This window comes from Rhinopithecus roxellana, chromosome 15 (assembly GCF_007565055.1).
Source record: "Rhinopithecus roxellana isolate Shanxi Qingling chromosome 15, ASM756505v1, whole genome shotgun sequence".
Classification (NCBI taxonomy): Eukaryota; Metazoa; Chordata; class Mammalia; order Primates; family Cercopithecidae; genus Rhinopithecus; species Rhinopithecus roxellana.
Window position 1 is genome coordinate 38124119 of NC_044563.1, and position 144179 is coordinate 38268297.

At 37.1% G+C, this 144179-nt stretch overlaps 1 protein-coding gene across 1 annotated transcript; it reads right to left on the bottom strand.

Annotated features, from left to right (window-relative positions):
• Window positions 1-15601: 15601 nt before the first annotated feature.
• DEUP1 (deuterosome assembly protein 1) lies at window positions 15602-119971 on the bottom strand. The gene is made up of 14 exons (XM_010357360.2): window positions 119916-119971; window positions 118392-118464; window positions 85985-86156; window positions 84479-84574; window positions 76973-77107; window positions 71400-71513; window positions 70293-70535; window positions 56051-56196; window positions 52471-52576; window positions 47036-47233; window positions 45363-45449; window positions 32518-32714; window positions 25854-25965; window positions 15602-16538 (listed from the first exon to the last, which is right to left on the bottom strand). The coding sequence occupies exons 2-14, from the start codon at window positions 118418-118420 to the stop codon at window positions 16362-16364; spliced, it is 1812 nt and encodes a 603-aa protein (XP_010355662.1). The 5' UTR covers window positions 118421-118464; window positions 119916-119971; the 3' UTR covers window positions 15602-16361.
• Between the last annotated feature and the right edge of the window lie 24208 nt (window positions 119972-144179).

The following is a 144179-nucleotide window of genomic DNA, read 5'->3' on the forward strand; positions in this document are numbered from 1 at the left end:
ATCAAATGCCCTGCTGGGAGAACCACTGCTCTCTTCAGAGCTGTCAGACAGGGACGTTTAAGTCTGCAGAAGTCATCTGCTGCCTTTTGTTCAGCTATGCCCTGCCCACAGAGGTGGAGTCTAGAGGCAGTAGGCCTTGTTGAGCTGCGGTGAGCTCTGCCTTGTTCGAGCTTCCTGGCCGCTTTGTTTACCCAGTCAAGCCTCAGCAATGGTGGACGCCCCTCTCCCCACCAGGCTGCCGACTCAGGGATCGATCTCAGGCTGCTGCACTAGCAGTGAGCAAGGCTCTGTGGGCATGGGAGCCACCAGGCCATGCACGGGAGAGAATCCCCTTGTCTGCTGGTTGCTAAGACCTTGGGAAAAGCACAGCATTTGGGCAGGAGTGTCCGATTTTCCATGTAGTCTGTTCCGGCTTCCCTTGTCTAGGACAGTGAAATTCTCCAACCCCTTGTGCTTCCCGGATGAGGCAGTGCCCTACCCTGCTTCAGCTTGCTTTGTGGGCTGCACCCACTGTCCAACCACTCCCAATGAGATGTACCAAGTACCTCAGTTGTAAATGCAGAAATCACCCGTCTTCCTCATTGATCACGCTGGGAGCTGCAGACTGGAGGTGTTCCTCTTCGGCAGTCTTGGAACCCAAAGCCCAGACCTGTTATCAAAGCAAAAGTATTTGGTTTTTATGACTTTCAATTTAATTTTTCCATTCATGGATTGTGCTTTTCCTGTCACATCTAAGAACTCTTTGCTAGGCAAAAAAAACACAGCTTTTATCCTATGTTTTCACCCTAAAAGTTTCATAGTTTTACATTTAAGTTCATCAACCATTTTTGTGTAATTAATTTTATAATTTATTAATTACCAAAAAAATGATAATTTTTATAGAAAGTGTGAGATGTAAGGTTCATATTTTTGCCTTTGGATGTCCAATTGCTTCAGCATAGTTTATTGAATGGCTATCATTCTTCCATTTAATTCTTTCTGTACATTTGTCAAAATCAGTTAGGCATACTTGTGTGGGTCCACTTCTGATCAGGAATAAGGCCTGTAATCCCAGCACTTTGGGAAGCCGAGGTGGGCTGATCATGAGGTCAAGAGATCAAGATCATCCTGGCCAACTTCCACATAAGTTCACATTCTAAGGCACTAGGGGTTAAGACAGCAACATATGAATTTTGGGAGAACACAATTCAAACCATAATTATGAGGCAAAAAGAAAGTCCAGGAAACTCACCAGCTTGTTTCTTTGCTCCTGAGGGTTCTAGCCAGTCTTCCTTCGCTCTCTATCTTTCAGTCATCTTGTGTTTATTTTATACATAAGTCCAGAGATTTTAGTTGTACTTAGCAGGAAGAATAAGTGTATGTGTGTATGTGGGGGTAAATACAGCTTGAGAAAATGTGGCCTAAGATGGAACAGAGAAACACGAAACAAAGGCACTCATATCATGAGTTTCATGCCACAGTTTTGATTATGTTTGTCCCATAGCCTGTTCACAGCTTTATGAAGCCCTGGGACAAACATAATCAAAAGCACTGCCAGCTTCCCATCCTCATCCTATCTTCGGGAGCAGGTACACTATTTGCAGGGCCCAATGCAAAATAAAAATGCAGGGACCTGGCTTTGAAAATTATTAAGTTCAGCATGTCATTCTGAGCAGAGCATTCAACCAAGCCCTTCTGAACACAAGGGCCCTCGTGAGCACAAGACCTTGTGTCACATGCCTGTGAAGTCAACCCCTCCTATCCCTTGAGGCTAACTGCTATTGAGCCTCTAAAACTCAGCTAAACATCACTTCCTGGGGGAGCGTTTTTTGGGTAACTCCTATTTTCCACCCTCTCCTAATACATACACTGCCGCCTGCCCCACCAAGTTGGGTTAGGTATCTTCCTTTGAGCTTCCATAATGCTGTGCACATGTCTTTAATATTGCATGTTATTTTTAATGATCTGTATAGGTGTCTGACACTCATTTGGGAGCTTTTTGAGAGCATGAATTGTTTTTTACTCCACTTCATACCTCTAAAACCTAGCACAGCCTGGCTTGCAATGGACAGTCAAGAAATGGTTTTTGACCTGAATGCTGAACTGAGTGAAAGAAATGGCAAATTAATGAGGTGAACCTGTTTCCACTTCTTTCATGTCCTCCACCTCCATCCAACATGAAAGTGTTGCTACAAACTCTGTAAAGCTGACAACTTAAGACCATCTTTAAAATTATTTAGAACTTATTTGTGAATAAGTAGAAAACAGCTATGTTGACTGGTAAACTAACCAATTAACATAACATTGGAAAACACTATCCATGTTTATTCAGGATTGTGGGCTATCATCTAGCATCTGGGCCAAAGCCTGACCCTGGGTGGGTTCTCAATGAAGTCTGTGGAATGAATAATGAGCCAGGTAGCAAGCACATGAGAGCATCCGTTTACTTATCTTCTTCTTCCTTCACTTCTTTTCCAACTCATCCTTTATGGTCCAACTCAAAAGCCAGTTTCTGGGTTAATCTCACCCTCATCTGAGAATTTTTAAATCTTTATATATCTAAAGTTTTATTCTCCCCCAAACTTTGGTTGCCTTATACATTTAGCATACTATCTTCAATAAAATAAATGCATTTTCTCCAAAATTATTATGTTTGGCCATTAAATCCTATCCTTAAGTACTCATATTTTCAATATTAAAAATAATGACTGAATGATAGTGTTTGTTTTCCAGATTCTGTGGCTGTCCTTGATTCATGTTTTATTATTTTCAGGGTTTTGTGTATATATAGTTATTTATGCATATATGTTTATATGCACATAAGTGAATACACACACACATATGGATATATACTCTCCCCAAATTCTTGGGTGCAACTCTTGTTAATATAAAAACTTTGGTTATAAACTTTATATATAGCAAAGATTTTATCTGGAGCCAAAGAACTGTTTTAGTTTGATTACTCATAATTTTATCTATCAAAATTCCTTGGTAATGATTCATGAAATAATTTATCACGACCAAGAGATATATTTAGGATTAGAAAAGGTTTCAGCTCAATCAGCACTGACTTTTGGAAGATTTTCCTCAAGCTGATGAAAAGGAAGAATTTCCAAGCTGCAATGTTGTTTTTATAACCAACCAACCAAACAAAAACCAAAAGAAATCATACCAAATGGGAAGAATGATAGCTCAGTTCTTTTCTATTTTATCAATTTAATGTATACAGTTTTGTAATGAAGGGAGACCTGTTGTGCATACTTCAAGTACAAAAAAGCCTATTGGTCCTATGTTACATAATAATTTTTTTAGGCAAGTGCTATGGTGTGAGTGTTTGTGTTACCCCAAAATTCATATGTTGAAATATAATCTCCAGTACAATATCATTAAGTGATGGGGCCTTTAGGAGGTGACTAGATCATGAGGACCGATTAGTGATCCTATAAAAAGAGGCCTTAAGAAGCTTGTTTGTCCCTTCTGCCATGAGGACATAGCTAGAAGGTGTCGTCTATGAGGAAGGGCCCTTCATCAGAGACCAAATCTGTTGGTGCCTTGATCTTGGATTTCCCAGCCTCTAGAACTGTGACCAACAATGTTCTGTTTATAAATTACTCACTCTAAGGTATTGTTATAGCAGCCTTAACACTGAGGCAGCAGGTCACCACACCTGATAAAAGAAACATCAGATAAGTGAAAAGCTTAATTCTTCATTTTATTTATTTATTTATTTAGAGATGAAGTCTCACTCTGACACCAGGCTGGAGTGCAGTGGCATGATCTCAACTCACTGCAACCTCTGCCTCCCATGTTCAAGTAATTCTCCTGCCTCAGTCTCCCGAGTAGCTGGGCCTACAGGTGTGCACCACCATGTCCAGCTAATTTTTGTATTTTTAATAGAGATAGGGCTTCACCCTGTTGGCCAGGCTGGTCTCGATCTCTGGACCTAGTGATCCTCCTGCCTCAGCCTCCCCAAGTGCTGGGATTACAGGCATGAGCTACTGCACCTGCCCTAATTTTTCCTTTTATGTGAAACCCATAGAACCAGTAAGTTTGATCTTGGATGAGTTCCTCCTGTTGGGGGAGCAGCCGTTTCATTTCTGTGTGAGTAAACAACATTTGGGAAGTCAGCACATCTGAGCTCCTCTTATTTAGCAGAGGTCTTGGTCATCAGTTGTCAGCAGTCAATATCAAAACAAGTGTGATTCATTGCACACCACACCTTGGTCCTTTGGCATTTTGTTTTTCCTTTCCTTGGCAGGCAAGGGAGAAAAACGTGTCCATCTGAAGTAAGTACAGCCCTTATCATTGGGTGCTTTCCCAGGAGGCTGGGGTTCCTAAGGCAGCAATTCTCAAGGAAAACTCTGGTCTTTGGGCAGAAGCAGGCTTGGGCGTTGTTAGCTTCCCTGTTGCCAGCATTTGGAACTCCCGGGAGGGACAAGTCATCGAGGGGAAAAAAAAAAAAACTTGAACTAGGACATCTGCAACAGAAGGTTGTTTTTGGTGGCAGCCTCGGTGGTGCTGGGAGGAGTCACCTTTTCCTTCAAGAAGCCCTATGTCTGCTAGGGGCAGTGTGGCCTGCTGGAAGCAGCACGGATGTTCGCACTCCACAGACTGGCCATTTTCCAGATACTTGATCTTGAAATACTATCACTCAGTCTTTTAAGTCTCAAAATAAAATAGGCCTAATTCTTACTTTCAAGGTTATTATTAAGATTACATCAAGTTTAAAAGGCACAGATCACCAAAATGGATTCAAGAAGAAATAGAAAATCTGAACAGACCTATAACAAGGAAAGATATTAAGTAATATAAAATTTTCCCACAAAGAAAAGCCCAGACCAGATAGCTTCACTAGTGAATTTCATTGGCATTTAAATAAATAATACAAACTCTTCTAGAAAACAGAGGACTAGGGAAAACTTCCCTATTCACTCTATGAGGCAAAAATTACCCTGATACCGAAGCCAGACAAAGACATGACAAGAAAACTAGAGACCAATATCCCTCATGTATATAGACACAATTCTCAACATAAGCAGAGCAAATCCAGCAATATATAAAAAGAATTATACATCATGATCAAGTAGGATTTATCCCAGAAATATAAGATTGGTTTATCCCTTTTAAAAGTTAATATAGTATACTATATTACTAAAGGACAAAAACCCCATGATCATCTCAGCAGACACAGAAAAAGCATTTAACAAAATCTAATGGCCAATCATAAAAACTCTCAACAAACTAGGACTATATGAGAACTTCTGCAACTTGATAAAAAGCATCTACAAAAAACCTATAGCTAACATCATAATTAATGATGAAAGACTAAAAGCTTTCTCTTAAGATCAGGAACAAGGCAAACATGTCTGCTCTCGCCACTTCTATTTAACATTGTACTGGAGTTTCTAGCTAGTGCAGTCAGGTAAGGAAAAGAAAGAAAACACACCCAGAATGGAAAGGAAGAAGTAAAAAACTGTCTTTATGTAAAGACAACACGACCCTGTATGCAGAAAATTCCGAGGAGCATGTGCGCGCGCGCACACACACACACACACACACACACACACCCACTACTAGAATAAATGAGCTCAGCTGGGTCACAGAATACAAAACCAGTATACAAAAATCTATTGTGTTTCTATATACTAACCATGAACAATCCAATAACGAAATTAAGAAAACAATTCATTTGTAACAGCATCAAATCAGATAAACTATTTAGGAATAAATTTAACAAAAGAAGCATAATATTATACATTGAAAACTAAAACATTTTTAAGAGAAATTAAAGAAGATCTAAATAATGGAATAAATGTGAAATTTCATGTTTACAGATTGGAAGACTCAATATTATTAAGATGGCAATACTGCCTAAACTGAGATTCAATATAGGTCATTTTGGAGAGGACCGCCATCTTAATCTCCACAGAAATCTCAGCAGGCTGACTATTACTATTGTTTTTTTTTTTTTTTTTACAAAAATTGACAAGCTGACAAGCTGATCCTAAAACTTACATGGAAATGCAAAGGACCCAAAATAGCCAAAATCATTTTGAAAGTTGGAGGACTTACACTTCCCGATGTCAAAACTTCTGGCAAAGCTACAATAAGTATGATTGTGTGGTAGTGGCATAAGGAATAACATATAGGTCAATGGAAGAGAATTAAGAGTCCAGAAATAAACCCTTATGTTTATAGCCAATTCATTTTTCAACAAAGGTGCCAAGACAATTTAAAGGGGAAAAAGGATAGCTTTTTTTAAATGTATGGTGCTGGGACAATTAGATATCCACATGTAAAAAGATGAATCTAGACCCTATCACCATACAAAAATGGTAACTCAAAATGGACTGTAGATCTAATGTAAAACTTAAAACTATAACAATTTTAGAAGAAATTATAAAGGATAACTTTGTGACTTGGATTGGGCAAATATTTCTTAGATATGATGCTAAAAGCATAATTTGTAAAATAAAAAAACTAATGAACTGTGCTTTATCAAAATTTAAAACTTATTTGCTTCAAAAGACACCATTAAGAAAATGACAAGTCACAGACTGGGAGAAAATATATGAAATCTTATATCTGATAAAGGATTAATATCTAATATATAAAGAATTTTTATAACTCAACAAGAGAAATAACCTAATTATAAAATTGGCAAAAGATTTAAATAGATGTTTCACTGAAGAATAGATGTGGATGGTCAGTAAGCACACAAAATGATGCTCAACATCATTAGCTACTAGAGAAATGAAAATTAAAACCAGAATGAAATATTCTTTTATACCCATAGAAAATTTCTTTTCAAAGTTAAACATAAATATACCATGTAACTCAGAAATTCCACTCCTAGGAAATGATTCCATAGATATGAAAACATATGTCCCCATGGAGACTTGTGTATTCATAACAGCTTTATTCATAATAGCCCTAAACTGGAAGCAATTCAAATGTCCACCAACTGGTGAAACGGATAAATGAAACATGGTTTATTCATACAACAGAATACTACTGAGCAATAAAAAAGAACAAGATACTGATGTATGCTACAATACAAATCTTGAGAGCATTATGCTAAGATTCAAAAAAACCCCACATACGAATTCATTTATCGAAAATGTCCAGGTAAATCTGTAGAGACAGAAAGTAGTTTAGTAGCTGCCTGAGGTTGGGCATAGGAACAGGGAGTGACTAAAACAGGCATTAGGGATCTTTTTGGAGTGAAGGCAATGTTCTAAAATGGATTGTGGCAATGGCTACATAACTGTAAACTTAGTAAAAATCATTGAAATATACCTTTTAAATGGGTGAATTTTATGGTGTGTAATTATTTTTAAGAAAACTGTTAATGATTGAGTTTAACTTATGTATGGTGGCTGTCACATGGTTCTCAAAAATGATAGTATTGTTCTTTGAGGATGTGCTTTGTCTTCTGAGCTCAGACATAATGCCTCAGAGGGCAAGGATGGCAAATGCTAACAACTAGCATGTACTGAGTACTGACTGTGCCACGCTCCATGCTAACGACATTATGTACATTACATCCTCTAATCCTCACAACAATCATCTGAGGTAGGTAGTATTATTATGCCTGTTCTATAGATAAGGAAATGGAAGCTTTGTTAAGGTCACTGCCCCAAGGCATGGAGAACCTTGTCTCCAACAGGTCTAACTTGTCCTGTTGTACGGAGCACCTTTAAGACCTAAACATTTCTAGTCCACTCCTGGGGTCAGGGAGGTAGCTCTGAGGATCTCCTTAGTTCTATGCTTGGACCTGCTGAAGGCTTCGATGTTTGAAATCCTGCTTTTGGTGTGAAGGTTATAACCAGTATCCATGAAACAGTTTCTGCAGGAAAATGTATTCTGTGCTAAGGTAATAACCAAGCAAATCTGCTTTTCCTTCAGGCCCCTTCCACAACATCTAGGGAAGCTGCTCCATGGCCATGCTTTTGGCCTATGGTGAGCAGAAGGGGAAGAGAGGGGAATAGAGATGGCGAGTAGAGAGGGGAGGTTGGCCTCACTATCTCCCTTCAACATTCAACCAGGACTGCTTGCCTTTTATCTTGATTACAGTATATCGATGCTGGACTTCAGCATATGATTCCTTTTGAACACTGAATCCTGTTCTTAAGCAAAACATATTGAAAACCACAATTTTAAGAAAGTTAGTACCAAGTGAAATGCTGAACTAGTAATTTAAGAGAAGTCTGTGTAGGGACTTAAGTACTAATAGTCCATAGGGGCAAATTCACCATTAGTTCTGGACATAGTCCAAACTCATGCTGTCTTGACTCTGCCAAGTTCTGAGACTATTGTAGCCTAGATGTTTATTTCAACAATTTTCAATTGTATCTTCACCCTGAAAAGAATGAAATGTCATTCCAACTTAGGGGATTATCAAGATATGTATATTTAAACTTTTTCATTGTTTGTATTAGGGATATTAAGGTTTTCAAATTTGTTTATGGAATGCCTTTTTCCTAAACATACTTCTTCCTATTTTCTAAAGATAACACTGGAAAATATTTTCCTCATGTGTAGGCAAGCAATTACTAAATAATTTGAAAGTATCATAACTTTTATTATTTTTCTACATGGAGATTTTGTGAGTACACTAATGGCTTTGGACCTTCTGATGTTTTGTCATCAAACCTGGCTTCTGTGGGTGCAGCTTTGTTCACCAGCTGCTTGTTTACAAGAAGTGATACTGGGAAGTAATAAGAGCTAGAGCCAGGAATCAGAAGTCCAGGGGTTTCCTTTCTAACTCTCTCATTTACCTTGATTGTGAGTAAGTTTCTTAACAGCTCTGATTCCCAGGGACAAGGATATCAGGCTTGCTGACCTCACAGGCTCATTTTGAATTTAAATGAATAATCCTATGGGAAGGTGTTGTGGACAGAATGTTTGTGCCTGCCCAAAATTTATAGAGTCATGCACTGCATAATAATATTTCAATGAACCTAACATATGATGGTGTTCCCATAATATTATAATTCCATATTTTACTCTACTCAGGGGATTTCCCTTTCCTAACCAAGGGAAGCTATGAGTGACTGTACCTGGTGGAATGGTAAACTCCTGCCCAAATACTGTGCTTTTCCACAGTCTTTGCAACTGGCAGACCAAGAAATTCCCTCCCCTGCCTGGCTCGGCAGCTCCCACGCCCATGGAGCATTGCTCACTGCTGTCACAGCAGTCTGAGATAGACCTGCCATGCTGCAGCTTGGTGTGGGGAGGGGTGTCCGCCATTGATGAGGCTTGAGTAGGTGGTTTTGTGCTCACAGTGTAAACAAAGAGGCTGGGAAGCTCGAACTTGGCGGAGCCCACTGCAGCTCAGCAAGGCCTACTGCTTCTCTAGATTCCACCTCTATGGGCAGGGCATATCAGAACAAAGGCAGCCGACAGCCTCAGCTGACCTAAACGTCCCTGTCTGACAGCTCTGAAGAGAGCAGTGGTTCTCTCAGTATGGTGTTTGATCTCTGAGAAAGGATAGACTTTCTCCTCAAGTGGGTCCCTGACCCCCATGTAGCCTGACTGGGAAACACCTCCCAGCTGGGGCCAACAGACACCCCATATAGGCAGGTGCCCCTCTGGGATGAAGCTTCTAGAGGAAGGATCAGGCAGCAATATCCAGCAATATTTGCTGTTCTGCAGCCTCTGCTGGTGATGCCCAGGCAAACAGGGTCTGGAGTGGACCTCCAGCAAAATCCAACAGACCTGCAGCTGAGGGGCCTGTCAGAAGGAAAACTAACAAACAGAAAGGAATAGTATCATCATCAACAAAAAGCACATCCACACCAAAACCCCATCTGTAGGTCACCAACATCAAGGACCAAAGGTAGATAAAACCACAAAGATGGGGAGAAATCAGAGCAGAAAAGCTGAAAATTCTAAAACCTGGAGCACCTCTTCTCCTCCAAAGGATCACAGCTCCTCGCCAGTAAAGGAACAAAACTGGACGAAGAATGAGTTTGACAAGTTGACCAAAGTAGGCTTCAGAAGGTCGGTAATAACAAACTTCTCCAAGCTAAAGGAGCATGTTCTAACCCATTGCTAAAAGGAAGCTAAAAACCTTGAAAAAAGGTTATATGAATGACTAACTAGAATAAGCAGTGTAAAGAAGACCTTAAATGACCTGATGGAGCTGAAAACCACAGCACGAGAACTTCATGAGGCATGCACAAGCTTTAATAGCCAATTCGATTGAGTGGAAGAAAGGATATCAGTGATTGAAGGTCAAATTAATGAAATAAAGCGAGAAGACAGGACTAGAGAAAAAACAGTGAAAAGAAATGAACAGAGCCTCCAGGAAATATGGGACTACGTGAAAAGACCAAATCTACATTCGATTGGTGTTCCTGAAAGTGACAGGGAGAATGGAACCAAGCTAGAAAACATTCTTCAGGATATTATCCAGGAGAACTTCCCCAACCTAGCAAGGCAGGTCAACATTCAAATTCAGGAAATACAGAGAACGCCAAAAAGACACTCTTCGAGAAGAGCAACCCCCAAGACACATACTTGTCAGATTCACCAAAGTTGAAACAAAGGAAAAAATGTTAAGGGCAGCCAGAGAGAAAGGTCGGGTTACCCACAAAGGGAAGCCCATCAGACTAACAGAGGATCTCTCGGCAGAAACTCTACGAGCCAGAAGAGAGTGGGGGCCAATATTCAACATTCTTAAAGAAAAGACTTTTCAACCCCAAATTTCATATCCAGCCAAACTAAGCTTCATAAATAAAAAAGAAATAAAATCCTTTACAGACAAGCAACTACTGAGAGATTTTGTCACCACCAGGACTGTGTTACAAGAGCTCCTGAAGGAAGCACTAAACATGAAAAGAAACAACCAGTACCAACCACTGCAAAAACAGGCCAAACTGTAAAGACCGTCGATGCTATGAAGAAACTGCATCAATTAACAGACAAAATAACCAGCGAACATCATGATGACAGAATCAAATTCACACATAACAATATTAGCCTTAAATGTAAATGGGCTAAATGAACAATATTAGCCTTAAATGTAAATGGGCTAAATGCCCCAATTAAAAGACACAGACTGGCAAATTGGATAAACAGTGAAGACCCATTGGTGTGCAGTATTCAGGAGACCCATGTCACGTGCAAAGACACACATAGGCTCAAAATAAAGGGATGGAGGAAGATCTACTAAGCAAATGGAAAGCAAAAAAAAAAAAAAAAAAAAAAAAAAAAAATGCAGGAGTTGCAATCTAGTCTCTGATAAAACATAGTTTAAACCAACAAAGATCAAAAGAGACAAAGAAGGCCATTACATATTGGTAAAGGGATCAATTCAACGAGAAGAACTAACTATCCTAAATATATATGCACCCAATACAGGAGCACCCAGATTCATAAGGCAAGTCCTTAGAGACCTACAAAGAGACTTAGACTCCCACACAAGAATAATAGGAGACCTTAACACCCCACTGTCAATATTGGACAGATCAATGAGACAGAAAATTAACAAGGATATCTAGGATTTGAACTCAGCTTTGGACCAAGCGACCTAATACACATCTATAGAACTCTCCACCCCAAATCAACAGAACATACATTCTCAGCGCCACATCACACTTACTCTAAAATTGACAACATAATTGGAAGTAAAATACTCCTCAGCAAATGCAAAAGAACAGATATCACAACAAACCGTCTCTCAGACCACAGTGCAATCAAATTAGAACTCAGGATTAACTCACTCAAAACCGCACAACTACATGGGAACCAAACAACCTGCTCCTGAATGACTACTGAGTAAATAACAAAATGAAGGCAGAAATAAAGATGTTCTTTGAAACCAATGAGAACAAAGACACAATGTACCGGAATCTCTGGGACACATTTAAGCAGTATGTAGAGGGAAATTTATAGCACTAAATGCCCACAAGAGAAAGCAGGAAAGATCTAAAACTGACACCCTAACATCACAATTAAAAGAACTAGAGAAGCAAGAGCAAACAAATTTAAAAGCTAGCAGAAGGCAAGAAATAACTAAGATCAGAGCAGAACTGAAGGAGATAGAGACACAAAAAAACCTTCAAAGAAACACTGAATCCAGGAGCTGTTTTTTTGAAAAAATCGACAAAATAGACCACTAGCAAGACCAGTAAAGAAGAAAAGAGAGAATAATCAAATAGACACAATAAAAAATGATAAAGGGGATATCACCACCGATGCCACAGAAATACAAGCTGCCATCAGAGAATAATATAAACCCCTCTACACAAATAAACTAGAAAATCTAGAAGAAATGAATAAATTCCTAGACAAATACACCTTCCCAAGACTAAACCAGGAAGAAGTTGAATCTCTGAATAGACCGATAACAGGTTCTGAAATTGAGGCAATAATTAATAGCCTACCAACCAAAAAAAGTCCAGGACCAGATGGACTCACAGTCGAATTCTACCAGAGGTGTAAAGAGGAGCTGGTACTATTCCTTCTGAAACTATTCCAATCAATAGAAAAAGAAAGAATCCTCCTGAACTCATTTTATGAGGCCAGCATTATCCTGATACCACAGCCTGGCAGAGACACAACAAAAAAAGAAAATTTTAGGCCAATATCCCTGATGAACAGCGATGTGAGAATCCTCAATAAAATACTGACAAACCAAATCCAGCAGCACATAAAAAAGCTTATCCACCTTGATCAAGTTGGCTTCATCCCTGGGATGCAAGGCTGGTTCAATATATGAAAATCAATAAACGTAATCCATCACATAAACAGAATCAATGACAAAAACCACATGATTATCTCAATAGATGCAGAAAACGCCTTTGACAAAATTCAACAGACCTTCAATGCTAAAAACTCTCAATAAACTTGGTATTGATGGAACATATCTCAAAATAATTAGAGCTATTAATGACAAACCCAAAGCCAATATCATACTGAATGGGCAAAAACTGGAAACATTCCCTTTGAAAACTGGCACAAGACAAGGATGCCCTCTCTCACCACTCCTATTCAACACAGTGTTGGAAGTTCTGGCCAGGGCAATAAGGCAACAGAAACAAATAAAGAGTATTCAGTTAAGAAATGAGGAAGTCAAATTGTCCCTGTTTGCAGATGACATGATGGTATATTTAGGAAACCCCATTGTCTCAGCCCAAAATCTCCTTAAGCTGATAAGCAACTTCAGCAAAGTCTCGGGATACAAAATCAATGTGCAAAAATCACAAGCATTCCTATACACCAATAACAGACAAACAGTCAAATCATGAGTGAACTCCCATTCACAATTGCTTCAAGGAGAATAAAATACCTAGGAATCCAACTTACAAGGGATGTGAAGGACCTTTTCGAGGAGAACTACAAACCACTCCTTAACGAAATAAAAGAGGACACAAACAAATGGAAGAACATTCCATGCTCATGGATAGGAAGAATCAATGTCGTGAAAATGGCCATACTGCCCAAGGTAATTTATAGATTCAATGCCATCCCTATCAAGCTACCAATGACTTTCTTCCAGAATTGGAAAAAACTACTTTAAAGTTCATATGGAACCCCAAAAGAGCCCGCATTGCCAAGACAATCCTAAGCCAAAAGAACAAAGCTGGAGGCATCATGCTACCTGACTCCAAACTATACTACAAGGCTACAGTAACCAAAACAGCACGGTACTGATACCAAAACAGAGATTATAGACCAATGAAACAGAACAGAGTCCTCAGAAATAACACCACACATCTACAACCATCTGATCTTTGACAAACCTGACAAAAACATGCAATGGGGAAAGGATTCCCTATTTAATAAATGGTGCTGGGAAAACTGGCTAGCCATATGTACAAAGCTGAAACTGGATCCCTTCCTTACACCCTGTACAGAAATTAACTCAAAGTGGATTAAAGACTTAAATGTTAGACATAAAAACCCTAGAAGAAAACCTAGGCAATACCATTCAGGACACAGGCATGGGCAAAGACACCAAAAGCAATGGCAACAAAAGCCAAAATAGACAAATGGGATCTAATTAAACTAAACAGCTTCTGCACAGCAAAAGAAACTGTCATCAGAGTGAACAGGCAACCTACAGAACGGGAGAAAATTTTTGCAATGTACCCATCTAACAAAGGGCTAATATCCAGAATCTACAAAGAACTTAAACAAATTTACAAGAAAAGAACAAACAACCCCATCAAAAAGTGGTCAAAGGATATGAACAGACACTTCTCAAAAGAAGACATTTATGCAGCCAACAGACATATGAAAAAAAAAGGTCATCATCACTGGTCATCAGAGAAATGCACATCAAAACCATAATGAGATACCATCTCACATCAGTTAGAGTGGCGATCATTAAAAAGTCAGGAAAAACAGATGATGGAGAGGATATGGAGAAATAGGAATGCTTTTACACTGTTGATGGGAGTGTAAATTAGTTCAACCATTGTGGATGACGGCGTGGCAATTCCTCAAGGATCTAGAGCTAGAAATACCATTTGACCCAGTGATCCCATTACTGGGTATATACCCAAAGGAATATAAATCATGCTACTATAAAGACACATGCACGTTTATGTTTATTGCTGCACTTCACAATAGCAAAGACTTGGAACCAACCGAAATGTTCATCAGTGATAGACTGGATAAACAAAATGTGGCACATATACACCATGGAGCCTTAAAAAAGGATGAGTTCATGTCCTTTGCATGGACGTGGATCAAGCTGGAAACCATCATTCTCAGCAAACTATCACAAGGACAGAAAACGAAACACTGCATGTTCTCACTCATAAGTGGGAGCTGAACAATGAGAACACATGGACACAGGGCGGGGAACATCACATACCAGGGCCTGTCGAGGGGTAGGGGGTTGGGGGTGGGATAATATTAGGAGAAATACCTAATGTAAATGATGAGTTGATAGGCACAGCAAAACAAAATGGCACATGTATACATATGTAACAAACCTGCACGTTGTGCACATGTACCCTAGAACTTAAAGTATAATAAAAAAAAAAAAAAAAAAAAAGAAGAAGAAACGAGAGAGATACTTCCTCTCTGCCATGTGAAGATACATCAAGAAGGTGTCTGTCAACAAGCCTGGAAGTGGGCCCTTGCCAGACACCAGATTAGCTGGCAACTTGATCTTGGACTTCCCAGCCTTCTGAACTGTGAGAGATAAATGTTTGTTGTTTAAGTCACCCAGTCTGTAGTATTTCTGTTATAGCAGGCTGAACTAAGACAAACATCAAGAGCTATACGAATACGTCTTTTCTTTTTCTTCCAACGTCCAGAGCTCTACAAATACATGTGGTCGTGTCATCTGAAGTCTACAATGCTCTGCATTTTTCACGTGAAAATGACACTTGTTACCTGATAGCATTTTGGTTTATCTTTCAGTATGTTGAGATTGTTTCTTTAAAGGGAAATAGAAAACCATAAAAGCTGTAGTAGGACTTAACTTTTTTCATAATCTCTCTTCATATATATATATATATATAAACACACACACACACACACACACACCAAACTCTTAAAGTATATTCTATTATTGCTGTGTATTTGTAACTTCTGTTTTATTGTTCACAGCCATGCTATTACTGTTCTATACAGATTTAGCATTTATGCTTCAAGTCCATTGAATTTGACATTCCTTCATTGCATTAAAAACAGAGGTGATTACAAAGAAAAATGTAGCAACAGTAATGCTTCATATTTCCTTTATCTTGTTCGTGTCCATGAAGTAATTAGTACTAACAAAAAAGCATTAATTTTTGGCACATATATTTTAGGTTTGTAAATTGCACATTCCATGTACCTTCATTGTGTTGAAACAGACAGACATTATAAAGGTGAATGTAAAAACAGTAAAGCTATAGCTTTTTTTTTTTTTTTCAAAAAATTGTAGAATTTTAGAGTGTTTACATAACTGGAAATACTTAAATATTTTTATTTATAAAATCCTTGAGTTTTCAAAACCAGTACAACTGAGCTGCCTTTGAGTGCTTTGTATCTGGAATATAGCACTTCCCTTTCCCTTATTTTGTGTAGCTGCTGAGGAAATGGGTTTTCAGTATACATGATTCAAGTGGGGAAAAAACTGCATATTTAATTCCAACATATTCCTTAGACTGGAAAAAAAAATCTCTTTTGGAATAGTCATGTTTATTTTATAGTAACTCTACAGCAGGACAATTTAGCATGTTAATGCAGAAATGCAAACAGCTTTATCGAACAAAATACTTACTATTTTCTAGCTGCCTTACCAAAATTATTTACTCAAGGAAACAGAACAGAATTTCTTGATTTCATTAATCATTAATCAGCTTTGTAAATATTTTACCAGAGCTTTTTTTCTTGGTTGGGGGCGGGGGAAGCAAATAAAAAAGTTTAAAAGCTCATATGTGTCTATTTTGTTTTAGCTTGGAGTATTTATTAAGAGTAAATTCTGTGTGTCTTTGCAGTTCATCAATATGTGTATTTAGAAGTTTTTCAAGTTCTTTTGCTCGTTTCTCTTCTTCCAGAAGGAAATGCTGTGCAGCCAAAGATGCTGGGAAGGACATATCTGGGGGAGACTAAAGAGAGAAAGAAAGAAAAGTGAATGAGGAATACAGAGCTTTTAAACATCTTCACATTTCCAGGCATGCTTCATCCCTGACATACTGTCAAACACTGCAGCTCTTAATGAAAGAACACATCTTGGGCTGAATTCCTACTACTAGTGTAATTCAGTTACCAGTAATGAAATCTTCAAGGAACTAAGTAAGACATCACAGCACCATTACATTAAAAAGCTCTAGAAATGAGCATTGTATTGTCCAACCGCAAATGCAGGGACAATGCACTCACCATGGAACCTGCCTAAAATATGCTGCAATCATTTGCAAAGCCAGTGATTTTCATTTGAAAATAGGCAACTCCAAAAAGTTAAAGTAAAGATTATAGTGGAATTGCACCAGAAGGTTTATATAGAAAATAAGGACTGGCTTTGACAGGGCAAATCAATGCTTGGAGTTAGCCAGGTGAGAAGGCTGGCTGCATGATATGTCTTGGGGTGGAGGTGGCTCCCTAGTAGGGACGGCTGTGATGCTGGCATGTATCTTGTTTGTCTTATCATAGAAAAGAAAGTATCAGGGACGAGTGCCCCAATTCCAGCCTTCATGGTGACATGAAAATGCAATTTAACGGTTTGTGACCTGTTTAGTGCTTATTTACAAAAAGTAAAAATAAAAATCTGTAGCTAAGGAATAAAGGACAACATCAGATAATTTTACAATTCTTCATTTTAAAAAGCCACATACAAAAATTAAGTAATTTTTTTTTTAGTTGGGGAAATTTGTACTTTAATTTTCCAGTTCTGTGTTACTATATTCTTCTTTGACTTTCATTTTGGTAGGAAGAATGGGACTTTATGTAGTGTTTGGGGAGTTGACAATCTGTATACATGTGAACCTTGTTATAGGTGGATTTTGTTTACCAATCTGGCCCCTGCCAAAACTAGGGATCATGTGAATGATGGAGTACTGCACACTTTTCCAACTAGTAGCCCCAACTGTAGCTGCTGTGTCAGGGATAGTATCTCTACTAGAGAAGACTATCACAGCCTGAGGTAGATGGTATGCTACTACTGATCTGGCAAATGCTTTCTTTTTAATATTGGCAAATGCATTCTTTTTAATATCTAATAAAAAGGAGGATAGGAAGCAGTTAGCATTCACATGGGGTGGCCAACAGTATATATCCATGGTTTTGCCCCAATGTTATATTAATGAAGCTGTCATAATAAATTCTGAAGGGGCCTAGCCCATCTGGACATTCCAAAGACTATCACATGGAACATCATATATTAACAGTAACATCATGTTAATGAGACTTGATGAGCAAGAAGTAGCAAGTATATTAAAGGGATGGAAAGATGCAAGTACTCCAGAGGGTGAAAGATAAACCCCATAAAAGATTGGGGCTTGACACATTGTTTTTAGGTGTCTACTGCTATGGGGCATGTCAGAACATCCTAAGTAAAGCAAAAATTAATGCACCTTGAAAATGTTCCACCCTTGGATCAAATAATTGAATAATCAGATTCATTTATTGGGCAACACAGAAAACAATTTTTTTTGAGCAAGCCCAGAATTCTAGAAAGAAAGAGCTGTGTAGTAGGTTCAGGATAGGGTACAAGTAGTCCCGCTACTTTGGTCAAATGACTTGGTAGATGCCATACTAAAAGAATCTTCGGTAGAGAAAAATGCGTTGTGGAGCGTCTGGAAAGTTTCAGGGGGAAAGCTGTGTCATAGACCCTTAAGATTTTGGAACAAGACTATGCCATCTGTAGCAGAAACCTATATACTATTTGCAAGACAATTCTTGTCATGCTGTTGAGTCCTGGTTGAGACAGAGCATCCAGCAAGTGGACAGGGTGATTTGATCCATCCTCTGTCTTTGGCTACCTCAGTGGGAATTATGCATCATACCAATACCATGGTTTCCCCTTTCACCAAGGGTAATCCAGCGACCATTGCTGTTGAATGTCTGACCTGCTTGCAACAGAAACTAAAGCTGAGCTCTTGATATGGCATCATCTCTCAAGGAGACCAACTAGCCTCTTGGTGGCAACTTGACTGCATTAGGTCCCTAGTACCTTGGAAATGGCCATGCTGTATCCTTATCAGAATGGATATGAATTCTGCATGTTTGCCTTTCCTGGCTGCACCACTATCTTAGGGCTCACAGAATCACTTACCTGCAGACATGAGAGAGACCCTGCTTAATAGTAAAGATACCTACTTTATAGCAAAAGAGTATGGCAGTACAGGCAAGACCATGGTATCCACTGGTCCTAACCACACACAGCACTATCCAGAGGATGCTAGCATGATAGAGCTTTGGGATGGCCTCTTGATGGCAAAGCTGGGGCACCAGCTTGGAGATTATATCCTGTGAGGTTGGGGTGCCATTCTTCAGGATGTGGTATACACTTTAAACCAATGGCTGTTTTATGGTTCTGTGTTTCCAATGGGTAGAATACACGGATCTGGGAACAAAACGGAGGAAGCAGGAATGGCTCCACTCTCTATCACTTCTGTTAACCCACTTGGAGAATCTGTGCTTTCTGTCTATGTATCTTTAGGCTTTGTTGTTCTACAGGTCCTGGCTCTTAGAGGCAGAATGCTTCTACCAAAAGACCTGTAAGAGTCCCACCAAACTTAGAGCTTTGGCTCCCATATGGTCACTTTGGGCTCCTCATGCCAATAGATCAGATACACAGAGTGGAGTTCCTATACTGGCAGAGGTAGCTGACCCTAAGTCATCCTGAAGAGGTAAGAATGCTACTGCATAACAGAGGCAGTGAGGAATGTGTTTGGTACTCCAATGATCCTCTGAGGCATCTTTTTGTTACTCTCATGCCCAGTTTTAATTTTAATTGGCAAATACAGAAACCATATCCTAATAAGGGCATGGACATTAGGGGCTCACCCCAAAAGAAAAGCCACGTGGATCAACAGAAGAGTTGGCTGATGGGGAGAGGAATCTAGAATGGGTGAGGCAATGATAGGTGTCAGCGACCAATTGCAGCATCAGGGGCTGTGGCTTATCTCACTAACTTTCCTCTAAACAGTTTTTCCAGAAATTATGACCAGCGAGAATTGTAAAGAAGCTATGCCTGAATGGAAGCTATGGAAGAAGCTGGTTCTGAGTGGTGCAACCATGGTGGTTGGTGCCCTACCTGGATCCCCTTCCCAGGCTGATGCATCTCTCTTCCAACTGGGTGGGTGTTGGCTACTAACAGCTCACAGCTGGCTCCTTTGGGGAGCTGCTCTCCACTGAACTGGAGGCTCCTGCCTCACTTGGGAAGCTGCAGTCCCTCCTCTGCCCATTTGCTACCCTCTCTGAGGCAATGACTGATTGATGGACACAGGGGCATAAAATACCAGACTTCTTGTTCGGTAAGAACCAATGCTGTGGTGCAATTTAGGTGCCAAGCTTCCTGGGACACCAGGCTATACTAGTTTGTAGCTGAGACCACATCTTTGCTTAATTTTTCTCCCCTCCCATAGCCTGTCTCCTTCACTTTCCCCCTGAAAACACTAAAATACTCCCTCAGTAAGTCACTTTCACAAGAATCTCATCTCAGGTTCTAGAAAACCTGATCTCAGACAGATGACTTCCTAGATTCTGGCCTGAGTGATTAGTGATACTCATGCCGTTTACTGAGAAAGAGAAAAAGGTAAAAGAAGCCATTAAGAGTAAGATCTTCCTTCTTTTATTTATTTATTTATTTTGAGACAGTGTCTTGCTCTATTGCCCAGAATGGAGCACAGTGGTGCAACTACAGCTAACTCTACCTTCCAATTCCTGGGCTCAAGTGATCCTCCCACTTCAGCTTCCCCAGTAGGTGGGACTACAGGGACATATCACCACACTCGGCTCTTTTTAAAAAAAGTTTTTGTAGAAACGGAGCCTCGCTCTGTTGCCTGGACTGGTCTTGAACTCTTGGGCTCAAGCAATCCCTCCTGCCTTGGCCTGAGATTATAGGTGTGAGCCACAGCTCCTGGCCTCTTATTTATTTCTGATTCACCAGGTTGGGTCAGTGTGTTTTCAATAAAATTTTTTAGTTAGTTTATGAGTGAAGAAAATGGATTCAATTTTGAGTAATAATGAGTTTGAGGTGACATGAGACTTAAAGAGACTCAAGTAAACAGTGAGATAAGTCAGTCTAGGACTCAGAATACAGATCTGAATCAGAGAGACAGACTTGGAAGTTATAGATGACAGGCCATAAGATTGAAATAATCCAAGATAGGCAAGTAAAAGGAAAAAAAGAAGTTAAAAGATGGAGCCCTGGGGAATCCTTCATCTCAGGCATCCACCCACATAGCATGTCCTTGACATTATCATCAATGAGAACTGCATTATTTACTAATTGAGATTTAAAGCAACCTATCCATCATCCTTACAGCATGCTTAATCTAGCACTCCCACACCAGAAGTTCTCTGACCTCATTTAGACTCTTGCCTTTTCACTATCCATCATCTTCCTCATACTCTCTCTTCCCTTCTGACTCTGCTTATTCCCATCCATCTCATAACCATTCAGCAACTTGTCCCTCCCTGTATCTTGTCTCTATCCTAATAACCCGGTAAAACCCACCCCTTTTTAATTAAGTTGACCCATCTGCCTGGGTCATGCCTACACCTGAGCAGCTGAATGCTGGAGCCAACAGGTTGGGGGTAAATTACTGCATGGACTAGTTTCACTTTAAATTCATGACCATAAGTATCATGTGGTCAGAGAACACTACGAGGCGATTCTATTGCACTTCCCTGGTATGTTCACTTTCTTACTCATTACCTTGTGACCTGGCCTCCTCCTAGGGATCACAGGAGAGCTCCCTCATTATTCCACATCCATTTGTATCTGTAGCTGAATTTTAGGCCATCCTCCTGTTTCAGAAACTCATCCTTCCTCCTATACTGTGGATCCTATTTCTTCATACCTCTCAGTGACTTTGTTTCTGCAAATGAAAGAGGACCCTCCTTGAGCCCCATCCTCTTCATTATCAAACTTTCCTCCTTTCCTTCGGGATTCCCATTAGGTCACTCAATATTATGGACCAAGGCTTTGTATTGGGATGATTTCTTCTTTATACTTAAGTATTTTCATCCAGTTCTATAGACTTAAATACCAACCACATGCTGATTATTTGCATATTTATATTTCCAGCTGTGATCTCGCCCTTGATATCAGATTCACATATCACATATTGACTATTTAATGTCTATGTTTGGGCATCTAGTAAACATTTTAAACTTATATGTCCAACCTAGAAATCAAGATTTCTCCTCTAACCCTATTTCTTCCCTGGTCTTCCCATGTCAGAAAGTGGTGTTAGCGTCTACTCAATGCTCAGGATGAAATCCTAGGAGTCATCTTTGATCACTCTTTTCTCCCACTTCCCATATACAATTCATTGTCAAATCTGGTCTACACACCAGAATATTTTCTGGATCTAATATGTTGCTCTACCTCACTGCTACCAAGCCAGCATTATCTCTCGCCTAGGCTACCGCAATAGCGTTATGATAGTTGTCTCCTCTTCTACCCTTGCCCCTCTATAATTTATTCTTTATTTAGCAGTAAAAAGGATCTGTTTAAAAATTTAAACATGTCTGTTTATTATTAAATAGAGTAAAATAATTTTGAATGGAGTAAACAGACCAGTATTTTCCGAATTGAAACTTTACAATGGCTTCCCATTGTTTTAAAATAAAATCCAAACTCCTTTCCATGACTTACTGTCCTCATATACTGGACTTCTCCTGACGACTTTTCTGTTCCCTTTTGTTCCAGTCTCCCTCTTCCCTTCTAAGCTCCAGAAGGCCCCCCCAATCTTTCTGGTTCTCATACCTGCCAAACTCATTCCTGCCTTATAGTTCCCTTACTTGAAACTCTATTCTACCAGATCTTTGCAAGGCTGGATTTGTTATTGTTTGGGTTTCACCTTAAATTTCCCTTTCTCAATGATAATTTTCCTGGCTACTCAACCTAAAATAATCCCCCATACTTTCATCATTCCCTATCACATTACCTGCTTTTCTTTTCATCACAGCATTTATTACTATTTGATATTTTCTTTTTTCTTTTTATTTTTCTTTCTTTTTTGGGGGGGATAGCATTTTGCTCTGTTGCCCAGGCTGGAGTACAGTGATCCTATCTCGGCTCACTGCAACCTCTGCTTCCCAGGTTCAAGTGATTCTCTTGCCTCAGCTTCTGGAGTAGCTGGGACTAGAGGCATATGCCACCATGCCCAGCTAATTTTTGTATTTTTAGTAGAGACGGGGCTTCACCATGTTGGCCAGGCTGGTCTCGAACTCCTGACCTCAGGTGATCTGACCGCCTTGGCCTCCCAAAGTGCTGGGATTATAGGTGTGAGCCACGGCACCTGGTCTTGATATTTTCTTATTTGTTCATTTATTTCTGATCATTAATTTTTCTCCTCTTGTTTTTGAGATAAAATTCACACAAAATTCACCATTTTAAAATGAGCAGTTCAGTGGCACTTAGTACATTCACAATGTTTTGCAGCCACCATTTCTATCTAGTTCCAAAATAGTTTCATTATCCATAATGAAAACTCTGTGCTCCTTAAGCCACTGCTCCTTGTTTCTCCCTCCCCACCGCCCCTGGTAACCACCAATCTGCATTGTTTCTATGGATTTCATTTACCTATTCTGGCTATTTAATATACATGGAATTATACAATATATCACCTTCTGCATTTGGCTTCTTTCACTTAGCATGTTTTTGAGGCTCATCCACATTGTAGTAATTTTTGGCCTTTATTGGCATAGCTGCTTTTAATGGCTGAATAATATTCCATTGTATGTATATACCACAATCTGATTATCCATTCATCCATTGATGAAGTTTCATCTATTTTTTCACCATACTACTTATGTATCTATCTTATTCAAAGACATGTTTAGAACAGGAGCTGCCATATAGTTGGTATTCAATACATGTTTATTTTATTTTATGAATAAATAACACTAATATTTAAGGGACAGAAATAGGAGGGAGAATCCCAGAAACAGGCTGGGAAACAGTAGTCAGAGGGTGACATGAGAATCAGTGGAGTATAGTGTCATAGAAGCCAGAGAACATAAGAGTCTCAAGACAAAAAGATTAAGAAAGATGAATACTTCAAAATGTTCATTTAATTAGCAACTAGAAGATCAGCAGTGATCTTGATAGGAATGGTAGTGATGTGGATGTCAAAATGCAGTAGTAGATGGAAACCACTACACCTAGAACAGTAGTTTCCCATAGGATTTTAAGGCCTCCATCACAGATTAAGTTCCCCAGGCCCAGTTCTTGGAATAGTTGAGAATTTTCTTTCCTGGTTACTCTGGAGGTTAGGAATTCCTCAGAAGATTAATGTAGAATTTTAGAGATAGAAGGAAGCCCTGTGTTATTAAATCAAATGAACAGAGACTTCTGCATGTCTTTTATGTGCCTACTGGTGCCGACCCTATTTTAGGTGTTGGGTTACCACAAGAACAAAAATAGAAAACACCCCCTGCTTTCATGGAGCATACATTCTAAAGGAGGGAGGCCAAGCAACAAAATGTCTCATAGTGAAGTGCTATGAGAAAAGGTAAGATGAGGGGCAGGGAGTGAAGAGGGAGGCACTATTGCAGACTGGTTGCTTAGGCATATCTGATAAGGTGATATTTGAGCAGACAGTAATTGTGATCCTAAAAATCCTAAAATCATCTGATATTAGCACAGTGGAGTAATTTAGCAACTTTTTCATTGCTTGACTGAAATATGTACTTAAGTCCTTAATGATCAAAGTTTTATTGATGCAGAATTTGCAAAGCCCCCTTAGAATTTCTCATAACTTAAATGAGGAATTTTATTTAGTTTACATTATTGGTATGGATTTTAGTCTGTTCAAATAACGTTGGCATTTTATGTTGAGATGAACACAAAAGAGCATTTCAGGGCTTTAGAGATCTCTAATACTTCAAAAGCTAATAGTTTTAAGCATTCTTCTACCAAAATAACTTAACTTTTACTTCTAGTCTCTACTATTACAAATCAAAACCAACACATAAGCAACAAAGGGCTTATATCAAGAATAGAAAGGATACCCATAAATCAGTAACAATAAAGACAATCCACCAGAAAATTAAGTGAGGAAATTGAACAGATATTTTATAAAGGATATCAAAATGGCCAATAAACATTGCTCAGTCTCATTATTCACCAGAGAAACATGAATTAAAACCATACAAAAGGATCTTACGACATACTGACCATAATGGCTAAATTTAAAAAGGCTTATATCACCATGTGTTAGACTGTAGAGCAAGGACAACTCTTACACACTACTTGGGGTATTCATTGGCTCCTACAGGAAAACAGTTTGGCGGTACCTACTAAAGCTGACCGTATTCATACCCTCTGACCTAGGCATTCCATTTTAGGTATATATACCCAGTGGAAATGTATATATACATGCACCAAAAGACTCATAAAAGAATTTTTTGGCAGCATTATTTGTAATAGCCCCAAATTGGAAATGACTCAAATGTCTATCTGTAGTAGAATGAATAAACAAATGTTATTGTCATTGAATGTGGTGTTTATATCCCATAGATTACTATACAGAAACAAAAATAAACTACAGCTGTATAAAACAATATGGGTGATGATGAATCTAAAAAACAAGGTTGAGAAAAAGAAGCCAGAAACAAAATAACATATACCATATGATATTGTTTATATAAAATTTGCAAGTTGGCAAAACAAATCGATAATGCTAAAAGTCAGGATAGTGGTTATGTTGGGGGCAAGCAGAAGTAGACGCTGGAAGGGAACATGAGTTGCGGTTCTGGAGTGCTGGGGATGTTCTGCTCATTACTTGGGTGGTAGTTACCTTCCTTTTGTGATAACTCATCAAGCTGTCCATTTATGATTTGTACATGTGTCTGCATGTATGGCAGAGTCAATAGAAAAGATGTTTTAAATCAGTCCAAAAGATCACTGTAGCTCTTTAAAATGTACAGATCCTTGAGGACTCATGAAATATCGAAGGGTGAGTCCCAAACACTTGCATTTTTTTTAAAAAACCATCTCCAGTAATTCTGGCCTGCATTAGAGGTTAATAACCATTGACTGAAACACTTTATGAAATATCATGGATATCTTTTCCTTCTATAGATAGGTATGGCCACATGACTTACAAACCCATCTTGGAGTCCTATTCAAGGAGTGAGATTAAAAACAAAGTACTATGTACATCAGTTTATTGACATCAGTGTAAGAGTAAAGCAATAACCCATTAAAGAAAAAAAACAAAAAAAGCCCACAACCAACAACTCACCAGTGGGAATACATCATCGTCACTAACCAAAGGACTTGTCATTTCTTTGGTTTGAAATGTCAAAGGTGGCAAGGGAGACGTACTTCTATTTGGCTCACAATCATGACTAAGTCTAAAAGAGAAGAAATGGTTGTTGTTGTTGCTATTAAGGACACGTTTATTTATGTAGCTAAGGATTTTAATCTCTCAGATGTCTAAATAGGGGGAAAACACAACAAAATGTTTGGGCTTGTTACCTGGGCATTTCTTTGAATATGACTCCTGATGAATAATTTCTATTTCATTTAAAGGACTTAGAATGATTAAAAATGAAGCGGAAAACTTAACAATTGTTAAAAATATTTTGCGATCCTTATTGCCTATATTGCTTCCCTTTCTGTGCTATACTTTTGTATGTCTTTGTCATTTATTTTAATAACGTAAAGCAGTTTGAGAAAAATCTCCAAACAGCTAATTACACTGCTGCCCTTGACAGTTCTAAATAGATACTCTTTTTCTATTCTCTTTTACACTTAACTTCACTGGCTTTCTTAACAGAATTATACTATTTTTTATGCTAAACAAGTATTTAATTAAATTAATTTATTTATTTTGAGACAGAGTCTTGCTCTGTCACCCAGGTTAGAATGCAGCAGCACGATCTCAGCTCACTGCAACCTCTGCCTCCCGGGTTCAAGAGACTCTCCTGTCTCAGCCTCCCGAGTAGCTGGGACTACAGGTGCCTGCCACCATGCCAGGCTAATTTTCTATATTTTTAATAGAGACGGGGCTCCACCGTGTTAGCCAGGATGGTCTCGATGTCCTGACCTTGTGATTCACCTACCTAGACCTCCCAAAGTGCTGGGATTACAGGCTGAGTCACTGCACCCAGCCAACAAATCTTTGAATAACTCTAATTTCTATAGATTTTGATCATTTAAAACATGTTTTCAATTTACATCATCTCCTAAGCTCCTCCGGTTACTAGCTGTGTGATCTTGAGCGGGTAACTTTATCTCACTGTGACTTTAATTTTCTCACTTAAAAAAGGGTTGTTATGAGAGTTGAATGATTAATATATGCAAAACACTTAGAAAACAATGCCTGGCACATAGTAAATGTTTAGTAAAGATTAGGTATTATTATTAAACTAATCTGATCTTCAAAATAACCCTAATACGGCGGATACTATCCACAGATGAGGAGACTAAGATTTAAAAGTTCAATTATTCGTCTAATTATTTTAAATCAGAATAAATTGCTAGGAAGTGATGTCTTTAGATTTTGGACTCAAATCCAGATTTTCTTGACTTAAAAAACCCCACTATTTCAATGAAAGCCATATAGCATGGAATTAGTTTGTGCTAAAAAAATAGGTTAGAAAATGAGAGTGAAAACAATAACATTGAGATTTTGAATTTTGGTTTGATGACTAAGCAAATGAATAATAAAACATATAACCAATTTATCCTAATGTTTTACAAAAAAGGTCCTAATGGTATGGGCTGTTTGGGATTAAATACATTTCATGAAATGGGTTTAGATGTAATAAAATCATCAAAGAGGTCAGGCACGGTGGCTCACACCTGTAGTCCCAGCACTCTGAGAGGCTGAGGCAGGCAGATCCTGAGGTCAGGAGATTGAGACCATCCTGGCTAACATGGTGAAACCCCATCTCTACTAAAAATACAAAAAAATTAGCCTGGCGAGGTGGTGGGCGCCTGTATTCCCAGCTACTTGGGAGGCTGAGGCAGGAGAATGGCGTGAACCTGGGAGATGGAGCTTGCAGTGAGCCAGTCGAGATTGCGCCACTACACTCCAGCCTGGGCAACAGAGTAAGACTCTGTCTCAAAAAAAAAAAAAAAAAAAAAAATCATCAAAGACCATCAAAACGAAAATCCCTTCAATTTGAAAGTATTTATTTTTACTAATGGTTCAAATTCTCCACAGGTATTGATTAGCCCTTTTCAAAGCCTTCATAGTTTAACAGAGTTACAAAAAAATTTTCACATTATTTTTCTCCAGTCTTATCCAAAGACTGTCTAATTTATATAGACTTGTTAATTATACAAACATTTTCAAAGCTATGCATACAAATAGCAATAAAAGTTAAGTGAGGCATCTGTAAATTAGTACACAGAAACAAACACAACATGTTTTCCATTTTTGCTTATCTTGAGATATATCTTTTTTTTTTTTACTCATTCTCCCAAACTATAATTACCATGGAAACAGAACAGCAAATTAAACTGAAATAACATGGTTTATGATGTGCACAATAAGATGAAACATCTCACAATTCAAGTAGAATTATAACATTTGAATAGTACATCTGCATATAATCTTTAGCTGAACCTTTTAATTTGAGTGAGGTTACTATCTATACTTCAAAGCACGGTGAAAACAACTAGTAGCGATTCAAGAAATATATACCTCTCTGTTAACTCACAGAGATTTCAGCAAAGTATTATTTGTGCTAAATTATCTAAATAATTATCTTAATTATCCATTTTGCTTTGGATGTACAGATACGGTTTTATGGTGTTAATTACTAACATTTATATAGGGCCATTCTTTTTAGTATAAGATCAATAAAATGTAGAGATTGAAAGACGACATTATGAAGTAAAGTACTTTTGTTTTAAATCATCTTTATATCTGACAAGTTCTTCTTCAAGAATACAGATATTCAAATACTTCATAAAACCACCTTGCATAAAGTGCTATACATATCAATTTAAAAGCTATCTTAAAAATGATTGCGGAAGGATTTTAATATCCTCTCACGAGCTGATCTGTTCAATGATCTTTTCCACAGGCCTATTCCAAGGCTGCTGCATGGTTTCACCAGGACAGCAGGCCCCAGTTGTTTTGCTGGGGAGCAGAACTCTGTCCACTTGAGACTTGAGTCAATGCTTCACAATATTCAGCTTTGTTGGACATGTGCATCCAGTCCTGTCCCTCCATTAATATTCTCCTTGGCCATAGGATAATGTTCTTAGCATGGAGCAAGATTCCTTCTTCACCTTTTTCCAGCCTCACCTTCCAACACTCCACTAAACTCCCTATTCCGTGAACTGCTCGTTGTTTCCTGGCCTAGAACTGTCAACCTGCGTTTTGCTACTTATTGAGCAAAACCACGGTACAAACGTTCTCAACTTTAGGCTTCTAGATGGCTATTCATTACTTGACAAGAGATCTTGTGAGTGGTTATTACAAACCTGCTGACTGTGGTTTTTTAGTATTAGAAACTCTTAATTTATTAGCTAGACTTGAAGCTGTTTTAATAATTAATGTTTTACTGCTAAAATCTGTCTAGTACATGATACAACTTTTAAAACCATAAATTCATTTTTAAGCATGTGTCTTATGTAGAGATAAAACTCCATTTATTACAAAATTGATTTGTCATTAAAATTAGTTACATATTAATAGCTCTGGATACCACTACTCCAAATTAGCTTGTAAATTATCCTGAAACTTCAAAACTCTAACTTTTAAAAACAATATTTAAAACATCCACACCAGATTCAATCACTTCTCACTCATATTTTTTAAGAAAGTGCTAAGTAGCTGTCTTATTGGAAAGCAAATACTTTAGAAGATCCTAAAATGCTTCACATTTTAAGTGAGTGAACATTAAAAATGTATCACTTTGAACAGGAGTGAAAAACAACAAAACTGAGTTGTTTCAGAGTGAATAAAAGGTTATTTTAAGAATGTATTATACAAATCTTCCTCAGTTAAAAACAAGAATTGCCTTAAAATTAGACTATGGATCTTAACATTTTGTGGAACATTTTCTTCATATAGTTTTATCTAAAAGCTTTTTCCTTCCTCAAATACTTCAACAAGACCTTACTGCATTAGCCATTGATATGTAAAGATAATTTGTGTTTTTGATTAATTGATGCCTAACAAATATACATATATAGGTTTTTACTATTTCACTTCACTGAGCTGTGCTGTGAGGGAAAGCAAGATGATTTCATTTTTCAGTTGGTAACATTAACAGAGAGATATCTGCTTTGCAGTTCTTCACTGGTGAATTCACAATGTCCTTGCATCTCAACAACTCTTCCCCATAGTAGGTTTTACATGGTAATAATTTATTCAGAACATTTGAAATGCTGTTTCTTTTAAAAAAAAACAGGTCACTGGAGAACACTGAAATCAGACAAGGCATTAAAACAAATTTAATGAAACTTTCAACAAATGAAATTGGCAGGACACAAGGCTTTGCAGCAGGAATAGCAGCCTAAACTGCTTATTAAGATAATCTCCTGCTGAGCGTTTTACCTCTTATGTTGCTTTTTGTGTCCCCTACTGTCTTGTTTTTGTTAGACACTTTTAACACATTCTGTACTACCTGACAAAGAGAAAAAAGGGGGCAACCCAAACAATAAAAATACCTTCTAAAAGTAATAAAAGGCAGAGTAACTGTCTTTTTATTTAAATAACAACACCTGGTATCTCCATCTAAAGCTTTCAGTTATTTCCAACTAGCATGAATAGGAAATAGTGTTCTGTACCCAGTGAGTGCTCAATACAGATCAGTGACTAACATACACAGGTGACCCTTTATAGGGTCTTCATGGGCTTGCTTTTCTCTCGCAATGAGGCAACTATATACAGTACATGAGAGTCATAATTTGACCAATGGAGAATGAATCCATAAGTACTCTGTAAAGTTTATTTATTCCATATTAGAACATATATTCTTACACCAAAATCAAGATTACACTCCTTTGGACAGATCTTCACATGGACACATTCACCAGAGAACTGGCCCATGGCCATGCCCAGTGACCTCTTTCATCCTTCCTACACTGCTTTTATCCTGCTGCTGCTGCCACTACCAACACCCCACCACAGCACCCCACCATGATGCTTTCCAGGGGTGGCAGTCAGTCCTCCTTCATTTGCTTCTTTACCTGAAAAGGGGTTATTCATTTGGTGCTTTTAAATGGTTACTGTTTCCTGTATGGGGCTACAATATATCCTAATATATACATGGCTGAGGTGCTGAAAGTAGGGGGGAAGTGTACTATACCCACAAGAATGTTGAACATCTGTTTTATGTTGAACATATATTTTTTTAATATATCTCATGGATTTATGGATTTATCTACTTGCAGAGCTGAGCTTACTTAACCAGGTGAGTCTGGCATCACCTCTCCCCAACAGAAGTATCTTTGAGGCTATGTCAGATTCAGCCATTTGTCTATTTGCCAAAATATACTTTTTAGGTACCATAAGCTGTGGGAGAAATATTAATATTATTATAAATACTAACAATTTTGTTAGTAATAATGGTTAACATTTATGGAAGTATAAGTTGTATGCAGTTTTTCTCCTATAATCCTCATGAAAATCCTACAATTATTAATCTTATCAGACAGAAAATCGAGAGTGATAAAGGTTAAGAAAATTTTCCAGAGCTGTAAATATTAATTCTGTTGTATAACAACAAAATATAAGGTTTTTCACGCTAAATATTATGAGCTTATGAGCAAATGTTGCAATGAAGTTGGGTCTGGACCTACTAATCCACCATTTCTTGGCACTATGAAATTAAACAATAAATTGATATCAAATATGTCTGGGGAGTGCTGCATACCATATCCCTTGTTGGACACTCACAGTGTAAGTTAACGTATTAATGGCTCTGAGAAATATTGTATAAAAGAAACTTGCTTATTTCATTCAGCATTTTCCAAGTTTGGGAAAACAGTAAAAGGCTTTCAGAGACAGTTATGACTCCATAAATCTTTTATTAAAATTGCATAAATTAGCCTATTTTTATGGTTGATATATTTGAATTTTTAATAAGACCTTTTACAGAGTATGGGAATAATGTGGACAGCAGATGATGATTTTCCATACACTTCATTTGGAGAAAACCTATACATTCATAGATTCCTTCCCTACAAAATCGCCAATAATTTGTTGCCACTGCTAGAATGTCAATAGAAAGTGTATCTGTTGGCCAGGTGCGGTGGCTCATGCCTGTAATCCCAGCACTTTGGGAGGCTGAGGTGGATCACTTGAGGTCAGGAGTTCAAGACCAGCCTGGCCAACATGGTGAAACCTTTGTCTCTACTAAAAATACGAAAATTATCTGGGTGTGGTGGCAGGGGCCTGTAGTCCCAGTTACTCGGGAGGCGAGGCATAAGAATTACTTGAACCCGGGAGGCAGAGGTTGCAGCGAGCCGAGATCACATCACTGCCCTCCAGCCTGGGTGACAGAGCGAGACTCCGTCTCAAAACAAACAAACACACCCCAAAAGCCAAAAACAACAAAAAATGGATGTATCTGTTATTGAAGGTAGGGGAGAAGGGACATGTTCCTATATTTTCTATTTTGTTTGAACAATATACCTAACATATTAAAATCTAGTTTTCTCTGTTCCCATGACATCAAAATTACTTATCTGTATGTTTTGTATACCACCCCACCTTCCAAAAATGATCTGAGATGAGTAACAAACTAAAGCCCACTGTAATACTCCACGCTTTTCAAATCGACACAATTTCTTATAAAGCAATGTATCTAGTCTACTGCATTATCATTATAAAATAAATTTTAAACCACAGAAGAGAAACTTATAATTTGAATTCTTTAAAAATAAATTTTAATTACATGTTTTTAAACTTATGCCCTTATATAATGGAGCCAGCATACCTCTCTTCATTTTTTTCCACTTTTATTTGGCTTTGATAGGCATATCTTCCTGTTTCTTCATAGGTGTTTTGATTAGTCCGTGTTGATTTTCCATTGACACGAAGTTTTGCAAGATCATTTCGGAGCCTTTCATTCTCATATTCCAGTTTATTAATAGATGTATGCCTTGAATGTTCCCTGTTAGCGAAGTCCATACTCTAGAGAATAAAATAAACTATCATTGAATAAACTGTCCCTTACAAGTAATGCATATTTTCTGTGTGTTTAGAGACTTGTGCTGGAAAGGTCCTTTCATCTGAGCCGAGTGATGTGACTCTACTCTTGCTCACTTTCTAAATGCTCCTTTCCACCTCCTCATCTCCTCACAACAAGCAGATACCCAGGGGTAGCTGCCACGCAACACATTTGCAATGATGTATGTATTGCATCATCCCCACTGTTGGATGGGCAATACAATATCGCCCATGCTCCAAAACAGAAAAGGTTTACTCTATGCATTATTACTCTTTGTATCGATTTAGGTTGGTGCAAAAGTAATTGCGGTTTTTGCCATTACGTTCAATGGCAAAACCGCAATTACTTTTGCACCAACCTAATAGAACAAATAAGCTAGATTTCAAGTTCTTTTGCGTTCATAGGCTATACCTTCTAGTGTTGATTAATAATGGAACTAGAAATAACATGCATTTAAATTCTAAAATTTTTTTCTGATTAAAATAAGGCATGTTTTAATATACGGGCACATAAAATCATGTCATTATAGAAAATACAAGGTATTAAGAAGAAAATAAATATTCCATACTACCAACATTCAGTGATAACTGCTATTAACATTTATATTTATATCTTTCTAGTCTTTTTTCTACCAATGGAAAATACAACGTCAACATAAAATATCAATATAATTATAACATATGGCTACTTAGAAAAATATAATCAATATATAGTCATGTGTTGTTTAATGATGGGGATACATTCTGACAAATGCGACGTTAGCTGATTTCATCATGTGATTATACAGTGTGCCTACACAAACCTAGATGGTATAGCCCATTACACACCTAGGCCGTAAGGTAAAGCCTATTGTTTCTAGGTTACAAACCTGTATAAGTATTTGTGCATCAGAACATACCTAAACATAGAAATATTATAATCTTTTGGGACCACTGTCCTAATATGCAGTCCATTGTTGACTAAAACATTGCTATGGAGTACAAGACTGTGTAAATATCAATATGAAATATAGTCAGTATAAAATATTGTAACTATAGTTACAAAACTGTAATGTATAAAATGCAGTAAAGTTTTAGAAACTGTATTTTCCCTTTAACATTGTATATTCTTAAAAAATAAGATTTTTAATGACTGCATCGGTAGAGGTACAAATAAATTCATTTAACCATTCTTCTATTGTTGAATTTAGTTTTTTTTTTTTTTTCAAAATTTCCTTATACACAAATCTTGGTCTATATTTCTCTAGTGGAGTCCAAGGACTGGGACCACTGGGTTAAATTGTGTGAATGTTGTTGAAGACCTTGATTAAAAAGTGTCTACCCTCCTCCCCTATAAATCTCATAAATTTCCATCTCATAAATTCCCACCACTAATGTATTAAGGAGCCTGTCTTACTACACTCACAACCATTCAACATTACCATTTGGTTAAATCTGCCAACTTGATAGATAAAAATAGTAACTTTTATTTAGCTATTAGTGAAATAGAACATATACGCTACCTGGCAAATTTTACTCTATCTTTTGTCAATTGTCTATTTGTGTCCTTAGCTTATTTTTTCATTAGTGTGTCTGTGTTTTTCTTACTAATTGGAAGGAATTTTTTTTTTTTTTACATTAGGTGTACTAATCCTAAGTTACTGTGTCTTAAGTTAGTTGAGAATATGTTTTCCATGTGATTTTAAGTTTTAATTTTAGTGCGTGATATATTTTATACAGAAATTTTTTAAAATTTTTATTTAATGAAATCTGTCAGTCTTTTTCCCTTGTGACTTCTTCTTTGCTTTTATATTTTTTCTTTTCATTCTAAAAGCTATAAATATTCACTTGTATTTTCTTCTATTTGTTTTATAATTTCATTATTTTACATTTAATTAGTTATTTGGGATTAATTTTGTACAAAATGAGAAAAGACTAAAAAGTAATAATTATTGTAATTATTCTAATCACACATTGATTAAAACATCTATTCTCCACTGTTGGATGATTCAGCAAGTTATATACTAAATATAGATTGGGGTCTGATTCCAGATCATTCTATCTTACTGATTTTACAGTCGAGATTGTGCCAGTTCTACACAATTCTGAGCAATGTATCTTCCTTACAAAGTTTCACTATCTGGTAGGAGACACCCAATTTTAGTGTGTCCTCTAAATTACAAAATGAGAGGTTTAGAGTAAGAATAAAGATTGCTGAGGCCATTTCAATTAAACATAAGAAGTTTCCTAGGGAGTATCTAAACTTTTCACAAAAGTTTTAAAAATAGGATATATTCTCACAATAAAAACTCATGAAAAATGCTCTAAATGATTTTACACAGTTCTTTCTAGTCCTCAGATTCAAATATGCATGAGTTGTGTAGCTGCTGTTTAAACAATAGTTCTGTTTTCAAAAGGGTAACATTTTAGCATACAAAAATAACTTGAGTAAAACATCTTTTTTGAAGCTCCAAATATCTATGGTTCAAAGTCTATAAGACGATAAATAATTACAGCTTAGAACTAAGTTCCTAAGCTTAAAGCTCTGAGAGCCTTTCATAAAGGCATCCCATAAAATCATCCTAAGTTTTCTAAAATTTTTGACTAATTGCACATTGAGAATAATTTACATCCTATCATATTAGTATCAAGAGTAATACATAAGTGCAGAAATACATACATATTAGGTATTAAAAATGTTTACGTATTTCTTTTTTTGCTTCAAAGGCCAAATCTGCTTGCTACATTTTCCACTTACTACCTATTATAGAGGTTTAGTAAAAATGTAGCAAAGTCTCATTTTTGAATGGAAGAAAATGCTTCAGGAGGGCAAACATTTCCACAAATCAATACAGGAAAAGTTATATGCTTCTAAAGCTACTGACTCAGGTGCTCTTTGAAAAAGGAAGGCCATTGAAGGTATTTCTCTGCTTATTAAGCTTTGCCTTTAGGATTTCTCAACATTTATTCTTTTTGAGAGATACAAATGCAGAGAAAAGAGCAATCTGTAGTCTCTTGCTTTAGAAGAGGAAAGAATGCTTATTCTAAAATTACAGTAGATCTGTGATAAAAATAAAGGAGGCGGGGTCTTATAAATTTTTTCTCTCCATAAGGAAAAAAAATCATATGGGCAGACCTGATTGAAAAGCGTTGAGAATAAGACTCATAATTTGACTCTTAATAAGATATCTACCAAAGTATAGAATTCTTGATGGTCTGCTGATCAGTTAAAATTTTGTTTAAGCATTTCCTATAAAATTAGATTTAATCTGTGATTATTTTTGATCCAATGTTGGTTTAAAGTAATTAAGAATGATAATAACGATTTTTAAAACCCTGCGATTTCCTAAATGTACAATAATTAAATAAGTGTTGTGAGCATGAACTAAAAGAATTACACAGGTAATGTATTTGCATGTTTTACATTTAAGAGTACATTTTCCTTTACAAAACCCTTTTTCGGAGCCATTTAATTTAATTTATTGTTTTTATTAAATGCATTTCTAATGATTTCAGGAATATATCCACCCCCACCTCTTGTGTTTCTGATGGATTCTTTTTATCCATCTGTTACTCAACTTTCGTTTCTTTCAAAATTTTAGAGTTTGATAATTTTAATCAGTTTCTTTATTATTGAAATGGCAAAACCTCCTGGTGCTCATTTACTTCAACAAATTAGGATGAGGCTGGCTGAATTACTGAAGTGTCTAAATAATATTTTGCATGTATGTTTTTTTTTTTACTTTTGTATATTTAACAGTAACAATTAGGCTAACAAAGCATTTTGACAGAAAGACTGGCTTTAATGATGTTTTGTAGTTAGTATGTTAATTTTCAGTACGTGAATGGATGTTTTAATCATTGTAAGGGTACTAATTTTTTACGTTACTATTTTATTTAGAAAACTTTACAGATAGTGAAAAGCAAATTAGTCTTTTTTTTTTTTTTTTTTTTGAGCTGGAGTCTAGCTCTGTCTCCCAGGCTGGAGTGCAGTGGCCGGATCTCCATTCACTGCAAGCTCTGCCTCCCGGGTTCACGCCGTTCTCCTGTCTCAGCCTCCCGAGTAGCTGGGACTACTGGTGCCTGTCACCACGCCCAGATAATTTTTTGTAATTTTTAGTAGAGACGGGGTTTCACCGTGTTAGCCAGGATGGTCTTGATCTCCTGACCTTGTGATCCGCCCGCCTCGGCCTATCAAAGTGCTGGGATTACAGGCTTGAGCCACCACGCCCGGCCGCAAATTAATCCTCTTAAAAATTACCACAGATTCTGAGTTCTAATTAAATATGATTTTATTATAACTTTCTTAAATAAAAGAAAACTTAATAATACAATTATAGGACTAAGTAAATAAGGCATTAAAAAACCTACCACGATAAGCTTGATTATTTGTTAGCTACCCAAGAGTAGAATAAGAGAAAACCCTTCACTTTTCTCCGCTATTCTACGTTCCTCACTGAGACCCAGGAAACCTTAGATACCAGGTAGTTAGTCCCGTCAGTACATTCCCCAAATGGGAGCTGCATTCCTAGAACTGGGTGACTGCCTGTGGTAAACTTTCATTCCCTAAGTGGAAATGAGCAGGGAGCTTCATAGATTGTCAAGCAGAAAGATTCTCAAAGCTATATTTGGTTAGAAATAACCAACCTGAAGATCAGTAATTTCCTTGTAGAAAGGAAAAAGTTATTATTTTAATATTTCCCAAATAGCACATATTTTAGAAGACAAAAATAATGATGTAAATATCCTGAGGCAAAATTTCAGCACCAATTATTTAATTCTATATTTATGCATTCCAATTATTTCAGAAAGAATTAACTATCTAATTATGGATTTTTTCCTAATTATGAAATTTTAATACATAATAGATATGATAAAGTTTTCTTCATTTCAAGAAATTTTCTTCATTAAGAAAGTATAACCAAATAAAACAGCAGGAAGAGAAAATTAATTTATAAAACTAAAAACAATAAAATTAAGAAAAATGTATGAAAATAATAATAAATCCAAAAGTCAGTATTTTCAAATACTAAAAAAAAATCACTTGTGAGTCAGAGTTAAAACAAAAAATAGAGAGCATGCTAAACTATACAAGCTTAGGAATAAGAAAGGAATTATAAACAGAATATAGAAGAGATGAAAAAATTGTAGGACATTACTACCTTTGGTAATAATAAAACAAGTTGAAATTGATTTCCTAGAAAAATACAAATTACCAAAATAACCTAAGAAGTATTACTAAGAAGTAGTAGTGAAACTTGGATATAGCAAGTACTCGAAAAGAGAGTGGAAAAATAATTGAAGCTTTACCAGGTCCAGTTTCACAGCTAAATTCTTTCTAACCTTTAAAGAACTGGTACTTCCAATATTACTTAAACTATTCTAAACAACTCATAAAGTTCTCAGCTTATATTATAAATACAATATAACCTTAAAACAAGTAGAAAAATAACCATATACAAATCTCATTTATACACACAGATTTTAAATTCTTCTTTTATTGATCCACAATAGATGTATTTTCAGAGTACATAGAATAAATTAGTACATTTAAATAATATGTAGAGATCAAATCAGTGTACTTGAGGTATCATCACCTTAAATATTTGTCTTTTCTTTATGCTAGAAACAAAATTATTCTCTTTTGGCTATTTCAAAATGTATAATAGATCATACATCTATGTATACATATATATGACCTAGTGCTGAACAATAGGTAACATTTCCAAACAGTATACTTGTACCCATTAACCAACTTCTCTTCATTCTCCCTTCCTCCCTATCCTTCCTAGCTTCTGGTAACCACCAATTTACTTTCTGTCTTCATGAGATCCACGTTTTCAGCTCCCACATATGAGTAAGAACATGCAATATTTGTCTTTCTGTGCTTGGCTTATTTCACTTAACATAATGACCTCCAGCAGTTTCATCCACGTTGCTACAAATGACAGGATTTCATTCTTTTTTTTTTCTGGCTGAATAATATTCCACTGTGTATATATACCACATTTCTTTATCCATTCGTCCACTGATAAGCACTTAGGTTGATTCTACATTTTGGCTATTGAAAATAATGCTGTAATAAACATAGGAGTGCAGGTATCTCTTTGATATATTGATTCCTTTCTTTTGGATATATACCCAGTAGTGGAATTACTGGACCATATCATAGTTCTAGTTTTAGTTTTTTGAGGAAACTTTATACGTATAGTTATCCATAGGTGCTATACTAATTTACATTCCCACCAACAGCATATGAGGGTTGCCCTTCTTCGAGATCCTTGCCAGTATCCACTATTATCTGTCTGTTTAAATAAAAGTCATTTTAACTGGGATGTGATGATATCTGATTGTGGTTTTGATTTGCATTTCTCTGATGATTAGTGATACTGAACTTTTTTTTCATATATCTGTTGGCCATTTGTATGTATTCTTTTGAAAAATGTCTATTCAGATCTTTTGGCCATTATTAAATCAAATTATTATTATTTTTTAACTATTGAGTTGTTTGAGCTCCTTATATATTTTAGCTATTAATTCCTTGTCATATGGATAGTTTGCAAATATTTTCTTGCATTCTGTGGGTCATCTTTTCACTTTGTTGATTCTTTTCTTTGCTGTGCAGAAGCTTTTCAGCTTGATATTATGCCACTTACCTATTTTTCCTTTGATTGCCTGTATTTTTAGATCTTACACAAAAAAATCTTTGCTCAGATTAAAGTCATGGAGTATTTCCCTGATGTTTTCTTTTATTAGTTTCATAGTTTCAGGTCTTAGATTTAAGTCTTTAATCAATTTTTATTTGATTTTTGTTTGGTGAGAGATAGGAGTCTAGTTTTATTCTTCTACATGTAATTACCAGTTTTTCCAGCACTATTTATTGAAGAGGCTACCCTTTCCCTATTGTATATTCTTGAAAATACATTATTTTCAATATATCGAATTTTAGTCATTCTAGTAGGTGTGAAGTGGTATCTCACTGTGGCTATCGAAGATTCGTTGGCTCTAAATGCATGGGTTTATATCTGGGTTCTCTATTCTGTTCCATTTGTCTATGTGTCTGTTTTTATGCCAGTACCATGTTGATTTGGTTACTATAGCTTTGTAGTATATTTTGAAGTCAGGTAGTATACTGTCTCCATCTTTGTTCTTTCTACTTAGGGTTTCTTTGGCTATTCAAGGTCTTCTGTTTTTGCATATAAATTTTAGGATAGTTTTTTTTCTATTTCTTTGAAGAATGTCATTGGTACTTTGAAGGGATCACACTGAATCTGTACATTGCTGTGGGTAGTATTATCATTTTAATAATATTAAGTCTTCCAATACACGAGAATGGAATATCTTTCCATTTTTTTTTTGTCCTCTTCAATTTCTTTCATCAGAAATATATAGTTTTCCTTGTATATATCTTTCACTTCTTTGGTTAAATTGATTCTTAGGTATTTCATATTCTTTGTAATTATTGTAAGTGAGATTGCTTTCTTGATTTCTTTTTCAGATTATCCACTATTGACGTATAAAAATGTTACTTATTTTGGTATGTTTTTATATACTGAAACTTTACTGAATTTGTTTATCAATTCTAACAGTTTTTTTGGTGGAGTCTTTAGGGTTTTCTAAGCATAAGATCATATCATCTGTGAACAGGGTTCATTTGACTTCTTCCTTTCCAATTTGGATGCCCGTTTGTGTCTTTCTCTTGCCTAATTGCTCTGGTCAGGACTTCGAGTATTATGCTGAATAAAAGTGGTGAAAGTGGGCATCCTTATCTTGTTCCAGATCTTAGAGGAAGGGCTTTCAATTCTTCCCCATTTAGTGTGATGTTAGCTGTACATTTGTCATATATAGCCTTTATTTGCATATTTGTTTTTGGTATTCTGTGGGGGGAATGAAGCCAGTTTGCTTTTATGCCACCGTTTTGAAACTGGAGATCTGCAGATCTTCGTTTCTAAATAAAATATTATCACATGGAATCCGATACTATATCAAAATTGCTAAGATATGGCTATTATAAGTTTAGTTGTGCTACTCCCAAAAAGACATGTTGAAATCTTAACCCTTGGTACCTCAGAATGTGACCTTATTTGAAAACAGGGTCTTTACAGAGAAAAAATGAGGTCACTAGGGTGGGCCCCAATCCAATAGGACTAGCATCCTATAAAATGGGAAAATTTGGGCACAGAAACAGACACACAAGGAGAGGGGATGATGGGAAGAAGCACAGGAAGAAGATGCCCATGTGAAGACAGAGGTATAGGGAGAATGCCATATGAAGACAGAGGATTGGGCTGATGTATCTACAAGTCAAGGAATGCCAACGATTGTTGGCAAACCACCAGAATTCAGGAAGAGGTAATGAAGCATTCTCTTCTACAGGTTTCAGAGGGAGCATAGTCCTGCTGACACCTTGAATTTGGACTTCAAGCCTCTAGAACTGTGAGACAATAAATTTCTGTTGTTTCAAGCCAGCCAGCTTTTGGTACTTTGTTACAATAGCCCTATCAAACTAAGACAATGACTAAAAAGGTTTATTCCAAAAATTCAAAGGTGGATCAATATTGGGGAATCTGTTAACCATAGTCTATTACACATCAATAAATTAAAAAACAAAACCCACATAATGTCATATTTCCTAAAAAGGCATTTGATAAAACCAGCAGCAATTCTTAATAACAACTCTAAGTAAAATAGAAAAAGATATAACTAAGACCATAAATTAAGAACAAATATATGAAACAGCAAAACTCTAAAAGCACATCACTTAAAATCAAAAACTAGAAAAATTTCCATCAAGCACTATAATTATTTAACATTTTCTTGGAGGTTTTAGCAAATGGTATATGATCAAAAAGAAAAAACTTACTATCGGCAGTGGAAAAGAGATACGACTATTTTTGTTGATATGATTTTGTGTCTCAGAAAACCCTAAGAAACCTCTAGTAAAAAGTCTACTTAAATTAATAAGATAATTTGTATTTTTCTATATTAACAGTAAGTTCCAAGATATTGAAAAAGGAAAATATTTTATTCATAACAGTGCTAAAAATTGCAAAACACTTGGGAATAAATTTTGTTGTTTATTTTATTTTTTTATTTTAACAGCAAACTCATCTTTAAAAAACACCTAGGAATACATTTTAAAAGAAAAGGACATAACCTATACAAAGAAAATAGTAAGATCTTATTGAAAAACATAAAATATGAAGAAATGGAAAGCCATTCTCGGATGGAAAAATTTACTATAATGAAAATGCCAAATCAAAGTTAATCTATAAACTTAATTCAATTCCAAATAGGATCCAACAGGAAATTACCAGGATAAACTAAATAAATTGAGCTTAATGGTTACATAAAAATTTAAATTTGGTTTCCATTTTATATCCCATGCAAAATAAATGGATTAAAGACTTGGATGACAGATATAATAATCTTTGAAAAAAATCTGACGCTATATATATCTAGAAGGGAGAACTGTTAGTCAAAGAAGGAAACTCAGAAGCTATAAACAAAGAGATCAAGTAGAAGTTTAAGGCATTTTGCATGGCCAAAAAAAGTCATAAAGTTACAAACAACAGATTTGGAAAAGCATTGTTAAAAATTGATATGAGGGTGGGCGCAGTGGCTCGCACCTGTAATCCCAGCACTTCGGGAGGCCAAGGCTGGCAGATCACTTGAGGTCAGGAGTTCAAGACCAACCTGGCCACCCTGTCTCTACTGAAAATATATAAAAGTGAGCTGGGCATGGTGGCATGTGCCTGTAATCCCAGCTACTTGGGAGGCTGAGGCAGGAGAATTGCTTGAACCCAGGAGGTGGAGTCTGCAGTGAGCCAAGATTGCACCACTGCACTCCAGCCTGGGTGACAGAGTGAGACTCCAACTCAAAAAAAAAAAAAAAAAAAAAAAAAAAAAAAAAAAAATTGGCACGAAAAAGACAAATAAGCCAACAGAAAAATGGGCAAAGGATATTTCTAATTCATATTGGTACACATTGTCAATAAATATACAAAAATATGTTCACCTGGTAAGTCAGGGAAATGCAAATTAAAGACCTATTGAGAAATTACTTTATAACCATCAGAATGACAAAAATTAAAAAGACCAATAACACCTATTGCCTACAAGAATGAAATGTTAAAAAGTACTCTCATACAGAGATGGTAGACATATGATTTAACAATAGCTATTGAAATTAAAACAAACATATCCTTTGAATTAGCAATTTTACTCCTAGGAAGGCTATTCCAAGGTATATGTATAAGGATTTTTCTTACAGTATTGTTCATCAGGCAAAACTCTGGAAACAGAGTTGAATAAATTATCCCTGAAATAACTATAAAAATCATTTAATAAATTTTGATACACACCATGGAATATTATCAAGCTATTATATAAATAAAATAGACTTAAATTAGTTAACTTGGAAAGATTCCAAGGGATACTGTTGAGTGAACAAAAACAAGACACAGAGAAGTATGTGTTATGATTCAACTTTAAAAAGATGATAAAATCCCCAAATAGGAACTATATGACTATATGTGTATATATATATGAAAAAGTTTAAAATAATACATACCAAGTAGTTAACATGTATCATCTAGAGGAGGGGGTATAATGTGTGTAGATGTTTGGAGGAAAGAGGGAGGAGTAAAGCAAGCAGCAACAACAAAATGACTACACTAAAATTGCCCTTATGTAAGTTACGATTAAATTTGTAAAAAATTGTGTATATCTTATATGAACATATATTTTTTCTAAGAAATTAGAAAAATAAAATGATGTTTACTGATTTGTAGAGATGTTCATGGACTGTCAAAAGGCAGTTTTGGAATAATGTATATATTGTACATTTATTTCTGTAAAAGAACATTCAACCCATCTCCTCCTTATGTGTGCATATGCAAGGAAAAGTTACAGAATGCTACCACAAACACTAATTCGTTAGCACTGGATATCTTTGGATTGGGATAGGGTTGTGGATCATAAGCTTCTTTATACATCTCTGTGTCTGCTATTTCTTAAAAACACAAAAAGGTGAACAAAGTCAAACTCCTAAAGGAGCCCGAATTAGGCACGCTCAGTGGGGGCTGTGATAACCCAGAATTTACACTTTAAAAACATTCAGACTGAAATGTAAAAAAAAAACACAAATACCATTTTGTGAGTGAAAAGGGCACTCACGGAGTCAGGATCTGATTTAACTTTTTGTGTGTTCAGCATTTAGAAACAAAAGTGTCATAGATGACACACAGTTTTTTCAATGTAACAAATAGGAAAATCACTTATGCCTTACTTTTTATTCATCTGTACTCCAACCACAGGATCCATTAACCATGCCCAAAGAAGAAGACAGAATGCTTCCAGAACGTTTCTACTCTTTCAATGCTAGAATATGGACCATTATGAGAACAAGTACATAATATCACAGAAATATAGTATGATAGCTTAAGGAAGGCCAACGGAGAATGCCTAATTCAACTCCCTCGTTTTATAGCTGAGGAAACTGAGGCCTGATTAAGTAATTACCATTTTCATCTCTTATCCTTTCCATTCCTCATATGGTAGAAAATTATCTTAGAATTTCCTCAGAGCAAATAAATGATAACAAGTTAACAATATTTCATTCATTCAATAAATAAAAATTCTCATATAAAGATCAACTTTCTATTGTTACATTAAACAATTGAAAGGAGATGCACAGGCCAGGCCTGGTGGCTCACGCCTGTAATCCCAGCACTTTGGGAGGCCAAGGTGGGTGGATCACAAGGTCAGGAGATTGAGACTATCCTGGCTAATGCGGTGAAACCCCGTCTCTACTAAAAATACAGAAAAAAAAATTAGCCAGGTGTGATGGTGGGCACCTGTGGTCCCAGCTACTAGGGAGGCTGAGGCAGGAGAAAGGCGTGAACCCAGGAGGCAGAGCTTGCAGTAAGCCGAGATTGCGCTATTACACTCTGGCCTGGGCGTCAGAGCGAGATTCCACCTTAAAAAAAAAAAAAAAAAAAAAAAAGGAGATAAACAGAGCCTGTTTGAGTTCCTTTGTGTAAACCTATAGAGCCATTGGTTAAAACCAGAAGTCCTTATCCTCAGTAATTCATTCATTTCTCCCTCTTTTCAATCAGCCAACACTCATTGAACACTTACTTTATGCCTGAAGATGTGAGGTACTGGTGAAACAAACACCAATAAGACATGGTTCCCTGCTTGCCATCCACTGGGAAAGTGACAAGCAACAAAACAAGTCAGAACAAAATACAAACTAAATGTGGTATTCATTCTGACTGGGGTTTCAGGGGTGGCTTTGTTGGGGGAAGATTGGCACTTGAATCAGGCCATGTAGGATGTAGGATTTCAAAGGCAACAGCAAGAACAAAAGCAAGGAAATAGCATGCTTGGCATATTTGAGGGAAATGATCAGAATTGAGCCCAATCCAACCAAAGAACAAGGGAGAAAATCAGACATTCCAGTGTTCTAGCCTGAGGATAAAAGTAACCTCAGCTGAAGTGCAAGATAATTTACCACCCAACTCCTTCGTGTCTAACACATAGCAAGTGCTCAATAAATGATGTCTGGGTTAATTGTGACCAATTCAGTAATCTCTTTGTTCAATTTATTGAATGATGTCAGCATATTACCATGTATCGTCCAGGGTCTAAATCTCCCATCATTCCTTTTAGATGTGTGTTTTCAGTTCTGACAGCTTTATATTTCATATCTGAGATCTGAAATTAGCAGATAAAAGGTAAATGTAAAATCTGTAATAAAAACTCATTCTATTAAAATTTTGTTTTGCGAATATAAATATTTTCTAAGTGTAATGAAGGGAAACACTTCTTCAGTATAATCAATAACATTCAAGTATTCTGATTTAGTTCTTGTATCTTTGGCAGGCACCACTTTATGTCTTTTTCTGATCAATGCTAAACTACAAACATATACTTTCACTAATGATTCATTTACTTTTGTCCTCTAATCCCAAAATTCAATTTCTGGTTTCTATTTTCTATTGTATGCAAATTGTCACCAGAAAAAGCACATGTTAAAAACATGTTTGAATAACTGTCCATTAAATTTATTAAACACCTGATTAATTTTTACAATAGGCAATACATAACTTTCATGTTTAATTTTGTTCTTTCTGATATTTCTGCCAAAGTTCCATCTTTTTTAGTGACTACTTCATTTTGTCTCTCAATTTATTTTATCTTTCCCTGATTTATTCTACTTGACAAGACTTGGATATAGTATCTGTCCTTTTATTTCTCTAGGACTCATTTCTGTATAAAACACCTGCCTTAAAAAGATTTACTTTTGTAACTTACTAATTATATGCTCACTGGCAAAACCTAGAAAATGTACAAAAATATAAAGGTGAAAATAAAAATTATTCATAATCCAACAACCCAGATCACTGTTAACACCTGTAAAATATCCCTCCCTCTACAGGTACAACCGAAGTGATTTTCCCATCTGTGCTGTTTTCCTGTGTACTGTACCAATAAATCACGGTTTAAGGCTTACAACTGGGCACAGGCTAAATCTTTTCGGTTTTCATAATTCACATGATTTTAAGTGTGCTATTTGTGAAGTGACCCTCATATACCTAGAAAATTATTAAATGATGCTGTCAAAACCTTTAGATTTGGGGTAAAAAGGCAGATAAACCCTGTGCTTTCAATAGTAGGCCATCCATTTGATCATGAGTAAGGGATGGAGGGAATTTAAAAAATAGGCAGGAAGGAAAGGAAGGATGTAGACATTACTTGTAGTATTTCAACAGAAGAATGTTACAATTGCTGTTTTTCTCCATGCACCATGCTGTGCATTGACTGCATGTTCAGTAAATATGAACTAATTTTCATATTTCAACATCCATTTGTAAAAAGCCTAAAAGAAATACATGAAATGTGGGGGAGGGGTGGGAAGTGTTGAAGAAGAGATGGAATAGAGACTTCTTTTTAAAGATAAAAATGTTAATGGAAGAGAAATACAGAAAAAAATACTCAGAAAGAAATATTTGATTAGAGTGTACTGTGGGAGGTGATCAGAATATAGGTTACAAGAAAATGGAAAGATGAGATTCAATGAAATTGTCTTGCACTGTCATTGCCCTAGTGCTTTTTGTTGGTGACACTTTGTGTTATCTCTCAAAGGTTTTATTTATGTAACACCACAAAGCATTTCTGTGAAGCTAGTCTCAGAAATAATACCAAGAAATGCAATGTTTTCATTAGTCAATAATGAAGGCTCCAATTGGCACTGAGCAAGAGTGTGCCCTAGACAAGTGCTATTCTGCCTGTTTGCATACCTGTTCTTTTGCTAACATTTTTTCTTTTATTTCTAATTCCATTTTTAACTGTTTTTCCAGAAGGGCAGCTTTCTTCGTGACAGTTGCTATAGTGATCTCCTTCTGATGAAGCTCTTCTGTTAGATCAGAGATTTCATTCCTCATTCTTTCCTGCTCAGAGTTATGGTACTCTTCCTCCTGTTGGAGTTGGCTTCTTATCTGCAGCAGATAGAGACTGGAAATATTATCGAATCCTTTTATTTATAGAATAGCTTAAAACTTTTACTGACCATGTTCAGCCCTCCTATATTCTAAAACTTTGTCAGGGCCCACTTTACCCTCCTTTTCTGATCAATGCTGAATTAAAAACAGATACTTACAATAATGACTCATTACCTTTATTCCTTCCAATTCCAACATTTCATTTCTCACTTCTATTTTCTTTTGTATACAAATCATCACCTATGACTGATACTACTTTGATAACCACTCTGAGAGGAAGGTGAAGAAAGTATTATCAAGCATTTTCATGGAGAAAAAAATTGGCTTTAAAATGGTTATGTGATTTGCTCAAAGTCATAAAGCTAATAATTGGCAAAGCTAGGACTGGAATCTAGGACTCCTGGCTTTAAATTCAGTGCTTTTTAAAACCTAAAACAGGCTGTACTGTTTATAACTAAACATTTGTTTCTCAGAATCACATTACAGTAAATTTCAAACAATGTCTTCATGAAAACTCATCACTTCCCTTGCTTAAGCCTCCTATTTTCTGAATCTTGGCTACGTTTCCATGTTAGAAACCTCTGGATTGTCTCTGACTCCTCTCCACCCTGGTCCTCCCAAACCTGGTCAGGCAATGAATTCTGTCCATTCTATTTCAACCTCTTTTAAATCTTGCCTCTGCTCTCCATTCCTACAACTGCTGTCTTGGTCCAGCCTTTTAGTATCTTTCTAGAAACCACTTACTGTTTCCAATCCTTGAGACTTAAAGTACATAATCATCCATCTAAAAAAAAATCATAGTCCACTGGAGGAAACAGAAAAATAGACAATTACAGCACAGTGTAGCAATCAGTGTCAGCAGTATGTAGTGGCAGTGTGTGTAACCCAGCCTAGGGATGTCAGGATAGGATTCCCAGAGGAAGGATCATCAGACCCAAAACTAAAGGATGAATGAATGCCAGTTAGAAGATAGAGATGCTCTAGCCGGGCGTGGTGGTGTGTGGCAAGCTGAGGTGGGAAGGATGCCTGGAACCCGGGAGGCAGCGGTTGCAGTACAGTGGGCTGAGATCACGCTACTGCACTCCAGCCTGGGCAACAGAGCAAGACCCTGTCTCAAAACTGTGTCTCAAAAAAAAAAAAAAAAAGAAAGAAAAGAAAAGAAAAAAAGGGCATAGAAAAAAATAGAACATAGAGATGCTCTACGAAAAGTAAAAACATTAGCTAGGTGTGGTGGCACGTGCGTTCAGTCTCAGTTACTCGAGTGGAAGGGACAGTGCGGTGGGAGGATCCCTTGAGCCTAGGAGGTCCAGGTTGTGGTGGGCCCCGATTGTGTCACTGTATTTCAGCCTGAATGACACAGCAGGATCCTGTCTCAAAAAAAAAAAAAGAAGGAGGAGAAAGAGGTGGAGGAGGTGGAGGAGGAGGAGGAGGAGGAGGAGGAGGAAGAAGAAGAAGAAAAAGGAAGAGGAGGAAGAGGGCTCCCAGGCAAAGAGCTCAGTGAGTGTGAGCATGGGTAGCTAGGAGTTAGCTGCTCTGAGAAATAAGGCTGGAGAGTTAAGCAGAGGCTAGTCACAAAATAAACATACGAATTTTCTCCAGGGCATTTTTTAAAATGGATTTTTTTTTTCATTTCACTTTTAAACATTTCAGTATATATCTTTAAAAGAACAAGGCTCTCTCTTTTTTTAATGTAGACAGAATGTTATTACAATGTCTGTAAAAAGTAACAATTCCTCGATCTCATCAAGTATCTAGGCAGTATTCAAATTTAAGCTTGTCTCAAAAATATAATAAATGTTGTTTAAGTTTAATTGAATTAGGATCTAAATATGATCCATTCATTGGGACTGGTTCATATCTTTCTATAGCCTCTCTTTTTGTGTGTTCTAAGTACTTTACATGCATCATCTCATTTAATCCCCACAATGTCTCTCTATTTTGCAGACTACTCTATTTAGAAGATTAGAAAATTAAGGTGCATAACTTTTCACATCACATTTCTTGTGAAAGGCAGTCTAATTCCAGGACCTGTGAACTGTTGTGCTCTGCAACCTCTGTGGGAAGGGTCCTGGAAGGTATGGAAAGTGGTTCACATTTGGAAAAACCTGAGTTTTAGGGGTTGACACCTACAGAGAGATTGGAAAAATCTGGGTTTTAGGGGATGACACCTAGAGTGAGATTAGAAAAAGCTGTGTTTCAGGGGATGGCACTTAGAGTGGGGTGACCTAACATGGAAAGTACACATGCCCAGAGCCAAATGTGATCCACCATTAGGCTTTATGCCACCAACCCTTCCTTCATCTGATTCTATTCATATTACCAACATATTTAGAATTTCAGAGTTGGATATGACCTTAGAAATCACATGATTGAACCTCACCATTTAACAGATTTTTTAAAAAAGACTCACAGGAACGAGAACGAGGCGGAGACGAAGAGGTACGAGCATAAGTATCCTAACCCAGAGGACAATATTACAAGTCTCCTTTAATCTCTTCTGTCTCCAAGTTTTTACCTTCCAATTTATTTGATGAAATGACACGGTCAGTCTATAGTTTGTCCCAGTATGGATTTTGCTGATCGCATCCCTTTGGCATAGTTTAACATGTTCCACTTAAAATGGAACTTTTTTTTTTTTTTGAGACAACATCTTGCTTTGTCACCCAGGCTGGAGTGCAGTGGCACGATCTCGGTTCACTGCACCACTACCTCCCAGGTTCAAGCGATTCTCCTGACTCAGCCTCCCGAGTAGCTGGGACTACAGGCAAGTGCCACCATGCCCAGCTAATTTTTGTATTTTTAGTAGAGATGGGGTTTCACCATATTGGCCAGGATGGTCTTGAACTCCCAACCTCGTGATCCGCCTGCCTCGGCCTCCCAAAGTGCTGGGATTACAGGTGTGAGCCACCGCACCTGGCCAAAATGGAACTTTTAAAATGTAAAAAAATGAATATACTACTGTGAAAAAGGAGTAAACTATTTTTATTATTTTCACAATATTTAGACGTTAACACAACATGCTATACTGCAAAGCTTCTTTCTTAATGAAAGAAGAAACTAATTTACTTGAACTCCAAATGACTTTTAGTTTATTGAAAATGTGAATGTTATCACAAAATAAATGGCTAAAACAGTTCTATACTGGAAAAAAGAAAAAGAAATAAAATACTTGCAAGATTCATAATATATAGCTCTTGTTAGTTTTATTACAAGAGAATGAAAATGCTCTCCAGAAACACTTGGAAACTTTTTTTTTTTTTCTTTTTAGACAGAGTCTTGCTCTGTCACCCAGGCTGGAGTGCTGTGGCGCAATCTCGGCTCACTGTAACCTCCACCTTCCGAGTTCAAGCAATTCTCTTGCCTCAGCCTCCTGAGTAGCTGGGATTACAGGTGTGCGCCACCACACCCAGCTAATTTTTGTATTTTTAGTAGAGATGGGGTTTCACCATGTTGGTCAAACTGGTCTCAAACTTCTGACTTTGTGATCTGCCCACCTCAGCCTCCCAAAGTGCTGGGATTACAGGCATGAGCCATCGTGCCTGGCCACTTGGAAGCTATTTATATAAAATTCATTTGTTACCTTTTTTTGCACAGCATTCTGGTATCTAGTGGCCTCCAAGAGCCTATAAAGAATTTTGTGCCTCATATTCTCTCCCACCATATCAAAACTGTGCAAAATCAGAAGATTCTTTATATTTCTCAAAGTTTTATTACTTTATCTAAATCTATGAGCTTAAGAATCATGTAACTATAGGTAGCTTTAACCAATCTTTTATCATTTACTGGGGACACCAGTAAAAAAGAGTTTTTTAAAGTTATATTTTCAAGTCAGTAAAATAAATTTTGTAAGATTATATGGCATTAAAGTGTTCAAAATATATGAAAAATGATCATTGATTCATAACACCTTTTCTCTACTTAACCTCTATTAGTTCTCTGACAGTCAACTCTTTGGCAGACAGTACCTGTCTTTCATATTATTGTATTTCCTATAGAAATTAGCAGAATAGCTATAGTTCTCCTAGATACTCAATAAATGTTTGTTAAATTTGTACAAACAACTGAATTTATGACCCTATATATTTATGAGAAAATTTAACCTTAATATTAACTAACTTATTCTCTAAGTATTTATTTTCATTTACTGTGTGTCAAGCACTATGCAGTGCACTAATTGATAAGTCAAAGCCACACCCAGGTTTATTTAACTTTTAATTGTTTAGATTTTATAGCATTAAATATTCTGCCTGATCCTCAAACCTAAAGACCAGAGAGGTGGAGAGTAGCTATGATAAATTCATAGAAAGAAGGCCATTACCAGATTGTAATAGAGGGAGGAGAGAATAATACTCTTTGTAGGAGAGTAAAGAACCACAAGCTATTTAAGGACAGTGCCCACGACTTACTCATCCTTGTATTTCTAGCTCCAGGAGAGTTCCTGGCACATGTTAGGTGCTCAGTGAAAAAATGTGGGTGCAATAAAAAACTATTGAGCCAATATTTACTAGATGCTTCCTCTGAGCTAGATCCTATTTTAAGCACTTTAAGTACGTTATCTCATGGATTTTAACTTAGGGTAAGAGTGTGGATACTGGAGCCAGATTGCCTAGATTCAAATATGGCCTCTGCCACTTAATAGCTGTGTAATGTTGAAGGAAGTTACTTTTTCTCGGTGCCTTAGTTTCCTCAAATGTAAAAAGAGGGTAATATTAGGACCTACTTTATTAGATGGTTGTGAGGAATAAATGAAGTAGGATTTCTTAAGTCCTTAGAACAGTTCCTGGCACATGGTAACTGCTATTTAAGTAGCAGTTATTATTAACTCATTTAATCCTCATCACAAACTTATGAGGTAGGTACCAATTATTTTCATCTTAGAAATGAGGCTCCTCAGTATCTTGCACAGGAAACTTCTGCAAGCTTATGTGTATGGTTGAGCACCAGAGTCTGTGCTCTCAACTTTCTTGCTGTAAGCCACCTGTTATGGAGCCTCTGGCCCTCTACCCTCCACGTTTTGTGGGAAGTCTCCCAGTTGCAGAGTGATAACTTGAGGTTTGTGTTTTTTGTAGTCTCATACAGAAAAATGTCGGAATTAGCAGCTTGGTAGATTACCACCTTACAAAAAAAATACAGAAGGAAAACAAAGGGAGTGAGAAGAAAGATTTTTTTAAACTCCCTTTGTATGTAAAGAGTTCACATCTACCTGGAAAAATGGAGCTCATTATTTTTCATACCTTGTTCAATTCTTTTTCATGATTTGGTTGATCTTGCATCACTGAAAACAGCTCTTTTCTCTTCCTTTCTGGTTCTTTAATAGAAGGCAAATGAGATGATTCAAGTCTACAAATTAAACATAAAGTAATGATTAAAATTAAGCTTAACGTGATAAATTGTTACAATTATATTGTTAATTTAGACCATTACAGGCTGCAGAGATAGATCATTACTTTGTTGGAAACATTTTTAGTTACAGAAATTGCAAGTTCTAATACATTCAGATCCCATAAGTATTTATATCTTTAAGTGCAAATGGTTTTAATGGAAGAAAGGAAGCAATTAATAAGGAATTTCAATTATACATTAAAAATTGGCAGAATACTGGGATTGCATATGTAGATAAGATTTTGGGATAAAAAGAAAAAACTATTTCCTATAATAAAATAGCTTGGTAACCCATTTAAAAAAAGGAAATACACCCAACTTGCTAATGTATTGTGGAAAGGAACTGTCATGAGAAGTCTAAGGGGAGCAACTGTTCTATAAAAGAGATAAAATATCATTAACTCTGACAGTCTAACCAGAGAGTACTCAAATACATCTACTCTTTGGCTGCTCAATTTATAAAGTGGAATTGCAACCACATATTAATACTAGAGGGGAAAAGCAGAAACTAGTATAAATAGTATAATACCCACAGGAGGTTTGAAGATGTCTAAGTGGATAATGTTCACTTTCATATGAGACAAACCAGTGAAATAAAAATCACAAAAACACAAAAGCAAAGATAATCAGGTGGGGGAAGCAGCATGCTTTCTACTGGAAGTCAGGCTTGACTATTCTGGAGGAGTCTGTTGTTTTGAGGAACATATCCACTTGTGATTATAATTTTAGGTTTCCAGAGAACTTGTGAGAAGATTCCACGCCTTCAGAAACTTCAACCACACCAATAAAAACCCCAAATCTGAGTAATGATAAAGAAATTACTAATTTAAAGATTAAAAATAGAGGCTCTATTATAAAAGGTATAAGTTGGTAGTGATATCCCTGAGCTACATGTATCTAGACTAGATTGCTGTTTTTGTGATTGTCAAATATATATCTTAACTGTGGATAACAAAGGATATCAGACTATAATATACTGCTGTAATGTTAACATTCAGGAAAAACCATCTTTAGCATTTTTATGTGTGGTAAATATATTTTTCCCTATGCATATAAAGATATACACATTTCCCATACAATTGGAATATACTATACACATTATTTTTCAGTCTTCTTTTGTTTCCCACTTAGTAATACATTGTGAACATTTTCCATTTTATCCAATATTCTCCTAAAATATTATTTCAGGATCTGTCTTAAGTTTTCATTATTTCCTATAATTTGAAATGAGTGAAAAAATTCCCTATTTTTCAGTTTTTCCTAAGCAATTTCAGGAAGTAGAATGCTGAATTGAATGCTAAAATCCTCATGGTGATCTTGCAAAGTTCAGTAAGTGAATGAAACAAATGTCAAACTCCAATGTGGACAAGTGCGTAGAAGAAAACTATAATCATGATAATATAAAATGCTAATGTCCATATATAAGGGAACTATTATTTGTCATATAGAACAAGAGTATGAAGTTAGTTTAATAACTCTCAGAACATATCAACCCAGGGTGCTTCTACAACTAAAAAAAAAAAAAGAAAAAATAGAAAAAGCTAACAAAATCTTAGCATTATTTAGAAAGTTTCTGAAAACGAATAAGAACATTACCATGCTACTTTTATAAAACTACTATGCATCTACTATCAGTAGTCTGGGGTGCTTCACTTTGATACAACTACAAAGAAGCAACAGTCTAAATAAAGTAAACCAAAACAATAAAGCAGATAGAACAGCATTCATATGAGAACAAACTAAAAAAATTTAGACTCTTAGCGGAAAAGATGAAGGCTGAGAATTCTAAAATACAATGGAAGCTGTGGAAAGTTAAACTTATACTTTTTCATCAAATCTCAGAATTCTAGAACTGAATTCTAGGATAAGAAAGATGTAGTTTGGAGACCAAAATAAATGCCAAGTTAAATAGAGGATGGTAAACAGTCAGAACAAAAAAGTTTTTACTGGCCAAATATATAAACAAGTGTAAGATTTTAGATTATTGAAGGGCAGCTAGCACTGTTTGGAATTCAGCATGGGTCTTAAGAGCACCATAAAAAGTACCTACAATGCTCCTCAGAAAGCCAGAGCTAGACATGGGTTGACTGGTGTGCTCTTCTGTGAAATGCCTTATGTTTTTAGGAATATATTTTCTTCATGTGAAGATATTACTTACCATACTGGAACAGCACTACATGTAATAAATATCTAACAGATTGATTAGTAATCAGTGATGATAATATACATCTTGTATCCAGAGCATTTGACAATGCAGATTGGCTAATAGGCATTCTGTAACTATCCTTGGTGAGACACACAAATAGGTCACTTTAGGGATCTTAACTTGCCATTTGTTATTAAGCACAGACCTCAAAGAAATGCTAGCAGGTCTCACAACTCTGACTGTCTCACAACTTTGAAGAAATAATTATTGCCTTTAAAACAATATAACAATCTTTCAATAAAGCATCCCTCACCATTTGGCTATTCGATTTTTAGAATCCTATCATTGATCTGGCATTAGCTTTCTGATTTTGAGAAAGATTCAAGTTCTACGAGAATAAGAGCATCAGTGAACTACTAAAGCAGTCAAACAGTCTATTCACGAGCATAAACATTTAACAATCCTCAGCAGTCCCATTTCTTTTGTGTTTATGGAATATATAATATCTGTCTGATTTCCTTTGTGTTTATGGAATATACAATATCTATCTGATTTTAAACGAAGAAAAAAATCTGTTTTAAGAAGAACCCTCAATGGAACTGACAAGATGGCGAGTGTGGTGGCCAAAATAAATACAATATGTACAAGTGAAAAGGTTGATATCAGGGATGGGCAATCAAAACAAAGGCATTTAAAAATATGGAATAAATCTTCTTTCTCTGAGTATACATAATTGAATACCAGTTCTATATTATTTTTGTATAGTATTTTTTTTTTTTTTGAGATAGGATCTCACTCTGTTGCCCAGGCTGGAGTACAGTGGCATGATCACAGCTCACTGCACCCTTGACCTCCCAGGCTCAAGCGACCCTCCCAGCTTAGCCTCCCAAGCAGATGGGACTACAGATGTGTGCCCCCATGCCCAGGTAATTTAAAAATTTTTTTGAAGAGTCAGGGTCTCACTATGTTGCCTAGACTTGTCTTGAAATCCTGGGCTCAAGTGCTCCTCCCACCTTGGCCTTCCAAAGTGCTGGGAGCTACCATGTCTGACTCAGAGTGACAGAAATATCCATAAATCAGAACATGATATAATTTTCTAGGTAAGTGAAGATGTTAATTTTGAAGATAACCATAAATTTTATTTTTAATATTTAATATTACCCACAAATTAAACATGTTAATACAAAATAGACTTTTTATTCTCATTTCAAATATAAAACTCTTAAAAACATTCAAACATCATGTTTTGAACAGTTCTCTCAGATTGTCAAATATAAAGATTATACCTTTTTTTATTTCCTTGAGCATTCTGGCACTCTCCTATTTTTAATAATTCTCTGTGTAATTGCAATCGTTCCATTTCTATAATTCTCAAGAGATCATCACGTGACTGTAACTCACTTTTTACCTCTGAGAGACCTGCTTCCATGGCCTAAATAAAAACATCAAAAAATTTCAATGCTCATTTTTGGTTATCATAATGTACAATGCATTTAAAAATATTTAACATCTATAAACCAGCCTAATTTTAAACAAACTGATATTTAGTCCTTTGCTTGTTCTGTCTCATAGAATTCCGTTCCTTCATTTTTTCTTTTCTTTTTTTTTTGAGACGGAGTCTCACTCTGTTGCTCAGGCTGGAGTGCAGTGATGCGATCTTGGCTCACTGCAACTGCCTCCCAGGTTCCACCAATTCTCCTGCCTCAACCTCCTGAGTAGCTGGGATTACATGCTCCTGCCACCATGCCCGGCTAATTTTTGTATTTTAGTAGAAATGGAGTTTCATCATGTTGGTCAGGCTGGTCTCGAACTTCTGACCTCGTGCTTCACCGGCCTTGGCCTCCCAAAGTGCTGGGATTACAGGCATGAGCCACTGTGTCCGGCCTCCTTCATTCATTTTTTCTAACAAATATTTACTGAGTTTTTATTATGTGCTCTGGGGATACAGACACAAAATCTGTTCTCAGTGAGCTTACAATCTAGTGGCAAAGACAAAGAATAATCAAATCATCACACAAAATATCACAATGAGTGTGAATTTGAAAGAATGAAACATAAAAGTATGAATAAAGTACAAGGCATAAAATTTTAATTAATACAAATACTTTCAAATTGTAAAAAGATAATAATCAAGAATAACCTAATGGCAAAGCTGGCTAACAAAATGAATTATAAACTGTGATTCAACCTTCGCCCAATGGCAGCTATATTTTAGTCAGTAACTGGAAATACCAGCAATCCTCTGGGTTCAATGTTTCATTTTGTTAATAAAAAGAAGCTTGAACTAGGTTAGCAGTTGTTGGGAAGGATCCATTAGAAGAGAGTAGAGGTAAAACGAGTGGTGTCAGGTTCCTAAGAAGGTGGAAAAGATGAGTCTCAAACCACACTGGGAGAATTACCTAAAGCAAAAGTAAGGCCCTCCTCTCTGTAACAGGAAGGAAGGAAGATGGAATGCAGACAAGTTTATGCATTTAGCTAAGGGGATATTAAGAGACTCGCTATCTCTTGGCTTCTATTTTCTCTGTGAAGTAAAAAGTAACATCATGTACTAACAGTAGATGGAGAAGTGCAGGGTATAGGAGTGATTTTTGAGAGTGGTGAAGAGTTTAAATGACTTAAAATGGGAATGAAAGAATTAGCTACTTGGAGAAAAAAGGTGGATTGCTGGGCAGTGTTGAGTGCCCATTTGAGGTTGGGGACCATGGCCTGCTGAGTGATTTTCTGCAGCAGTAGTTGGCTGTTCTCTAGGAGAGAGGAATGGAAGAGTCTTTCAATATCATCAGGTCACTTCCATACAATTATACAAGGAAATTAATTTTTTTAAAAAGTGCCTGACTTATGTCATCAAATCCATTGCAATTTTTACAGATGAGGAAACTGAATGCCAGACTTGATCCAAACTCATAACTACCAGATTTTGGAATAGGAAAATCCAGGTCTTTTGACTGCTAATCCAGTTAGAACATTCAGGATGAAAAAATAATTCCTTCCACTCAAAATAAGTTAAATAGACCTCTAATGTATTGGTAAAGACAGGATGGGAGGTTCTAAGGGCAAGGGACTTCTCTGCTAGTAAAGGCTATAGAAAATACTATATTTTAAAAAATCATTTGTTAAATAATTCTTAATATATAGATATACTTAATATTCATTGAAAAATAATTATTATTGAATTATTAATAATTTCATCAAAATATAATCCACATACCATAAATATGCCCATTTAAAGTATACAATCCAGCACTTTTTAATTTAGTCACAAAGTTGAACATCACCACTACTTTATTCCAGAGTATTTTCATCATCCCCAAAGGAAACCTCATACTCATTAACAGTCACTCCCCATTTTCCCCTTCCTCCAGCTCCTGGCAACCACTAATCTATGTTCTATCTCTATGGAATTGCCTATTCTAGATGTTTCATACAAATGGTATCATACACTATGTGGCCTTTTGTGACTGGCTTCTTTAATGTAGCATAATGCTTTCAAGGTTCATCCATGTTGTAGCATATATCAGTGGTTGATTTCTGCTTATGGCTGAATAATGTTCCACTATGTGGATATACCACATTTTGTTTATCTATTCATCAGTTGATGGACATTTGGGTTGTTTCTACTTTTCGGCTATTACAAATAATGCTGTTAACGAAAATTAATGTATAAGCTCTTATGTGGACATATACTTTCTTATTTATTAATTCTTATCCAGAAGTTCACAAAGCCTAGAAGAATAATTGTATAGAAGGTATAGGATATAATGAGTTCGCAGATAATTTATTTTTACCAAGCCTTAAATATATGCTGTTTTCCAGGAGGCCTGTGTTCAGTGAGGGGCCTAGTAGCATTACTTTAGCCCCAGAACTTCCTGGCCACCTTGGAAATAAACATAAAAAGATTCAAATTGGTGATTTAATAGACTTGTTTGGATAAAGCCTCCGTTTTGAACAGTGGAGATTTTTCAGACAAGATTAAACATTTCAATAATAAAAGAAATGCAAAACAATAGATTACCAAACAGAAACACAAACTGAGTTAATGTGAATGCCGCCCATAACTTTGCCCAGTTGAGGAAGGCATTATGTGGGCTCCCTGGTTTGCAAATTTGCCACTAGGGAGTCATCAAATATGAAGTTGTACGTAGAAAAGTGCATCTGCTTTCACTCGGGGAAGGGGAGTCCACAAAAAGCTCTAACCTTAGGTCTAAAAAATATAGTGTTGCGGCCGGGCGCGGTGGCTTAAGCCTGTAATCTCAGCACTTTGGGAGGCCGCGACGGGCGGATCACGGGGTCAGGAGATGGAGACCATCCTGGCTAACATGGTGAAACCCCGTCTCTACTAAAATAAAATACAAAAAAAACTAGCCGGGCGAGGTGGCAGGCGCCTGTAGTCCCAGCTACTCCAGAGGCTGAGGCAGGAGAATGGCATAAACCCGGGAGGCGGAGCTTGCAGTGAGCTGAGATCTGGCCATTGCACTCCAGCCTGGGCGACAGAGCGAGACTCCGTCTCAAAAAAAAAAAAAAAAAAAAAAAATAATAATAATAATAATAATAATATATATATATAGTGTTGCCACAAGCTAGGGTTAGCTGAAACTCTGTAAAATACGGTAATAATACAATATATTTGTTTACTGTTATTAGAAAATAATATCCGTAAGAGTGAAATTTGGAGACATCATTGACAGGAAAAAAGATTATTCATGACCTAACTACACAGGTACAAGCATATATGTTAAAATCCAAACTTTTCATAATACAAATCAGTAATAATGATTTGACATGTCAATGAATATACAAAGTATTTTACTTATAAATGACAGCATGTAAATTCCTTGCAAAAGTACAAGAAAAATTTGAAGGCTTTCTTGATATTGATAAATCTAAAATTGTTTTTTGACCTTGAATTCAAGGTTAATACCGAATTAACACAAGAATTAGTGAACTGATTGAACTGAGATGTAGTTTTAAAATTAGTATGCTTCTGCATGAAAATCAAATCAATTATTTGTGAATGTGGGTGCAAATATTGAGGAAAATGATTCTTTGGTACTTGACTCAGTAATGGAACATTTTCAAGTTTGTTTGGAACAACTTAAGTATGTAAATCAACTTTTTAAACTGTAAAATTGTATGGGATCTAAATACAGATCAGGTACTTCAGATGAATACTTAGCATGTAATATGAGATATGTTGGAAGCATAAAATACACACCAGATTTTGAAGACTTAGTATGAAAAAAAGTAAAAAACTCAATAACTTTTTATATGTTGATTACATTTTAGAATGATAATATTTTGGATATATAGTGGATTGAATAAAATATATTGCTATGATATGTCAGTTTCATTCATTTTTCTTGACTTCTTTTAATTCGGCTAGTAGGAAAATTTAAATTATATTTGTGGCTTACATTATATTACTACTGGACAATGTTGCTCTAGCACCGTAATGACACATTAACAAGCAAACAAAAAAAGGGTAACTTTTCTGTCATAGATATTAGAAAAATGCAGAGCCATCTATTTTTGTCATTAACTTCCCATGAAAAATACTGCACATTTAAAAAAACGTGTAGAGTGTAACATAATGAATAAATATATGCAATGAAATTAAGAAGTATACTGACACATTTCAAGGTTGTGGAAAGACAAATGAGATGTGATTCATGTGAAAATTGAGATGCATCTGCATTAAAGTGTGCTATAAACAAAGAGAATTTTACATACAAGAAATGACAGTAATTCAGATGGAAATGGTTGTCTTTTTGCATTTATGTGTATGATGTGGAACACTCTGTCATGACAGTTTTGTGAAAAGGGAAGAGAAACTTCTTTCCAAATACATATATTGGTTATAGTATCAGTTACCTCCAGTTATTCCCATTTGGTAAAATATAAATTTTGTAAAACATGTTTAAAGCCCATCTGTTTAGTTAGAGGTTTGCCTAATGGTTTGAGAGGAGCGGTGATTCTAAACCTTCAAATCAACTATCATATATAAATAATTGATGTATTTTCATTAGATTTATCCTAAAGAAAAGAATGAAACGTGAGTAAAATTTGGAAATGAAACAGAGGAAAAGCTAAATTAATGCAATATATTCAGGATTTTTTCCTAAATGGATGAAAAATAGTGTTTTCCTGAGAGTAGAAATCTTTTAGACATCTTAAAGTTTTTGAACCAAATTTCCTTTCAAAATCATTTCATTAGTTCTACAACAGATTTTGTTTTTCATAAAACATGTTCCAGAATAATTTGGTTTGATTTTTAATACACGTGATTCTTTTGTAAAATATAAAATGGAGATTCTTAGTTCAAATTTAATAATGGTCCTAGATCCAAGGATAACTACATTGTTTTTTAAATGAACAAATATTTGTAAAAAAAAATTTTGGTAAGCTTCCTCATAGAAATCAGTATAGATATCAGTCACATTAAAAGTTGTTATTAGCTGGCCAGGCGCAGTGACTCACGCCTGTAATCCCAGCACTTTGGGAGGCTAAGGAGGGCAGATCACGAGGTCAGGAGATCGAGACCATCTTGGCTAACATGGTGAAACCTTGTCTCTACTAAAAATACAAAAAAAAATAGCCAGGGGTGGTGGCAGGTGCCTGTAGTCCCAGCTACTTGGGAGGCCGAGGCAGGAGAATGGCGTGAACCTGGGAGGCGGAGCTTTCAGTGAGCCAAGATTGCGCCCCTGCACTCCAGTCTGGGTGACAGAGCCAGACTCTGTCTCAAAAGCAAAACAAAACAAAACCAAAAAGCAAAACAAACCAACAACAACAACAACAGAGTAGGATGAAATTTCTCAATCAAGTGCTATCCATTAAACATATAATGTGAGTCACAAATGCAGACCACACAGGTAGTTGTTATTAGCTATGGAAAACATCACAAAATGAAGTTAGAGAATTACTAGTGAAGAATATGAGAAAAATGACTTATTTCAAAATTTTAAAAAGGGTTGATCAATTTTAGCACTATTGGCATTTGGGACTGGGCGATTCTCTGTTGTAGGGTTGTCTTGTGCACTGTAGGGTGTTTAACATCATCTCTGGCCTCTACTCATTAGATGCTGGTCACACTCCTTTCCTTGTTGTGGTAACCAAAAATGTATCCAGGCATTGCCAAATATCACGTGGAAGGAAAAATTACCCCAGTATAGAGCCACTAATTTAAATGAAAGTCATAAAAATTAGGCAATGGGTACTGCTGTTTTGCAACCTTTAGTATAAGTAAAAAGACTTCACAATTATATTGACTTCTATGAGTAGCTGGATTTTAATTTTGTTAGTTATATTCAGGAACATTAATAAATTATTAAGTACATTAATATATAAATACCATAAGGAAAAATAAAAATAGGTAACATGGACTTTCCTTAGCCCAGGCAACCCACAGAGCCTTCTCAGGTGTGCATGTAAGCCCCTAGAAGTTTGTAGAAATCTTTGAGGAGTAAGGAAGAAGTGTGGTAAGTTACATTCTGTTGAACTTGGGTCAGAAGGGTAAGTTAATTAAATGATATCAGTAAATGATAGGGCCACCTTGGCCAGCAGCTGGTTTGATTCTTCTTACTTCCTGCTACACATTGACTCCCAAGTTGCATGCATTCTCCCTCTCCTTGCCACCAGGAGTGTGTCATTGTGATTAAGTGTGAGAAGCATAGGCTTAAAGGCATTTATTTGGAGGGAGAGTAGAGATGGTGATCCTAGCTAGGAATGTTATAATAATGTTCCTCAATGTACACTCTTGCCTTGTTTGCAGCATTTTTTTCTTTTAACAAGATTCTCCATTCTACTTCTTGGAAAAATATAAACAATAAAGTTCTGAGGAGGAGAAAGGTGGAGTTCATCAAGGAAAGCATTATAGACAGAGTCAGTCATACTGCCGAGAAAGAGTTACAGAGGATCTTTTTTTCCCCCAAAGAATACTGGTGTAAAAGTAGCCACTTCTATCCCACAAGTGAGCCAAAGACAAAAGCTGACTCTCAGCCTGAAAAAGAGGATGCTCTCAGATCCTGTAAATAGGCCCAAATATAATTATTTTTGGGGATATTAAAAGGAACTCATGTTAGTGAAGAAGGTGAATCTCACTGAAGGGTAGAACCAGACTTGATAACTGGGCCTACTAGTGAAATATGTTTCATGCAAACTAAATAGAACAGAACAAAATAAGCCTGAGCAGAACATTGATTTGTATGGATCAAATCCAAAAAGACTTAAAGGAGACAAAGCAGGGAAAAATGGCAGATGGGAGGCAGGACTAACTTGCAGCTCCCACTCGGACAGACACAGCAGTAGTGACACATATCATGAACTTTTGCTCCAAGAACTATTGTAGGAACATACCAGGAGGGCCAAGAGAATCCATCGCTAGGGAAAGTGGGAGAGCACCACATCAGGGGAGCACCCCATGGGACAAAAGAGTCTGAGCAACAGCCCTTGAGCCCCAAATCTTCCATCTGACATAGTCTACCCAAAAGAGAAGGAACCAGAAAAACAATTCTGGTAATATGACAAAAGAAGGTTTTTCATCAACCCCAAAAGATCACACTAACTCACCAGCAATGGATCTAAAACAAGAAGAAATCTCTGAATTGCCAGAAAAAGAATTCAGAAGGTCAATTATTAACCTACTAAAGGAGGCACCAGAGAAAGGTGAATATCAACTTAAAGAAATAAAAAAAAAAAAAAATGATACAGGACATGGATGGGAAAATCTCCAGAGAAATACCATAAAAAAAAAAAATCACAACTTCTGGAAGTGAAGGACATACTTAGAGAAATTAAAAAATACACTGGAAAGCCTCAGTAGTAGAATTGGACAAGCAGAAGAAGGAACTTCAGAGTTTGAAAACAAGGCTTTCAAATTAACCCACTCTGACCAAGACAAAAAATAATTTAAAAAAATGAACAAAGCCTCCAAGAAGTTTGGGATTATGTTAAGCAACCAAACCTAAGAATATTAGTGTTCCTGAGGAAGAAGAGAAATCTAAATGTTTGGAAAACATATTTGAGGGAATAATTGAGGAAAACTTCCCTGTCCTTGCTAGAGATCTAGACGTCCAAATATAAGAAGCTCAAAGAATACCTGGGAAATTATCATAAAAAGATCACTGCCTAGGCACATAATCGTCCGGTGATCTAAAGTCAAGATAAAGGAAAGAATCTTAAGAGCTGTGAGGCAAAAGCATCAGGTAACCTATAAAAAAGAACCCCATCAGATTAACAGCAGATTTCTCAGCAGAAATCCTACAAGCTAAAAGGGATTGGTATCCTATCTTTAGCCTCCTTAAATGAAACAATTATCAGCTAAGAATTTTGTATCTAGTGAAACTAAGCTTCATAAATGAAGGAAAGATACAGTCTTTTTCAGACAAACAAATGCTGAAAGAATTCACCACTACCAAGCCAGCATTAAAAGGAGCTCTAAATCTTGAAAGAAATCCTCAAAATATACCAATATAGAACCTCCTTGAAGTATACATCTCACAGGACCTATAAAACCATAACACAATGAAAAAATAAGTATTCAGGCAACAACTAGCATGACGACTATAATAGTACCTCACTTCTCAATACTAACGTTGAATATAAATGGCCTCAATGTTCCACTTAACAGATATGGAATGGCAGAATGGATAAGGATTCACCAACCACATAACTGCTGTCTTCAAGAGACTCACCTGACACATAAGGACTCACACAAACTTAAGGTAAAGGGGCAGACAAAGATATTCCATGCAAATGGACACCAAAAGCAAGCAGGGGCAGCTATTCTTATATCAGATAAAATAGACTTTAAAGCAACAACAGTTAAAAAAGGTACAGAGGGACATTATATAATGATGAAAGGACTAGCCCAACAGGAAAATATCACAGTCCTAAGTATATATGCACCTAACACTGGAGCTCCCAAATTTATAAAACAATTACCACTAGACCTAAGAAATGAGATAGACAGCAACACAGTAATAGTGTGGGACTTCAATACTCCACTGACAGCACTAGACAGGTCATCAAGACAGAAAGTCAACCAATAAACAATGGACTTAAATGATACCCTAGAACAAATGGAGCTAACAGATATTTACAGTCTATGCAAGAACTGCAAATATATATTCTATTCACCAGCACATGGAACATTATACAAGAAAGAACATATGATAGGCTACAAAACAAGTCTCAACATATTTAAGAAAACTGAAATTATAGCAAGTACTCTCTCAGACCACAGTGGGATAAAATTGGAAATCAACTCCAAAAGGAACTCTCAAAACCATGCAAATACATGGAAATTAAATAACCTGCTCCTGAATGATGGTTGGGTCAACAATGAAATCAAGATGGAATTAAAAAATTCTTTGAATTGAACAATATTAGTGACACAACCTATCAAAACCTCTGGGATACAGCAAAAGCAGTACTAAGAGGAAAGTTCATAGCATTGAATGTCTACATCAAAAAGTCTGAAAGAGCTCAAATAGCCAACCTAAGATCATACTTCAAGGAACCAGAGAAACAAGAACAAACCAAACCCAAACCCAATAAAAGAACAGAAACAACAAAGATCAGAGCAGAACTAAATGAAATCGAAACAAAAAAAATTCAAAAAGCTGGTTCTTTGAAAAGGCAAATGAAATCAATAGACCATTAGCAAGATTAACCAAGAAGAGAGAAGATCCAAATAAGCTCAATTAGAAATGAAACAGGAGATATTCCAACTGATACTACTGCAATACAAAAGATCATTCAAAGCTAGTATGAACACCTTTACATGCACAAAGTAGAAAACCTACAAAAGATGGATAAATTCCTGGAAATATACAACCCTCCTAGAGTAAACCCTCCTAGATTAAACTCCTAGAAGAAACAGAAACTCTGAACAGAATAATAGCAAGCAGGGAGATTGAAATAGTAATACAGGCCGGGTGTGGTGGCTCATGTCTGTAATGCCAGCGCTTTGGCAGGCCAAGGCGGGCAGATCATTTGAGCTCAGGAGTTCGAGACCAGCCTGGCCAACACTAAAAAATACAAAAATTACCTGGGTGTGGTGGTAGGCACCTGTAATCCCAGCTCTCAGGAGGCTGAGGTAGAAGAATTGCTTGAACCTGGGAGACAGAGGGTGCAGTGAGCCAAAATTGCACCACAGCACTCCAGCCTGGGGAACAGAGCAAGATACTGTTAAAAAAAAAAAAAAAGGAACAGAAATACAAAAATTGCCAACAAAAGAAGTCCAGGACCAGACAGATTCACAGCTAAATTCTATCAAACATTCAAAGAAGAATTGGTACCAATCTTACTGACACTATTCTAAAAGATAGAGAAAGAGGGAATCCTCCTTTCAATCATTCTATGAAGCCAGTATTACCCTAATATCAAAAGCAGGAAAGGATGTAAGAGAAAAAGAAAACAACAGACCAATATCCCTGATGAACATAGATGCAAAAACCCTGAAAAAAATACTAACTGAATCCAACAGCATATCATAAAGATAATCCACCATGATCAAGTGGGTTTCATATGAGGGATGCAGGGATGGTTTAACATATGCAAGTCAATAAACACAACACACCACATAAACAGAATTAAAAACAAAAATCACACGATCAACTCAATAGACACTGAAAAATAATTTGACAAAATCCAGCATCCTTTTATGATTAAAACCCTCTGCAAAATTGGCATGGAAAGGACATACCTTAAGGTAATAAAAGCCATCTACAACAAACCCACAGCCAACATCATACTGAATGGGGAAAAGTTGAAAGCATTCTCCCTGAGAACTGGAAGAAGACAAGGATGCCCACTCTCCGCACTTCTATTCAACATAGTACTGAAAGTCCTAACCAGAGCAATCAGACAAGAGAAAGAAATAAAGGGCATACAAATCAGTAAAAAGGAAGTCAAACTATCTCTGTTGACTGATGACATGATCATATATCTAGAAAACTCTAAAGATTCATCCAAAAAGCTCCTAGAACTGATAAATGAATTCAGTAAAGTTTCAGGATACAAAATCAATGTACACAAATCAGTAGCATTGCTATACACCAACAGTGACCAAGCTGAAAATCAAATAAAGACTCAACCTCTTTTACAATAGCTGCAAGAAAAAAAGAAAGAAAGAAAGAACGAAAGAAATGCTTAGGAATATACCTACCCAAGGAGGTGAAAGACCTCTACAAGGAAAACTACAAAATGCTGCTGAAAAAAATGACAGATGACACAAACAAATGGAAACACATCCCATGCTCATGGATGGTTAGAATCAATATTGTGAAAATGACCATACTCCCAAAATCAATCTTCAAATTCAATTACATTCCCATCAAAATACCACCATAATTCATCACTGAATTAGAAAAAAAATCTTAGAATTCATATGGAACCAAAAAAAGAGCCTGCAGAGCTAAAGCAAGACTAAGCAAAAAGAACAAATCTGGAGGCATCAGATTACCAAATACCCTATATTATAAGGCCATAGTCACCAATACAGCATGATACTGGTATAAAAATAGGCACAGAAACCAATGGAACACAATAGAGAACCCAGAAATAAACCCAAATACTTACAGCCAACTGATCATCGACAAAGCAAACAAAAACATAAAGTCTGAAAAGAACACCTTGTTCAACAAATGGTGGTAGAATAATTGGCAAGCCACATGGAGAAGAATGAAGCTGGATTCTTATCTCTCACCTTATACAAAAATCAACTCAAGATGGATCAAAGACTTAAATCTAAGACCTGAAACTATAAAGATTCTAGAAGATAACATTGGAAAATCCCTTCTAGACATTGGCATAGGCAAAGACTTCATGACCGAGAACCCAAAAGCAAATGCAACAAAAACGAAGATAAATAGATGGGACCTAATTAAACTAAAGAGCTTCTACACAGCAAAATAAATAATCAGTAAACACATAACCCACAGAGTGGGAGAAAATCTTCACTAACTATGCATCTGACAAAGGACTAATATCCGGGATTGATAAGGAACTCAAACAAATCAGGAAGAAAAGAACAAACAATCCCATCAAAAAGTGGGCTAAGGACATGAATGACAATTCTCAAAAGAAGGTATACAAATGGCTAACAAACATATGAAAAAATGCTGAACGTCACTAATGATCAGGGAAATGCAAATCCAAACCACAGTGCAATACCACCTTACTCCTGCAAGAATGGCCATAACCAAAAAATCAAAAAAATAATAGAAGTTAGTATGGGTGTGGTGAAAAGGGAACACTTTTACCCTGCTGGTGGGAATGTAAACTAGTATAACCACTATGGAAAGCAATGTGGAGATTCCTTAAAGAACTCAAAGTAGATCTACCATTTGATCCAGCAATCTTACTACTAGGTATTTACCCAGAGGAAAAGAAATCATTACATGAAAAAGATTCTTTCACACGCATGTTTATAGCAGCACAATTTACAACTGCAAAAATACGGAACCAGCCCAAATGCCTATCAATCAATGAGTGGATAAAGAAAATGTGGCATATATATATATATATATATATATATATATATATATATATGAATACTACACAGCCATAGAAAGAAACAAAATAATGGCATTTGCAGCAACCTGGATGGAATTAAAGACCATTATTTTAAGTCAAGTAACTCAGGAATGGAAAACGAAAACATCATTTGGTTATTGCTCCTACTTATGTTCTCACTCATAAGTAGGAGCTAAGCTATTAGGCTACAGAGGCATAAGAATGATGTTGGGGAACTCAGGGGAAAGGGTGGTGGGGGGTGAGGGATAAAAGACTACAAATTGGGTACAGTGTATACCGTTCAGGTGATGGGTATATCAAAATCTCAGAAATCACCAATAAAGAACTTATTCATGTAACCAACCACCACCACCTGTTCCCCTGCCAAAAGAAGAAGGGAAAAAGCAGAGAATGCTTTGGTTGGCACTGGATGACCCAAAGCCTAGAGGAGAATACTTGGGAAGTACCAAGAACGACAATTTTCTTATTTACTGAATGTGAGTCTGATTTAGATTCCAGCAGTACAAAGACAGCTGCAAAATGTAAGTTTAGGTTGCCTTTAAATAGAAGGCATGACCAGTTGTCATATACTTAGGGAAGCAAAAGCCAGCAGCCTCTCAGAAGGAAAGACCCCATCACTGCATGACCCACAGTCATGCAAACGCAGCTCAGATAGTTAGAGGCGGGGCTGATGCTAAGCACTTAGAAGCCCCTAGGCACCCTCTAGAGCAGATGAAAGAGTGCTAACCTCATTTATATTAGAATGAAGCCAGAGAAAACACCATCAATGCCTTTGCTATTTTGAGACAATTTCTGGCTTCCTCTGCATTTAGTGTTTGTAGTTTAGCTTTCTTTACTGGTTTACATCTGTATTCTAACTTGTATTAGAATAAGACCTCCCTCCTTAAAGCTGGAGTTTGAGGTGGGGTATATGTATGTCTTATAACCACCTCTGAATGGGGGAGACTGGGAGCCTTGAATTCTGTCCCTTACCAAACATAGGGAAAGAGGAACATAGAACAGTAGATGCTGGCAGAGAAAGAAGTTAAAGGACTAACTCCCTATATAAACCCAAATATAATGTGGCAAGGTGGGGGAATGAGGAGTTGGCCCAAGACTAAAAAATGACCCTGGGAGTTTAAGTGGCAAAAGATCTTGGGGTGGTGTATCTCAAGGAGATGAAATGGAAGTTCTCAGGCAGTGACCTTACCTCAATCATGTATGTTAGGTAGAGCAGGGAATAGAGTGGGGAAAAGATATGCGCCAACTGTCATGGAGGAAGTGATAGAAAGAGGCTGAATATTTAGAGGTGGGAGAAAAAACCTAAAATGGGAGATAAAAGAATGTCTCAAGTACTAATGAATAAGAAATATATATTCTGTAAAGAAATGGGTAATGACCAATTTTGATGAGTGCTGTATAACCTTCCTAATGATTGCAAGAAATAGACAAAAAGAAGAAAACATTATTGAGTTGAGAAAAAAATTAATGCTTGTTAAATCATCAATCATATTTGTCAATGTGAAAGTTACCTAAAAATAAATTCTAGGTTACTGTTTGATAAATGATTATGATAACATTACCAGTGATAAATCACTGGAATCACCTCCATAGCTCTCACTGAGGTTACTAGATTGTTGAACCCTTCATGATTTCCTGTATCTTTAACCAAGGATTCTTCTGAGTCAAAGAGACACAGGGTAACAGAAAATAGTGCAGGAAGAGGGTAGTACATGGCTAAAGGCATAGAGGTTTGTTAAGTAACCACTGTTATATTGCATTTGTAATACATTATTGTTATGCCACTGCCGAACTAAAGTGCACTCTAAGTGTGGTAACATACTTATGGGATTATTGAATCTACGCATTAAGTGTGAATTACTAAGAGGAAATATTAACAGAATCTTCACATATATTAATAATAGAAAACTATCATTCTAATCCCTATATCTGTTGAGTTACCATTTATACAAGTCATGGACAATATTAGTTGAAAAACAAAAAATTAATCTTCACCTGGCACTGTCTTTGGTACATTTTCAGTTCTTGCAAGAGCTTCTGATTTTCATTTTGTAATTTATTCCTGCTTAGTGCTATCTCACTTACAGCTGATTTTAGTTTTTCAATAATGAACTCATCTCTTTCACCGATTTCACTATTGGGATCTGGGTCACATATCAAATGAGGAATTTCAGAGCTGCTGTCTTCTAAGCACTGTTTTTTACCATTTAGTTGAGTTTGGTAACTTTGTGCCTGTTTCTGAAAAACATAAAAACTGTGTAACTCAAATGAAGAATGTCATATTTAAGCTTACATGAAGTTCAAGAATGATAGAAAATAATTAGTAGGAATATCTTTAAATATGTTACTAGATAATGAAAGTTGGGTCTTTGTAATTCAGTCTTGTATTTGTTTTAAAATTTCAATTTCAGATGGCATAAAGAGAAAATATATTTATATAACCTCAGAGCAAAGATGTAGAGTAGAGAAGGAGGTTAGTGGTAGTAAAGCCATATCAAGCAAGAAAAAAATCTAGAAGGTGTAAAAAGAAAATTATGAATTCAATTATACAATGGTTGAAAAAAGTCTATAACCAAAAATAAATACAAACAAACAATTTGATTGTAGGGGAAAAGTTGTCAGTGCATGTAACAGAGTTAATAATTCCTAATGTACAAACACTTCTACACATCAATAAGAAAAAGCAAACAACACAAAAGAAAAGTGGGCAAAGTTTATGAATAGGCAATTCACAGAAAGACCAGAGAAAGGCTAAAAAGTATATGAGGAGATGCTCTGTCTTATAAGTAGCCAGGGAAATACAAAGTAAAGCAAGCAATCTTAAACTCTCTGAGTGCCTTGCCTGTAGGCATACAAAAACACATGCTATTTAATGACACAATAACAATGGAATTTTAAATAGCTCCATCCTTTGAGACATGTAGACTAAATTCACCATTAACAGATATTATATACACTTGTGACCGTACCCACCTTTGGACCTACTCTGGTTATTTGTTCTTAGTTGGCATTTCTATTTGTAAATAGATTACATGCTGAATGGTAAAGATACCAATATTTAACTTCTACTTTTGATTTAGAGAATAGTATTAGATAACTTACCTGAAACTGATTACACTTCTCAGATAATAATTTTTGTTGAGCATCTAAAGAAATCAGATGAGTCTGATATAGTATCTCTTGCTTGTCCCATTCTCTTGACTTCGCTCTAAATTCCTTTTAAAAAGTGGGGAGACAAACATATTGAAAAATATTATTCATTTTAAAGTACAACAAATAGGGCTTCTTTCATTTGTACATCTTCATTCTGAGAAAAAAAAAAAAGTAAATCCATTCTTTACCTATTAGGGAAAACAAACAAAAAGGTGTCAAATCATTCATGTTGAATTTTTTTACCATCTCTAATTTTTGCTAGGAAAACATAGAATTTGTCACTTATTGTTAAAAATGTAAAAAGTCCCTCTTATAACAAATACTTATTACTAATAAGGGAATTTTGAACAACTTTTTTTTTTTTTTTTTTTTTGCATTAGCCAGTACTTTCTATTTGTTGACACGAAATATTTTTTCCTTCATTCATTCAGTTGCCAAATTTGTTCTCTTGCTTTTTTAGAGGGTGGGGCTTGGACTTATTTAGTGACTGTTAAGGACTGAATGTTTGTGTCCCCTGCAACAAATGCATACGTCAAGCCTAAACGCCAATGTGATGGCATTATGAAGTGGGGCCTTTGGGAGGTAATTAAGTCATGAGAGTGAAGCTCTCATGAACTGGATAAGTGTCCTTATAAGAAGAGCTATGAGAGATTTTGTTTCCTCTATCTTTCTTTCTCCCTGCCATCTGAGGATACAAAGAGCAGACAGCTGTCTGTGAACCAGGAGAAGGGCCCTTACCAGAATCTGACTATGCTGGGTGATACTGGTTTGGCTCTGTGTCTCCTCCATCCAAATCTCACATTGAATTGTGATCCCGAGTGTGTGTGTGTGTTAGCAGGGGCCTGGCGGGCATGGGGGTAGTTTCTTTTTCTTTTTTTTTTTCTGTTTTGAAATGGAGTCTTGTTCTGTCGCCCATGCTGGAGTGCAGTGGCACGATCTTGGCTCACTGCAACCTCCACCTCCCAGGTTCAAGCGATTCTCCTGCCTCAGCCTCCTGAGTAGCTGGGATTACAGTCACATGCCACCACACCCGGATAATTTTTTGTAATTTTTAGTAGAGACAGCATTTCACCATGTTGGTCAGACTGGTCTCAAACTCCTGACCTCGTGATCCGCCTGCTTCAGCCTCCCAATGTGCTGGGACTACAGGCGTGAGCCACTGCGCCTGGCCTGGTGGTTTCTAGTAGTTTAGTACCATCCCCCTAGTGCTGTCTCTTGACAGAGTTCTCATGAGATCTGGCTGTGTAAGTGTGTAGCACTTCCTGCTTTTCTCTCTCTCTCTCTCTCCTCCTGGCCACATTAAGACATGCCTTCCTTCCCCTTTGCCTTCCACCATGATTGTAAGTTTCCCAAGGCCTCCCCAACCATGCCTCCTGTATAGCCTGTGGAACTGTGAGTCAATTAAACCAATTTTCTTCATAAATTACCCAGTCTTAGGTAGTTCATTATAGCAGTGTGAGAATGGATTAATACACAGGCACTCTGATTTTGGACTACTAGCCTCCAGAACTGTGAAAAATAAATGTGTGTTGTTTAAGCCACTCAGTTTATGCTATTTAGTTATAGCAGCCTGAATTAACTAAGACAGTGACTTTGCCCCTTGTGGCCATGGCCAGGCCTCATTTAGGCAGTACCAATTGGTATACCTGGGAAAGAAATGGTAGAAGTAGGTTGATAAAGCAGGATCAGTTCTTTTAAGTTTTTGCTCAAGTAGTGCAGTTATACAGCATGATTATCTGTTCACATCTTAATAACGTAAGCAAAGGATATAGCTCTGGGGATGCCAAAGAAGACATTGCTGCTTCTCCATTTTGCCTAGGGCTATTTATATCCTATCTTTCTGTCCAGTCTTTAAACAACTTGAGGGTAACAGCTGTTTATTAGTTTTGTAACATTCACAGTGCCTGACAAAGTACCAGGTGCCATTTACACTACATGAATGTACAAACAAAAACATGGTACAGTATTAGCATTTCCTAGAAATTAACCTTCTCAAAAAATTTTGTAAAGAAAACAACATGGTTGGAAACAAACTCCATAGCTATTAAGTCCATGACTATATATTATTGCATATAGAAACATGGCAAGAATGTAGTGATGTTTTCAACCCTCAATTCATTAATATTTATTGAGCAGTTAATGTCCACCAGGTTCTGTGGAAAGAAGAAAATCTGGAACTATTTCATAATTTAAAAAATTTTTTTGAAAGAAAAAATCAAGGAATATCTAATAAAGTAGGGAAATGTACACACAAACAAATAATTTTACAATTATGTCAGTATGTTAAGTACAATAATGCTGACACATAAAAGCCATGCAAATGATATTAAGATTATCTTAGCTATTTCCCATAATCTATCAAATCGGAACAGTTCATTATAGTCAGAGTGGTTACTATTGTTTTGAAGATGGCTGAAATGACTGGATTGGCAATGCTGGAAAACAAATGCTAATTTAGAGAATGAAAGCTTTATTTTGTTAAAATGAGAAGAACATGGCATTTCATATTTTCTATACAGAAATAATTTTAAAGTACATTTAAGGAAATTTTAGTTTTTAAAATCCATAAGTACCTAATCAGTGAAGGAAGGCTATAAATTAGGAAGTTTTTACAGTAATGAAAGGGAGGTGACCTGATATTAAGTGATGGTATTAAGGTTGATGAAGTATGGAAAGACCCTCCATATATAACAATAGCTCATGATAGACTATATTTACTATGATAAATGGAGATAGTCCATTTAAAGTTATTGACTTAGATTCTGACATTCAACATACAAAAATTAGGTACATAAAAACAGGGTCTTTAGCAATAATGGCAAATTTATAAAACTAGGTTCTAGTAGAAAATAGCTAACATTTCAAATTAATGCAATCTAGATTTTAAAAATTTCTGTTTACTTTTAATTTAAAAGGGAATCTTTGGATTTAGAAGTCAAATTTTGGGTAAGGTTGACTTAAGCTGTTCATATGTTTTAGATAATACAAATATTTAGTATTTCTTACCCATTAACCTCAAATAATCTTGACAATAAATATTCCCCAGGATGTTTTAGAGGCAGAAGCATTAACCTCAACTTCTTATAAATACTACAACAGGTAGAAGTGAGGCCAAGAATAGCTAGAAATGTGTGTCACAAACATATCAGCAGGTGCTTATGACAATCCTGGCTTCCTTATTCTTGTCAGATGTACTGGTTTCACAACTAGCAAGTCAGTGCAATACATGCAATGGTATGGAACCATGCAGGGACCTAGAGAGCTTCACAAGGGTTTTTATAGAGACTGGAGTTGTCACAGTAGGCTTCAGAGGGTCTGTAGACTTGCCCGGACCTCCAACAGTAAGTTATTCATGGCTGGAAAAGTTTTTCTGGATCTTTAAGGTTGAGAGTGGATCAGGGTCATTAAAATTAGTTTCTCTTGATAGCTGTATTAGATGTTTTAAAAAGCCCTCTAATAAATATTGGAGATGGTCTTTAGTGATTACTATATGTTAGAGACCTTTACCTGTAAAACGGTTTTAACTTTTTATTATGAAGATTTTCATACATAGAGAGTAAAACAAACCTCCATGTACCCTTCACCCAGTTTAACTACCATCAACTTAGTCCATCTTTACTTCTCCTATCTCTCCACCCTTTTTTTGTTGGTATATTTTAAGGCGACTTCTAGACCTCATGTGTTTTCATCCCTAAATGCTTCAGTGTGCATCTAAAGTTTTTTCACCATAACAACAACGTTACACATAAGGTATTTTAAACCCCATTTACTGATGACAACATGGAATCTTGGTGAGGCAAACAACTTCCTGTAGGTCACAGGGCAAACACATGAGTCAGGTAAGGCCTGTTGTCAGTTATCAGTGATCATGTTCTTCAACTACTACATGTGGTACACTGCTGTTACTATACTGCTATTAAATGCCTCCAAAGGAAAAACAGGTTTACCTGCAGACTAAAGCTGGAAGAGCCTATCTCTTACACATTAATTTATCAGATGGCTATAAGTAAAAACAGGTACCTGAAGTGCTTTTATAATTATTTCAAGTTAAACTATATATCTGCATAGAGTCCTTAAAAACTTTTGTGTAAGTACAAACATATCAAAACATTTTGCTACTAATTTCCACTATAATTTCATTACATATATATAATGTAAATATTTAGTTTCCTAAATGTAAAATGTGCATACACAAGGTATCTGATAATAACTTAAGGGTTTTTTTTTGTCTGAACAATGTTTATTAATATAGTTCTCCCACAAAAGCCCATGAAAAGCCGGTCAAATGGATAATTAATGACTCAATGTCTTCATTTTCAGTGAAAGCACATGTATATTACAGTGCACATCTATCAGCATCTTCCATGAGCTCAGGATATTTCTGAAGCCCTACTGGTTATACCACTGTAAGAGCCTGGGAGTACAACACACTGCATTTTCCTAGAGGGTCAACTTAGTGATGGTAAGTTTGTTTTTTAAAAAAACTATGTATTATTCAGAAGCATTTAAAATGTGCTGGACTTTTAAAGATTAAAATCTAGGACTTCCTACAAAGTTCTTATAATAAGCCGATTTTAGGGCTGTGATCCCGGATTTAATTTTTTTCTGCTCTTTAAGATATTTTAAAATAGAAGGACTTGTTAATTAAAGAATAAGATGAAAAAGTGCTAGCAAGGGGAGGGATGCTGGGGTTTAGAGCTTGAGAAAAATGGAAGAAATTAAGTGGGATATACGTAAGGGTCAACTTGAAGTCAATTAAACAAATAATAATTGAGCAGTACTCGGAATCCAGGTAAAAGTAGATGATAGGAATTTATAGTGTAATCTTTCTGCTGTTCCATGGCTTGTAGGAGGAATGCTCAAGAACACAGGGAAGAAAAATAGCTGGTTTGTTTTTTCCAAGGTTGGAAAACGAAGAAGATAAGAATAAGTGCATCAATGACATAGTGAATTTTTAAAGTTTTTTGTTTTTAATTTTTGTGGGTACATAGTAGATATATACAGTTATGAGGACATAGTGAATTTTTTTTAGAGACCAAAATTTTAGAAATTCTGAGTGCTATGGGGCAATTGAATTGGAGTGACACTATGCCTTTAAAGAAAAAAAAAACATGAAACTTCAAGCCCTGTTTTAAAAACTGTGATGAGGCTTCACTGGGATTTAAGTACCTAACAGCTAAATGGCCATTAAAAGATTTATTAGATATTCACTTTAACTGACCCCATGGGTGTCCTTCAATTTTACTCAACAGCTGGAGTTTCATTTGACTTTTTGGCTCTTTTCTTTTTTCTCTCCCAAAATGCTGTTATATAGTAAAGATGTATACATCAAAGTGATGTTTTAATTCACTAAGTGCCTGAAGGGAAAGTGCACTAAGAAAATATATTCAATGAGAAGTTAGTTTGTAATAGTGTTTATTACCACAACTGAAGACACCATTGTGGACACTAGAGACAAACAGCCCACAACAACAGGGATCAATCTTTAATACACATAAAGAATCTAAGATAATATATCTCACCTCTAATTTCTGGTTCAAATTGCTCAGTTCAAAGGGTAATTCTTCTTTAAGGTGTGGTAATTCTTTTCGTGGAACTTTGTTTTGTTTCATCTGATGTAATCTCAGTTTTTCAAAGCTATTTGTTAGTTTGGAAAACTGTAAATCACAGAAAATGTTAACATTTTACTATTACCAATTATTTCTAACCTGATTTCACTATCTCTTTTCCTGTGTACCTCTTTGAAAATTTAAGTCATGATTAGAAAGTGCAGTAAAGCTTAAATGTTTCAATTAGTGAAGACAGAACCAGTTATTAAAACTAAATTATTGAAGCTGAACACAATTCAGCTTTCATGTAAACTCGAGACTTCATTAACTGCACAGTTAAACAATGATTCACTTGATAAATGGCTTGTTCAATTTTGTTTTAATCATACGCAGTAAAGCTGACAATTTTTTTAAAAAACAAGTTTTTTCTTACTTTTAGTTAGTGCCATCTTGTGTTAACAATTTTAAATCCAGTAACTCAATCTACAAAATAACTAGCTTATACCTTATTTAAGAAAACAGAATATATATTAATTTAAAAGATGTACGTAACATAAACCACTTATTCATGTGGATACATTTAAATAAATTTTAATATCAAAATTGATCTAATATTTTTCTTACTGATAATTCTTTTTACAACTTTGTATTGTTTTTTCCATTTCCTGTTCTACATTCAAATGGTAGATTCAAAATAGCATATTTATGAACATTTGTGAGGAAATTTCTATACTCATGTATCTGCTTTCAAATGTGTCTTATTTACACATTTTATTTTAAAATAATTACAAGTTTACAAGAAGTTCCAAAGTTATTACTGAGGTCTCAGGTTCTCTTCACCTAGTTTCCCCCAATATTTACATCTTATTGAACTACAGTACATCAAACCCAGGAAATTGAAATTGGATCAATATATGTATATAGTTCTCTGCCATTTTATCACTTATATAGATTTATCTGACTACAACCACAACCAAGATATAGAACTATTCTGTCACCACAAAGATGTCCCTCATGCTATCCCTTTAGAATCACACTTAATCCCCTCATCCCCCAACCCCTAATCACTGAAAACCACTAATTTGTTTTCCATCTCTATAATTTTGAGAATGTTATAAAAAGAAATCATACAGCACATTAACTTTTGAGATTGTATTTTTTTCACTCAGCTTAATGTGAGATCCATGCATAAATCAACAGTGGATTCCTTTTTAGTGCTGAATCATATTCCATGGTATAAATGTATCAGTTTGTTTAACCATTCATATACTGAGACATTTTGATTTTTTCCAGTTTTTGCCTACTGTAAATAATGCTACGAACAATGATGTCTACTTTATCAGATATTAAAGTAGCCACTTCTGCTTTTTTCCTCATAATTTTAAATTGAGATATAATTCACCTGCTATAAAATTCACCTGAATAATATTCCATTGCATAAATACACTACATTTTGTTTATCCATTCATCAACTGATAGAAATGTGGGTTGTTTCCACTTTGAGATATTATAAATAATGCTGCTGTGAACACTTACATAGAAGTTTTTGTGTAGATATATGTTTTACTTTCTCTTGGGTATATACCTAGGAGTGGAATTGTTGGATCTTATGGTAACTTTAAGTTTTTGAAGAACAGCCAAATTGTCTTCCAAAATGTCTGCACCATTTTCCATTCCCATTCACAATGCATTGGGTTCCAACGTCTCCATATCCTCACCAACACTTGTTGTTTTCTATCCTTTTTATTATAACCATCCTAGTGGATGTGAATGGATATTGTGGTTTTGGTTTCCATATACCTAATGACTAATGATGTTAAGCATTTTTATGTGCTTATTGGCCATTCGTATATCTGCTTTGGATAAATATCTATTCAAATATTTATTCATTTTAAAATTTGGTCATCTGTCTTTTTATTATCAATTAGTAAGTTATTCATATATTCTAGATACCAGTCCCTTATCAAATATATGGTTTGCAAATGTTTTCTCCCCATTGATGGGTGTCTTTTTAGTTTCTTGATGGTGTCCTTCGAAGCATAAAAGTTTTAAAATTTTAATGACATCAAATTTATCTAACTTTTTGTTGCTTGTGCTTTTGGTGCCATATCTAAGAAACCATTGCCTAATCCAAGGTTATGAAGATTTACTCCTATGGTTTCTTCTAAGAGATTTTTAGATTTAGGTTTTACATTTGGATCTTTGATCCATTTTGAGTTAATTTTTGTCTATGGTTTAAGGTAGGGGTCCATCTTAGTTCCTTTGCATAAGGATATCCTCTTGTCATTGCACCATTTGTAGAAGAGACTAATCTTTCTGTATTGAATTATCTTGGCACCACTTCTGCTTTCTTTCTATTAATATTTGCATGGTATATTTCTCCATCTTTTTAATTTCAACTTGCCTATACAGTTATATTTGAAGTGAGTTTGTCATTTTTTTATTTATTGTCAATCTCTGTCTTTCAGTTGGTGTATTTAGGCCATTTCTATTTAATGTAATTATTGATATGTCATGGCTTAAGCCTTTTTTTGCTTCCTGTTTGTTCTCTAGGTTTTGGTTTCTCTATTTTCACTTTCTTGTCTTCTTGTGAATTACATAAGCATTATTTTAGAATCCATTTTATCTATAGTGTTTTTGAGTATATCTCTTTGTAGATCTTTTTTAGTGGTTGCTCTAGGCATTACACTGTATTTACATAATTAATCACAGTCTATTGGTGTTTGACATCTTTCCAGTTCAAGTGTAGAAATCTTACTTTCCTTTATGTTCTTTTACTCTGTTCCATTTATAACACCATTATCTTAGTGTTTCCTGTAGGTATACTGAAAACCATATTAGACATGGTTATAATTTTTTGCTATCAAAAAATTTAGAAAATACAAGAGGATAAGGAGAGTCTATTGCATTTCCCTTCATGTTTTTTACTCTTTTTGGTGTTTTTACTTCTTCGCTGATGTCTTAAGATTCCTTTTTAATCATTTCTTTTCTGTTACGAGACCTTCCTTTAGCCATTCTTTTAGGGTAGGTCTGCCAGCAACAAATGCTTTTAGTTTTCCTTCCTTTGAGAATGTTTTAATTTCCTCTTCATTCCTGAAGGGTGTTTTTGCCAGACCTAGAATTCTGGGTTGAAAGCTCTGTTCTTTCAGCACTTGAAAGCCTCCATCATTTCCAGAGAGAAAGCCACCATTATCAGAATTGGTTTTCCCTATAGGTAAGGTTTCATTTCTCTCTTGCTGCTTCCAAGATTTTTTTCTTTGTCTTTTGGTTTTCAGAACTTTGACTATGATGTGTCTTAACACAGCTGTCTTTTGATTTATCCTGTTTGAAGTTCACTCAGCTTTTCAATCTGTAGGTTTACCTTTTTTTTTTTTGGCTAAGTTTTGTAACTTTTCAACCATTATTTCTCTGAATGCTTTTTCACCCTCCCCATCTTTCTCCTCTCCTTCTGGATTCTCTAATGATATAAATTTTAAATTGCTTGTTGCCATACTACATGTTCCCAAGGTTCATTTTCTTTTACTCTTTCTCTCTGTTGTTCAGATTGGGTAGTTTCTATTGTATTATCTTCGAGCTGATTCTTTTCCTTCTCTCCTCTTCATTCTGCTTTTAAGTCCCTCCATTGAGTTTTTAAATTTGGTTATTATAGTTTTCAGTTATAAAATTTCTAATTGGTTCTTTATATTATTTATTTGCCAAAGCTTTATAATTTTTCATTTATTTCAAGCCATATTTGTAATAGTTCATTGAAATATTTTTATAACAGCTGCTTTAAAATCAGATAATTCTAATGTGTGTCATCTTGGCCTCGGCATCTGTTGAGTGTCTTTTCTTATTCAAGTTGAGATCTTCTTGGTTCTTTCTATAATGAATGATTTTTATTGATACCTGGACATTTTTGTGTATTGTGTTTTGAGACTCTGGATTTTATTCAAATATTGTGTTTTAGCAGTCCTCCTCTGACAATTTCTGGAAGGGAAAATTGGAGTGCCACTCCATTACTGCCAGGAGATAGTGGATGTCCAGGTCTTCACTTGGCTTCAGTTGGTATCCAGTGGGAGGTGCTCCTTATTACTGCTGATTCCAAGTGGGAGTTCAGGCTCCCCACTAGTCTTTCACTGATACACTTTGATTGAAGGGTCATGGGTGCCTTGTAACTATTCTCTCTTTTATTTTTTTTTTTAAGACGGAGTCCCGCTCTGTTGCCCAGGCTGGAGTGCAGTGGCCGGATCTCAGCTCACTGCAAGCTCCGCCTCCCGGGTTCCCGCCATTCTCCTGCCTCAGCCTCCCGAGCAGCTGGGACCACAGGCGCCCGCCACCTCGCCCGGCTAGTTTTTTGTATTTTTTTAGTAGAGACGGGGTTTCACCGTGTTAGCCAGGATGGTCTCGATCTCCTGACCTAGCGATCCACCCGTCTCGGCTTCCCAAAATGCTGGGATTACAGGCTTGAGCCACCGCGCCCCGGCGTAACTATTCTCACATGGCCTTCAGTGATACTATAGTGGGGGTGGGTGAACTTGTCACCACTAAGCAGTGGTGACTCCTCAACAGCCTTCCTATAATAACACCCGAGACTGGAGAGGGAGGGGTGCCTCCTTACCACCAGGTAGGTGTAGAAGTCCAAGCTCTCCACCATCACCATGGGTTGATGAGGGCCTTGTTAATATCTAGTGAGGATGAAAGTCCTGGTTCTCCATTCAGTCTTCCCAGACACTACCCAGGAAAGAGGGCCAGGGTTACCTTGTTACAGCTTAGTGAAGGCAGAAATCTAGGTTTTTCCACTAAGCCTTTGTAGGTGGCAGTGGGGCTGCAGTTTGTTTTCTTTCTTTCCCTTTCTTTCTTTCTTCCTTCCTTCCTTCCTTCCTTCCTTCCTTCCTTCCTTCCTTCCTTCCTTCCTTCCTTCCTTCCTTCCTTCCTTCTCTTTCTCTCTTTCTCTTTCTTTCCCTCCCTCCTCCCTCCCATCCCTCTTTCCTCCCTTCCTTCCTGCCTTCCGTTCCTTCCTTCCTTCCTTCCTTCCTTCCTTCCTTCCTTCCTTCCTTCCTTCATTCCTTCCTTCCTTCCTTCATTCTTTCGTTCTTTCTTTCTTCGTTCCTTTCTTTCTTTCTTTCTTTCTTTCTTATCTTTCTTCTTTCTTTCGTTTTATGAGGCTGGAGTAGAGAGGTTGTTATCTAAAAGTGTATTATCTTGCTAGGCTGTCTCTCTTCTGGAATTTTGGATGGAGACAGCAGACTTTCCTTGGGGCTCTTTTTGTTTGTTTGCACCCATTGGCATAACTGGGTTGCCTGCTTCTGTGTTACTCAGTCTGAGATATATGAGGCAAAAACAAATCCTAGGGAACTCACTATTGTGACATTCTTTGAGTCCTAAGGTCCTTAGCCAATCTGTCTCTTCTCTCCACTTCTCAGAATCTTATTATATAAATGATGTCTAATTTAGTAGGAGGATAGGGAAGAGTATATCTATTCCAGAAGCAAAAGCCTCAAATATATGTATTTAAAATTATAGTTTTATAATGGTTAGAAGGAAAAAAATAACTCCTTTTTAAAAGGAAAGCAATTTCTAAAAGGAAGCTTTGACAGAGTTGAGTTATTCAAGGCACAGTGTGGTAAAGTGTATCCTTAAGATGTTTCAGGAAAATGAAATTGTAAATAAACCAGAAATTTCAAAGGAGGAACCTGCAGAGTGAGCTGGCAGCAACAAAAGCGTATTAGCCACAAGATACCATTTTCTGCTTAGAAAAACAGCATATTACTAGCTTTATGCAAAGCAAATCAAGTACATAGTACTTTTCTTTTTCTCTCTTTTTCCCTACTTTCCTCTTCCTTCTCCTTTGCTCTCCTTCCCTTTCTTCCTCCTTTTCTTTTAACTAGAGAAAAAGAGAAGCAGAAAACTGCAGTGAAAACAGGTGGCTCTCAACAATAATGTAGCACTCCCAGTGTATTCCATGAAACCCCTGTTTACAGTAGTATTAGGTTTTAGCTTAAATAAATAAATAAAGGAGAGCTCCATTGTCCAATATCTTTGGAACATGATGGAATGGAAAGGCTAAATCAGTTTGTTTAAGGCAGGACTTCTTATGGCCTGTAATATGCTAATGTGTACCCTTAATCTCCAGGAGGGGAGGAGTCTTAACTTGGCCAGCATTAGCTTAAACAGCATTTCCTAAACTCACAGTGTTTTCCATAGAACAAATTTTTATGAAGTTACCATAAAGATATTTTTTGGTTAGCACTGAAAACCAGCCATCAGCCAAATAATAAAATAGAACTGCAAAGCATCAAATGGCAAGGATTCATATATTAAATGACTGCTTGGTGCCTGTAAACAAAGCCAAGAACTTTTTAACAAGAGGAAAACATACCCAAACAGAAATGAAAGATTTGGAAAGCAGTGACTGAACTGGTTAAATACAACTTAGAGATGGCACCTAACTTATTTCTAGATTTCTGTATTTCTAGATTTCAAACCTACTACAGATTGTGATCTCTTTATTTATATTGACCAGTATATAATGATTTAATGTTTATGTTGTTGTTTTAGAGCCTTATCTTCATAGAAAAAGAAAGGTTGAGTTGACTTACATGCTAAATGCTCAGAGTCTAAGCTAGTAAAAGCCATATATAATTTCATAACTCAAGCTACCATATAGTGGCAGTTACTTGAACTGTAGGCAAAATGTTTAGGTAGACTAAGAAGTAGTCTTGTAAAAGCATCTGTTAAGTGGCATCAAATGTTTCATATTCCATTCTTAATGGCTTAGTTACCTCCCTAAAAGGTATTTTAAAAGGATCATTAACTACTTTAGGCTCCTTTAACTAAATTATCATATGTGAAATATTTGTACTCCAAAAAAAGTTGGTTGTAAAGTAAAATTTCATAATCAAACCATATTTCCCATTGATTCATTCACTAAGTTAAGCAAAGATATAGCATTTTGGTTGCCTTCTTTGTGTGAAGATACAGGGTTAAGTGAAAAAGAAATCTGTATCCTCAATACATATGAAGAAGCACTATCATGTAAGAAACAGTGCTACCAGTAATAAGGCAATAAAGACCAGTTTTATTCTTTCAATTATCTATTTCATAATCGCAAACTTCCATATTTTAAATTATCACAGAATTGAGAACATCTTTATTAGATAGGAATAACCACAAAAGATAATTTTTTTGTTGTTGTTGCTCACAAAATTATTTTTTTGTGAGCTAATTGTCATTTAATTCATCAACAAGTCTCTTGAGAAACAGAAAGCCATTTGTCTAGTACTGTGCTAACAGAGGTACAGAAGGTATAGCAAGCCAACAATCTAGTAAGAGACAAAATCAATGCATATAAAACAGGGAAAGACACGACCAAGCTTATAATTAAAACACAAGAACATTTATTTATACTAAAAACAATTAGTTTAAATAAAATTAACACAACTCTATAGGTCAAAAACATATCAAAATGTGTGATATTAAATTATAATATTTTCTTACTTGAGCCTTTAGGCTTTGTAGTTGTCCTTCATAATTCTGAGTCATTGCTAAATTACATTTTTCCAGACTGTCCAATTTCTGTCGAAGCAACCCTACCTGCGTGAAGAATAAAATTTAATTTTGCTTTTTCTAAATTTTGCCTGACAAAATCAGAAAATGTGCAAAAGAAAAGAACAATTCAAATAAAATGGCTGTACCAAACCAAGAGTAAATATTTGTACTGCACTTCTTAAAATAGCTATCAATAATTAAATTCACAAAAACCAAACACTGCTAGCACTATTCCACAAGGTACACATTAGGACAGTACGGATGTTTAACAAAAGATCCTTATCATCATCACATTTAAAATTCAGGGTTAGAATTTACTTTGCATTGTCCTTTTGGGAGGCTATGTCATCATTACTCAGGCAAAACCTCTACCAATATAATTCAGCTTTTGTGTTTTCTCCATTACCTTCAAGAGGATCTCTGTTTTAGTGGTATTATGAAATAATTGTTACATTTTTGTAACAAGTAATACATTAAAAAGAAAAAGAAAATTGTCTAAGAGCAGTTCCTAAGGATTTGGCTTATATAATTTGTCTGTTTAAAAGGCAGATGAGGCACTTGCTTACATATCTGTGTCAGTATACATATAAAAGCCAGAAGAAGAAGAATGCATATGCCATGTCTGATGACCTACCTCTACTGTGAAGGAAAACTAGATGCCAATAACTAAGTTACCTATGCCAAACAATAATATAGTTAACTACGCCAAAAACTAGGTTCCACTGAGAAGTCAATAAAGGTAGAAAAATGGCTGATGAACAAGTTAACTAATGATGTTTTTGTTATAGTATATAACTAGCAAACATTTCTCTTAAACATTTCTTTTTCCAAAAGAAAAATTCATAGACACGAAGTCCACATTAGATAAAACGTATGATTTTCCTGAACTTCTTCACAGGCCCGAGAGCACTCATATATTCTTTTATGACCACCAGCTTGGCAGTGAGCAGCCTAGAGGGACTGAGGGAACTCCTCTTAAGTGGATGTCCCAGGTATACACACACACTCCTTTACCAAACTCTTTTCTCCTTTGTCCTATAATCAATTTTTGACATGTTACTTCTATTTTTTCCAGCATATTCAAAGAAGCAAATGTTACTGAACTCTGCCTTGTCCACAGTTTTGATGACTACTTCTTTGTTTCTACAGCAGCAAACGTACTTACGTCTTTACTTGCAAACAATATTTTACATATATGTTAAATATTTGCTTACTTTTACAGATGGCATTGACACTACATATCTGTCTCTATCAGCAAATATCTATGGATTTAGGTTCTGATTGTCACTTATTTGATATAATACATTTAGCCTATAATTTGCTGACAGAATTTCAAGCAATAAAGGCTGTTGCTGATGCCTGATAAAAAGTATGTATAATAAAAATATATTCTGATAGAATACTATGTATAACAATCTGATGAATTAGCAATTTGTTAACATATGTATTCAGTACCTCTTGACCTTTCTGATCCAAACAAGTTTGTGCATTTGCCAATTCTTGATCCCGAAGATCTAATCGTGTCTCCAAAGCCCGCATCTTTCTTTCCCAGTCCATTTTTTTGTTGCTTACCATGATGTCAATTTGTTCCATTAATTCCTGAAGCTCAGCCTCACAAGGAGAAGTTCTGGCAATTGTAGGAAAGTAAAATACATTTTAAGGTAGTAAAATGTGAGGGCAAGAAAAATTATTACATTGCTCTGCATAGCTTGATCATTATTTCCTGAAATTGTTCAATTATTTAAATGGGAATAAGTTCAAAAGCTGAAGGTTAAATTTTAAAATTAATAAAGCGAATTTCAGAGCTAACAGTGTATATATACTTAATTTTTTAAAATAACATTTTTTAGAGTAGGCTGATTCTAAGGAATATGCTAATTAGGAAAAATTACAAGACTTAGCTTCAGGATCAATGCTCTTCCATATAGGCATACATGTACCTATCTCTATCATAACTTCAGAAGGTTTGACAGAGGCAGACTGGGATATCATTCATGTCTGTTAAGGATAGAAGAGCAAGCCTGGGCTAGGTAGGACCAGATTCAAGGGTACCAACTGGGCTATAGTATGGCTCCTCAAGGAGAGGAATTTGGCATGATATGGCTGGTTTTTGTTTCTAAGGAATTTGATCAGGCAGTGATATGGTTTGGCTGTGTCCCCACCAAAATCTCAACTTGAATTGTATCTCCCAGAATTCCCATGTGTTATGGGAGGAACCCAGGGGAAGGTAATTGGATCATGGGGCCGGTCTTTCCTGTGCTATTCTCGTGATAATGACTAAGTCTCATGAAATCTGATGAATTTATCAGGGGTTTCTGCTTTTGCTTCTTCCTCATTTTCTCTTGCCTCCATCATGTAAGAAGTGCTTTTGGGCTCCCACCATGATTCTGAGGCCTCCCAAGCCACATGGAACTGAAAGTCCAATTAAACCTCTTTTTCTTCCCAATCTCGGGTATGTCTTTATTAGCAGTGTGAAAACAGACTAATACAGTAAATTGATACCAGTAGAGTGGGCAGTTGCTGAAAAGATAACTGAAAATGTGGAAGCAACTTTGGAACTGGGTAACAGGCAGAGGTTGGAACAGTTCAGAGGGCTCAGAAGAAGACAGAAAAATGTGAGAAATTTTGGAACCTCCTAGAGACTTGTTGAATGGCTTTGACAAAAATGCTGATAGTGATATGAACAATAAGGTCCAGGCTGAGGTGGTCCCAGATGGAGATAAGGAACTTTTTGGGAACTGGAGTAAAGGTGACTCTTGTTATGTTTTATCAAAGATACTAGAGGCATTTTGCCTCTGACCTAGAGATTTGTGGAACTTTGAACTTGAGAGAGATGATTTAGGGTATCTGGCAGAAGAAATTTCTAAGCAGCAAAGCATTCAAGAGGTGACTTGAGTGCTGTTAAAGGCATTCATTTTTAAAAGTGAAACAGAGCATAAAAGTTCAGAAAATTTGCTGCCTGATGATGCAGTAGAAAAGAAAAACCCATTTTTTGAGGACAAATTCAAATCAGCTGCAGAAATTTGCATAAGTAGCAAGGAGCCTGATGTTAATCTCCCAAACCATGGGGAAAATGTCCCCAGGACTTGTCAGAAACCTTCACAGCAGCACCCCCCCATCACAGGCCCAGAGGCCCAGGAAGAAAAAGTGGTTTCATGGGTCAGGCCCAGGGCCCCTGTGCTGTGTGCAGCCTAGGGATTTGGTGTCCTGTGTCCCAACTGCTCCAGCCATGGCTGAAAGGGGCCAATGTAGAGCTTGGGCTGTGGCTTCAGAGGGTAGAAGCCCCAAGCATTGGCAGCTTTCACATGGTGTTGAACCTTCAGGTGCACAGAAGTCAAGAATTGAGGTTTGGGAACCTCTGCCTAGATTTCAGAAGATATACGGAAATGCCTGGATGCCCAGGCAGAAGTTTGCTTCAGGGGTAGGGCCCTCATGGAGAACCTCTGCTAGGGCAGGGCAGAAGGGAAATGTGGGGTGGGAGCACCGACACAGAGTCCCTACTGAGGCACTGCCTATTGGAGCTGTGAGAAGAGTTCCACTGTCCTCCAGACCCCAGAATGGTAGATCCAACAACAACTTGCACTGTGCACCTGGAAAAGCCACAGACACTCAACGCCAGTCTGTGAAAGCAGCCTGGAGGGAGGCTGTGCCCTGTAAAGCCATGGGGGCAGAGCTCCCCAAGACCATGGGAACCCACCTTTTGCATCAGCATGACCTGGATGTGAGACCTGAAGTCAAAGGAGATCATTTTGGAGCTTTAAGATTTGATTGCCCTGCTGGATTTCAAACATGCATGGGGTCTGTAACCCCTGTTTTGGCCAGTTTCTCCCATTTGGAATGGCTGCATTTACCCAATTACTTGTACCCCCATTATATGTATGAAGTAACTAGCTTTGTTTGATCTTACAGGCTCATAGGTAGAAGGGACTTGCCTTGTCTCAGATGAGACTTTGGACTGTGGATTTTTGGGTTAATGATGAAATGAGTTAAATCTTTGGGGGACTGTTGGGAACTTGATTGGTTTTGAAATGTGAGGATATGAGATTTGGAGGGGCCAGGGTTGGAATGATATGGTTTGGCTCTCAACTTGAATTGATCGCCCAGAATTCCCATGTGTTGTGGAAGAGACCCAGGGGCAGGTAATTGAATCATGGAGGGCAGTCTTTCTCATGCCATTCTCCTGACAGCGAATAAGTCTCACAAAACCTGAAGGGTTTATCGGGGGTTTCTGCTTTTGCTTCTTCCTCATTTTCTCTTGCCTCCACCATGTAAGAAGTGCCTTCCACCTCTTGCCATGAATCTGAGGCCTCCCCAGCTATGTAGAACTGTAAGTTCAATTAAATCTCTTTTTCTTCTCAGTCTCAGGTACATCTTTATCAGCAGCATGAAAACAAACTAAGGCAGGCAGGTTTGGAGAGATACTGCAAGTCTTTAGAGTGTGAGGTTACTATTACTCATATACATTGTAATATCTGGGGTCTGGGAGGGTTTATTGAGTATCAAACAAAATGCTTAGTATAACAGCTAGGATTATAGCTACTGTTGTTAAGAAGACAGATTGGTAAGTGCTCTCACTACAGAGTTCTTTTTCAAAGAAGCTGAAGCATTCTCCAGGGAGCTGGCGTGAGTCCAGTCACTCAGACTGGATTAGCAGGTAGGTATTGAGGCCTTACACTTCAGCCTAAGGAATATACAAATGTCCAGATTAGAAAAGCAAGTTATTTCAGCATCCATTTCAATGGTGGTAATGAGGCTTCCAATGTATTTGTGTAGCTGGGAGGAAGACAGGAGGGACAGGCAGGTGCAACATGACAGCATTTCCTCCATTTAGTTTCACTAAATCAGAATTTTAGAGGTAATTAAGGATCATTTAGCATTTTGATAAAACTCAGGCTCAGAGAGGCCCAAGGTCACACAGCTAATTAATGGAAGAGCCAGAACTAGATCCTAGGCAGCTGCTTCCCATTTAATGTGTCTTCCTGTATACCACACAGCAAAAGACACAGTGTTTTGAATAAGAACATGCTTGAAAAATACAGTACAAATTTGCTCCATTACAATAAGGTTAGAAACAGGTATTAAAATCCAAAGAATTGAGAATTTCCAGAATCATTTTCAAATATATCCAGAATCAACCCAAACAGAAGATGCTCCTTTGGTTTATTCAATATGATATTTACCAGTTTTGACATCAGAGAGGTTTTAAGTACAAAGTGCCATTCTGAAGTCTTCTCCTAGCATTCCTGGAGGAATGTTAGGCCCAGAGGCTTTCAATTTTTACTTAAAACCTAAAATAAATCTGACAAAAGGATGTATACTAATTCCTCTATAAATAACTCAATTGAAGATTGAATTTTAATTGGAATTATCATATAGGGGAAAAGAATAGAACTATGGCCTGGTGGTTTCACACCGTTTTTCTTTTTCATGACAACATGTACCACCCTGTACGGTAAATAGATTTTTGTCTATTTTTTCCGCTCTGAAGAAAAAGGACTATGTCAATGTAAGCTCTAGGAAAAAAGAACTGTATCAGTCTGGTTCATCACCATCTCACCAGAGCCTAGTATATTACTGTAGCACACAGTAGATGCTCAATAAATCTCTGAAGAATGAATGAGTTCCTTTAATTGCTAACTTTTGGCATGTAAGAATGTACCATGCTAAGAAAGTTAAAATACAGGCCTACAGTAGAGTCTGGACATAATGTAATCTACTCAATCAATATTGTTCAGTGAATGGTTTATTTCCTGGTTATGGTTATGCTATGCAAAAGTTAGAATGTTAGACTCTCAGGATGGAAAAACTCTTACAAGTCAACTAGTCCAACTACCCCAACTACCCATCCAGTGTTTGCATTCCTCTATAAATATATATATATTTATATATGTATGTATTATATATGTATATATAATATATAAAATATATTATGAAAAATATGTATTTTATATTAAAATTATTAAATATGATTATATATAATTTTTTTTAGATGGAGTCTCGCTCTGTTGCCCAGGCTCGAGTGCAGTGGCACAATCTTGGCTTATTAGCACCTCTGCCTCCCAGGTTGAAACGATTCTCTGGCCTCAGCCTTCCAAGTAGCTGGGACTACAGGCACGTGCCACCATATCTGGCTGATTTTTTTTTTTTTTTGTATTTTTAGTAGAGACAGGGTTTCATCATGTTGGCTAGGCTGGTCTCAAACTTCTGACCTCAGGTGATCCACCCGCTTTGGCCTCCCAAAGTTCTGGGGTTACAGGTGTGAGCCACCGCACCTGGCCCCTCTACAAATATTTCTTAACAGAATCATCTATCATACACTACTGATCAGAATCAGCAGGTCTAGGACAGACCCTAAGATTCTGCATCAGTAACAAAAGCATCAAGTGATTCTGATGCATTCCAAAGTTTGTGACCTGTATTTCAATATCACTGCTAAGAAGTTATCCAGCCTAGGTCTGAATTCTTCCCTTAAGAGGTAACCACTGTCTGAGATTGTAGCTAGACAATGTGTTTTAGACAGATCTTTTTTATATTGAAGAAGTTTTCCATCCATTGGTCCTAATTTGATCTCAGTGATTCCACTGAGACCATTCAGGACAAATGCCTTTTCAACACAGTAGATTTTAAAGTACTTGAATACAGTCATCAGTGTGACAAATACAGTTTTGACTGCACTTCTAGTCTTCTTTTGTCAGTGTTCAATATTAGAGACTGAATATATGAATGGACAATAATCAGACCATATGACAGTAGACTCTGACCCATAATTTCTGCAACAACACAACCAGTCCAGAAAGCCAAGCCACAAAATCTGCAGCAATTGTCCCCTAATGGTCAGGGCTTGATCACTGACTGCCATCTTCCCTAATTTCTGTTCCCACTTCCAACTCAGAACAAACCAGAGAAAGTCAAATATACTCCTCAAAACAATCCTCACTTTTAGTTATTCTGTCTCGAGACTCTACATGCCAGCTCCCTCCAATGAGGGCACACCTGAACCCTTCTCCCTTTTTTTTACCTTAAAGCTTTCCCACTCCTCTGCCTCCCTTTGAGTCTCTGCCAAATGCAAGTGATAGTGGGTGATTCCCTTGGTATAGCAAGTTCTGAATAAATAAATACCTTCAGTTGTTTTCATTTGGGTGATCTTTATTTATTTCCACAAATATTTTTATTTCCTTCTATTGCTCCTAGAGATTTTTTTCTTCACCACTCTGTACTCAGTATCCAGTATACTGCCTGAAAAATACTAGATGCTTAATACACATTTGCTGAATGAAAAAAAAAAGAATGACTATGGTAAGATTTTCAGACCCTTCATAATTCTAGCTCTTCTTTGAACAATTTTTTTTTTGTCAATTTCATCCTTGAAACGTACCATTTGGAACTTTAAGATAATACGACAGGCATGGTCTAATCAGGTCAGAGGGGGTCTCACAGATCCTTTGTTTTACGTGCCATATACTTTTATTTAACCAGATGGAGGTCACATTAGTTAATTTGGGAGAGGAAAGGGTAAAGCAGTGATATCACATTGTTTCAAGGTGGGTTTATTCTTATCTAAAAATCTTATTTCTTTTTTATGCATGCTATGAGTAAGCCACCTATTCACTATCTTGTGCTTGTTTAGTTTTTTGAGAGGAGGGGTCCAATGATAGGGCTGTGTATTTATCCTTATTAAATTTCAGCTTGATAGTTTCAGTCTTTTATTGTGGGTCATCATCACTAGTTCTTTCAGCAAACATTCATTAAGCACTGTGTAAGGTACTGGGAAAACAGAGACACAAGAGCAATTGCCTGTGAATAGAGAGACCTGCAAGGCAGGCAGGCAGAATAAAAGACTGATGAATATATTCAGGCTCTCAAAAAGGAGGGGTGCTGAATACAGACTTGCAGAGGGTGGGTTATCACAGAGGTCTTCCTAAATGAGGTAACATCTGAGCTTATATCTGGGATCCTGTTTCTATCAGAGAATATATTCTCTATATCTCCCAGCTTTGTGTGAGCTGCAGACTTGATAAGCATTACCTGCTGTGTGTGTGTATATATATGTTTCATCCTATATACATACACACACACGTATATGGTATATATGTATTTAGTATATAAATGAAACAGGTACATAAAAATGTGTATTATACATATATAATATACAGAATATAAAAAATATATACGTACATATTTATATATATACATGCAGTTTTTATATATACACAAGTCATTGTATAAAATGCCATAAAGGACAAAGTGGAAGACAGACCCTTGTAGCACTCCCTACCAAGCCCTTCAGAATGACAGTGATCTGTTGTTTATTTTTAAAAATTATGATCAGACAGTAATCCACTTAATTAGCCTTACAATTTTTTCTTTCTTTCCCACAAAAATATCATGCCAGAGCCCAAATACAAGTCTATGCTGTTTCTCTGCTGCACCAGCAGACTAACCTTGTGAGGCGAGGCTGGTCTAGTAAGCAAGGAGTTGGGGTATCCCTGGTGAGTCCTGGTGGCCATTACTTCCTCTTTTAAGGCCCACAAACCACTGCTTATCTCTCTTCCAGAGTCTTACCTAAGATTTAGTCAAACTCAATTTTACATCAAACTCAGCTTTTTATCAAACTTAATATTCCCTTTTGAAATTCAATTGTTCAATCTTCTAGTATATTTTCTGTTCTTCACCTTTTCAGATAATTACTTGTAAATCTAGTGAACTTTAAAATAAGATTTTTTAAAAGGCTCAATGTAGCCTCCTTAATGTAGCTGGGCATTGGCATTTTTTACTATATTTCCATTACTTCCTTTAGTCAAACGCTAACTAACACTATGCTAAGTATCTTCTTGAACCTCCTTTCATGGATCCTCACAATATCCCCATAACATAGGTATTATTATCCAATTTTAGAAAAGTTGAGTTAGTGGTTAAAAAAGGAAAAGTCCTCTGAGTCTTCCAGCTTTGGAAACTAGGTGGATTGTGTCTAATACACTACTTAAGACATGCAAAACTCTATTCCTTACTATAAGGTGTATCTTGGGAGCAATTCACAAAGGAAGGTCCTGCAGTCAGGCCAGATCTTTCTGCATTAATCCTTTAATTCACTAAGCCAGAAGAGAGGGGGCACACAGACTTCCAGGGTGACATGCCCATCTAGAGCCTATATCAAAGTATCAAGATATCGAGCTTGGAGGTAAAGAGGGGGTAAAATAGAAAACTAAATAGTGGCAAGTATACTAAAGAGGGCAGGGGAATGGAAGAGAGAGTCACATTCAGAGTAAAAGAACCAGGGTAAGATATATGGACATATATGAAGGTGGCCCAGAGCAATTTTGGGCTGGTGGGCTCATACCCCAAAGCCCTTTAACAACATAGGGCTTATGTGCTAGTTCTTCCCCCCAACTTTTTTTCTTTTTTCTTTTCTTTTCTTTTTTTTTTTTTTTTTTTTTTGATACAGGGTCTCACTCTGTCACCTAGGCTGGAGAGCAGTTGGCACAATCATAGCTCCCTCCTCTGGTCTCACGTGATCCTCCTGCCTCAATCTCCTGAGTCACTAGGACCATAGGTGTACACCACCATGCTCAGCTAATATTTGAAATTTTTTATAGAGACAGGGACTTCCTATGTTGTCAAGGCTAGTCTTGAATTCCTGGCCTCAAGTGATCCTTCCACCTCAGTCTCCCAAATTATTGAGATTATAGGCATGAGCCACCATGCCCAGCCTTATATGCTAGCTCTTAAAAGGGCAGACATGAACCTAAAATAAAAATTGGATAAAAATACTTGAACATTAACTAATAAAAGTTTTTTTTAAAGAAAAAAAAGACCAACCTTCAACAGATACATTGCTATAATGATCATATGACTTGTTAGCCAAACCAGGACAATTTTGAAAGTGAAAGGAGCACTAATAATAATTATGCCAGCACACACAAGGTATAAACAGTTACTATTCTGGACAAACTGGGATTCAGGATTAGCCTACCCATTACCAATGGGAAAACAGAGGTGCAGAGACAAGTTGTGGGGGAAAAAGTCAAATTTGAAATCAAGACTGAGAAATTTGCTCAAAACCATACAATTACATAGAAACTGAATAACTTGCTTCTGAATAACTTTTTGGTAAATAATGAAATTAAGGCAGAAGTCAAGAAGTCCTTTGAAACTAATGAGAACAAAGACACAACATGCCATATTCTCTGGGACACAGCTAAGGCAGTGTTAAGAGGAAAATTTTACAGCACTAAATGCCCACATCAAAAAGTCAGATCTCAATTTAACAACTTAACAAAATAACTAGATAATCAAGAGAAAACCAACCCCAAAGCTAGCAGAAGACAAGAAATAAACAAAATCAGAGCTGAATTGAAGGAGACAGAGACATAAAAAATAATTCAAAAGATCAATGAATCCAGGAGTTGGTTTTTTGAAAAAAATGAATAAAATAGATAGACAGCTAGCTAGACCAATAAAGAAGAAAAGAGAGAAGATCCAAATAAACACAATTAGAAATGACAAAGGGGAAATTACCACTGACTCCACAGAAATACAAATAATCATTAGAGAATATTATACATACCTCTATGCACATAAACTAGAAAATCTAGGAGAAATGGATAAATTTCTGGACACACACACACTCCTAAAACTGAGCCAGGAAAAAACTGAATCTCTGAACTGGGTGCAGTGGCTCATGCCTGTAATCCCAATGCTTTGGGAGGCTGAGGTGGGCGGATCATGAGGTCAGGAGATCGAGACCATCCTGGCTAACACGGTGAAACGCTGTCTCTACTAAAAATACAAAAATATTAGCCAGGCATGGTGGCATAAGCCTGTAGTCCCAGCTACTCGGGAGGCTGAAGCAGGAGAATGGCATGAACCTGGGAGGCAGAGCTTGCAGTGAGCCGAGATTGTGCCACTGCACTCCAGCCTGGGAGACAGAGTGAGACTCCGTCAAAAAAACGAACAAACAAAAAAACTGATCTCTGAACAGACCAACATTGGGCTCTGAAATTGAATCAGTAATAAATAGCCTAACAACCAAAAACAGCCCAGGACCAGAAAGATTCACAGCTGAATTCTACCAGATGTACAAAGAAGAGCTGGTACCATTGCTACTGAAACTATTCCAAAAAACTGAGGAGGACAGACTGTTCCCAAACTCATTCTATGAGGCCAGCATCATCCTGACCAAAACCTGGCAGAGAAAAGAACAAAAGAAGAAAACCTCAGGCTAATATCCTTGATGAACATGGATGCAAAAATCCTCAACAAAATACTGGTAAATGGAATCCAGCAGCACATCAAAAAGCTTATCCACCATACTCAAGTAGGCTTTGTCTCTGGGATGCAAGGGTGATTCAACATATGCAAGTCAATAATTATGTGATTCATCACATAAATAGAACTAAAGACAAAAACCACATGATTATCTCAGTAGATGAAGAAAAGGCTTTCAATAAAATTCAGCATCATGTTAAAAACTCTCAATAAATTAAGTTCCAAAGAAACATACATCAAAATAATAAGAGCCATCTATGACAAACCCACAGCCAACATCATACTGAATGGGCAAAAGCTGGAAGCATTCCCCTTGAAAACAGACACAAGACAAGGATGCCCTCTTCCACCACTCCTATTCAACATAGTGTTGGAAGTCCTGGCCAGGCCAATCAAGCAAGGGAAAGAAATAAAGGGCATCCAAATAGGAAGAGAGGAAGTCAAACTATCCTTGTTTGCAGATGACATGATCCTATATCTAGAAACCCCATAGTCTTGGCCTGAAAACTCCTTAAGCTGGTAAACAACTTCAGCAAAGTCTCAGGACACAAAATCAATGTGCAAAAATCACTAGCATTCCTATACACCAACAACAGTTAAGCTGAGAGCCAAATCAGGAATGCAATCTCATTCACAACTGCCACAAAAAGAATAAAATACTTAGGAATACAGCTCACCAGGGAACTGCAAGATCTCTACAATGAGAATTACAAAACGCTGCTCAAAGAAACCAGAGATGATACAAACAAATGGAAAAACATTCCATGCTCATGGTTAGGAAGAAACAGTATCACTAAAATGGCCATACTGCCCACAACAATTTATAAATTCAGTGTTATTTCTATTAAGCTACCTATGACATTCCTCAAAGAACTAGAAAAAAAACAGAAAAAACTAGTTTAAAAATTCCTATGAAAGTCTAGGTGCAGTGGCTCATACCTGTAATCCCAATACTTTGAGAGGCCAAGGTGGGCAGATCACTTGAGTTCAGGAGTTCGAAACCAGTCTGGGCAACATGGTGAAACTCCATCTTTACCAAAAAAATACAAAAAATTAGCTGGGCATGGTGGTGTGCACCTGTAGTCCCAGCTACTGGGAAGGCTAAGGTGGGAGGATCACTTGAGCCTGGGAGGTGGAGGCTGCAGTGAGCCAAGATTGTGCCCTGAATTCAAACTATACTACAGGGCTGCAAGAATTAAAACAGCATGGCATGGGTAACAAGATCAGACACATAGACCAATGGAACACAACAGAGAATCCAGAAATAAGGCCACACACCTACAACCATCTGATCTTCAACAAACCTGGCAAAAACAAGTGATGGGGAAAAAACTCCTTATTCAATAAATGGTGCTGGGAGAACTGACTAGCCATACGCAGAAGACTGAAACTGGATCCCTTCCTTATACCATATACAAAAATTAACTCAAGGTGGATTAAAGACTTTAATGTAAAACCCCAAACTGTAGAAACCCTGGAAGACAACCTAGGCAACACTATTCCAGACATAGGAATAGGCCAAAATTTCATAATGAAGACACCAAAAGCAATAGCAACAAAAGCAAAAATGAACAAATGGGATCTAATTAATTAAAAAGCTTCTTCACAGCAAAAGAAACTATCAACAGAGGTAAACAGACAACCTACAGAAGGGGAGAAAATATTTGCAAACCATGCATCTGACAAAGGTCTAATATATCCAGCATCTATAAGGAACTTAAATTTACAAGAAAAAAGCAAACAACCCCATTTAAAAAATGGTCAAAGAACAGACACTTCTCAAAAGAAGACATACATGCAGCTAACAAATACATGAAAAAAGGCTCAACATTACTGATTGTTAGAGAAATGTAAATTAACACCATAATGAGATGCCATCTCACACCAGTCAGAATGGGTATTAGTAAAAAGTCAAAAAATAACAGAATCTGGCCAGGTTGTGCAGAAAAAGAAACATTTTTACACTGTGACATTTTATACACTGTTTGTGGGAGTGGAAATTAGTTTGATCATTGTGCAAGACAGTGTGGTGACTCCTCAAAGACCTAAAAACAGAAATATCATTCAACTCAGCAATCCCATTGCTGGGTGTATACCAAAGGAATACAAACTGTTCTATCATAAAGACACATGCATATGTTATATTCACTGCAGCACTATTCACAATAGCAAAGACATGGAATCAACCTAATTGCCCATCAATGGTAGATGGAATAAAGAAAATGTGGTTCATATATACAATGAAATACTATGCAGCCATAAAAAGAACAAGACCATGTCCTTTGCAGCAACATGGATAGAGCTGGAGGCCATTATCCTTAGTGGACCAACAAAGGAACGGAAACGCAAATGTCGCATGTTCTTACTTAAAAGTGGGAGCTGAATGATGAGAACACATGGATACACAGAGGGGAACAACAGACACTCAGGCCTATCAGAAGATGGAGGATGGGAGGAGGGAAAGCATCAGGAAAAATAACTAATGGGTCCCAGGCTTAGTATGTGGGTGATGAAATAATCTGTAAAACAAACCCCCATGACACAAGTTTACCTAGATAACAAACCTCAACATGCACTTTTGAACTTAAAAAAAAAAAGTTAAAAAAAGAAAACTATAGCATTTGGGGATATTTTTATTACATCCATTTTCACATTGGCAAGACGTGCCATTATGATTTTCAGAAGTGTTTTATCAGCTCCCAAATCAATGGGCACATTTTCTAAAATATTTAAGCCATAAAAAAATTTGGACAATTTGAAAAATAAACAGAGCATGAGAAAAATTATACTAAAAAATAAGTAATTAAATGCTACATTTAAACAAAGGAGTGAATTCAGTTTGGAATACATGAGATGTCTAAAATAGAAATAGGTCTGGAGCATGGGAGAGGGGTTTAAAAGACAAATATGGAAGCCATCATGGACAGAAAGAAGGGAAGGAGGGAGGAATTAGGGAGAAAGAGAAGCTTTGCTTTTGCTGATTCCTCTGCCTGGAATGCCATTCCCCCAGATATCCAGATGTCTATGTCTCTCATGTTTTTTAGGTCTTTCTTCAAATGTCACCAAACCAGATTTACTCAGTAACTCTCTATTCTCATAATCTGCTTACTTTTTCTGCATAGTGATTATTACCACCCCCCAACATAATATTGATTTATTTGCTATAATCTGTTTCCCTCCACTTGATTATAAGCTCCAGTGAGGTCTCTGATACCATTGCAGAGCCATAGTATCAGCTCTAAACTTCCCACCTCCAGAAAAATAGGAACCCTAATTTGCTTGGGTATTATATTACAAGCTTCTGGTTTTTATTTAAATTTTGTGTTTTAGCAGACCTCTTCTGACAATACTCCAGCAGGGGAATAGAATGCCACCTCATTACTGTCAGACAGTGGTAGAAGTTCAGGTTCTTGACTCAGCCTCTGTTGCCACTGGGAGGGAGGAACTCCTCATTACTGTTGGGTGGGGGTGACAGTTCAGGCCCCTAGTAGTTCTGCGCTGATACCACCTTGGCTGGAAGGGGTAGGGATGCCTCATTACTCCCACCTCCTCCGACACTGTGTGAGGTGGGTTCCCTCATTATCATTACCAAAGTGTCTTGCTTTCCTTTGCTATGGTAAGTCTCCCTTGGGGTTGTTGGTGATTTGAGGCAAGATTTGGATATTCCTGAGTCCCTGGGCCATTGCACCAATTATGCCTCATATGCCACCTGCTTCTAATATAAATGGACAGCCTCTATGGGTAATTTGACTAGCTGTCCTTTGTTGATTCATCTTTTTTTTTTTTCCTATTCTTGAACCATTTTAAGTAGTATATAACTTGAAGATTTGTAAGATTAGCATAAAGTATTTGCATTTTCCCCTTTCTCCTTTTTAGAGAAAATTTGGAAACTATTTCATGGCATGGATTCTATAGTGCACCTAGCTCTGTGCTGCTCATCTTGTACTCTAGCATTTGTACAGATTACAGGTATAGTTACTCCATAGCACTATGGGTTGGCCAGTGGATTTCCCCATAAATGGCTATGCCATATGTGTTTGTGCTTTCATATGGCAACATGTGAAACATATTTCTGTCATTCTATAACACTTTCTACTATAAGAAGCAACAATAACTTAATAATTGCTTTTAGAGGTAAAAGAGAATAATAGCCAAATGTATCTTCTGATTTCAAGACACAACCTAACTTAAATAACATTTAAGGATGAAAACTGTGAGTCTTACTATGTTACCCTCCTAGAGTCCATAAAGGCACATGGGTCTGTTTTGTCTCTGGCTGAAGCCATTCCTGCATAACTACTCCCCATACATTCTCCAATTAAAAAGACAAGTCCTCAATACCTCAAGTGTGTCTATGAAAATTGTCCTGGATTCTCTTCCTTTTTTCACACCCTGCTTTTATACAGCCTCATTTCTACCTAATTCTGAACTCTTGATTCAACTCTTCTCTAGTCTTTTGAAATTGGAATTTATATTTTATTTCTCTGTTGTTTGACAGTTTATTGCCTTTAATAGGCTGTCATTCTTTTGGTTCACTCATTCATTCAACAAATGTTGACTGAGCTGGGAGTAGTGGTTCATGCCTGTAATTCTAGCACTTTGGGAGGCCAAAGTGGGAGGACTGCTTGAGTCCAGGAGTTCAAAACCAGCTTAGGCAACATAGTGAGACCCTACCACTACAAAAATCAAAACAAAAAAATTGTCAGTTGTGGTGGTGTGCACCTCCCAGCTACTCAGGAGGCTGAGGTGGAAGACTGCTTGAGCCCGGGAGTCTGACATTGCAGGGAGCCAAGATCACACCACTGCACTCCAGCCTGGGTGACAGAGCTAGACCCTGTCTCAACAACAACAAAAAAGTTGACTGAATAATTACCCTATGTCAGGCACTGTGCTTTTCCCTGTGGTGTGACAGAAGAGAAGACAAAACATTGCTGAACAGAGCTGGGGCCCCTGGAATACGCTGGCCTACAGTGTTATAGGACTAACTTCTTAATGTTCTTATTACCACTGATACTTGTGTTGCTACTTTTCTTGCCAGCTTTTCTATTTTTGTCTCTATTTCTCCTTTTCTTTCTGTTTCTTGAGTTCAAGGAGTGTACGACTTTTATACTAACTGCTGTCCCATGAGACTGCTTCTTTCTTTTGGGGAGAGAACCAATGCACTCATCACATATCTGTAATATTCATGTTTTCAGCACTTCTCTGTTTCACCAGTGCTCTGAGTAGAGGCTCACAAAGTTCCAGGTGGTTCCAAGGTGCCATACAACTAAGCACCACAGACAACCAGATAAGGTTAGGTGGGTATGCACCTGATGTACATATATACATTCACACATATCAGATTTTTAAGAAAATGTAAGTTGTAACTAATCTTTTATTTTTTATTTTTATTATTATACTTCAAGTTCTAGGGTACATGTGCGTAACGTGCAGGTTTGTTACATATGTATACTTGTGCCATGTTGGTGTGCTGCACCCATCAACTCGTCAGCACCCATCAATTCATCATTTATATCATGTATAACTCCCCAATGCAATTCCTCCCTCCTCCCCCCTTCCCCCTCCCCATGATAGGCCCCAGTGCGTGATGTTCCCCTTCCCGAGTCCAAGTGATCTCATTGTTCAGTTCCCACCTATGAGTGAGAACATGCGGTGTTTGGTTTTCTCTTCTTGTGATAGTTTGCTAAGAATGATGGTTTCCAGCTGCATCCATGTCCCTACAAAGGACGCAAACTCATCCTTTTTTATGGCTGCATAGTATTCCATGGTGTATATGTGCCACATTTTCTTAATCCAGTCTGTCACAGATGGACATTTGGGCTGATTCCAAGTCTTTGCTATTGTGAATAGTGCTGCAATAAACATACGTTTTTTTTTTTGTATTTTTAGTAGAGACGGGGTTTCACCATGTTAGCCAGTATGGTCTCGATCTCCTGACCTCGTGATCCGCCCGTCTCGGCCTCCCAAAGTGCTGGGATTACAGGCTTGAGCCACCGTGCCCTGCCAGCTCAAACATTTATAATTGCTTTGAGAACAGGTCAAATCTTCTAGCTATTTGGAAAAATAAAATATATTATTAACTATAGTCACCCTACTGTGCTATCAAATAGTAGAATTCATTCCTTCTAGCTAACTCTATATTTCTATCATTAATCAACCTTTCTTTGTCCCTCCCCCACAACTCCCAGTCTTTAGTAGCCATCATTCTACTCTCTGCCTCCATGCAATAACTTGTTTAGCCCCCACATATGATCAAGAACATGTGATATTTTTCTTTCTGTGCGTGACCTATTTAACATAAAAACCTCTAGTTCTACTCACGTTGCTGCAAATCACAGGATTGTATTCCTCTTTAATGGCTGAATAGTATCCCATTGTGTATATATATGCCACATTTTCTATATCTGTCGATCTGTTGATAGACATTTCAGGTTTTGTTTTGTTTTTTTTTGTTTTTTGTTTTTTTTTTTTTGAGACGGAGTCTTGCTCTGTCGCCCAGGCTGGAGTGCAGTGGTGCCATCTCGGCTCACTGCAAGCTCTGCCTCCCGGGTTCACGCCATTCTCCGGCCTCAGCCTCTTGAGTAGCTGGGACTACAGGCGCCGGCCACCATGCGTGGCTATATTTTTTTTTGTATTTTTAGTAGAGACAGGGTTTCACCGTGTTAGCCAGGGTGGTATCAATCTCCTGACCTTGTGATCCGCCAGTCTCGGCCTCCCAAAGTGCTGGGATTACGGGCGTGAGCCACCGCGCCCGGCCTCAGTTGATTTTGTATCTTGGCTATTATGAGCAGTGTTGTAGTTATAAACATGGGGGACCAGGTGTCCCTTTGGTGTACTGATTGCCTTTCCTTTGAATAAATACCCCGTAATGGGATTGCTAGATTATATAGCCATTTTATTTTTAGTTTTTGCAAAGTCTCCACACTCTTTAAAAAATTTCTACTAATAGCGTTCCTTTTTAATAACAGCCTTTCTAACTGGGGCGAGATACTATCCCATTGTGGTTTTGATTTCCAGTTCTCTGATGATTATGATGCTGAGTATTTTTCATATACCTGTTTGTGTTTTGTATTTCTTCTTCTGAAAAAAGCCTATGTAGCTCATTTGCCCATTTTTGAAATGAGATTATTTAGTTCTTTTTTTTCTTTTCTGTTGAGTTGTTTTGAGTTCCTTGTATATTCTGGATATGAGTACCTTGTTGAATGAATGGTTTGTAAATACTTTCTCCCATTTTATAAGTTGTCTCTTCATTCTGCTGATTATTTCCTTTGCTGTGCAGAAGCTTTTTAGTTTAATGTAATTTTATTGGTCTATGTTTTGTTTTTGTTGCCTGTGCTTTTGAAGACTTAGCTTTAAATTCTATGCCTAATTTTCTGAAGCACTTCTCCTTGTTTTTTTTTTTTTTTTGCAATAGTTTTATAGTTTCAGGTCTTACATATAAGTTTCTAATGAATTTTGAGTTGATTTTTATATATGGTGAAATATTGGATTCTAGTGTCACTCTTCTGCATATGAATGTTACATTTTCTCAGAACTACTTATTTCAGAAAATGTTATTTTCTCAACATGTGTTCTTGGTGCCTTTGTCAAATATTAGTTGACTGAATATATGACTAAAATACATGGATTTGTTTCTGGATTTTCTATTTTGCTCTATTAGTCTATGTATCTGTTTTTATGCCAATACTATGCTGTTTTGGTTACTATGGTAGTATGTTTTAAAGTCAGATAGTGTGATGCCTTCAACTTTGTTCTTTTTGCTTAGTATTGCTTTGGCTATTTGGGCTGTTTTGTGTTTTCATACTAACTTCACGATTTTTTTTTCTATTTATATGAAGAATGTCATTGGTATTTTATAGAGATTGCATTGAATCTATGTTTCTTTGGGTAGTATGACTATTATAACAATATTAGTTATTCCAGTCCGTGAGCAAGAGTCATCTTTCCATTTGTTTATTGTTTTCTTCCATTTCTTTACCCACTGTTTTATAGTTTTTGTCTGTTTGTTTGTTTCAAGATGGAGTCTTGCTCTGTCATCCAGGCTAGAGTGCAGTGGTTGATCTCACCTCACTGCAGCCTTCACCTCCTGGGTTTATACTCCTGCCTCAGGCTCCTGAGTAGCTGGGACTACAGTCACGTGCCACTGTGCCCAGCTAATTTGTGTATTTTTAGTAGAGATGGGGCTTCACCATGTTGACCAGGCTGGTCTCAAACTCCTGAGTCGTCTGCCCACGTGGGCCTCCCAAAGTACTGGGATTATAGGAATGAGCCACCGCACCTAGCCTTATACTTTTCATTATAGATGTATTTTACCCTTTTGATTAAATGTATTAATAGGTATTTTACTTTTTTGTTTGCAGCTTTTGTGAATAACATAAGATTCCTTGATTTCTTTTTTAGCTAGTATTTTTTTTTTTGATGTATAGGAATGCTATTAATTTTTTTTTTTTTTTTTGAGACGGAGTCTTGCTCTGTCGCCCGGGCTGGAGTGCAGTGGCCGGACCTCAGCTCACTGCAAGCTCCGCCTCCCGGGTTTACGCCATTCTCCTGCCTCAGCCTCCCGAGTAGCTGGGACTACAGGCGCCCGCCACCTCGCCCGGCTAGTTTTTTGTATTTTTAGTAGAGACGGGGTTTCACCATGTTAGCCAGGATGGTCTCGATCTCCTGACCTCGTAATCCACCCGTCTCGGCCTCCCAAAGTGCTGGGATTACAGGCTTCAGCCACCGCGCCCGGCCAGGAATGCTATTAATTTTAAAGGTTGATTTTGTATCATATAACTTTACTGAATTTATCAGTTTTATATATATATATATATATTTTTTGGTGGAGACTTTGCTTTCTCTAACTATAAAATAATGTCTTTGGCAAAGATGGACAATTTGACTTCCTTTTTCCCAATCTGGATGCCTTCTATTTCTTTCTCTTGCCATATTGGTCTGGCTAGGACTTTTGCTCTAATATTAAATAAATGTAGTGAAAGTGAACATCCTTGTTTTGTTCCAATTCAGGAAAAGCGTTTTGCACTTCCACATTCAGCATGATGTTAGCTGTGTGTTTCATATATGGCTTTTATTATTTTGAGATATGTTCCTTTTATGTCTAACAGAATAATGTTAACCCTGCTGAACGATTTAGGAAAATTTCCTCTATCATTAATTTTTTAGAATAGTTTGAGATTTGGTGTTAAGTCTCCTTTAGAAGTTTAGTAGATTCATCAGTAAAGCCATTTGGTCCTGGGTTTTGCTTTTTAGGGAGAATTTATTACTGATCTATTCTTATTTTTCATTATTAGTCTGTTCAACTTTTCTACTTCTTTGTTCAATCTTGGTGGATTGTATGTGTCCAGGAATTTATCCCTTTCCTTTCATTTTTAAAAATTGGTTAGCTTATACTTGTTTATTATAGTCTCAAATCCTCCTTTGTATTTCTGTGGGTTAAGTTGCAATGTCATCTTTTTCTTTTCTGATTTTGAGTCTTCTCTCTTTTTCTTCATTAGTCTAGCTGATGGTTTATCGATGTTTTTAGTTTTTCATTTTTATTTTCTTTTATTTTTTAAGTTCTGGGGTACATGTACAGGATGTGCAAGTTTGTTGCATAGGTAAATATATGACATGGTGTTTTGCTATACCTATCAACCTATCACCTCGGTATTAAGACCTGCATGCATTAGCTCTTTTTCCTAATGCCCTCAAAGCCAACTTTTCATTTTGTTCATTCTCTGTATTTTTGTTTCTAATTTCTTTAGTTCTGCTCTAATCTTTGTTATTTATTTTCTACTATTAATTTTGGGTTTGGTTTGCTTTTGCTTTTCTAGTTCCTTATGGAGCATTAATAGGTAATTTAAAATCTTTCAACTTTTTAGATGTAGTTCTTCATTGCTATAATAGTTTTTCTATTAGCACTGCTTTTGCTGTATCCCATAAGTTTTGATATGCTGCATTTTCATTTTCATTTGTTTTAAGGATATTTTTATTTTCATATTTTTTCATTAATTTGATGGTTATTCAGGAGCGCTTTTTTATGTATTTGTACAGCTTCCAATTTTTTATTGTAATTTATTTCTAGTTTTATTTCATTGTGATATAAGAAAATACTTAAATCTATTTTTAAAAAATTTGTTGAGAATTGTATTGTGGACTAACTTTTGGTCTGAAACATCCAGGAGAATGTTCCGTGTGCTGATGAGAAGAATGAATATTCTTCAGCTGTTGCATAAAATGTTCTCTTAATGTTTGTTTAGTCCCTTTGGTCTATTGTGCAGATTTAGTCTTATGTTTCTTTGTTGATTTTCTGTAGATATCCTCTGTCTAATGTTCAAAGTCGGGTATTGAATTTCCCAGGTATTATTACGTTAGGGTCTATTTTTCTATTTAGCTCTGCTAATTTAGCTATATGTAACTCAGTACCCTGTTATTGGGTGCATAGATATTTATAATTGTTACATCTTCTTGGTGTATTGGTCCGTTCATCATCGTATAATGATTTTCTCTTTTTATTATTTTTGACTTAATATCTTATTTTTTTTCTGATATAAACACAGGTACTCCTGTAGACTTTTGGTTTCTTTTTACATGAAATCTTTTTTCCATCCTTATACTGTGGATGTGTGTTTATCTGTGAAGTAAGTTTGCTGTAGGCAGCATGTAATTGGATTTATATATTTAATCCATTCAATTTGTCTGTATATTTTAGCTGGGGAACTTAAACCACTTACATTCAACATTGTTATTGATAGGGGAAGACTTACTCCTGTCACCTTTTAAATTGTTGCCCAATTGGTTGCATACACTTATTTCCTCTTCTATTATTTACCTTCATATATTTTTAAATTTTTTAAATTTTTATTTTTTATTATACTTTAAGTTCTAGGGTACATGTGTGCAAAGTTCAGGTTTGTTACATATGTATACATGTGCCATGTTGGTGTGCTGCACCCATAAACTCATCATTTACATTAGATATATCTCCTAATGCTACCCCTCCCCCCCACACCAAAACAGGCCCCGGTGTGCGATGTTCCCCACCCTGTGTCCAAGTGTTCCCATTGTTCAGTTCCCAAATATGAGTGAGAACATGCGGTGTTTGGTTTTCTGTTCTGGCAATAGCTTGCTGAGAATGATGGTGTCCAGCTGCATCTATGTCCCTACAAAGGACACGAACTCATCCTTTTTTATGGCTGCATAGTATTCCATGGTGTATATGTGCCACATTTTCTTCATCCAGTCTGTCACAGATGGACATTTGGGTTGGTTCCAAGTCATTGCTATTGTGACTAGTGCCACAATAAACATACGTGTGCATGTTTCTTTATTTCAGCATGATTTATAATCCTTTGGGTATATACCCAGTAATGGGATGGCTGGGTCATATGGTACATCTAGTTCTAGATCCTTGAGGAATTGCCATACTGTTTTCCATAATGGTTGAACTAGTTTACAATCCCACCAACAGTGTAAAAGTGTTCCTATTTCTCCACATCCTCTCCAGCACCTGTTGTTTCCTGACTTTTTAATGATTGCCATTCTAACTGGTGTGAGATGGTATCTCATTGTGGTTTTGATTTGCATTTCTCTGATGGCGAGTGATGATGAGCATTTTTTCATGTGTCTGTTGGCTGTATGAATGTCTTCTTTTGAGAAATGTCTGTTCATATCCTTTGCCCAGTTTTTGATGGAGTTGTTTGTTTTTTTCTTGTAAATTTGTTTGAGTTCTTTGTAGGTTCTGGATATCAGCCCTTTGTCAGATGAGTAGATTGCAAAAATTTTCTCCCATTCTGTAGGTTGCCTGTTCACTCTGATGGTAGTTTCTTTTGCTGTGCAGAAGCTCTTTAGTTTAATGAGATCCCATTTGTCAATTTTGGCTTTTGTTGCCGTTACTTTTGGTGTTTTAGACATGAAGTCCTTGCCCATGCCTATGTCCTGAATGGTACTACCTAGGTTTTCTTCTAGGGTTTTTATGGTATTAGGTCTAACATTTAAGTCTCTAATCCATCTTGAAGTAATTTTCATATAAGGAATAAGGAAGGGATCCAGTTTCAGCTTTCTACTTATGGCTAGCCAATTTTCCCAGCACCATTTATTAAATAGGGAATCCTTTCCCCATTTCTTGTTTCTCACAGGTTTGTCAAAGATCAGATGGCTGTAGATGTGTGGTATTATTTCTGAGGACTCTGTTCTGTTCCATTGGTCCATATCTCTGTTTTGGTACCACTACCATGCTGTTTTGGTTACTGTAGCCTTGTAGTATAGTTTGAAGTCAGGTAGCATGATGCCTGCAGCTTTGTCCTTTTGACTTAGGATTGTCTTGGCAATGCGGGCTCTTTTTTGGTTCCATATGAACTTTAAAGCAGTTTTTTCCAATTCTGTGAAGAAACTCATTGGTAGCTTGATGGGGATGGCATTGAATCTATAAATAACCTTGGGCAGTATGGCCATTTTCACAATATTGATTCTTCCTATCCATGAGCATGGTATGTTCTTCCATTTGTTTGTGTCCTCTTTTATTTCACTGAGCGGTGGTTTGTAATTCTCCTTGAAGAGGTCCTTTACATCCCTTGTAAGTTGGATTCCTAGATATTTTATTCTCTTTGAAGCAATTGTGAATGGAAGTTCATTCATGATTTGGCTCTCTGTCTGTTACTGGTGTATAAGAATGCTTGTGATTTTTGCACATTAATTTTGTATCCTGAGACTTTGCTGAAGTTGCTTATCAGCTTAAGGAGATTTTGGGCCGAGATGATGGGGTTTTCTAAATATACAATCATGTCATCTGCAAATAGGGACAATTTGACTTCTTCTTTTCCTAACTGAATACCCTTGATTTCTTTCTCTTGCCTGATTGCCCTAGCCAGAACTTCCAACACTATGTTGAACAGGAGTGGTGAGAGAGGGCATCCCTGTCTTGTGCCAGTTTTCAAAGGGAATACTTCCGGTTTTTGCCCATTCATTATGATATTGGCTGTGGGTTTGTCATAAATAGCTCTTATTATTTTGAGATACATTCCATCAATACCGAATTTATTGAGTGTTTTTAGCATGAAGCGCTGTTGAATGTTGTCAAAGGCCTTTTCTGCATCTATTGAGATAATCACGTGGTTTTTGTCTTTGGTTCTGTTTATATGCTGGATTACGTTTATTGATTTGTGTATGTTGAACCAGCCTTGCATCCCGGGGATGAAGCCCACTTGATCATGGTGGATGAGCTTTTTGATGTGCTGCTGGATTCGGTTTGCCAATATTTTATTGAGGATTTTTGCGTTGATGTTCATCAGGGATATTGGTCTAAAATTCTCTTTTTTCGTTGTGTCTCTGCCAGGCTTTGGTATCAGGATGATGTTGGCCTCATAAAATGAGTTACGGAGGATTCCCTCTTTTTCTATTTATTGGAATAGTTTCAAAAGGAATGGTACCAGCTCCTCCTTGTACCTCTGGTAGAATTCAGCTGTGAATCCATCTGGTCCTGGACTTTTTTTGGTTGGTAGGCTGTTAATTATTGCCTCAATTTCAGAGCCTGCTGTTGGTCTATTCAGGGATTCAACTTCTTCCTGGTTTAGTCTTGGAAGAGTGTAAGTGTCCAGGAAATTATCCATTTCTTCTAGATTTTCTAGTTGATTTGCGTAGAGATGTTTATAGTATTCTCTGATGGTAGTTTGTATTTCTGTGGGGTTGGTGGTGATATCCCCTTTATCATTTTTTATTGCGTCTGATTCTTCTCTCTTTTCTTCTTTATTAGTCTTGCTAGTGGTCTATCAATTTTATTGATCTTTTCAAAAAACCAACTCCTGGATTCATTGATTTTTTGGAGGGTTTTATGTGTCTCTATCTCCTTCAGTTCTGCTCTGTTCTTAGTTATTGCTTGCCTTCTGCTAGCTTTTGAATGTGTTTGCTCTTGCCTCTCTAGTTCTTTTAATTGTGATGTTAGAGTGTCAATTTTAGATCTTTCCAGCTTTCTCTTGTGGGCATTTAGTGCTATAAATTTCCCTCTACGCACTGCTTTAAATGTGTCCCAGAGATTCTGGTATGTTGTATGTTTGTTCTCATTGGTTTCAAAGAACATATTTATTTCTGCCTTCATTTCGTTATGTACCCAGTAGTCATTCAGGAGCAGGTTGTTCAGTTTCCATGTAGTTGAGCAGTTTTGATTGAGTTTCTTAGTCCTGAGTTCTAGTTTGATTGCACTGTGGTCTGAGAGACAGTTTGTTATAAATCTGTTCTTGTACGTTTGCTGAGGAGTGCTTTACTTCCAATTATGTGGTCAATTTTGGAATAAGTGTGATGTGGTGCTGAGAAGAATGTATATTCTGTTGATCTGGGGTGGAGAGTTCTGTAGATGTCTATTAGGTCTGCTTGGTGCAGAGATGAGTTCAATTCCTGGATATCCTTGTTAACTTTCTGTCTCGTTGATCTGTCTAATGTTGACAGTGGGGTGTTGAACTCTCCCATTATTATTGTATGGTAGTCTAAGTCTCTTTGTAAGTCTCTAAGGACTTGCTTCATGAATCTGGTTGTGCCTGTATTGGGTGCATATATATTTAGGATAGTTAGCTTTTCCTGTTGAATTGATCCCTTTGCCATTAAGTCATGGCCTTCTTTGTCTCTTTCGATCTTTGATGGTTTAAAGTCTGTTTTATCAGAGACTAGGATTGCAACCCCTGCTTTTTTTGTTCTCCATTTGCTTGGTAGATCTTCCTCCATCCCTTTATTTTGAGCCTATGTATGTCTCTGCTTGTGAGATGGGTCTCCTGAATACAGCAAACTGATGGGTCCTGACTCTTTATCCAATTTGCCAGTCTGTGTCTTTTAATTGGAGCATTTAGTCCATTAACATTTAAGGTTAATATTGTTATGTGTGAACTTGATCCTGTCATTATGATATTAACTGGTTATTTTGCTCGTTAGTTGATGCAGTTTTTTCATAGCATCGATGGTCTTTACATTTTGGCATGTTTTTGCAATGGCTGGTACCGGTTGTTCCTTTCCATGTTTAGGGCTTCCTTCAGGGTCTCTTGTAAGGCAGGCCTGGTGGTGACAAAATCTCTAAGCATTTGCTTGTCTGTAAAGGATTTCATTTCTCCTTCACTTATGAAACTTAGTTTGGCTGGATATGAAATTCTGGGTTGAAAATTCTTTTCTTTAAGAATGTTGAATATTGGCCCCCACTCTCTTCTGGCTTGTAGAGTTTCTGCTGAGAGATCTGCTGTTAGTCTGATGGGCTTCCCTTTGTGGGTAACCAGACCTTTCTCTCTGGCTGCCCTTAACAGTTTTTCCTTCATTTCAACTTTGGTGAATCTGACAATTATGTGTCTTGGAGTTGCTCTTCTTGAGGAGTATCTTTGTGGCGTTCTCTGTATTTCCTGAATTTGAATGTTGGCCTGCCTTACTAGGTTGGGGAAGTTCTCCTGGATGATATCCTGAAGAGTGTTTTCCAACTTGGTTCCATTTTCCCCCTCACTTTCAGGCACCCCAATCAGACGTAGATTTGGTCTTTTCACATAATCCCATACTTCTTGAAGGCTTTGTTCATTTCTTTTTCCTCTTTTTTCTTTAGACTTCTCTTCTCGCTTCACTTCATTCATTTGATCTTCAATCGCTGATACTCTTTCTTCCAGTTGATCGAGTCGGTTACTGAAGCTTGTGCATTTGTCACGTATTTCTCATGTCATGGTTTTTATCTCTGTCAGTTCATGTATGGCCTTCTCTGCATTGATTATTCTAGTTATCCATTCTTCCATTCTTTTTTCAAGATTTTTAGTTTATTTGCGCTGGGTATGTAATTCCTCCTTTAGCTCTGAGAAGTTTGATAAACTGAAGCCTTCTTCTCTTAACTCGTCAAAGTCATTCTCCATCCAGCTTTGATCTGTTGCTGGCAATGAGCTGTGTTCCTTTGGAGCGGGAGATGCGCTCTTATTTTTTGAATTTCCAGCTTTTCTGCCCTGCTTTTTCCCCATCTTTGTGGTTTTATCTGGTGTTGGTCTTTGATGATGGTGACGTACTGATGGGGTTTTGGTGTGGGTGTCCTTCCTGTTTGATAGTTTTCCTTCTAACAGTTAGGACCCTCAGCTATAGATCTGTTGGAGATTGCTTGAGGTCCACTCCAGACCCTGTTTGCCTGGGTATCAGCAGCAGAGGCTGCAGAAGATAGAATATTGCTGAACAGCGAGTGTACCTGTCTGATTCTTGCTTTGGAAGCTTCGTCTCGGGGTGTACCGCGCCGTGTGAGATTTGGGGTGTCGGTCTGCCCCTAGTGGGGGATGTCTCCCAGTTAGGCTACTCAGGGGTCAGGGATCCACTTGAGCAGGCAGTCTGTCCCTTCTCAGATCTCAAACTCTGTGTTGGGAGATCCACTGCTCTCTTTAAAGCTGTCAGACAGGGTCGTTTGCATCTGCAGAGGTTTCTGCTGCTTTTTTTTGTTTGTTTAGCTGTGCCCTGTCCCCAGAGGTGGAGTTTACAGAGACAGGCAGGCCTCCTTGAGCTGCTGTGGGCTCCACCCAGTTTGAGCTTCCCAGAGGCTTTCTTTACCTACTTAAGCCTCATCAATGGCAGGCGCCCCTCCCCCAGCCTTGCTGCTGCCTTGCCCTTAGATTGCAGACTGCTGTGCTAGCAATGAGGGAGGCTCCGTGGGCGTGGCTCCCAGCCAGGTGTGGGATATAATCTCCTGGTGTGCCATTTGCTAAGACCCTTGGTAAAGCACAGTATTGGGGTGGGAGTTACCCGATTTTCCAGGTGTTGTGTGTCTCAGTTCCCCTGGCTAGGAAAAGGGATTCCCTTCCCCCTTGTGCTTCCCAGGTGAGGCGATACATCGCCCTGTTTCAGCTCTCCCTGGACAGGCTGCAGCAGCTGACCAGCACCGATTGTCCGGCACTCCCTAGTGAGATGAACCCAGTACCTCAGTTGAAAGTGCAGAAATCACCCGTCTTCTGTGTTGCTGGCGCTAGGAGCTGGAGACTGGAGCTATTCCTATTCTGCCATCTTGCTCTGCCCCCAGTTGTAACTAATCTTTTGTAAACATTTTCCTGTAAAAAGTATGTGCAAATTTATCCTACACTGTGGTACTTTTTCATCTTTCCTTAAACTTACTAGCAGCTTGATTAGGTCTCTTGTAGAAATCTTCCCTTTCTTTCCTTATTTCCTTCCTTCCTCCCTCTCCTTCCTAATAACTTTCCTTCCTTTCAAAATCATGCATTTAATTCCTACAGTCACTTAGCACTGCTAACATTTCAGAGTCTACCCTCAAGTTTGACATATCAGGATTTTAAACCTGATGTACTTTGTTTCTTCTTCAGAGATACAAGAAACTAGAAGAACTTGTCCAGTTTGATTACTCTGGGGAGGAATATATGTGTATATGGGAGGAAGGTGAATAAAGTATGAAGAGAGGGAGAGTAAGGGGGTATAGTCTGGGCTAACCAGAAAGCAAGGGAATTAACCAAATTTAAAAAGAATTTTCAATGTGCAAAAATAATATGTTACTATAATTTATTAAGGTACGAATATATTGACTTACATCAGAAAAATCAAATTTTATTTTACAAACTGTGATTAAAACTGTGTTTAACTCATCAAGAACCTGATAAGTGAAGTTATGACTCATAAAGTCGAGAACCTGGTAAGTAAAGTAAAGATGATTAATATATCTCAGAGGGAAATAACACTTTAACGGTGAAGAAAGATGCACACATAGAAGAGCATAGTTTTAAAGGACCTTTTGAATCAGATGCAAGAAGTTATGATTTAATATTCATCTACCTTGGTTCTTTGAAAATAATGACTTCCATAGCAGATAAGAACAATCTGGTGGATCACATAGCAGTACCTAGATGTTTAGGAAGCATTTGACAAGATTCTATGAATGAGATCAATGGCTAAGATAAAAGTCACAGAATAAAAAGTACAGCAAAAGATTCAGTAGAGAAAAATGAGAATTTGATTGAAGATGTATGCACACATGTTTTGTTCCCTCCCAAAATCCTACTAACACAAAGTAAAGGGATATTTTTAACCTAGAAGGTCAAACCTACAAGGATAGAAATAACAGGAACTAGCAGCGGACAAAGCCAAGCAGCAAACCAACTAGATGCATCTGGAAGTAGCAAGTGAGTGCCAGCCTGAAAACAGGAGGAATAGCTAAGAAGGGGTTGACTCCTAGATCTCCTCACTGGCATTAGAATCCAGGCACATTCTCTGGAGAAGCTAAAACAGACAGGCTTTGGACTGGGGTTGGGGAACACCAGGTACAGCAGATGCCAGGACCACCGTACTGGAAATTGGGGGGTTAAGGTCAACAATGTAAGTCTGAATTCAGGCCCCTCCTCCTTTTCAGCTCCCAGAATGCTGGTATACTCTCCATGTAAGAAATTAGAATACTCTGGAATCTGATTAGCCTGAGACAAAAGACTGAAAGAGAGTGACCTGGGGTCCTGCAAGGAAACTGCCTAGTCTGATGACTATGGAGTAAAGACCACTGTCAGTAAGCCCACTGACATGGTTTGGCTCTGTGTCCCTAACCAAATCTCTTGTCAACTTGTAATCCCCAGTGTTGGAGGAGGGGCCTGGTGAGAGGTGACTGAATCATGAGAGCAAACTTCTCCCTTGTTGTTCTTGTGATAGTGAGTTCTCAGGAGATGCAACTCCCCCTCTCTCCCTCCTGCTCTGGCCACACAAAATGTGCCTCCTTCCTCTTCGCCTTCTGCCATGATTGTAAGTTTCCTGAGGTCTCCCCAGCCATGCTTCCTGTCTATTTGTTTTTTGGGTTTTGTTTTTGTTTTTGTTTTTGTTTTGAGATGGAGTTTTGCTCTCGTTGCCCAGGCTGGAGTGTAATGGCACAATCTCGGCTCACCGCAACTTCCGCCTCCCAAGTTCAAATGATTCTCCTGCCTCAGCTCCTCAGTGGCTGGTATTACAGGCATGCACCACCACACCAGGCTAATTTTGTATTTTTAGTAGAGATGGGGTTTCTCCATGTTCGTCAGGCTGGTCTTGAACTCCCAACCTCAGGTGATCTGCCTGCCTTGGCTTCCCAAAGTGCTGGGATTACAGGCGTGAGCCACTGCGCCTGGCCTCTATTTGTTAATCTAACCATATGCTATTTATATGTGGAGACAAACTTGATATGACATAAAAAAGGTTGAAAACAAGGTAATGAACAAAGATATTATTGATTAAAGTATATTAAAAAGAAAGCAGGGATGGTAATATTAATATCAGGCAAAGTAGAATTAAAACAGAAAACATCAGTTTATACTTGTGCTATATTTTATGATGTTAATCACATAATATGCTGAGAAGATATACCCATAAATCTTGACACATCGAGCAACAGAACACTGAAATATGTAAACCAAAAATTGTTAGTAATACAAGAAGGATTAGACAAACTACAATTATAGTGAAGATCTTCCTTAGAATTTGACAGATCAAATAAACAAAAATTAATGTAACTGTACTTGAAAAACACAAGTTAAACATAACAACAATTAAAATGTTTGATTATATAACTTTTTTAGCCTTTTTACTCAACCAAAAGAGAATGTACATGTGTTTTCAAATACCCAAAGGACATTAATAAAAGTTGATCCTGCAATAGACTACAAGAATAATCTTAGTGAAACTGACAGAGTCAAAATCATATAGTCCATATCCTATGACTATGGTAGTAGAAAGATTAAAAAGTAATAATAAAAAGATAACTAAATGCCCCTTGAAATCACATTTTCTAAATATCACTTGAGTCAAAGAAGATATCAAATTTGAAATGACAGATTATTTAGAAAATGATGGTGAGAACACTAACCCTATGGCAGGCAGCAAAGTTGTGCTCAGGAGGAAAGTTACATGCTTTTTATTATTTAAAGAAATAATGAAATCCAGAAATCATGAAAATAACTGAAGCAAATTTTTCAACCCATGGGAACAAAATAAAATAAACCATAAAAGGGCAAACTGGTAAGTAGAAATTCATGAATAAGAAAACAAAAACAAAGCAAAATCTAGAGAAGGTTTTCTTAAAAAGGCCAATAAAAGGGATCACTTATTCATTCCATAATTATGTTCTGGAAACGCACTTTAAAAACAAAAAGAACAAATGTAAAATTGAGTTTCAATTACAAGGAGTTTAGATTATTATGGCACAAATACAAACACCTATAATTGGGAGAAATCACGGATAAATTAACATCAAACCGGGTTATAACCATGATATCCGAGAATATTGATTCACTCACACTGAAAATGTTCTGTGGGAAAGCTCCCACTATAGGCCTTGCCACTTTCTCCTCCTGCTCTGTGTAATCTTTTCCCCTAGATATAATCTCTGCCCGAATGCTCTTACCAAACCATCTTTGTTTGACCACTCCATTCACACTCTCTACTTTTCCCACCCTTAGACTGCTTTATTTTTCTTCATATCACCATATGATACAAATTTTATGTTTATTATCAGTCTCTTCCACTATAGTATAAGCCCCTTGAGAAACAGTTGTCTATTTTGTTCACTGCTACCTTTCTGGTGCCTAGACCAGTAAGTAGCTCACAGTAGACTCTAAATAAGTATCTGTTAAATGTAGGCTGCTCCACAAAACATTACTGTATATGTAGGTGACATGGTTTAATAAGCTACATAACAAGCCCCTGATGATGAAGTTTTATTGTATTCATGATCTGGATTTATACATACTTCTCAATAGCATGTGGGACTGAGGCAGTGCCAACCTGGGGTCTCCATGCTTTGGAAACCATGGTAGGCAGTGTCTGGCCCCATGTCTACTGTGATCAGTGGAACAGTACCTCACGAAAACCTCTGATAACTCTCATTAACTTGGGGGGTTGTAATCACACCATACCCAAACAAGTTCTACTGTTCCTTACTAAATTCTAAGTTCTTTAAGGACAAGGTCTGTTTCTTAAATGACTCCATGGCCTTGGATTTGCAGGAGTGAAGTGATAGCTGGTACCCAACCTTAGGTTCAACATCTTCAATCTGCATCTTAGCTCTTAGTGCTATCATCACACCACAGACCCAACACATACTTAACCCAGAATCCTAACTTGGCTCTGCTATGGATACCAGGCAGGCTGCTCCCTGCATCTCATTGCCACCCATTTCCAACGCAGAAAGGAACACAGGGATTGGAGCCAGGCATACCTGAATTCAAATCCTACTTTCTTTACTAACCTGGTGTATATTCTAGGATGAGCTCCTGCTTTTTTTGTCCTTCTACCTTTCTGAGGCTCAATGTGGTAGAGGATGCTAGTTTTTCACCAATATCCATTCTTCCTCCTTTGTTCTAGAACTTCTAAGCTTCATCTGGTCATATGGTTGCCTAGTTACAGACCATATTTCCCAACCTTTCTTGCTGTTAGTTGTAACTCTGGGATTAAGTTCTGGCCAATGGAAAACGAACAGAAGTGAGACCTGCCATTTCCATGTTATACTCCTAAATGAAAATGTCTTACTCTCTCCTCTTTCCCTTCTCCTTCCCTATGGAAGGAGTACAGTCATGATGACAGAGCACACTTATGATGATAGGAGCTGAAACAACCACTTTGGTCCTAGAGATAGAAATCGTTAGTGAAGATGGCAGAGTTGCCAAACCAATCCTGGTCTGCATATCTTGGGCGAGCATAGCACCTGTGACAAGTATATGAAACAGAAATAATCTTCAATCTTACTCAAGCTGCTGTTTTTGGAGTCTCTTTGTTATAAGAGCTTAGACTGTACTCTAATATATTTACTTTTCTTAGTTGTAAAATGAGAATAATACCTAGCAGGGCTGTTGTAAGAAGGAGTATGCAGTAGCAGCTAAAAAGTGATAGCTATGATTATTATTCAAACTTGTGCAGCTTTCTTTCAGCCTGACATCAAAGTTATGGTCTGGGCAGAATTTCTGAAAGTGAGACAACTGAAGTGGTGTGACTAGTGCCAAAGTCAGCTGCAATCAGGATTAGGCACTATACAACCACCCCTTCACCCCCTCATTCCCCAAACTCTGTGTTCAGCCAGTGGTCAGTTGGCTAGTGATTGGAAGAGAAAACTCTGTGATGCTGGTAGCAGGTAAAGAGTTAGGACAGATATTTGTAAACAGGAATTTGATTTTCTACAATGACAAATGCTATACAAATTTTATTTTTATCTCTTCGTGAAACTTCTGGTAAAATATCTAGTTCTTGATGATGTTTTTACGGAGTTGGATCTATTCTCAGCCTATGTTTAAGTGTTGAGATCAGCCTTAAGGGGCAAGAGTAGAGGGAAACTTGAGATACTCAATGCAGCAAAAAAGGAGCAAGCTGTCAAAGAGGGGTTGCATTGTGGTAATAGAGGAGCACATGAAGCCTGCCTCAGCATCCATCACCCTTAGATATTGGACAGTCACTAAGAGTTGGAAAACAGTGATTTTTTGAGTGCAGATCTGTAGTGTCAAAATCAGAAACTCTCGCATTATAATCCTTAATTACAGTCACTTGATATTTCCTTTCATCCGCCTCACCAAACATAATTGGCATATCCTTCTCTTAATAGTAAATTTCAAAATTCATGTGTTCTCAGGAAGTTTTTGGCATAGTTAAGTACATACTTATAAAACAGAAATTTCTCAGCACTTACCCCATTGTATTATGGGCTTGGTTCTCCATGTCAAGAAACTGCTACATCTGGTTTATATTTCTTGATTTTTAATCTGTTAGGGGGAAAATGATCCAAATTCCTAAAATGTTTACATTCATTAACCTATAAAACAGGAAAATTTAGCTACTGGCAAAAACCATTTAGTATGAGTTTTTCTGTGTAGTAGCTCTTGATCCTACAAAATATAGAAACTTGAGTTTTCTGTTTTGGTTTTTTGTTTGTTTTTTGAGATGGAGTCTCGCTCTGTCACCTAGGCTGGAGTGCAGTGGCACGTTCTCAGCTCACTGCAACCTCTGCCTCCCGGGTTCTAGCGATTCTCCTGCCTCAGCCTCCTGAGTAGCTGGGACAGGCAATTGCCACCAGGCCCGGCTAAGTTTTGTATTTTTAGTAGGGACGGGGTTTCAGCATGTTGATCAGGCTGGTCTCGGACTCCTGACCTCGTGATCTGCCCACCTTGGCCTCCCAAACTTGAGTTTTTTGTTTAGCGACCCCTATGCGTTTATGATATTGACTTAGTGATGAATTGAAATATGAGGTACTGACTAAAATGAGCATCCATTTACTACTTATTGAATAATAGCTTGGTACTATGTTGTGTGCAAAGGGCTCAGTACATGAGAATGAGTAAAACAGAATTCCCATTAAAAGAGAAATTCTAGCCAGATGTTCTCAAACTTTCTATTCTTGTGGATCCAATAAAGGTGTGCCTTTATTTGAGTACATTCTTTCTTTGGCCCTCTCTGGGTTTTGTTAGGATGAATATAACTATGAGATTTAAGACAAAAAGGCTACGAATGCCTTTAAAAAGAGATCTTGAAATTCTTCAATGGCTCTACGGGCACTAGCTCACCTCTTGACAAAATAGGGACGTTAGTATTTGCCTAAAGTAAAAAAAAAAAAACAGTTTTTCTCAGTAATAAAATTTTAGTTAAAAAATAATCTATGACGATAACTGGAGAAAGTATTGAAAAGGACTTCAACTCCTCCAAATCACTGAAAAGTCAAAAGAGCATTCAAGAAGGTAGAAAGAGCAGGAAGATTCCAGCTCACATCACTTCCAACTCGAAGAGTTTAGGAGAGACCCTGGAACTATGTGTGGGACAGAGCAGAGAGGAGTAAGGGATGGTGAAGGAAAACTTGACCAGAACGCGCAGACCTATAAATGGTTTTGTAGATTTTCAAATCTCTCACTTAAACGCCAGGGAAACTGAGGTACAAACAAGCTAAGTGGCTTGCCAAAGGCCACAGGACTAAAGCCCAGGCCTTCTAACTTACGGCGCAGCTCTGCTCTGGATATGTATGGGTGGGCCCCCCTCCCAGCCTCTGTCCCCGCGCCACGCGCCCCTCCAGGACCGCGATCGGTTCAAGCCCAGCTTTCCGCAGAGCGGCCGCCCTTTTGGGGTTCCCCTGTCCCGCTCAAGGACCCGCGCCAGCCCGGGGGACAGCCTGGCCTTTGGGTGAGGGTCGGGGCGAGGCGGGGCCGGGAAGGCCAAGAGCCATTACCTGCGCTGCGCGGCGCTCGCCCGAGAGGTCTGCGGCCGGGGGCGCAGGACCGCGTAGGTCACCTCCCACCTGGCCAGGCCCGCCCCAAGGGGCCTCGCCACCCGCCTCTGCGCTCCCGCCGCCTGGGCCCTCCCGCCGCGCGACCAACCAGGCAGTTGGGCCTCTCCCTCCCAGCGCTCAGCGCCGCCGCTTGTTGCCATGGGGACGTCGCGGCCCGAACTCGTGGCCGTCGGAATGGGGGATGGGCGCGGCGGCGGCGGCTGCAGCGGCGGTAGACGCTGCCCTGTGGGGGTTCCTCGGCTGCCTTCAACCTCGCCCCGCGAGAGCACGACCTCGCTATCCCGCAGTTATGCGTCCAGTGCCCCCTCTATTCTGGGTCCTATCCTCTTTGTAGTCCCACTGCCTTACCCCAGGGCCCGGCACCCAAGCTGCAGCCCGGAAATACTGATTGAATGAATGAACCAAAGAGATCACGAAGGAACTGTAAACAGCTGGGGAGTTCATCATCCAGGTTCCTTAAATCCCCTTGGCCCTCTTTCCTCTTACTCAAATTTGAAGTGGTATGAAAAAGAAATAAACTTGGGGTAAAGAGAACTGCTTTTCTCTCCGTGCACCCTAGTGTCTTCCAGCTGGGAAGAGCTGGATTTCATCGCTCAGCCCGATTCCTGTGGTGATTAACAGCATCTGCTTGTACCTGGCTTTCCAAGCGCGATGGGTCCTTAAAAAAACTGCTAGTCAGGCGAGCGGACAGTGCTGCCTCCCTTCAGGGAGAAGGGAATAGCTTCTGAGAGAAGCTGGAACGAAACTCAGTGGGACTGACTCCGGATTCTTTCCTTTTTCCACCAAATTCCAAGAGTCATTGATGACAGAATTTCTGTCTCTCTTCGTTTCATAGAGGAAATAATAGGAAAGAATATATATTTTCCAGCTGACACCTCGAGTGATTTGTTTTAAGCACATGAATTTTGTGTTTGATTTATTTTAACCAAAGAATTCCTTCCTAATACATGGAGGCGACTACTTAATTCTTAAAGTCTTTTATTTGCACTTTACTTTCATCACTTTAACGCTAATTTGCGACTTTAATATTCCATGAATTTAATGCGCATCCACATCCCTCCATCCAGGTTCCAACTGAATTTTATAAAACCATTATGCTGTTTCTTGACAAATTGAGCTTCATAGATGAATTGTATATAATCACTTGGGATATTAGTTCTAATAAGTGTTTCATAGCTCTCATGTTTGCATGAAGAGGGTGACTGTGTTATCTTAACTTGAAACTTTTCATTATTCTGAAAACTCTTAGGTATATTCTTTATTCTTGTCTGAATTGAATGGGTCAATGTATTTTTTTCTAACCCAAGGAAGGGAAAATGGAACTAGGAATGAAATTTAATGAAATCTCAGGATGCCCAAGATCACTAAGGCTATGTAACATTGGTAAGTACTTCCATGTTCATTATTTCTTTAGAGGCTCAGAAATACACTCAGCAAGTGTATCAGGTGTTATTTATAGCTCCTTTCAGAAGATTAGGAAACCCAGGCTTAGAGAGAATGAAGGATATGTCCATGGATTTGTCCGTCTATTTGCACTTGAAATGGATGATACATCAAGATATAAACGTAGATCATCTTACTCCAAATCCAGTGTTCTCCAAACATTAAGGTTGAGTTGGTTTCTTTAGCAGTCAGGATCTTCCTTAGCAAACTGTAGGTTTCATGTTTTCACATGGAAGAATAGGTGCAGGGGAATGCTTGCAAAAACATGTGAGAAGACACATACTATAATGGATTTTAGGAAAATTTAAATATAGAATAGGAACATCCCATTCAATTTAATACAAATAAAGGTTTTCATTTCAGGACGAGAGTTAAGATTTAAAATGCAAATACCTGTCCCCTACCCTGCTAGTAAGAAGTAACAGTAAAGACCTGAATTCACCTTGAAATGTCCTTATTATTAGATATTTTCAGGTAAGTTTGTTTTGAAAGGGATGAGACCAGGAAAGCCCCAGTCTAAAGGATAGGAAGAGTGTGGCCAGGGTGGAAATCTTCCTAAACAGGGTTAGTGAGAAGTGACAAGAGAGCTCAGTCATGAAAGAAAATCGGAGGACATGGCAAAGTAAGGATAAGATAAAATGTAACCAGAAATGGTCAAAGGAGAATATAGGGGGCATCAATAGATGAAGAATAAGGATGACCTATGGAAGAAAAGCTAAGGGAGCAATTATAGGGAATAAATAATGAAACAATAGGCTAAACCTTTAAAATTTAAAAACCTTCATAACAAAATCATTTCATGGGAAAATTTATAATAGCAATATAGTAAATGAATGTGCAACTTTAACATATGCATGGCTATATAAAATAACTTCGTGTCTGTCTATATATCAACAAGGAAATATTATTTTTATATTTTTAAAAAGTTTAAAAATTACATATATACATCATAATTTTAAAAACTAAGTATATCCTTATGCCTTGAACATACTTAAAAATTTTTTTAAAAACAATTATAATGAAATAATCATAGAACTGAAGAAACTATAGAGGAGATACAGTCTAACCCAGGGGTCCCCAACCCCTGGGCTGCATACCAGTACTGGTCAGTGGCCTGTTAGGAACCTGGCCACACAGCAGGAGGTGAGCAGCAGGCAAGCATTACGGCCTGAGCTTCACCTCCTGTCGGATCAGTGGCAGCATTAGATTCTCATAGAAGCATGAATCCTATTGTGAACTGCACATGCCAGGGATCTAGGTTGTGCACTCCTTATGAGAATCTAATGCCTGATGATCTGGCATGGAACAGTGTCATCCTGAAACCATACCCCTTGATGCCAAAAAGGTTGGGGACTGCTGGTCTAACCTCTTCATTTTGGATGTGAAGAAACTCAGATCCAAAGAGTTATAATTATTTGATTAGTTTCATTGGTAGTTAATGGCAAACATTTTCAAAGGAATTTTCTGGAGATGCTTAATACACATTCTAGTTGAGAAAATAACCATTCAGCAGGAAGAGATTCACTATTTAGAACTAAGATCTCCTAGAGCAGCACTGTCCAATGGAAATATAATGCAAGTCACTTGTATAATTTTAAATATTCTAGTAGTCAAATTTTAAAAAGTAAAAAACAGATGAAATATATTTCATCTAATATATCTAAAATATCATTTTAACACCTAGTCAATATAAAAATTATTGAGATATTTTATATATTTATTCATACTAAGTCTTCAAAATCTGATGCATGGTTTTTACTTAAAGCTCAATCAGTTCATTCTGGCCACATGTAGGTGCTTCATAGTCACACATGACTGGTGGCTATTATGCTGGACAGGGAAGCTGGAGAATATGGGTGCTTGGTCAATGTCCTAAAGCCTTTCATTAAAGTGTGAAGGGCCATGCAAAGAGAGAGATTCTTAATTATTTGGGTGTGATTTGAGAGAGATTTTGAAAGTGTCCTGCCTCAGCTTCCTTACCAACCTACTCTGGGCTGGGATAGGCATTAGACATCTGAAGAGAAAGGCATAAAGTTGAGCCCTTAACCAGGCAGCATGAGGCCTTTCATTGTGTCATGCCTGCTAGGCCTGTCAGTCATCACTATCAGGGCTGCTTCTCCTCCTGATGGGAATTTAGAAGCACCAGCTTTCACTTCAGGATCAGAAAACAAAGCCAAATTCTTTGAAAAATGGCTATCATGATTTTTTAAATTCTCTACTTTTACTTTTTGTGGACTTTAGTGTTTCGACACCGTGGTTTTGAAAATGTCATCCTCTTTCGGATATTAAAGGGAACTAAAGGAGAAAGATTTTTGTATAGTCGTGAGCTAAAGTTTTAAAGATGTAATACTTATTTCCTGGAGCCAGTCATGGCTAGGACAATGTTGAAGTGAAAGGGTCCTAATGGGAAAATAAATTTGTAACCAGAGAGGAAAGTTGGGCCTGCCTGCTTAATGGCCTCTTTTCACTTGGGTCAACTTCTTCTCTAAGCTCAACTCTGCAGAAACCTTTCAGGTCACTAGCTAATATGATAGTGAGAAATTACTAGGTCAAAATCAAGGAAAAGACATGAACCTAGAGAAGTGAGCCCAGCACTTAAGGCTGCTTTTGAAAGCATTTGTTGCTCTGGAAGAAACAGCTGCAAAACTTAGCAGCCGTTTGATAGTTTTGTGAAAAAAAGGGGCAGAAGACAAAGCCTGGGCTCAATAAATAAATAAACACCCCCTGTCTTTAAGCTGGGGCTTCAGAGGACTTTGCCCTCATGAAAATGGTGAAGCGGAAGTAAATCAGTACTCCTACTGACTCACAGGCAGCTTGCAATCATCTGTAATTTGGGACAACCTCCATTTTTGAACTCAGAATAGGGTCGTACCTGGAAGAAGCAAGCAGAAATTTTCCTAAAAATAACTTCTCAAATACAAAGGCCAGAACAAAAAGAAAAATAGAAATTCCAAAACTAGGAAAAAATTACTAATAACCAAAAATAAGAACATAACAGATATGAATAATGATAGATTTGGTACAGGTGACAGGATAACTTGTGAACTGGAAAACAGAACAGAAGAAAGTATCCAGATTGTAGAGAAAATAAAAATAATGAAATATTTTAGTATGAAGGTTTTTTAACTTTGGTACTTATTAACAGAATTATTTGTTGTTATGAAAGTAAAAATGGATAATATATGTGCAAGTATTTAATACATGCCCTAGCACATAGGGAGAACTCAAAAAGTATTTGTTGAATTTGAAATTTTAAAAAAATTAATTTGTTGATTTCGCAGGTAATCTCTGTCATCTTATATAATTTCCATTTCTTTGCCAAAATGTTCAAGCTTCTATTTTATTTTTTGTTTCAACTTTTAAAGCATATTAATAATAATTTTCTATTTTATTTTGCATATTATGATCCCAGTCTCTAAAATATTTTGGATCGATTACTGCTAGCTCTTACCCATGTTGCCTTGTTTTCTTGTGTGGGTTTATAATTTTTGACTATGAGATACTTTTGAGGGGGAGCTGTATTTCTGGGACATCTTTGAGGCCAGGATGGAGGCTGAATCTTTTGATTTTGAATTTTCTTTTGAGAATTGTCTGGGGTTGTGACACGCTCCAAACTGCTTTACATTAATTTTTTTACAGGAGGTTTTCTAGACAACACAGGTAATATGATGAATGAAAAATAAGTGTTAGAATCAGCTTATGATACAAATTTCCAAAACTTTTTTTTTCCTTTTCTTAGTTTTTCTTCACCAAGTGCCAAAGTTAAAATAGGAATGTTTTCTACTGTTCAATTTTTCTGCCTTTTTAAAAAAAAAATCAGGTTTTTATTTTAGAACAGTTTTAGATTTATATAAAATTATTAGCATAGTACAGAGGGCTCCCATCTACCCCACATCCAGTAGCCTCTATTATTAACATCTTACATTAGTCTGGTCTATTTGTTACAATTAATAAACTGATACTGATAATATTATCCAGAATCCATACTTTATTCAGATTTTCTTGGATTTTACCTAATGTCCTTTCAGTTCCAGGACACCACACTAAATAGTGGTCATGTCTCCTTAGGCACATTTTGGCTATGACAGTTTCCAAGAGTTTTTTAATGATCTTGTCAGTTTTGAAGAGTGCTGGTTAGGTATTTTATGGAATGTCCCTTAATTGAAATTTGTCTGCAGTTTTTCTCATGATTAGATTGGAAGGAAACTCACAGAAATTAACTGCCATTTTCATCACATTGTATCAAGGGCACATACTATCAACTTGATTTATTATGACTGTTGATGTTGACCTTGATCGTCGGGTTGAGATGGTGTTTGTCTGTTCTCTCCACTGTAAAGTTACTCTTTCCCTCGCTTCCATACTGTACTTTTTGAATGGAAGTCATTTTGTGCAGCACACACTTCAGGAGTAGAGAGTTATGCTCTGCCTTCCAAAGGGTAAAGTATATATATCAACTATTTGGAATTCTGCATGGAAGATTTGTCTATCCCCCCCATTTATTTATATCAGTATGGACTCATGGATATTTATTGTATACTTTGAATTATAATCCAAAGGTACTTTGCTTGAGAAAATAAAAAAAATTAGTTTCTCAAATTATTCCAGCTGTGGTCATTGGGAGCTCTTCCAGTTGGCTCCTATGTTCCTTTGACATACTCTCATCACTGTGGAATTTTTGTTTTTGAGAACTTCATTACTTTCTATCATTATAAGATGTCCCAGTCTCATCTTGTATATGTGTATTTCCTGCTCCAGCAATCAGCTCTTTCTTCAGGGAGCACTTATTAACAATGAATTAGAAACCAGTATCTGGGCACTAGGAATGCTCCTTGCTGCTTGATTGTTCTTGTTCCTAAACCCTCTCAGCTGACAGAACAAGGAAACATATTTATGTAATACTGACCCTTGTATGTACAAATAACTATAAGTATTTCTATATGCAGCCATTTATATCTAAACAAACATGAGTTTATATAAGCTAAACATGAGTTTATATAAGCTAAACATGAGTTCACACTGTTATCTCCAACGCTGTTACACAGATCATTCTAGCTTCTTCCCCTTACTTACCTGTAAATTCCTGCTCCAATGGTAAAAAAGTGGCTTCCCATCATCCGCCACCCATTTACTTAACTGCACAACTGCAGTATAGGTGTATAACAGTATCAGAATTGTTAACCTGTCCCATATGGAAGAGGACATTATCAATTAAAGTACAGTGCATATATATAGTAAATTTTGCCTTTAGCCTCAATAGATTGGACTCATTTCCAAAGTTACTTAAATCAGTACCTTCTCCATATTCCTCTTTTAGTGAGGTTGTTTTACAAATCTATAACACAATGAGGATGTTTTGTCACATTCTCTATTCTCTTTTGGGATCTCCCAGCCTCCTGAATATTTTTTTAAATTTGCGTGCACTAAGGTTCACTACTTGTGCCTCATTTACTTTTTTTTGAGACAGGGTCTTGGTCTATTGCCCAGGTTGGAGTACAGTGGCATGATCTCAGCTCACTGCAGTCTTGACCTCCTGGGCTCAGGCAATCCTCCCACCTCAGCCTCCTGAGTAGCTGAGACCACAGGCATATGCCACCATGCTCAGCTGATTTTGTTTCTTTTCTGTTGAGGCAGGTCTCTCTGTGATGACCAGGCTGGTCTTGAAGTCCTGAGTTCAAGTGAATCATTCTGCCTCAGCCTCCCAAAGTTTTGGGATTACAGGTGTGAGCCACTGTGCCTGATCTTATTTACTTTTATAGTGAAGGTAACCTTTTGTAATCCCAGTTTTATGCAGAAGTTTGTTGGAATCCTCACCTGGGCTGGTCTTGGGCCCTATGCCCTATTATTATCCTTCTGCATGTAGCCACCATAGTGTAAGCAGAAACACTCAGAGCAAAAGTTTCTTTTAGCATTCACTCCCTTGTGGGGGTTCTTCTTCTCACTTCTCACATAACTTAGGTTATGAAATCTATTGATTCTATTATTTCACTCCAACTCAGTAAGATATTTACATTTTTACAATGTTTTACTTGTTTCAGTTAGATTGTTCCGAGTATCTAATCAAACACGCTACCAGAAATGGAAGTCCTTTTTACATTATTTAATTTAAAAAAAATATTTCATTATCTATAAACATCTTTTAAGTTTCCTCAGCTCTTCATTTTTGGAAACAAAAAGGGGAAAATTATGAATGAGTTAAATCATGATTCAAGATCCGATTCCATTTGTTATAAATAGTGATGTTAGAGAAAAATTAAAGAATACAACATAGCCACTTATAAAAATAAGAGAACATGTCTTTAAAATACATTTAGCATAAGAATTTTGTATTAGGAAATTCAACTGTTATTTTTGTTGGTATTTAATTTTACTGTAATGACTTCCATGAATTGAGAAGTACTTTCTGTATATCTCTGAGTGTCATGTTTTCTGGTTACCCTATAAACAATGTTAATATTGCAGTTGGCTGAATAAAACCGAGCTAGAAATATATGAGCAAATACTTCAAACAAATATTAATAAATAAACATTCTGTCATTACCTTGAGACTGTGGCACCTGTTTTAGAGAGATACCAATGTTTTATCCATTTTAGTGTCAGCCTTCAATGATCAGGTGGAACAACATGCAGACTGGAGAAAAATGACTCTCAGTATCCTCATTACTTAGGTTTGTGCTGTAAGACCACTCATCATGTTGCCACCATGATGCCTTTTTTGTTTTTGTTTGTGGTATAAAGCATGTTAGCATTGTTGCTGCTGCTGTTGAATATATGTGGTAATACCTATTATAAAACATGATTCTAGGACACATCTGAGGAACATGAGCTTGCTACATACGGTAGAAAATAACAACAACAATTTTTTCTTTTCCTTTTCCCAGACTAAGATTATAAAACTCTTAGACATGTCTCAGTTGCTTACACATGAAACCTAGTTCATAATGTCCTCACATACAGTACCATTTATTCCCCATATGGTTGTACTTCGACGTGCAATGATTTTATATAAGCCTTGTTAGAAAACAACTTTTGATAATTTAGGGGAGTTATCTTCTCTAAAGAGTAAATATACATCATTCTATTGCAACATTTCAGAATGTCACCTGAAAAGTATACCTATCTTCAGTCTGCGGTGACCTCAACACCCAGAAACTCAAATTATCTCTGAAAGTGTGTAAATTGCTTTGTAAAGAAGGCATCAGTCTCATTATCACAGTGTGGTGTTAAAATCTACTATGCAGTCCTATTTCTGAACTGACTGGGAGAAATTCCTCAACTTGATGTAAATCCTCAGATGATAGAGACTAATCATTGTGAGAAGAAACCACATTTCCTTTTGTTCTCTTTTCATGATTAAATGTTTCAATTGCATTTTCTCATTTTAAGTAGGTATCAGTCATTTGTCTATTGATAGCTGAATTAAGTTTGTAAACCATGAAGGAAAGGAAAATGTTCTTTCATCTTAGTTAATCTTTTTCATTCCAGTAGTGATTGAAAAAGGAATCAATAGCAGTAAGCCCTCCAGGCAGGAAAAATATTTAGTTTCATTGTACATCTTTTAAAATTGTGAATTTTCTTCTTTTCTTGAATCTTCCTTTTTTTTTTTGAGCATACAATATGAGAAAACAACTCTACAAATGATTTATTTCTAAGAAAGCCAGCTGAGCATTGTAGAAAGAATATGGACTTTGCATTCAGACAACAAGAATTTGAATCCCAAATCTGCCTTTTACTACCTAAATGACTATGGCTAGTTTACTTGCCCCAATCAAAAATTAGTTCCCTCATTTCTATAGTGGGGAATAGCAATACTTACAGGACTGTAGTAAAGATTAAATTAGGTCAGTTATGTATATAACATACCTATCATGTAGCATCATTATTGTTATTGCTATTATTACTATTATTTATTATATAACTATTATGTTGTTTTAAAAAATATTCAGAGAGAAAAAGTATATGGATGCTTTTAGAAACAAATTAGCCAGAGCAAGTTGTAACAATAAAGAGCTTACCCAGAAGACACTTGAATGGTATATATTGAACAGTGATAAAGGGGAAGTGAAAAGATAATTACATTAATTGGTTGCTAAAGTATTTTTGCCCAATTGAAAGTCAAAACCAGGGGGTTAAGTGAAGACTTTCTGCATGTCTGAAATGTATATATTCACTCATTCATTTATTCAAAACTGCATATTTATGTAACATTAACCATATGCTGGGCATTGTGGTAGAAGAAAGATCAAGGGTTAGGAGCATGCAAAGAGAATTCCATCTAAATAATTATAGTACGTTTTCCAAACCAAGAACATACAAAAAGATGTTCACTGTCAACAGTAGTTAAATAATATAAATTAATAAAATTATAAGATACTTTCTCTCATAGGACTGCAAAAAATTAGAAAGACTAGTAACATTTAAAATTGGCAAAGATATAGGCATACTGTCATCTACTGTTTGGAGGTATGTAAATTATTACATTATTTTTGGCAATATTTGAGTAATTTGAAATTATTTATCTAAATTTAAAATGTGCATAGCCAGCAATTCTAAGAATTTATCTTACAGAAATAATATCATGGGAAATAATATCTTAAAGAAATAATATCTTACAGAAAACATAATAATATGTTTTCTCTTTAGGGAGAGAGAGAGAGACAGAGAGGTTTGCTTCAGTGTTGTTTATAATCACATAAAAGGGAAGGAGGAGTGCAACAGAATAATATATTCCTATATTTACACTCACATGTCTGTTGGCAGAGGACCTTACTCCCTTACAACATGGATTTCTCCATAGGGCTAACTGAGCATCCTTATGCCATGGCAACTGACTTCTTGCAGAGAAAGTCATGTAAGAGAGAGAAAGATATATGCTGCCACCACAAAAAAATAATAAGTATGTGAGGTAATGCATATGTTAATTAGCTTAATTTAGTCATTCTACAATATATACATATTTAAAAACATGTTGTACACAGTAAATATATATAATTTTTATTTGTAGTTTAAAAACTAATTAAAAATAAAGAAAACTGCAATACCGTTTATGACCTAGTCTTAGAAGTCACACAGTATCATTTCTACAACATTCTGTTAATTAGCACTGAATCCCCAAATCCAGTCTAAGCTCAAGAGGTGGCAAATTAGGCTTCAGTTTTTGGGGGGAGAGATATTGAATAATCTATGGACATATTTTAAAACTATTCCTCTTTGTCCTCTGGCTACAAGTTATTTACATTCTTCATATATGGAAAATATATTCACCCTTTTCCATACCAACTCCCAGTGCCAAGTCTTAATCTTTTACAGCATCAGCTAAAAGTCTAGAAATTTGCCATCTTAATCAGACCTAAATGTGAATGCAGCTTCTCTAGTGTTGTTTTTTAAGTGCAGCTCCTTGAGTACAGTTCCTTTTAACTCAAGTCCTGTGGGTTTAAGAGACAAGTTACCCGCATACTCATCCAACATGCGTAAGATAACTGTAGACAATCCTATTCAAAGAGTGGAAAAATGGGAAGCCTAAAGCAATCACTGGTCCATAGCAATTCTGAAATCCACCCAGGCACATGTTCAATGTTTCTTGATTTTAACTCAAAGAACTTCCTAGGAATGGATCTCCATGGCTCTTGGCTGTACCTTCTGGTTTTTTGGTTCCCTCCTCTGATTAATCTGTCCTTCCCCTTGAAAGGTAGACTGTTTTGGAGCTGTGCAGTTTTCTCAGGAACACTTTGGAATTTCAAATGCCTCCTTTCATTGTGTCTTATCTCTGTTCCCTTCAGTCTAAGCTGATGGTATTTCTGTCAATATCATTATTTTTAGAAACTTCCTGAATCCCCTACGAACCTTATTCAAGCTCACTTCATTAGACAAAAGTCATACCCCAAAACATTTTCAAGGAAAGTTTTTCTCTACTTTGGGCTTCTGCTGAACTGTGGAAGGACAATACCCTTAAGCTTGTTCAAAGCTCTGTTGTTTCACTGAGTGGTTCTCAGAGGCACCATCTTACATCTTTCTGAGATTGTAAACAAAGTATTGTGCAGCCACACTCTCATCTTCATCTCTGGAACATATCTTTCCATCAGTGCCCTGAATTGGATTTTTGCTGGGAAGCCATGACATAAAGTTTGTTTAGGTTTGTTTGCCATCTAGAGATGGTGAAGATTTTCAAAACCATCAAGTAATGGCTTCTCACATTTAGCAATTCTTCTTTTAGTTTATCTCCTTCCTCTCTGTTGTTTCACTGAGTGGTTCAAGAAGAAACCAGGTGAAATATTCAGCACTTTGCCCAGCTATCTCCTTAGGAAGATCACTCAGTTCATTAGGTACATTTTCTACTTTCCACATTACCACAAGTGATAGTATTGCAAAATTTCTGCCACTACATCCTAAGGATCACTTTTCTTCAGGTTCCAATAAGCTTATTCTTACTTTTCTTTTAGCTTTTACCCTTAGCCTTCCTATAGCCGTCAGGCTTCTATTAACGGTTTCATTAGGCTTTTTCTAATACTCTCCCTTAAAGCCTTTACAGCTTTTGCCCACATCCAGTTCCAAAGCCATGTCCACAGTTTTATGTATTTATTATGACAGCACCTGTTTTGGGGTATCAAATCTGTATCAGTTATTTTTATTTTCTGCTGTGTAACAAATTACTCCAAAACACAGTAGCTTGTAACACCATTTATTATGTCACAGTTTCTGTGGGTTAGGCATCAGGGAGCAGCTTATGTGGGTGGTTTTGGCTCAGGGTCTCTCATGAGATTACAGTCAACATGTCAGTAAGGGCTACAGTCATCTGTAGGCTTGAAGGAGGCCCAAGGACCCACTTCCAAGATGGCTCACTCACATACACATTGGCAAAGGGCCACAGTTCTTCACTGGCTATTAACAGGAAGCCTCCATTCCTTGCTATGTTGGACTTTCCTTACAGCTGCTTGAATGTTCTCATGACATGGAAGTTGGCTCCCCCAAGAGTGAGTGATCTGGGAGAGAAAGCAGGGATTGAGCCACAATGTCTTTTATGATCTAGTCTCAGAAGTCACACACTATAACTTCTGCCACATTCTGTCCATTAGAAGTGAGTCACAATGTTCAGTCCACACTCAGGAGAGGGGGGTTAGTTTCTCCCCTTTCACCTAGAAAACGTTGATATATTATTATGTAAAAAAACAAAGCAAGTTTTATATCTATATGCATAGCATGATTCTGTTTTGGGAGAAAGCAATCTAACCTTACATATATGGGTAAAAACATAAAGAGTTCTTGAAACCTACAGACCAAAATGTTGATAGTTCTTCCATATGTTAGGCAGTTGGAATGAGCCTAGTGAGACATAAGAGGAGAAGAATGAGTTTTAAATATTGCTTTTAAAAAGAGGTAGAATTTATGCATTTTAAACTTTCTACTTGTGTTTTGCCATGTTTTAAAAACTTTCTAAAACAAGCATGTGTAACTTACACAATTAACAATTGTGTTTACCAAGGGGAGAATGCTTACTCAGCTATAAATGTTAAATTGAGATTGGAGAAGAATGGACATGAGGGCATGACCCACCAGAAATCTCAATATAATAATCAAGTGTCCAAGAAAAAAATAAGTTTGTTACTACTGAAGGTCTAATTTGTTCAAAGTAGATAAAATCAGCCATGTAAATTACGAAAACATAACTTCAGCTCTATCTGCTTTACCACAGAGTAAATGTTGACAAGATTTTAAGATAGAATAGAAAACAAAGGACTTCTGGTTAAAATGGAAACATGGCAGACTAAAATATACTTTACCTACTGTTCCCTCCTGAAACTCTACTACAATGTCAGTAAAGGCTGTGTGTACACACACACATGCACACACACATTTAAGAGACAGAAAGACAGACAGAGAGATAGAGAGAGAGAGAACATAAAAGAGGACAGCAACAATGTAATTTTGACTGCTGGAAAGCTGATGCATGTAAATTGCCTTTGTAGATCAGAAGAAGCTGAAATAGAAGCCCATGAGGAGGAAAGCCAGGGATTTCCAAAAACAGTCTTGGGAGCTGAAAGCACCAGGTACTTCAGAATGTAAGGGACACAAGTAGAGAAGAAAACAAGAGGATTGATTTCAAATCTACTTAGGACATGATTTATTTCCCAGATCTGTAGCACCACCCCCAGTCAGGCAACTTTCTCTTTCTGACCTTGGCAGAAAATTAGAGGATTACTCTCTGGAGATGTCAAGCCAGAGAACTCTGGACTTAGGGCATTAGGTAGAGAGGAGAATAAGAATACCATACCAAAAACAGAGAAAGTAGCTGAAAGTCTCTATTCTAAACAATCTCTTCCATGGCTCAGCTTTATAATTCTGGCAGTCATATTTAAAGGCAGGAGATTGGTGGATTTCTCTAAAAGGAAAATTTATCAGCCCAAGAGGAAAGGAAAGCAAAGCAAAGCAAAACGAAACAAAACAAAATGTAGACAGTTGGGGAGTCCTTCAATAAAATTGGAGTCAATTATTCTTCGGTGAAGCCCAGTCTTTAATAAGCCCTATTCTCTCTCACACACACAACTGTAAGGCTTCTGTCTCCTTATTGTTGTTATTTTTTAAAACTATTATTTCAGAAATGACGATCTCACTGATACTATCTCTGTTTCCTTCAGTCTCAAGTGATCCTGGGCTCAAGTGATCCTCCCACCTCAGCCAGGCAAGTGGCTAGGATTATAGGTGCATGCCGCTGCACCTGGCTTAGCTTCTTTCTTAATATGAGCCAAAATAAGAATGACAAGAGATTTAGGAAAAACTTTTAACATCAGAAAGGACCAAACAAAGAAAAAGGTAACATGAACAAAACAAATCATGTAGGAAGTAGAAGAAAAAAAAAACTGTAATTATCATCAGGGAAATAAGAAAAGGTATTACATCCATGACACACACACAAAAAGTTATAAAAAGTCAACATTTGGAAAACAAAATAAAGACATTTTAAAATGTGCTGCAAGAAGCAAAAATTTAAATGTTCTATGGAAAGGATTAAGAAAATGTCTTAAAAATGTAGAACAACAACAAGAAGAAAATGTAAAATAACAGAGAAAACATAAAGTCTACATGTCCATCATTTGAATAATATCAATACCAGAAAAAGACCAGAGCAAATGGAGGGGAATATTGTCAAATAAATAATCTAATATTTTTCAGAATGAAAGGACATATTTCCAGATTGAATGAACCCCACCAACTACTCAGCATCCCACATTAAAGCAAACTCATGCAGAATATATCATCATGAAATTTCGGAACACTGGGAACATGCAGACCCTAGAAGCATCATGATTTTTTAAAAAACTCACATACAAAGGATTGAAAATCGGAATATTGTTAGACTTCTAACAGCAAGTTAAACTGTAGAACAATGGAGCAATGTCTTCAAAGTTCTCAGAGAAGATTGTTTCCAACCTCTAATCTGTACCCTAACAACTAATAAAGTGTGAAGTTAGAATAAGGACAGTTTCAGGCAAGCAAGATCTCATCAAATTTACATTCTATGCATCATTTCTCAGAAAGCTAAAGGAGGATGTGTTCATTAAGTAAAGAGTAAACTAAGAAAGGGCAAGATATGGAATCCAAGGAACAGGAACCTCACTGAAGAGAGTCAAAGGGAAGTCCTTGGATGACGGCAAAAGAAGATTCCCAAGGCAACAGCTGTGTTGCATCCTTGAATGTAACTGGCCCAGATTGAAGAGGAGGACAGAACCTCCAGGAGGAAAGGAAGAAGTAATATGTATAAAATGGACATAATCTTCAATATGTTTGATGTTTTCAGTGGAGATTACAATTCTGTAATAAAATTTAGAATGCATGAATTAAAACTATCAAATGGGAAAAAATAAGATCGTTATTAATTCCAGGGAAAATATAACATTATACAAGAAAGGAATATAATTAACAAAGTACTTGGCTCAGATAAATAATTTTTGCATAGACAAAATAATGTAAGCCCAAATACTAATCTATCTGAAAATATGGTGAGGTGGTTTGGCTGTGTCCCCACTCAAATCTCATCTTGAATTGTAGCTCCCATAATTCCCATGTGTCATGGAAGGGACCCAGTAGGTGGTAATTGAATCATGAGGGCAGGTCTTTCCCATGCTGTTCTTGTGATAGTGAATAAGTCTCACAAGGTCTGATAGTTTTATAAAGAGGAGTTCCCCTACACATGCTCTTTGCCTGCTGCCATGTAAGATGTGACTTTGTTCCTCCTTTGCCTTCTTCCATGATTATGAGGCCTCCTCAGCCATGTGGAATTGTGAGTCAATTAAACCTCTTTCCATTATAAATTACCTAGTCTCAGGTTTGTCTTTATTAACAGCATGATAATAGACTAATGCAGTAAATTGGTACCAGGAGTCCGGAGTGCTGCTGTAAAGATACCCGGAAATGTAAAGGTGACTTTGGAACTGGGTAACAAGCAGAGATTGGAACAGTTTAGAGGGCACAGAAGAAGACAGGAAGATGTGGGAAAGTTTGGAACTTCCTAGAGACTTGTTGAATGGCTTTGACCAAAATGCTGATAGTGATATGGGCAATAAAGTCCAGGCTGAGGTGGTCTCAGGTGGAGATGAGGAACTTGTCGGAAACTGGAGCAAAGGTGATTTTTGCCATGTTTAGCAAAGAGACTGGCAGCATTTTTCCCCCACCCTAGAGATTTGTGGAACTTTTTTTTTTTCCGAGACTGAGTCTCACTCTGTGCCAGGCAGGAGTGCAGTGGCACTATCTCAGCTCACTGCAAACTCCGCCTCCTGGATTCAAGCAATTCTCCTGCCTCAGCCTCCCAAGTAGCTGGGACTACAAGCATGCACCACCATGCCCAGCTAATTTTTGTATTCTTAGTAGAGTCAAGGTTTCACCATGTTGGCCAGGATGGTCTTGATCTCTTGACCTCGTGATCTGCCCATCTCAGCCTCCCAAGGTGCTGGGATTACAGGCATGAGACAGAGATTTGTGGAACTTTTAACTTGAGAGAGATGATTTAGGGCACCTGGCCAAATAAATTTCTAAGCAGTGAAGTGTTCAATAATTGACTTGGGTACTGTTAAAAGCATTCAGTTTTATGTATTCACAAAGATATGGTTTGGAATTGGAACTTATGTTTAAAAGGGAAACAGAGCGTAAAAGTTCAGAACATTTGCAGCCTGATTATGCCATAGAAAAGAAAAACCAATTTTCTGAGGAGAAATTCAAGCTGGCTGCAGAAATTTGCATAAGTAATGAGGAGCCAAATGTTAATTCCCAAGACAACGGGGAAAATGTCTGCAGGGCATATCAGAGGTCTTCACTGCAGTCTTTCCCATCACAAGCTGGGAGGCCTAGGAGGAAAAAATGATTTTGTGGGCTGGGCCCAGCTCCCCATCCCATCCACTCCAGCTGTGACTAGCTGTGATGGTACAGCTTAGGCCATGACTTCGGAGGGTGCAAGCCCAAGCCTTGATGGCTTTCACATGGTATTGAGCCTATGGGCACACAGAAGTTTGCTGCAGGGATGGGGCCTCCTGGAGAACCTCTGCTAGGGCAGCGCAGAAGGGAAATGTGGGGTTGGAGCCCCCACACAGAGTCCCCACTGGGGCACTGCCTACTAGAGGTGTGAGAAGGGGCTCACTGTCCTCCAGGCACTAGAATGGTAGATCCATCAACAGCTTGCATCATGTGCCTGGAAAAGCCAGAGACACTCAATGCCAGCCTGTGAAGACAGCCAGAAGCAGGGGAGTGTACTCTGCAAAGCCACAGAAGTGGAGTTGCCCAAGGCCATGAGAGTCCACCTCTTGAATCAGCATGACCTGGATATGAGATATGGAGTCAAAGGAAATCATTTTGAAGCTTTAAAATTTGACTGCCCTGCTAGATTTCAGACTCGCATGTGGCCTTTAGCCCCTTCATTTAGGCCAATTTCTCCTGTTTGGAATGAGTGTACTTACCCAATGTAACCATGTGGAACTGTGAGTCCATTAAACTTGTTTTCTTTATAAATTACTCGGTCTCAGGTATGTATTTATTAGCAGCATGAGAATGGACTAATACATGTGATATAGCTATATATAAGTGGATGAGAGAAAAGTCTGTGGGGGTATTCAGGGAAGTTATGATGTATCTTCAACAGTGAAGAGTGCCTAGACAATATCTGAAATGCAAAATTAAAAAGTATAGAATAGACTTGTTTATTAAAACATGGAGTCTGCGGTAGGCATTCATTATTTCTTTTAAGGGTGTCCAGCATCTTTCGAACAACATCCTTTTTAAACAATTATTTTTAATTTTTATGGGTACATAGTAGCTGTATATATTTATGGGGTATATGAGATATTTTAATACAGGTATACAATGTATAACAATCACATTAGTGTAAATGGGGTATCCATCACCTTAAGCATTTATTATTTCTTTGTGTTATGAACATTCCAATTATACTCTTTTCATTATTTTTAAATGAAATTAAATAATTTAAATAAATTATTGTCAACTGTGGTCACTTTGTTGTGCTATCAAATACTGGATCTAACACCCAGCTAATTTTTTTTTTTTTTTTTTTTTTTGTATTTTTAGCAGAGATGGAGTTTCACCATGTTAGCCAGGATGTTCTGGATCTCCTGACCTCGTGATTTGCCTACCTCAGCCTCCCAAAGTGCTGGGATTACAGGCATGAGCCAATATGCCTGGCCAAGATTTTTAACTTGATGTGATCTCATTTGTCCATTTTTGCTTTGGTTGCCTGTGCTTATGGGGTATAACTCAAGAAATCTTTGCCCAGTTCAATGCCCTGTAGAGTTTCCCCATTGTTTTCTTTTAGAAGTTTCATAGTTTGAGGTCTTAGATTTAAGTATTTAATCCAGTTTGATTTGATTTTTGTATATGGTGAGAAATAGGGGTCTAGATTCGTTCTTCTACATATGGATATCAAGTTTTCCCAGCACCATTTATTGAAGGCACTGTCCTTTCCTCAACATATGTTCTTGGCACCTTTGTCAAAAATGAGTTTACTGTGGCTGTGTGGGTTTATTTCTGGATTCTCTATTCTGTTCCATTGGCCTATGTGCCTGTTTTTATGCCACTAACATGCTGTTTCCGTTACTATAGCTCTGTAACATAATTTGAAGTCAGGCAGTATTATTTCTCCAGGTTTGTTCTTTTTGCTCAGGATAGTTTTGGCTACTCTGGGTCTTTTGTTCTATATACATTTTAAGATCATTTTTTCTTTTTTGTGATGAATGTCTTTGGTATTTTGATAGGGATTGCATTGAATATGTAGATTGTTTTGTGTAGTATGGACATTTTAACAATATTGGTTCTTCCAATCCATGAAGATGGAATAGCTTTCCATTTTTTGGTGTCTTTTTCAACCTCTTGCATCAATGTTTTATAGTTTTCTTTTTTTCACTTTTGAATTTTTATTTAAAAACAGAAAATTCTGAAATGCTTTTATGTGTTTCTTCCAATCAAAGTAAATGATCTTTTAAAAACTTACACAATTTTCAGCTGGGCGCAGTGACTCATGCCTGTAATCCCAGCACTTTGGGAGGCCGAGGCAGGTGGATCACCTGAAGTCGGGAGTTGGAGACCAGCCTGACCAACACGGAGAAACCACGTCTCTACTAAAAACACAAAATTAGCCAGGTGTGATGGCACATGCCTGTAATCCCAGATACTCAGGAGGCTGAGGCAGGAGAATCACTTGAACTTGGGAGGCAGAAGTTGTGGTGAGCTGAGATTGCACCATTGTACTCTAGCCTGGGCAACAAGAGTGAAACTCCATCTCAAAAAAACAAAAAACAAAAAACTTATACAATTTTCACAAATTTCTTTCAAGTTGTCTGTAAGCAAACAATGTTCAAAGGGTTTATTTATTTATTTTTTAACTTTTAAGTTCGGGGCACATGTGCAGGATATTCAGGTGTGTTACATAGGTAAACGTGTGTCATGGGTGTTTGTTGTATAGATTATTTCATCACCCAGATATTAAGCCTAGTATTCATTAGTTATTTTTCCTGATACTCTCCCTCCTCCCCACCTCCACCCTTTGATAGGACCCTGTGTGTGTTGTTCCCCTCTATGTATTCACATGTTCTCATCATTTATCTCCCACATATAAGTGAGACTATGCAGTATTTGGTTTTCTGTTCCTGTGGGTAGTTTGCTAAGGATAATAGCTTCCAATTCCATCCATGTCCCTGAAAAAGACATGATCTCATTTCTTTTTATGGCTGCATAGTATTTCATCATGTATATGTACCACATTTTTAAAAATCTAGTCTATCATTGATGGGCATTTAGGTTGATTCCATGTCTTTGCTATTGTGAATAGTTCTGCAGTGAACATAGGCATGTGTGTGTCTTTACAATAGAATGATTTGTATTTCTTTTGGTATATACCCAGTAATGGAATTGCTGGGTCTAGTGGTATTTCTGTTTTCAGGTCTTTAAGGAATCCCCACATTGTCTTCCATAATGGTTGAACTAATTTATACTCCCACCAACCGTGTAAAAGTGTTCCCTTTTCTCCACAACATCACCAGCATCTAATGTTTTGACTTTTTAATAATACCCATTGTGACTGGTGTGAGATGGTATCTAATTGTGGTTTTGATTTGTATTTCTCTAATAATCAGTGATGTTAAGCCTTTTTCAATATGATTTTTGGTCGTGTGAAAGTGTCTGTTCATGTCCTTTGCCCACTTTTAAATGGAGTTGTTTGTTTTTTTCTTGTAAATTTGTTTAAGTTGCTTATAGATGATGAATATATCAGAACTTTGTCAGATGCATGGATTGCAAAAACTTTCTCCCATTTGGTAGGCTGTTTACTCTGTTGATAGTTTCTTTTGCTGTGCAGAAGCTCTTTAGTTTAATTAGATCCCATTTGTCAATGTTTGCTTTTATTGCAATTGCTTTTTGTGTCTTTGTCATGAAATATTTGCCCATTCTTATGTCTAGAATGGTACTGCCTAGGTTTTCTTCTAGAGTTTTTATAGTTTTGGGTTTTACATTTAAATCTTTAATCCATCTTGAGTTAACTTTTGTAGGCAGTGTAAAGAAGGGGTCCAGTTTTAATTTTCTGTATATGGCTAGCCAGTTTTCCCAGCACCATTTATTAAATAGAGAATCCTTTCCCCATTGCTTGTTTTTGTTGGGTTTGTCAAAGATCAGATAATTGTAGGTGTGTGGTTTTATTTCTGGGTTCTGTATTCTGTTCCGTTGGTCTGTGTGTCTGTTCTTGTATCAATACCATGCTGTTTTGGTTACTGTAGCCCTGTAGCATAGTTTGAAGTCAGGTAATGTGATGCCTCCAGCTTTGTTCTTTTTGCTTAGTATTGTCTTGGCTACTTGGGCTCTTTTTATGTTCCATATAAATTTTAAAATAGTTGTTTTTCTGGTTCTGTGAAGAATGTCAATGACAATTTAATGAGGATAGCATTGAATCTATAAATTGCTTTGGGCAGTATGGCCATTTTCACGAGATTGATTCTTCCTATCCATGATCATGGAATGTTTTTCCATTTGCTTGTGTCATCTCTGAGTTCTTTGAGCAGTGGTTTGTAGTTCTCCTTGAAGAGGTCTTTTACTTCTCTTGTTAGCTGTATTCCTAGGTATCTTATTGTTTTTGTGGCAATTTTGAATGGCAGTTTATTCAGGATTTGGCTCTCAGCTTGCCTATTATTTGTGTATAGGAATGCTAGCAAGTTTTGCACACGGATTTTGTATCCTGAGACTTTGCTGATGTTGCTTGATAGCTTGAGAAGCTTTAAGGCTGAGACAATGGGATTTGCTGGATATAGGATCATGTCATTGGCAAACAAAAATAGTTTGACTTCCTCTACTCTTATTTGAGTAGACTTTCTTTCTCCTGTCTAATTGCCCTGGCCAGAACTTCCAATACTATGTTGAATAGGAGTGGTGAGAGAGGGAATCCTTGTCTTGTTCCAGTTTTCAAGGGGAATGCTTCCAGCTTTTGCCCACTCAGTATAATATTGACTGTGGGTTTGTCATATAAGGCTCTTATTATTTTGAGGTATATTCTTTCAATACCTAGTTTATTGAGAGTTTATAACATGAAGGGATGTTGAATTTTATCAAAAGCCTTTTCTGCTTCTATTGAGATAATCATATGGCTTTTGTCTTTAGTTCTGCTTATGTGGTGAATCAAATTTATTGATATGCATATGTTGAACCGACCTTGCATCCTGGGGATGAAGCCTGCTTGATCATGGTGGATAAGCTTTTCAATGTGCTGCTGGCTTTGGTTTGCCAGCATTTTGTTGAGAATTTTTGCATCGATGTTCATCAAGAATTCTGGTTTAAAGTTTTCTTTTTTGGTTGTATCTCTGCCAGATTTTGGCATCAGAATGATGCTGGCCTCATAGAATGAGTTAGGGAGGAGTCCCTCCTTTTCAATTTTTTGGAATAATTTCAGTAGGAATGAACAAAGAAGCCCAGGACCAGAGAGATTCACAGCTGAATTTTCCCAGATGTACCAGCTCTTCTTTGGACATCTGGCAGAATTTGGCTGTGAATCCTGGTCCAGGGCTTTTTTTGGTTGGCAGAATATTACTGCTGCAATTTCAGAATTTGTTATTCATCTGTTCAGGGATTCAATTTCTTCCTGGTTCAGTCTTGGGAGGGTGTATTTGTCCTGGATTTCACTCATTTCATCTAGATTTTCTAGTTTATATGCATGGAGGTGTTTATAATATTCTCTGATGGTTATTTGTATTTCTGTGGGGTCAGAAATCATTATCATTTCTCATTGTGTTTATTTGAATCTTCTCTTTTTTCTTCTTTATTAATCTAGCTAATGATCTATTTTATTAATTTTTCCAGAAAAACAACCTGTATATTCAATGATCTTTTGAAAGGTTTTTAGTGTCTCTATCTCCTTTAGCTGAGCTCTGATCTTGGTCATTTCTTGTCTTCTGCTAGCTTTAGGGTTTGTTTGCTCTTGGTTCTCTAGTTCTTTTAGTTGAGATGTTAGGTTTTTACTTGAGATCTTTCTAGCTTTTTAATGTGGGCATTTAGTGCTATAAGTTTCCGTCTTAACACTGCTTTAGCTGTGTCCCAGAGATTCTGGTACATTGTGTCTTTGCTTCATTAGTTCCAAATAACATCTTGATTTCTGCCTTAATTTCATTATTTACCCAGGAGTCATTCTGGAGCAGGTTGTTCAATTTCCATGTAGTTGCATGGTGTTGAGTGAAATTCTTAGTCTTGAGTTCTAATTTGATTGCACTATGGTCTGAGAGACTGTTATGATTTCAGTTGTATTGTATTTGCTGAGGTGTGTTTTACTTCTGATTATGTGATCAATTTTTGAGTAAGTGCCTGAAGATGAGAAGAATGTATATTTTTGGAAGAATGTTGTTTTTGGTGGAATGTTGTTTTTGGTAGAAATTCCTGTAGATATCTTTCAGGTCTGCTTCATCCAGAATTGAGTTCAGGTCCTGAATATCTTCGTTAATTTTCTGTCTCAATGGTCTGTCTAATATCGTCAGTGAAGTGTTAAAGTCTCCCACTATTATTGTGTGGGAATCTAAGACTCTTTGAAGGTCTCTAAGAACTTGCTTTATGAATCTTAGTGCTCCTGTGTTGGTTGCATATATATTTAGGGTAGTTATCTCTTCTTGTTGACTTGAACTTTTTACCATTATGTAATGCCCTTATTTGTCTTTTTTGATCTTTGTTGGTTTCACGTCTGTTTTGTCAGAACTGAGGATTACAACCCCTGGTTTTGTCTATTTTCCATTTTCTTGGTAAATTTTCCTCTCTCCCTTTATTTTGAGCCTATGTGTGTCTTTGCATGTGAGATGGGTCTCTTAAAGACAGCATACCAATGGGTCTTGATTCTTTATCTGGTTTACCACTCTGTATCTTTTAACTGGGGCATTCAGCACATGTACATTAAGGTTAGTATTATTAAGTGTGGATTTTTTTCCTGTCGTCATGATGCTAGCTGGCTATTTTGCAGACTTGTTTATGTGGTTGCTGCATAGTGCCCCTGGTTTGTGTTCTTTGGTGTGTTTTTGTAGTAGCTGGTAATGGTTTTTCCTCTCCATATTTAGTGCTTCCTTCAGGAGCTCTTGTAAGGCAGATCTGGTGTTAATGAGTTCCTTCAGCATTTGTTTGTCTGAAAGGGATTTTATTTTTCCTTTGCTTATGAAGCTTAGTTTGGCTATATATCAAATTCTGGGTTGGAATTTCTTTTCTTTAAGAATGTTGAATATTGGCCCCTACTCTCTTCTGGCTTGTAAGGTTTCTGGTGAGAAGTTTGCTGTTAGTAATTACAATGTTTTAATAGTCTGTGTTTTTCTGTGTACATGCTATTGCCAGTGAGTGGTTTTTTTTTTTTTTTTCTTTTTTCTTTCCTTTTTTTTTTTTTTTATTACTGTCAGATGTTTTCTTATCACTTGTTAATGTCTTTTTCTTTCAGATTGAAGAACTCTCTTCAGCTGACAAATCCCTCCAATTTTGTATGTCTGGAAAAGTTTTTATTTCCCCTTCAAGTTTAAAGGATATTTTCACTGGATATAATATTCTAGGATAAAATATTTTTTCCCTCAGCATTTTAAATAGGTCATGCCACTCTCTCCTGGCCTGTAAGGTTTCCACCGAGAAGTCTACTGCCAAACAGTTTGGAGCTCCTTTATATGTTATTTATTTCCTCTTGCTGTTTTTAAGACCCTTTCTTTATTTTTGATCTTTGAGAGTTTGATTATTAAATGTCTGAGGTAGTCTTCTTTTGGGTTAAATCTGCTT

What these genes read in the sequence shown, in the direction of transcription:
- DEUP1 (XM_010357360.2), bottom strand. Translation starts at nt 118,420, where the DNA reads ATGGAGAACCAAGCCCATAATACAATGGG. An exon ending in ATTTGAACCAGAAATTAGAG is followed by an intron (nt 71,514 to 76,972) that starts GTGAGATATATT and finishes ACTTTTTAAAAG; the next exon opens with GAATTTAGAGCGAAGTCAAG. An exon ending in ATGAAAAAGAATTGAACAAG is followed by an intron (nt 47,234 to 52,470) that starts GTATGAAAAATA and finishes TATCTGCTGCAG; the next exon opens with ATAAGAAGCCAACTCCAACA.